This window comes from Microtus oregoni, unplaced genomic scaffold, assembly GCF_018167655.1.
Source record: "Microtus oregoni isolate MIOR12 unplaced genomic scaffold, Mior012 000023F_ref0000262, whole genome shotgun sequence".
Taxonomy (NCBI): domain Eukaryota; kingdom Metazoa; phylum Chordata; class Mammalia; order Rodentia; family Cricetidae; genus Microtus; species Microtus oregoni.
The window spans coordinates 1393551-1537021 of record NW_024543082.1 but is presented as its reverse complement, the minus strand read 5'-3'; the positions used below and the strand labels follow the sequence as shown (position 1 = coordinate 1537021).

The 143471-nt window shown below is 43.3% G+C and overlaps 4 protein-coding genes and 1 pseudogene across 6 annotated transcripts in view; 3 read left to right on the top strand and 2 right to left on the bottom strand.

The window, feature by feature from the left end:
- The window catches only part of Nrros (negative regulator of reactive oxygen species), a 17299-nt gene extending 6502 nt beyond the window's left edge, over positions 1–10797 (top strand). Inside the window, exons 2-3 of the mRNA XM_041672768.1 lie at positions 5536–5656; positions 8608–10797. Of these exons, the coding sequence (XP_041528702.1) occupies positions 5549–5656; positions 8608–10578 (2079 nt within the window). The 5' untranslated portion in view covers positions 5536–5548 and the 3' untranslated portion in view covers positions 10579–10797. The remainder of the gene's footprint in view (positions 1–5535; positions 5657–8607) is intronic.
- Positions 10798–47364: 36567 nt separating this feature from the next.
- On the bottom strand, positions 47365–56509 carry Cep19 (centrosomal protein 19). Of its 2 annotated transcripts, none has more exons than XM_041673325.1 (4): positions 56214–56509; positions 54083–54159; positions 51906–52069; positions 47365–48591 (listed from the first exon to the last, which is right to left on the bottom strand). In XM_041673325.1, the coding sequence occupies exons 3-4, from the start codon at positions 52033–52035 to the stop codon at positions 48233–48235; spliced, it is 489 nt and encodes a 162-aa protein (XP_041529259.1). In that variant the 5' UTR covers positions 52036–52069; positions 54083–54159; positions 56214–56509; the 3' UTR covers positions 47365–48232. The 2 variants fall into 2 exon arrangements, with proteins under 2 accessions (XP_041529259.1, XP_041529260.1); XM_041673326.1 differs by having other exon boundaries at positions 56410–56479.
- On the top strand, positions 56500–74689 carry Pigx (phosphatidylinositol glycan anchor biosynthesis class X). Its single transcript, XM_041673464.1, has 7 exons — positions 56500–56572; positions 56631–56870; positions 58368–58431; positions 63404–63545; positions 67142–67355; positions 72395–72495; positions 74487–74689. The coding sequence occupies exons 1-7, from the start codon at positions 56500–56502 to the stop codon at positions 74628–74630; spliced, it is 978 nt and encodes a 325-aa protein (XP_041529398.1). The 3' UTR covers positions 74631–74689.
- Positions 74690–80169: 5480 nt separating this feature from the next.
- Positions 80170–142474, top strand: Pak2 (p21 (RAC1) activated kinase 2). 2 transcript variants are annotated; one of them, XM_041673324.1, is made up of 16 exons: positions 80791–80872; positions 90850–91024; positions 102620–102827; positions 114307–114407; positions 116028–116175; positions 117157–117188; positions 118121–118228; positions 120280–120409; positions 122099–122162; positions 124313–124361; positions 125103–125215; positions 128134–128251; positions 132012–132111; positions 134394–134590; positions 137952–138089; positions 140120–142474. In XM_041673324.1, the coding sequence occupies exons 3-16, from the start codon at positions 102641–102643 to the stop codon at positions 140204–140206; spliced, it is 1572 nt and encodes a 523-aa protein (XP_041529258.1). In that variant the 5' UTR covers positions 80791–80872; positions 90850–91024; positions 102620–102640; the 3' UTR covers positions 140207–142474. The 2 variants fall into 2 exon arrangements, with proteins under 2 accessions (XP_041529257.1, XP_041529258.1); XM_041673323.1 differs by lacking the exons at positions 80791–80872; positions 90850–91024 and adding an exon at positions 80170–80425.
- Positions 124002–124123, bottom strand: LOC121462092 (annotated as a pseudogene).
- Positions 142475–143471: the final 997 nt, after the last annotated feature.

The window sequence follows — 143471 nt, the reverse complement described above, 5'->3', positions numbered from 1 at the left end:
ATCTGTGGCTAGATACGTTCTGTGGCCGCAGACTGGACAAAGTAAGCTGACCTCTGGTGGTTTGGACGGGCTGGCCCTGACCACATGGGGAGTCCATTTACTTCTCTGTGGCCCTGAGAAATGGAGTCTGAGGAGGTAGTAAGTGCTTGAAACAAGCAGTTGCTCGCTCTAGGAAATGCTCAATGAGGGGAATTGCCGCTGTGGTCCTCAAGCCTCTACTCAAGCAGAGGCTAGGGTGGAGGCTGGCGGGACGGGACCTGGTTTATTTGCCCAGGAGATACCTTGACATCCGCATTTGACAAATGTTTTGGGGCTATTTCACGGCCGCTGCCAGGCTGACTGCCCACATCGCTCCATCCCTATGTTAGGATTTCCAGCTATAAAACAGTGCTGAGTGATCCCATGGGAAACTGTGCTGCTAGTTTTTGGTCAACTTGACACAAACTAGAGTCATGTGGGAAGAGGGAACCTCACTTGAGAAAATGTTTCCATCAGATTGCCCGCAGGCAATTGTAGCGCCCGTGCCACTACAGGACGGTATGCGAGCCAGGAACTAGGCTGGAGCCTTAAAAACACACAGAGATAGACAGAGGAGATGCGGGGACATGGGTCACCCTTGATACAAGAATGCCAACTTTATTGTGCTCAGGGGCAGCTTATATAGGGATCCTTAACTGATAGTTACGCCCCAGCTCTTGGGATTTTCAGCTGTAAAACCCACCAGAATTCACTCCCCTGCCATCAGGAACTCATGAGGGTCTCGTGCTCAGAGCAGCTGCAGGCACAGGTAAACAAGTTGTTTTGCTCAGTTCACTCCAGCAGTGAGGCAGGCAAAGAAAGTCAAGGGGCCAGGGGTCTGCAGCCCCCAACAGACAAGTCTGGGGAACATTTTTTTTATTGATGTGGGAGGACCCAGTTCTCTGGGGATAGTGATACCCTTGGGTATATGGTCCTGGATGCCATGAGAAAATAGGTTGAGCAACCCATGTATGCAAGTCGGTAAGCGGCACTCCTCCATGGCATCTGCTTGAGTTCCTGCTTCCAGGTTCCTGCCTTGGGTTCCTGCTATTACTTCCCTTAGCTGTAAGCTGAAATAAACCCCTTCCTCCCTGAGTTGCTAATTTGGCTATGGGGCTTATGACAGAAATGTTGAGTTTGTTAGAAACCTAGCCGGGATAGAAATGCTACCTTTTCTCAAAAGGGTGGCCAACTACAAAATTTGGATTAAAACTTATTTGCTAGAGGGGTCTGCTTCAACTCTTTACCTAGCTGTCCAACCCATGTCCCAGAGACCAGCATGACGGGAGCGGTATGAAGACGTTATCCTTCCCTAGATGTGTTGAGCATAGGCTGGCTGGCAACTTGTGAGGTGTTGTCAGGACGCTGCCTTCTGGACATTGTTTTAGAACCTAATCCAGTTTAGGTTTGAGCACTGCTAGTCTCATTTTATTGGAGAAGAAACTTTTTGAATTAGAATTATTGAATTACAAAGAATGCATACATTTCTCTACAAAGCCTCTTTCCTTAAGGCTTGTTTCGCTTCTCTGATTACTTGAGAAAGTTCTCAATTATGTGGTAATTCATGCACAGCACTTGCTAATAGCTCCTTCAGCAAAGACACTCAGTCCCTTGCCTGGCAGCCATGGTATGGGAATCACAGCTGGAGGGGTGGAGAGGTGAAGAAAGCAGATGTGGGGGGTGGTTGTCGCTGGGGTTTTCCAGTGAGACCTGAAAGCTGCACTGATCATCTTGACCACTGCGGTGTGGTGTGTCCAAGGAGCTTTCTGCAGATCTCTGGTCCAGAAGAGCGTTTCCAACCTGAAAGTTACTGCTTTGAGAGCCCATTACCCTTTCTCGATAAGTCCATGCCTCAGTTTCGTTTCAGTCCCAGGGCTTGCCCCTGGGCCCTAACACAAACCAATCTGGTGCATTTGACTGCTGAGCTACATCCTGGCCCAACGAAACCAGCCCCCTTTTTTTTTTTTTCATTTTGAGAGTCAAAGAGTTGATCCGACTAGCCTCAAAGTTGTGATCTTTCTGCCTCAGCAGGAACCCATCACCTCTGGTTCTATATTTTCATCGGACACTGCTTCAAAACCATCTTCTTTCTTTTGTAAGATGTATGTATGTATTTATTTATTATGTATGCAGTGTTCTACCTACATGAATGTCTGCAGGCCAGAAGAGGGCACCAGATCTCATCACAGATGGTTGTGAGCAACCATGTGATTGCTGGGAATTGAACATGTGGTTGCTGGGAATGGAACATGTGGTTGCTGGGAATTGAACTCAGGACGAGCAGGCAGTGCTCTTAACCACTGAGCCGTCTCTCCAGCCCCTCAAGGTCAATTTCATTTGCATCGTTAGCTCAGAAAGGAAACAGAGGTCACCTGGCGTATTTCAAATAGGCAATGTCATGCAAGAGACTGGCAGAAGATGATGGCAGAGGCTGAGCCAAACAAATAATAGCCTCTTGCTGTGTAGGAATCTGTGCCCTAGGTAGGAGGGAGGGAGGACGGATGGTGGTCCCAGAGACTGGGGTCACCAGGGAAATCTCAAGGGGAGAGGAAAAGGAGAGATATTCTGGATCCTCCGCTCTCCTGCCTTCTAACTCCCCAGCAGCGCTCCTGATGGCCGAAGATGCTGTGGGCCAGCTGCCACGGGCTTGCAGAGCCTTCTGCGCCTGCTTAGGAGCAGGGCAAGGCAGGATGAGGTCATCACTCTGAGGATGGAGAGCTCTACCAGCGCAGTCATCTGCCCCTGGGCCACCCTATTCTTTTCTTTGAAACCAAACAAATAAAATAAACATTTATTTTTAGTTATGTGTATGTGTGTGGGGGGGTGCCCTTTGAGGCCAGGGGCATTGGATCTCTTAGAGCTGGAGTTGCAGGAGGTTGGGAGCACACGATATGGGTACTGGGAATCAAATCCTCTGCCAAAGCAGTAAACACGATAACCGTTGCGCCATCTCCCCGGCCCCTTGTCTTATTCTTGCTTCTCAATACAGACTTTTTAATCCAGCCTTTCCGAGTAGATTGTTGAATTGGCATAGCCGAGCAGTCTCCCCTCTAGCCGTGTCATTCACTGTATTTTTTCCTGTACCATCCTAGAGACGATGCCTAAGAACAACAGCCACCACACAAGCTCTCAGCGCCATTTGGAATTCATAAATAATAATTAGGTTCTCAGCAGCTTCCACTGTTGATGAAGCACTTACAGCATACGTGCATGAAGTCTGCGAGGGGTTGTTAGTGCGCCCGTTTTACGGGAGGATTAGCCAAGACTTGGAGACTCTATAAGAGTTATGGAGAGTGGAAGCAGAATTTAAACTTTGGAATGTTGAGGTTCCAAACTCTATAATCTCATGACAATTCTGTTACTTAATGCCAGATGTTGCCCTATAGGCCTGGCATTTTTTTTTTTCTGGGCAAGTTGGCTGAGTTTAGGAGGAGAGAATACCTTTAAATTTTGCGAACATTTTGGTGTCTCACAAATTTAAATTACCCGGGGTATAGTGACCCGTGCTCATCTAGCATGCCAGTCTGAGGTGTCGTGAGCCCTTAGAGAGCTGCCCTCCTGCCCTTCACACACCAGAGTTTAGCTTGTCAGTATTCGGCGTACAGCTGCGTGTAGCAGCCCACGCATGACAGGAAGTGGAGAAAAGACTTTACTGTGCTGACAATTCCCATTTCCCCATCTCTCCTCCAAGAGCTTCAGGACATTCCGTGAGATGAGAACGTGAGTGAGCGATTTTTATCATCCTTGGCATTTATGAATCTGGCAGCCTTACCTCAGGATGGGCGGGGATCCAAAAGTTTCAGGGGTGCTTGTGTGTGTGTGTGGGAGGGTGCCGGAGGACACTGAGGACAGGAGTCCAGATGGCTCCACATATGCCATCTGTGTCCTGTGCCGGCCGTGAGGTAATAATTCCCGCACAGGTGCAGGAATAGGAAGAGGGCCTTGGAAGGAATTCCCAGAGGCTCACGAGGACGGATCCCGGGGTTGTTTCTGTGGCATAGAGAACCGGTCTGGCCTCCAGTCAGCGCTGGAGCTGATTTGACTTGATTGGTTTCACTTGGTTTTTTGATAGTCTGTTTTCAACAGGGAACATTCAAATCTGACTAAGATGTTAAACCACTCTTTGGGATGAGTAGACATACTAGAAGGAAGGCAAGGAGGGGCCCTACGGTGGTCCACATGTTTTAGCAGAAAGGTCTGTGACTGGCATGGAACGGGGGTGGTTCATGTTAAACACAGTGCTGCTGCTGACCCAGGGAGAAACTGAAGAGCTGTTCTCTCTCTGGTCCTTCTTGCAGGTATCCAGGCAAGAATGGGGCAGATGGGATGTTGGACCAGGCTCTTGCTGTTGATGGGGGTGGAGGAGGGCGAGGATGCCACTGGGCTCTCATGAAATTCCATCTAGGGGGGAAAGCTCCCTGGTTACCCACCCTGGAGCTCAGAAGGGGGACCCCGGCTGCTCTCATCCCTCGATACTCAGGTTTGGAACCCTGGATAGACCAGCATTACACTTGGACCTTTGTTGCCCTGAAATTTGTGAAGGTGGTGCTGTTACCTCTTCATTGGAGACTCTGTTGATAGATGTATCATTTCAAGCCATCCTTCACTGCTGTTCTTTCTGCACTGGCCAGGCAAGAGGGCCATAACCACACCAGAATTTTTTAATCTACCCAAGGATTACTTTTTCATTTTCTCAAGTTTTTTTTCCTTATCTAGGTGAAAATATGAACATCTTTTATGGATGGACTATATTTAAATGAGCCAACCAATGTGACAGACTTATTTCTGAAAGCCTTTCTTCTTTTTTTCTTCTTCTTTTGGTTGTTGTTTGTTTGTTGTTCCTCTCCTAGACACAGTTTCTCTGTGTAGCCCTGGCTGTCCTGGAACTCACTCTGTAGACCAGGCTGGCCTCGAACTCAGAGATCCGCCTGCCTCTGCCTCCTGAGTGCTGGAATTGAGTGCTGGCACCATCACTACTAGGCTTCAAAGCCTTCTTTCAGCAAAGTAATCTGTCGGAGTCCAGAGGCTACAGTCAGCGTTTCTATCCTACCTTATCCTTCCTTTGCCCATGCTCTCATTCATTCATTCATTCGTTCATTCATTCATTCACTCACTCACTCATTCATTCATTCATGGCATAGGTCTTGAGCTCGTGTCTGCATCAGGCAGAGATGAGCTTCAGACAGAGAGAAAACTGCAGGCTGGCAAAACACAGGAAACTCGGTGACTTCAGGCCTGGTACTCAACCATCTCCTGTCCTGTCCCTTTGAGGTTTCAGAGGTCAGCCACCTGCCCATTGAATGGCATAGACGAAATGAAATGAGCTCTCATGGGTGTTATCAGCGAAAGGTTGAATGTGTTGGCCGAGCTGAGAAACTTGAATAATTTGTGGTTTTCCACCTCCTTGTAGTTGTGGGCCTCCAAGAGATACGTGCAGAAGCTAGCCGATTCCTTGTGCCCGTGCTGAGCTCGTGGCTAATCTGTCGTATTCAGTTTGTCCTGGTCTTCTGTCCACAGTGCTGCGCTTGAGATGGAGTTCCTGCCCCTTTGGCTCTGCCTGGGTTTTCACTTCTTGGTTGTGGAATGGAGGAACGGAAGTGGGACAGCCGCTGCAGCTTCCCAAGGCGGCTGCAAGGTGGTGAGTTTCCCCTTGGATTCTACTCTCTCTTTGGCCCCTGTCCTCAGTCTGCTAGGAAAGCTGATGCCTTGTCAATCAAAGGGCAGTCTGACTCAGTGCGTACCTGTCTAGCAGCATACCTGCACAGTGCAGTGTGCTTACTACTCCTTAGCAGGAGATTTCAGGACGGCACTTGGGAAGGACCCGGAAGTCCCCGCCCCACCTTTTCCTGTGTACTGACAGCAGGAGGCCCCACAAACAGGCCTAGTCGGCCACCAGGAGCAGAACACCTGGCTAAAGAGCTCCTAATGTTACCAGAGTCCCTGAGGGACACACCAGCACTGGAGAAGTCCTGCCTGTGAGTTCATGTGGGAGCCAACAGAGAGCACACTGCCCAGACTGTATTACAGAGCCATTTTGGTTGGGTTGTGAGCTTCGCATAAGCTTCTGATAGTCCAGAGGCAGGTTGCCCCGAGCCTTCACAGTTGTCTTTTGAAGACTCCCTACCTGCACATGAAGAGAGATTTAGGTCATCACTGAGCTCCGTTCCAGAAATTTGCCTATAACTGAAGGCTGTCAAGGGTCTGCGTGAGAAACTCACGCCCACTCAGCATTCCTCAAGCCCAAGAACTGGAAAGACAAACTGGAAGCCAGGCTTAATACTTACATTCAGGATTTTTTTTTTTTCAGTATATTTGGTGCCATGGAAAGATAGTGTTCTTGAAGCTGATTAATCTCAAACATCACGGCCATTGTGGTTCTAAACCACTTGTGGCAACAGTAGCCAGTGTGTTTAAGGTAGTGCAGGGGTCACCAGCCAGACTGGCCAGGCCTAAACCCTATAGCCCCACTACTGCTTAGCTGATGGTCCTGAAGTTGCTCTATGACAGTTTCTTCATCTATAAAATAGAAACAATAATAATAATATCTACTGACCATGGTGGCACACACCTGTCGAGCCAGTACTCAGGAGATGGAGGCAGGAGAGTCAAGAGTTCAAGACCAGGGGCTGGAGAGATGGCTCAGCGGTTAAGAGCACTGTCTGCTCTTCCAAAAGTCCTGAGTTCAATTCCCAGCAACCACATGGTGGCTCACAACCATCTGTAAAGAAGTCTGGTGCCCTCTTCTGGCCTGCAGATATGCACACAGACAGAATATTGTATACATAATAAATAAATATAAAAAAAAAAAGAGTTCAAGACCAGTCAAGTTCAAGACCAGTCTGAGCAATATGAGACCCTATCAGTAATGATAACAATGGTAATAACTAATTTCTAGCAATGATATCATGGTACCAGGCTCTTTTGATGATTGAATGAATTTACAGCATGCATTCACAATGATGCCTGATATGTAGTGAGTGCCATGTGTTTAACCAGTTATCATTATTATGTTATTATCAGCATCAGCCCAGCTACATGTGACTGCCACCATTCCCCTCCAAAGGCAACGAGTGACTTCACATCACAATAGCTATTTGGGGGTGACCAGGCACAGGAAGAGAAGGGAATAGAGCCTGAGGTCACCAGCCACTTTTTAGGGCTCAGTCTGGTGGGGAGCTGTAGAGCTTGACCATCAGGGAGGTCAAAGAAAGGGTTTCCTCTGGCTCTTATGATCTGAGGAGGCTGAAAACTCCGCTGCTACTCTCCATTACGTCAGCCATCTGGCCTGACCATAAAATGGCCACGGGAAAGCTTCCTGTGTGCTCTGGTAACCACATGGTCCTTTGCAACACTTTGGTGGGTCCGTGGGAATTGCAAAGGTCTGCACCCCCCTTGGACTACAGCAACTATGGAGGAACAGGGTCCATCACTGGCTGAGGAAAGCCACTACGCACAGTGGTCTCCAGGGAGGCCTCGGGAAAATACAGAGATGACAACGGTCCCAGGGCAGAGATTCAATCTGTAAAATTGTCAGTTCTCCACAATTAATACAATCCCGAGGTAAATGGAGTGGGCTTTGGGGGGGGGGGGCATGGAGGTAGGAGGAACCTGGCAAATTCATTCTAAAGTCTATCCTGAAATTAAAAACAACTCAAGTGTTCAACAATGAGCAGCCTAATCAGTTAGCGCAGATTGGTAATTACAGCTGATATGCCAACACTCATTAGCCATAATAAATATGATTTACATAAGCAATCACACTCAGTCCTCGGGAGGCAAAAAACCTATGAGCGAACTACAAGTATAATGGTTGTGTCTTTTATCTGAAAGAGAAGCTGAGATTACATGAGTTTCTTTTTTGCTTCTTTTGATACAACGTCTCTCAATATAGTCCTGACTGGCCTGGAACTCTCTCTGTAGACCAGGATGGCCTCAAACTCACAGAGATCCATCTGCCTCTGCCTCCTGAGTTTTGAGTACTGTCACCATGCCCAGTTACCTTTGTTTTGTATTTTAATATAACAACAATTTTTTAGTTATTATGTTTTATTTTAATAACTTATTAAAGAATTTGAGACTTTAAGAGATTAGTTCTTTGCTGAGGGTCAAATTAACCTATTGCAAAGTAGACATTCAGACTTGAGTGCTGGCTCCAAACCTGGGTGTTGTCCTTTTCTTGGGCCTTTTCTTTTTTTTTATATTTATTTATTATGTATACAATATTCTGTTTCTGTGTATGCCTGAAGGCCACCAGACCTCATTACAGATGGTTGTGAGCCACCATGTGGTTGCTGGGAATTGAACTCAGGACCTTTGGAAGAGCAGGCAATGCTCTTAACCGCTGAGCTATCTCTCCAGCCCTCTTGGGCCTTTTCTTTTCACTCCACTTTGTCCTTGGAGATTGGGCCATTTGGTACTCACTTGTTAGTAAGAAACACCTTGTTCTACTGGCCAACCTATAGGAAGCAATGGCAGCTCTTCTTAACAGTTTTTTTTTTTTCCTGGATACCTAACTAACATCTTCTGACTAGCTAATTGCTTTTGCAGACTCCATATGTGTGCCTAAATTTTGTGTGTTTTTGGACCTAGGTGGATGGAGTTGCTGATTGCCGGGGGCGGAACCTTGCTTCGGTACCCAGAAGCCTCCCGTTACACTCCTGGACACTCATTCTGGATGCCAACCCTCTCAGGGTGCTGTGGAATCATTCCCTCCAGGCCTACCCACACCTGGAGAACCTCAGCCTGCACAGCTGTCACCTGGACCGTATTGGCCACTACGCCTTCCAAGGGCAAGGCCACTTACGCAGCCTGGGCCTGGCAGACAACCGCCTCTCTGAGAACTACAAGGAGACGGCAGCAGCTCTCCATACCCTGCTAGGACTTCGGAGCCTGGACTTGTCTGGAAACTCTCTGACTGAAGACATGGCAGCCCTCATGCTCCAGAACCTCTCCTCGCTGGAGGCTGTGTCCCTGGCAAGGAATACCCTCATGAGACTCGACGACTCTGTCTTTGAGGGCCTGGAGCACCTCAGGGAACTGGATTTGCAGAGGAACTATATCTTTGAGATTGAGGGTGGAGCTTTTGATGGCTTGACTGAGCTGAGGCACCTCAACCTGGCCTACAACAACCTCCCCTGCATTGTGGACTTCAGGCTCACGCAGTTGCGGTTCCTCAATGTCAGCTATAACATCCTGGAGTGGTTCCTGGCAGCCAGGGAGGAGGCGACCTTCGAACTGGAGATGCTGGACCTATCTCACAACCAGTTGCTCTTTTTCCCCCTCCTGCCCCAGTGCAGCAAGCTGCACACCCTCCTGCTGCGGGACAACAACATGGGTTTCTACAGGGACCTGTATAACACCTCCTCGCCGCAGGAGATGGTAGCCCAGTTCCTTCTTGTGGATGGCAATGTGACTAATATCACCACTGTCAACCTCTGGGAAGAGTTTGCCTCCAGTGACCTGTCAGCCCTTCGCTTCCTGGACATGAGCCAAAACCAGTTCTGGCACCTGCCAGATGGTTTCCTAAAGAAAACACCATCCCTTTCTCACCTGAATCTCAACCAGAACTGCCTGAAGATGCTCCACATTCGAGAGCATGAGCCCCCGGGAGCCCTCACTGAGCTAGACGTGAGCCACAACCAGCTGGCAGAGCTGCGCCTGGCTCCAGGGCTCACTGATGGCCTCAAGAACCTCCAAGTGTTCAACCTGAGCTCCAACCAGCTCCTGGGCGTTCCCACTGGCCTGTTCGACAATGCCAGCAGCATCACTACAATTGACATGAGCCACAACCAGATCTCACTCTGTCCCCAGATGGTGCCCTTAGACTGGACGGGATCCTCCCGTTGTGTGGATTTCAGAAACATGGCCTCTCTGAGGAGCCTCTCTCTGGAGGGCTGTGGGCTGAAGGCATTACAAGACCGCCCATTCCAGGGTACCTCCCTCACTCATTTAGACTTGTCTAGCAACTGGGGGATTCTGAACGGGAGCATCAGCCCTCTGTGGGCTGTCGCCCCTACATTACAGGTCCTGGCTCTCAGGAATGTGGGCCTCAGTTCTGGCGCTGCAGAGATGGACTTCTCTGGGTTCGGGAATCTGAGGGAGCTGGATCTTTCGGGAAATTCTTTGACTAGCTTCCCAAAATTCAGTGGCAACTTGGCCCTGCAGACTCTCGACCTCCGCAGAAACTTCCTCACGGCCCTTCCTCAGAGGGCTGTGTCTGAGCAGCCACTGAGGAGTCTGCAGGCCATCTACCTCAGCCAGAACCCTTACGACTGCTGCGGGGTGGAAGGATGGGGGGCCCTACAGCACTTCAAGACGGTTGCAGACTTGGCCATGGTCACTTGTAACCTCTCTTCTAAGATCATTCGTGTGATCGAGCTGCCCGAAGGCATGCCTCGGGACTGTAAGTGGGGGCAGGTGGACACTGGCCTGTTCTACCTCGTCCTCATTTTGCCTAGCTGCCTCACCCTGCTGGTGGCCTGCACCGTCATCTTCCTCACTTTTAAGAAGCCTTTGCTTCAGGTCATCAAGAGCCGGTGTCACTGGTCCTCTATATACTGACCTATGTGTCAAGGTTAGAAATTTGATCGGTGCGCATAGGGATGGGTTTCTCTGACGGGTCTCCACATCTGTCAACGCTGAGAGTGACCCACTGAAGGTTAAACTAAAATTTTATAAAATTTCTATCATTCATCCCCTTAAATTTTCCTCCCACCCTTGTGGTTTATTCTCATCCTCCTGGTGGAATATTTATTAAGTGGCATTCTGTTAGAATAAAGGGCGTGGCTCATAAATATTTTTAAATCAAATGTATCTTGTGTAATATCCTTTAATGGTTTCCTTTGGGTTATTTTTCAATGATCTTTCTTTGGTGACATCTATGGAAGCAAAGGTTGTCAGCCTGATGCTACCTGACAACGCATACATTTCCCACCGCATGCCCAGGAGATTTGCCCAGGACAAGAATCCCAAGGATTCTGCTGGAGGGTGTGGCACCAGATGGGCACTCCCCACTCTGGCCACGGCTGAGAAAGAGACGGCTTCGGGGCCCTTTCCAAGGGCACTGGGTTCACGTGTGGAGTTCCTAGCTGGCAGCCATGATGTGTCCATACACAAGTTAGGAGAATGGTAACTCAGCCTGCGTTCTGCCTGTCTGTGAGCCAGGGGCTGTGCTTGCTCTGAGGGAAAGCAGAGGAAATGCAGAAAGGAAGGAAGCCACATCCTGCCACCTGTGGACCTTCCTACTTCACATCCATCACATTCGTAACATCCAGCACCGGCTTCCTGAAAAAACAGAATATTCCTGTGCTCTTCCCTGGGGACAACGCAGAGTCGCCGTGCCTATCGTTCTGGCAGGCGCGAGTTTACACAGCTGCTGCTGCTCATCTCCACTTTCTAAGTCAGTCTTGAACCATACGAAGGGGCAAGTGCAGCTGAGGGGACAGAAACTGATTTCTGTTAGTGAGCAGACTGATGTCAACGGAACTGTTAAGGCAAATCAGAAAATTGGTGCTCTTGGCAAGGCAAGAGTCTTCCTTGCTTTGTACGCAGCTGTCCCAGTAAGTCGCCATGTTCCGTGGCATCAGTGGCAACCTTTAGGTGGCATTAGATGTTGCCCTTACAGTCATCCACCCTTTCTGTCAGTGGCTAGACACATCCTGTGTAACCTTTGCCTATAGTGCTTCCTGTGTCCCTGACGCTGCCTTGAAGCCTCTGCCCTGTTCTGCGGGGCGAGCTTTCTCAGTCTTTACTCACAAAGTCCGGCTCTCATTTAATAAGACCCATCCCCTGGGGCCCTGCTCTTTTCCAGAGTGCTGGCTAACTGCTTAGACAAAGGAACGTAGCTGGGTGGTGGTGGCACAAGCCTTTAATTTCTGTACTCAGGAGGCAAAGGCAGGCGGATCTCTGAGTTCGAGGCCAGCCTGGTCTACAGAACAAGTTCCAGGACAGCCAGGGCTACACAGAAAAACCCTGTCCCAAAACAACAACAAAGGAACTTATCCGTGACTACTCCTGAGTTAGTATGCCAGTCTTGTGTCGGCTGGTACCTTTAGTTTCTCACAATAAAAGATCGATTCTGCCCGATTAAAGCATTATGGGAATTTAAGCAAGAGGATCCTGGGACGTTCTGAACTCTCTGAGTAGGATCCACCTTGGAAAGTGGGTGGGAACAGAGAATGGCGTGTCACTCTTAGGACCACAGTAAACCATGCTGGAAACAATGGTTTTGAGAATGGGACTGCAGCCAGCCCTTCATCCTGGACCCACAGTCGCACTGCTGCCAGGGCCACAGAGCCATTGTCGTCCCTGCGTTCTCTTGTACCACCAGCTGATGCGCAGCCCGGAGTGAGGGCATGGTTAACTGACCCTAGGTCCTGTGACCCTGCCTGCTGCCAACAGGATGAGCCCTGACTGAGCATCTGATGTGCTTCTAGGTGAGATGTTTTTGCAGAAAAAAAAAAAAGACTGTGTTTCTTGCAGATGCTCATATGCTCATGTCAGGTCTCTAGACATGGGAATGAATAAAGATGACAAAAAGACAAAAGGGTAACCAAAAAGCGTCATGCCTTTTTGGGTGATTGTGCACATTTTAGAAGACTTCTAGAAGCAGGTTCTGGGCATAGACAACGATGGAAACTTCAAAGGGAATTTGAGTCCACTAGGGAGATATTTGGGGTCTATGAGTCCCTTTGAAGCCCCTCCAATCATTGCATGTAATCATTGTTTTTAGGACCCCACCTCACAGGACTGCAGATTGGGAATTTAGGACAAATTCTCTGGCTGCTGTCAGTGACTTCGGAAGGCTGTGGCTGTCCTGTTAGCTTGGTTTATCCCTAGTGTCTGAAGGCTCCCTTCAAAGGGATGAGAAGTTTGGTTAGGGCAGGTGGAGTTGTTCTTTTTTTTTTTTTAACTTTCCTTTTATTTATTCTTTGTGGATTTCATATCATGCATCTCCATCCCATTCATTTCCCCATCCCTTCATATCTGCCCACTGCCCTTGCAACCTCCTCCAAAATAAAATAAAATTTAAGAGAAAAAAGAAAGAAGAAAAGAAAAAAGTCTCTCCATGAAAGCTGTAGTGTAACACACTGAGTCACACAGTAAATTCTTGTAAGTGTTCATTGCAGAGAGTCGTTGGTCTGGTTCGAGGCCTCTGGTTTCTGCTACCGTATTGATGCTGGCCCCCTCTGGGACTCCTCTTGGACATCCTGTTTTCATCCTGTGTCGGGGAGATTCTGCAGCTTTGGGTCTGCAGAACCGGCCCCTTCAGTACTACCGCAGATCACAGATGAGGTGGATGCTGGGTTAGGCCTTGTCATTAGCCTGGTTCTGGGTTTGGGAAGTGGCACAGTCATTCAGCCCTCCAGCTCTCCCGGGTCCTCAGCACCAGAGTTAGCTCAAGTTCTTCACACTAGTTCAGGTTCACCCCCTGCGGGGATGAGCAAGGAAGGTTCTTGGGCAGGTAGATTTTTTAAAAAAGGAAAATTGTAATTTTAATTGTGTGTGTGTGTGTGTGTGTGTGTGTGTGTGTGTGTGTGTGTGTGCAGATGCCAGTGAAGACAGAGGTGTTAGATGCCCTGGAGCTAGAGTTGCTGGTGGTTGTGAGCCCCTGATTCGGGCTCTGGGAATTGAACTCCAGTCTTTCCCAAGAGCAGCACATGCTCTTAGCTGCTGAGCCATCTCTTCAGCCATGCCCTTCATCCCCAGGTAAAATCCTGTCTCTAGTCTTGATCTGTGGATTCTTCCAACAAATCCTGTCCCTTTGCCCTGATTTCCCACCCACCTCTCTCCTAAGAGTACACTATAACATTCTCTCGGGCCACTGGAGAGGGAGAGTCACAGAGCCTGTTACCAGAGTTCTCTGGTGGAACCCAAATGGCTGTTTGCTTGAGATCTCCTCTACAGCCAGACTGTGGGTAGGACAATGCCACATGCCAGAATGTTCGGATGACAGAGCACTGAGAAGCACAGAGAAAATGGGAGGCTTGTTTGTTGGCACAAGCTCTCAGATTTTGACGATTGAGTCGCAAAGCAAAAGCTTGAGGTCTTCCTAGAAATGCAAAGCGAGTTATCAGAGCTCAGATAGTCCCAGTTCTGAGGAATTGAATGTCCCTTAGTTTGATTCCGTCTGGGCACTATTTAGCCATTCTTGGCTCACTTTTGTTTATCATGTCTGATAATTTTCTCCACAGCACCAGATCTGTAGTCCACCCTTCCTGGGAGGCTGATTTGGCTAAATAGGAGCCTCAGAAGATTTGAGGGGAGATGGGGGTGAGTGGGTTTGGGAGGATGGGGGGATGAGATGAGGGATTTTATTTCTCTGACATTTTGTGAATTTGTCTTGAGCTGGCTACACCTATCAGCCAGAGATCACTTCTCTGTTAAACTCAAAACTCTGCCTGGCAGGCCCCACTGACTCTACTGGTCCCTACCTATGGGTTTAGGGGTGGGTAGCAGTTCTGGGTCACCAGACCTGTGTCAGTGCCTTGTCCTTTATGGGGTACCTGTCCCTAACTGCCGCTTTGTAAACAGTGCTTTGTTCTTGCTTGAATGTACTATCTGGTTCCTTTGGGGACCCTGGGTGGTAAAGTTCCTTATTTAGTAATACTTGCTTGGGAAACCCTAGCATTTGCATCAAAAAGCCACAGGATGCTGAGAACACAGCCAAAGCCTGGAAGGCCAAACCTGAAGCAGGCATCCCGCTGACTCATTAAGGGTGAACTTGAGGAAGGAGTGGCTATAAATAGCTGACATATCTCATCATATTACAAATAATTACAAATCACCATGGAAGATATTTCTAGACTGAAGAGTGTAGGTGTGGTGATGGCTAGGGGAAGCGGATAGTGGAGCTAGGGGAAGATGCTATTAAAAAATACTCCCTGCCTGGCGGTGGTAGCACAACCTTTAACCCAGCCCAGCACTCGGGAGGCAGAGGCAGGCGGATCTCTGTGATTTCGAGGCCAGCCTGGCCTACAGAGTGAGTTCCAGGACAGCTAGGGCTACACGGAGAAACCCTCTCTCTGAAAATCAAAAAGAAAGAAAAGAGAATACTCCCTGGGGCTTGGAAGATGGTGCCAGCGTGTAAGGTGCTCACCAAAGGGCCGCAGCTTTATTGTGAGTAGGAGCGAACCTCCAGAGGCAACTGGAACTGTCCAGAGCCCAGAGGAAGCAGCTGGACATGGCCAGGGGTGGGGCAGGGGTGTGGGAAAATCGTGCAGGTTATGAGGAGGACGAGTAACTGAAGGAGGGAAACCTGGACCTGGAGCAGGCCTGTGAGTTCAGGGCAGAGGACAAGGACACTGGCCAGGGGCCTTTGAAATGTGTACAGGGACTTGTGAGTAGGGACTGAGGGGCCTGGAGGCCAGCCTGGGCCACCATAGGTACATGCTAATGCAGAGTCACGTGTCCCTTACGCCAAAGGCAAGGAAAATGACTCCTTTGGTGGATAGAAAACCCGTTCCACCAATTCCTGAGGAGGGTTGGCTTTTATTTAACCACCAGGAATCCTTCTGAAATCCAGTCTGAGCTAAGCCAAGGCTATCATCTATGGACATATGCACTTCCTGAGACCTAACAATGGCTCAGTGGTTAAGAGCACTTGTTGTTCTTCCAGGGGACCAAGGTTCAGTTTTCAGCACCCATGCTGGGCAGCTCACAACCATCTTTGTCCATGGAATTCAATGTCCCTAGCCTCTGTGGACACATACTTACACAAATAAAAATAAAAAACCAGGACACTCCCATATCACACTTTTTCTCAGACACAAAATCTAGATTGAAAGGGTTTGCCAGTGACTGTGTTTATGCACATAGAGCCTGTGTGTGTGTATGTGTGTGTGTGTGTGCGTGTATGTGTGTGTGTATGTGTGTATGTATGTGTGTGTGTGTGCGTGTGTGCGTGTGTGTGTGCGTGTATGTGTGTGTACATGTGTGTGTGTATGTGTGTGTGTATATGTGTGTGTATGTATGTGTGTATGTGTGTGTGTATGTGTGTATGTGTGTGTATATGTGTGTGTGTATGTGTGTATGTGTGTGTATGTATGTGTGTGTGTGTATGTGTGTGTGCGTGTGTGAAATGAAAGAAGACTGACTAAAGGAGGAGGGAGGGGCACAAGAGTGCCGGGGAAGAAAGAGCAACAGAAAGGGTGTGACTGCATTTGGAGCCAAAATATTTATCTACAGAAAAAGAGAAAGTAAAAAATATAAAAGTGGGTTTTTTAAAATGCATTTTCTTTTTAATGAGGACAAAACTATTGTTCACAGCAACTTGACTCCATGCCGGCCCTGCGTATCTCTAGGTGACCTGTGGGGTTTCAGCACAGACCTCGCTGCTCCAAGGAGTGAGAGATGACAGCGTTGTTGGAATACAGCGGAAAACTGTGGACAAAATTAAACAGGATACTGCAGTAAACTACAGTCTACTTAAGAAATCCCCCCTTGTCATCTCCTCCTCCAGCAAGTGTTTGGACGATTTCCAAACACTTCTTTTATGCTGATGTTTTAGGTAATTTCACTTAACCTGAGGGAATCCCTGGGCTGAGAGCAGTTAAGATTTGCGGAAGGTCATATGGAATTAAGGTCAAGATGTTATCAGTGTAAGCAGCCTGGCGTTCGTCAAACTGTCAGTTCGGGGTCGTTAGTGGTCCCTGAAAAACACACGCTCACTGATTAAAAGGCAGATTTGGACACGGTCCACACGGGGCAGAGGAAAGGACACTCAGAACAGTAGTTGTCACCAGCTGACCCACATAGAGACAGCCCGGAGATCCTTTACAGCCAGTCAGTTGCTGGGGACTGCAGACCCTCAGACCCTGAATTTTCTGTGACCCCTTGCCTGCTGAAGTAAACAACTTGTTTTACTGAGCTTGCGGCTGCTCTGAGCACGAGACCCTCATGAGTTCCTGATGGCAGGGAAGTGGGTTCTGGTGGGCTTGCAGCTGAAAAGTCCCGAGAGTCAGGGCGTGGCCATTAGTCAAGGAGAGCCCTATATACTCTGCCCTGCAACACAATAGAAGGGGCCATCTTGTTTCAAGGATGACGTGTGTGTGTGTGTGACATGCACATGCGTGTCAGGGAACTCGTGGCATTGTCTTCTCCTGTCATGGGCCCAGGGATTGAACTCAGGTAGTCGGGTTTGTTGACATGTTACCCGTATGCTGAACCATCTCCCCAGTGTTGTGAATCAAGTTTTCAGTGGAATTAAAGTTGGTTTGAGTGTCGCTGTGGCCCAAACTGTGGTGCAACCCCACGGACCTCTGAGGCTCTTGGGGGTATGTTGGGGCCAGAATGGGAGGGCCCGGGGTGGGGGTAGGGTGGGCAGAGAGGGCCATGCTTTCTAGAGGGGGTGTGTGTTTCTCTTTCCGGCTGATGTTTTCGATGTGGTGAGTACATCCCTTCGACGGAAGCCCAGTACTTCCTGTTCTTACCAATGCTGAAAAAAAAAAAAAAAACTAGAAGTGAAGAAAAATGGGGGAAAAGGAGGAAATGGGAAGTTCTGGCCAGGTCAGGATGCCAGGCTCCGGGAGAACCAAGCTGGTTTTAGTCCAGGAAGTGTAGAGGAAGAGGCACTGTCCCCATGGCAGATGATCAGATCAATCAAGACCGAGAAAATAACTTCTCCATATGAAAAAAAGCACCTTGACAAACATCTGAATGTCAGGACGGTTGAAGATCTTGAAAGAAGAGAGACGTACAGGGTGAGGCTGTCAAAGGAATACACATAGCCCCAACGCTCCCCTTACCTTTCTCCATTCCCCATCCAGCGTCCTGCAGTGTCTGAAATAATCATTTTAATATCAGATTCTGCTTGTTGTCCTTACATCTTTGCTTCCACAAACTGTTTCATAGGATTTAGCAGGAACAGCCCAAACAGTGTCCTGGTTTCTGAGCAGACGTCCACAGGCGCTGCTGACGGGGGATGGAATATTTATATGCTTATTTTTATCACACAAACCAAGCCCAGGGGCTGGAGAGATGGCTCAGCCGCTAAGAGCACTGGCTGCTCTTGCAGAGGACCTGGGTTCAGTTCCCAGCACCCACATGGCAGCTCACACCTGTCTGTAACTTCGTCCCAGGGCTTCTGACACCCTCATGCAGACGTGGGTGTTCTACATGCAGGTGCTGGGAATTGAGCCCCGGTCTTCTAGAAGAGCAGCTGATGCTCTTAGCCGCTGAGCCATTTGTCCAATCCCAGCAACTTGGTTTTTATAGAAATGGTCATAAGTAACTCCGGCTGGCCTTCTGCTTCCTGTGAAGCTGTGAGTAGCCTTGAACTCCTGTCCCTCCTGTTTCCACCTCCGAGGGCTGAGATTACAGCCATTTCCCCCCCCCCCCCCATGCTCTACTTATGTGGTACAAGGGATTTAACCCAGGGTTTCCTGTTTGGTAGGTAAGCACTTTACTAAATGAGCTACATTCCTGTTTTTGTTGTTGTTGCTTTTTCCTCTTCTGATGGCTAACTTGAACACTCTTTCTTTTTGGTCTTTTAAAATCTTGTGAATTGCCCTGTGATGGGATGCACGTCTTTAATCCCAACACTAGAGGCATAGGCTGGCAGATCTCTGAGTTCAAGCCCAGCCTGGTCTACAGAGTGAGATTCAGGACAGCCAGGGCTACACAGAGAAATTGTCTAAAAAAACAAAACAAAACAAAACGAATCTTATAAGGAAGTACAATCTATTTCTTGGGCTTCAGAGGGAGAGAAGCCTGGTCCTTGTTGATTTGGACGCTCGGACCCATCCCCAGGATTGGACCCCAGTAGTTCATCACTCACTTAATCTGCCTTTTCCTTCTTTTTTTTTTTTTTTAAATATTTTTTAAATTTTTTGGTTTTTTTTTAAATTTATTTATTATGTGTATATTGTTCTGGGCACCAGATCTCATTATAGATGGTTGTGAGCTATCATGTGGTTGCTGGGAATTGAACTCAGGACCTCTGGAACAGCAGTCAGTTCTCTTAACCTCTGAGCCATCTCTCCAGCCCTGCCTTTTCCTTCTTGAGTTTTGCGCTTGCCTGTCCCTGAGGGCAAACCCCAAGACTCCGTTTACTCTTGCCTCACTCAATTGTCACACAGCTGGGCAGGGCATTGTCACCTGTGTGCTGGCTTTGCCGTGTGACATTTCTCACATCAGGTTGTGATAACAGCTGCCTAGGTTACATTTCAGGGACCTGGGGGCCACTTCTGTTGAAGCGCTGGCTCTTGGGCCTGCAGACATCTTATGGTGACGGGAATGGGATGGAAGGCTAGACATCTCTTCATACTGTGCTGTGGGCCAATGGTTTCACCCTGTAAAGATTTGTTTCTTGTACTTGTTTAATAAAATGCTGATTGGCCATTAGCCAGGCAGAAAGTAGAGGCAGGGCGAACAGGCAGGAAGTAGAGGCGGGGTAATGAGAACAGGAGAATTCTGGGAAGAGGGAAGTTTCAGTCTGCAGTCATCATCCAGGCACAGAGGAAGCAAGATGTGACTGCCTCGCTGAAAAAGGTGCCAAGCCATGTGGCTAACACAGACAGGAATAATGGGCTAATGTAAGTTATAAGAGTTAATAAGAAGCCTGAGCTAATAGGCCAATCAGTTTATAATTAATGTAGACCTCTGTGTGTTTATTTGGAACTAACCGGCTGTGGGACCTGGTGGGACAGAAACCTCTGTCAACAACGCTGTGTCTGTCACCTTTGCTGCCTTAATCTTTGAGTCAGATTCTTCTTGTTCTGCTCTGTTGGGGGGCGCTTTTGCAACTGAGGCTCCCACTCCTCAAGGGGCTCTAGCTTGTGTCAGCTGACAATAACTAACCAGGACAACATTCCACTAGCTCTGGCTAGTCTGGAATTATTAAAGCCCAGGCAGGCAGCAAATCTTCCTGCGAGCGCTTGGAATACAGCTATAGGCCAGCACACTGGCCAGCCTTACTGCATTGCTTATACTCACCATTTTTCTTCCTTGTATATAATGTGAGCTTCCGGGTGTGTGGAAACACCTGTATAGCTCTTCTTGTTTCTCATGCTTGAGAGTTTTACCTAACTCAGTATGAAGCTGGATCCTGCTCACAAACCCAGTAACCTTCTTGAGGACAGATGGGTCTCAGCCCTACCCTTCCAGGGGAGTTCCAGGATCCACCTGTAGAGGATGACTAGGATGGAACCTCCCTCTTAAGTGCTCCCCAGATAGGCTGGAATTTCCCCCTTCCCCTCCCCCAAGCAGACAGACAGCAAGCAGAGAGCACAGGGTTAAAGAAAGAATAGGAGTTATTGAGCATGACAAAGGGCACTCCCCAGAGAACTGCCCACGGGTTTCTTGGTATCTGTCAAGTGGTGTTTTAGAGAAGAAATAGCTTCATCAGGCCACCCGCATATCCTCAGACCAGCGAGCTACACTTCGCTCAGGGTCTTCCGTGAGTTCAGCGTCATGAATAGTAAGCATGTCACTCTTTAGGAACACGCATTTATTAATTTGACTTAAGTCTGAACACACAGAAATACTGTACTGTTGTTTCTGTGCCCCTCAGTGTATGCCAACGAGGAAATGGTCGCTCATCCACGTGGGAACATTGCTAGAGCCCCAATGTGGTGCTAGGTACCGCTTAGCTCTGGGAAGACATACAGAGTTGGGTTTGGGGACTTTGGGTTTTTTTTCTCATTGGTTTGTCACTTACAAACCCTCTCTCCTCATTTGCATCCCCAGTCCCTCCACTGTGTTTGTCTCTGGCACCTGCACCTGTGAGAGCTGAGAATCAACTAGTGCTGGCTGAGGTACTCGGTCCGAGGTGGGCAATAGCAAGGAGATTGTGTGTGGAACACCGTCCCTCTGTGGTCCCTTCAGCTTTCTTAATTCGGTGAGGTCCCAAGAGAGAAACCAGTTTCTGTCACTGCATGGTCTGTGCGTTTGCTTCACAATGTAACACAATTGCCTCTTTTTGTTCATGGTCCCAAAGCTGGGCGACACAGAATATCAAACTGTCACAGATTTAGTCATTCCATCTCTGAATCATAAAGAAATTAAACAATATCAGGTTCGCCCTGACACCGGTCCACGGCCTCTTTCCTTTTAGACCTGTCTTCCTCCCAGGTTTCTTCCTCTTTGTCCACTCAGATAAATTCTAAAGTGCGAGGGGGAGACTCTTCCTTACAAAGTTCCGGGAAGGTATATGAATGCTCCTTCATCTGGGATGTTAGGTTTAACTCCCTCCCCATACACCTCCTCCACCCCGCTTCCTAGTTTTCTGAGTGTGGGCTGGAGCTTGTGACTCATCTCAAAAGAACAGACAACGTAAAGAGAAAAGCAGGTGTTGGAGGGACCGCTGAGTGGTTAAGAGTACTTCCTGCTCTTCCAGAGGGCCTGAGTCAGGATCCTAGCACCCACGCCTGGGCTGCTCACAACAGCCTGTAATCCCAGCTCCAAGGGATCTCAGGCCCTCTGCTGACCTACACACACACACACACACACACACACACACACAATAATAAAAATAAAATAAATCTTTGGAGTTTTTGTTTTCTGGAGACAAGGTTTTTCTGTGTAACTTTGGCTGTCCTAGAACTTGCTTGGTAGACATGGCTGACCTTGAATACCCAGTGAAAGATTGATTTTCGCCAGGCGGTGGCCTTTAATCCCAGAACTCAGCAGAGGCAGGCAGATCTCTAAGTTCCAGGCCAGTCTGGTATACAGAGCAAGTTCCAGGACTACACAGAAAAACTCTATAACAAAAATCAAACCAAACCAAAACAAAACAAAACAAAATCCCAAAAACAAAAATGAAAATTAGAATATTGCTACATTTTTTGTTTATTATTTATATTTTGTTTGTTTTCTAGACAGGGTTTCTCTGTATTATAGCTCTGGCTGTTCTGGAACTCACTCTGTTGTTCTGTAGACCAGGCTGGCCTCGAACTCACAGTCTACCTGCCTCTGCCTGCCAAGTGCTGAGATTAAAGGGTTGTAATTCCACAGCCATGTTTAAGTCTTTTTTTTGTTGTTATTTATTTATTTATTAAAGATTTCTGTCTCTTCCCCGCCACCGCCTCCCATTTCCCTCCCCCTCCTCCAGTCAAGTCCCCCTCCCTCATCAGCCCAAAGAGCAATCAGGGTTCCCTGCCCTGTGGGAAGTCCAAGGACCACCCACCTCCATCCAGGTCTAGTAAGGTGAGCATCCAAACTGCCTAGGCTCCCACAAAGCCAGTACGTGAAGTAGGATCAAAAACCCATTGCCATTGTTCTTGAGTTCTCAGTAGTCCTCATTGTCCGCTATGTTCAGAGAGTCCGGTTTTATCCCAGGCTTTTTCAGACCCAGGCCAGCTGGCCTTGGTGAGTTCCCAAGACACTTAAGGTCATGCTCAACTTCCTTAGTGATCAGGGAAATGCAAATCAAGACAACTTTAAGATACCATCTTACACCTGTCAGAATGGCTAAAATAAAAAAACACCAATGATAGCCTTTGCTGGAGAGGTTGTGGAGAAAGGGATACACTCATCCATTGCTGGTGGGAATGCAAACTTGTGCAACCACTTTGGAAAGCAATGTGGCGGTTTCTCAGGAAATTCGGGATCAACCTACCCCTGGACCCAGCAATACCACTCTTGGGAATATACCCAAGAGATGCCCTATCATACAACAAAAGTATATGCTCAACTATGTTCATAGCAGCATTGTTTGTAATAGCCAGAACCTGGAAACAACCTAGATGCCCTTCAATGGAAGAATGGATGAAGAAAGTATGGAATATATACATATTAGAGTACTACTCAGCAGTAAAAAACAAGGACTTCTTGAATTTTGCATGCAAATGGATGGAAATAGAAAACACTATCCTGAGTGAGGTAAGCCAGACCCAAAAAGAGGAGCATGGAATGTACTCACTCATATTTGGTTTCTAGCCATAAATAAAGGACATTGAGCCTATAATTAGTGATCCTAGAGAAGCTAAATAAGAAGGAGAACCCAAAGAAAAACATATAGGTATCCTCCTGAATATTAACCTTCATCAGGCGATGAAAGGAGACAGAGACAGAGACCCACATTGGAGCACCGGTCAGAAATCTCAAGGTCCAAATCAGGAGCAGAAGGAGAGAGAGCACGAGCAAGGATGGCGGCGCACATCTTCAATCTCAGCACTGAGGAAGAAGAGGGAGGAGGATCTCTATGGATCTGAGGCCAGCCTGGTCTACAGAGTGAAGTGTATGTGTGCATGTGTGTGAGAGTGAGAAAGGGTGGAGGGAGATTGATTTTTGCTGTGTGTCTTAGGCTGGCTCAAAAATTCGGGGCTCTAGCTGGATGGTGGTAGTTTATGCTTTTAATCCCAGCACTCAGGAAGCAGAGTCGGGTGGATCTCTGTGAGTTTGAGGCCAGCTTGATCTACAGAATAAGATCCAGGACAGGCTCCAAAGTTACACAGAGAAACCCTGTCTCAAAAAACAAAGGAAAAGAAAGAAAGAGAGGGGGGGGAGGGAGGGAGGGAGGGAGGGAAAGAAAGAAAGAGAGAGAGAGTGAATCCTGGGTTCAAAAATATTGTTCTGTCTCAGCCTAAATGGAACAATATAGAATGGAAATAGCAAGTTCTTTGGAAAACACGAGTAAATAAAATGGATACAAAAGAGAGAAAAACATCTGAGCAGAGCTATAAACTGAATCTGTAATTAAAACTTCCCTCTAAGAAAATTCCATTTCTAGATGGCTTTGCCAGCTACCAAGATGTTTCAGGAAGAAATATATTCTTCAAGAACATTTCAGTAGTGGGGAAAAGAATATTTTTCAACTTCAGTTTTGTTTTGTTTTGAGACAGGCTCTTACTATGTGGCCTGGATTGTCCTCTAAATTGAAATCCTCCTGCCTTAGCCTCACAGGTGCTGGGGTTATATACCATCATGCTTACTTTAATTTGTTTGATTTTTCGAGACAGCGTTTCTTTATACAGGCATAGGCTGTCCTGGAACTTGCTCCAAAGACCGGGCTGGCCTTGAACTCACAAAACTCTACCTGCCTCTACCTCCAGATCTCTAGGGCTAAAGGTCTGCACCACTATGCCCTACCCAAATTGATTTGAAATATGCATAATCCTAATATCAGACCTACAAATGACATTGCCAAAACAGAAGATTGTTGAATGATACCTTTAATGAACCCACACACGACTACTCTACATAAATAAAACAAATCAATCCAGAATTATTCAAGAAAAGACACAATACCTTTTAAGGAACCCACCCCCAACACACACACATGGTGGGGGCTTCCTCCTAGACCCCAATAAGGCACAAACCACACCCAAACACTGGTTTTCACAGAGAGATCCTTTATTAAGTGAGGAAGAAAAGTTAAAGTGGCTGCTTTCTGGCTAAGGCCAAAAAAAAAAAAAAAAAAAAAAAAACAGCAACGACCTTGTAGGTGCCATTTCTGTGCTGGAGTGGATTAGGATGCAGTGGTGCTGAAGAGGAAAGAGGAAGGGCTACCTGTCCCAGAGGGACGAAAGACTGCCTCTGGATAGAGAGGACACCGGTGTGGAGCATAGGGAATGATGATTTCTAAAGGTAAGGGGAAGCCCCGTGTTAGGATGAGGTGTTTAGTTTTAATTGGGCATGATAATTAGGTGAGCCAAAGGGGGCTTGTCATTGCTGGATTTCAATACTTTAATAGCTGGACCTTGGTAGTCAGCCTCAGGATGAGGAAATGGCCAAATAAGGGAATAGACCTTGGTGGCTAGCTTTAGGACTGCAATCTAACCGGTTTTTTAACAAGGCAGAGGGAAAGGGAGAGAAAGGCAAGGCCTACCAGAGCCAGCCACACACTCAAGTGTCCCTTGAACCTGGATTAGGAATGCCAGGTTTATCCAAGGAATATGAGATCAACATATCACTCCAGAATCAGCAATGCCAGTCTACCATCAACACGCTAAGAGCAGCTGCAACTGCCTCCGTGTGTCAAAGGCCTGGACAGAACATGGCATTTGTTTGTGTCATGATGCTTAGGAAACCAATAGCAAAAATTTCTCTAATAAGTTGTATGCATCTATTAAAAGCTTATAGGTGCCAAACTCAATACATTAATACTGAAATGTCACTTCATGGCCCCGATATCAGAAGCATGGCGGTAAGACTGTAGTGTATGCTCACCCAAATACACAAGAAAATTGAGATGACTACTTAGAAGAACAAAGCAGAGGAAGATTTTTGAGTTCAAGGTCACTCGGAGCTATAGAGTAAAAAGAGCAAAACCCAAATCAACCTGGGCTATGGAGTGAGACTGTCTCAGAAAATAAAAATAAGTAATTGAGATTATTTATTAAAGGCACTACTTAAAAAGTGAAAAGGCAAACCTTGAACTGCACTTTCACTTTCCAGCTGCCCAGACCCGAATAATCACACAAAAACTCTATTAATTACAACACTGTTTGACCAACCGCTCACTCTTATTCCTAGCTAGCTCTTACATCTTAAATTAACCCATTTCTTTTATTTTATATTTTACCATGAGGCTCATGGTTTGTTGCCTCACATCTTGCTTCTTGGGTAGCTACATGGTGTCTGCCTGACTCTGCCTTCTTTCTCCCTGCATTCAGTTTAGTTTTCCTGCCTAGCAATATTCTGCCCTGCCACAGACCAAAGCAGCTTCTTTATTAATCAATGGTAATAAAACACATTCATAGCATGCAGAGGGGAATCCCACATCACTTGACCTGGGAGAAGAGATTCTTAATGTGTGTACCCAATGAAGGACTCACTATCTGTATATATAAACAACTTATAAAATCAATAAAAAGTCAGTAAAAGGGGCTATAGAGATGGCTCAGCTGTTAAGAGCACTTGTTGCTCTTGCAGAGGACCTGGGTTCAACTCTCAGCACTTACATGGTGGCTCACAGCCACTTAAAACTCCTGTTCTGGGGCATCCTGCAGCACTCTTCTGACCTCTGAGGGCACCAGACATGCATGTGGTACACATACATGCATTCAGGCAAATCACTAATAAGATGTGGGATGTCTTTCTGTATATGTAATGCTTTTGCTGGCTAATGAATAAAGTTGTTTTGGCCTATGGCAGGGCAGAATATAGCCAGGCTGGAAGAGATATATATAGAGAGAGTAGACAAAGTCAGGGAGATGCCATGTAGCTGCCAAAGGAGACAGATGCCAGATCCTTACCAGTAAGCCTGATACTGATACACAGATTAATAGAAATGGGTTGATTTAAGATGTAAGAGTTAGTTAATAAGAAGCCTGAGCTAATAGGCCAAGCAATGTTGTAATTAATATAGTTTTGTGTGATTATTTGGGTCTGAGTGACTGGGAAACAATCAAGCAGTCTCCATTTACAAAATGGCACACCAACATGAGGCAACTACATCCATATAAAAACTGAGAGAGCTTGAGAAGAAATTTTAGACACAAAAGAACAGAGTTAAGCACAGCTTCTTTCTTTATTTATTAAAGATTTCTGCCTCCTCCCCGCCACCGCCTCCCATTTCCCTCCCCCTCCCCCAATCAAGTCCCCCTCCCTCATCAGCTCGAAGAGCAATCAGGGTTCCCTGACGTGCGGGAAGTCCAAGGACCACCCATCTCCATCCAGGTCTAGTAAGGTGAGCATCCAAACTGCCTAGTAAGCACAGCTTCTTGGTAGCCACACTTTTTTGGGATAGACTCTGTTTTCTGGCAGTGAGCAGAGGCACAGCTCCTTTAAGATCCGGCTTCCTGGTTCATGCTGACAGAATGAACTCCGGCTCTTTTGGGAGATCCTGCACTTAAATGGGGTCTGTGAGCAGCGTGTTACAAATTGTTTAATGGTGACATAGACCCACTGAGTCCCTGGAGCTGGGGCAGTGTGCACAGCTCACAGAGGCAATGAACATGCCTCTGCCATGTTGGACTGGGTAGAACAAATTCTAGCCATGTTCACTTAGCATTTTTTTTTAAAAGTGCTCCTGGTCAGAAAATGACTACAGATATGCAATAAAGACAGATTCAGATGAAAAAAGACCTCTGAATGGGTCACTGTGTTGGATAAATATACGTAGGCTTGGGAGAAGAAAAAAAAGAATATAGACAGTTAAAAAAAAACAAAGTCTTTAAAGAGACAGTAAAAGTAATATAAAAGAGCACAGACAAACATAGATTAAAGGAGTAAAAGTAATTTTTAAAAAGCCACCTAAAGTTGGAAAACACACAGAGAGTCTGGATTATGTATACTATTGTGTTTTCTTTGAATTTATTGACTGCAGAGAAACATTTGATTCTGAGGACTGCTAAGCTAAGCCACCATATCCATTTTAAATGTATCTTGACTTCAAAATTTGACTGTAAGGATATGTTGCTTTGGAAAATAGGTTCTGCTTTTGTTTCCATGGAAGAACAAGAACCTGTAGATTCCTCCCAGGCTAATGTGGTTTGATGGACCAAGATCCCCAAAACATCTCCATGAACCCCAAAAATACTTTGCCCAACAAAAAGCAGGAATCAGTTTGGAGAGAACTACATCCAAATTCCTAAATATTGTTTATAAATGTTTGTTTTCATTCAAATGGGGATACGATATAGAAATGAATACATTGGTATGAATTTTGATTTATTGATACAGATTTAAGGTCAATTTTGATATGTGTATATTTTTGCTCTTGATTAAGGTATTGTGTTTGTACAACTTGTTTAAAACTGTAATGTTTAATTAAGAAATACAAGTTAATAGATAGTCTATAATAGTCAAGCTTGTAGTCATGTTAATTTTTCTAGATGTACAGAGATATATTTCTGAAGGATAGGTATTCTACAAACCTTTCAAAAACTTACAGAATAAGACTTTTAAATGCTTTAAGATCTTAGACTTTTCTCAAAAATGAGATGCATCTGCTCCTGGCAGCACCAATCTACTTCAAGAGAATGATGGGCATCGAAAAGGCTCCTTATGGAGTTTGTTAGCCATTTGGGCAAGAAACTGCTCTTGCTTAGACTGCTTGATGATATGCTGTATAAACTGGACATGCAGGACCCACAGAAAAAAATGACTGCTGAACTTGCCTAAAGGTGAGACAGTTCTTCAGGTTTTCTGCTTCATGAAAGAGTCGGCCAGACATTCTGTAGGACACAGAAGAAAGTGACTGACAAACTGCCAAGACAGACAAAACAGTCTTTCAAATTTCCCGCTTCATGGAAAAGTCTTTTGGAAAAGTCTGCTGGATATTATGGGCCTACATGCTGAAGATGGATGCCCCAATGTTATTTAAGAACTTTGGGTGGCTGTCCAGGCAGTGAGATATCTCTGTCAATTCTAGAGTTTTGGAAGTTGCTTACAATGTACTTTCTGTTAACTTAGGTAATAGTATATCCTTCTGGGGTCTTTGAAGAGTTGAAATTATAGTTTTCCTTAGTTATAATAAAGGATAAATTAGATGTAAAACTTTAGACTCATGAAAATAGGATAGATGGTAGAACATTTTCCTTAATTTGTCAAATGTAAATGGACTAAACATTGTAACTATAATTCTTGCTTGATACCTGTGTAATTTTACTATGTTAAAGTTAAAACCTTCCTTTTTATTTAGAATGAATGGGGAGATGATGTGGGATTCCCCTCTGTATGCTATGAATATATTTTATTATATTCTATTATATGTTTTATTACCATTGGTTAGAGTAAAGCCAGGTGGGAAATCTTGAACAGAGATATAAAGAGAAAGTAGTCAGAGTCAAGGAGACACTATGTAGCTGCTGAAGGAGAAAGACACAAGCCACCAGCCAGAACCTTACCAGTAGGCTACAACCTTGTAGTGATTCACAGATTAATAAAAATGGGTTAATTTAAGATGCAAAAGTTAGCTAAAAAGATGCCTAAGCTATTGGCCGGACAGTGTTGTAATTAATATAGTTTTTGTGTGATTATTCGGGTCTGAGCAGCCTGGAAATGAATGAGCAGTCTCTGCTTACACAAATACACATCAAATAAAAAATAAATAAGTCTAAAAAAAAATCAAACACCTTTTTGTCCTGAGGTGGTGGCACACACCTTTAATCCCAGCACTCAGGAGGCAGAGGCAGGCAGATCTCAGAGTTCAAGGCCAGTCTAGTCTACAGAGAGAATTCCAGGACAGGCAGAGCTACACAGAGAAACCCTGTCTTGAAACAAAATAAAAATTAAGCAACTTAATGTTTATATATCTGTATGAGTGTCTGCCATGTGAGGTCAGGTTCCTTGGCGATCAGAAGATAGTATAAGGTCCTGTCTTAGTTAGGTTTCTATTGCTGTGAAGAGACACTATGACCAGGACAACTCTTATAAAGGAAAACATTTAATTGGGACTGGCTTGCAGTTCAGAGGTTCAGTCCATTATCATCATGGTGGGGAGCATGGCAGTGTGCAGGCAGACATGGTGCTGGAGAAGGAGCTGAGTTCTACATCTTGATCTGCAGGCAGCAGGAGTCTGTGTGCCACACTGAGTGTAGCTTGAACATATAGAAGACCTCAAAGCCTGCCCCCACAGTGACACACTTCCTCCAACAAGTCCACACCTCCTAGTAGTGCCACTCCCTCTAAGCCAAGCATTCAGACACGTGAGTCTATGGAGGCTGTTCCTATTTAAACCACCACAGGCCCCTTAGAGTTACAGCTTCCTCATGTGGGTGTTGGCTGTCAAATTTCCATCCTCTAGAAGAGCTGCAAGTGCATTTAAATGTTGAGTATCTCTGCAGCTCCAGTGTCCAGCTGAGCAAGGTGGCTCATTTCCTAAAATGCAGGCACTCAGGAGGGAGATGCAGGATTGCCACAGGTTTGAGGCTAGCCAGGGCTGTGTTGCAAGACCCTGTCTCAGAATCAGAGGATTCCAAATAAAGCAGAAAACACATAAGATGCAGATTCAACCTCCAATAATTTACTAACACCCCTCTACAAGAAAGGGCTTGTCTTTTTTTTTTAAATATTTATTTATTATGTATACAATATTCTGACTGCATGTATGCCTGCAGGCCAGAAGAGGGCATCAGACCTCATTACAGATGGTTGTGTTTTTTTTGTTTTTGTTTTTGTTTTTCGAGACAGGGTTTCTCTGTAGCTTTGGTGCCTGTCCCGGAACTAGCTCTTGTAGACCAGGCTGGCCTCGAACTCCCAGAGATCCGCCTGCCTCTGCCTCCCGAGTGCTGGGATTAAAGGCGTGCGCCACCACCGCCCGGCCTTACAGATGGTTGTGAGCCACCATGTGGTTGCTAGGAATTGAACTCAGGACCTCTGGAAGTGCAGGCAATGCTCTTAACCGCTGAGCCATCTCTCTAGTCTCGGGCTTGTCTTTATTAAAAACACTTGTGATATCAATTTTTTCAGTATAGGGAATCACTAATCTCTGGTAGGAACAATAACGGACAACTAGACAACAGGCAAGGAAAGCAAATGTGGAGACAAGGTGAGGTTCATGAGACTGATCCTTGGGGACGTGGAAGTACCGATAAGGACATCGCCTTAGAAGAAAGGAAGGGCTAAAATCCGGCATCCAGCGATGAACGCATAAGCGCACTTTCTTTGCCCCATTCATCTTACATTTGAAAGGATACTGATTATTTAAGTACTTGATAGAAACTTTTTTTTTTCTTTTGGTTTTTCGAGAGAGGGTTTTTCTGTAGCTTTGGAGTCTGTCCTGGAACTCGCTCTTGTAGACCAGGTTGAGCTTGAACTCACAGACACCCACCCGCCTCTGCCTCCTGAGTGCTGGGATTAAAGGCGTGCACCGCTACTGCCGGCAATAGAAACATTTTTCAAAAAGCAAATAACCAACTGGTGTGGTAGCACCTGCCTGTTATTGTTGTTAAAAAAAAAAAAAAAAAGCAGCGCAGGAGAGAAAGACACGGTGGATGGGTTTTTATTAAGGGAAAGGGAATGTAAAAAGAGGGAAGGGGCCGGGCGATGGTGGCGCACGCCTTTAATCCCAGCACTCGGGAGGCAGAGGCAGGCGGATCTCTGTGAGTTTGAGGCCAGTCTGGTTTCCAGAGCGAGTTCCAGGACAGACTCCAAAGCTACAGAGATACCTTGTCTTGAGAGAGAGAGAGAGAGAGAGAGAGAGAGAGAGAGAGAGAGAGAGAGAGAGAGAGAGAGAGAGGCGGGTGTGTGGGGGAGACCGGCCTCTGGGGACAGGAGCAGCGGGGGTGGGGGGTGGGGGGGGATGAGAGACAGAGAAGCAGAGAAAGGAACAGAGAAAGAGGGGGAGGGAGGTGGGAGGGCCCTTTTAAGACAGACTAGCAAGTGTCCACAGGAGGTGCTCTTAGTGGCTGTATCCTGTCAGGACCCCAAGGACAGGCCAGTACAGATGCCCGAGTACAGAGTGAGTACTCTGCTAGCTAGGCTACACAATAAAAGCCTGACTCAAAAAACAAAAACAAAAGTCTGGGAAGGATGGAGCACATCTTTAATCCCATCGCATCGAGACTAAGCAAGGGGATCTCTGAATTCAATTCTATGATTCTATGTAGCACTTTTTAGGCCAGCCAAGGCCAAATAGTGATACCCCATAAGCAAAAACAAACAAAAAATAAACACCAGAAAGAACGAAAGAAAGAAAGAAAGGAAGGGAGAGAGAGAGAGAGAGAGGAGAGAGAAAGAGAGAGAGAGAGAGAGAGAGAGAGGAGAGAGAGAGAGAGAGAGAGAGAGAGAAAGGATTACTTAAATGTTACAATCTACCTTAGGAAAATTTGTTGCAGGGCTTGTCCATTATTGAACACAGCTTGTGTATAACTCGTGCTGTAGAGAATGGTCCTTCAGCCAGGCTGTGTTAGTGCCTTTAATTCCTGCAGAGACAGGAGGATCTCTGTGAGTTCAAGGCCAGTCTTGTCACTAGAGTGAGTTCCAGGACAGCCAGGGAAAGGGTAGAGGTTTCCTCTACTAGGACATGAAGACCTTTCTCTCCTGGAAAATATGATCGCTAGGGAGATTTTTGCTGAAACAGGTGTGAACGAGATATCGTGAAACAGCCTAAGGCAAATTACAGGTACCAGGGTCTACTGACCTGCTACCTCGATGCCACAAAGAAAGGAAATAGCCCAAATTTGGTCACATGTGTACAATGTTTATTATAAGGTACAGAGAGAAATCATCTTAAAACATGCTTTGTGGGTTTATGAGGCCTTGGGTCTCTGTCCTTCCAGGCACCCCTGTTCTCCCACAAGGAGGCGGCTGCCATCTTGTCAAGGCTTTCTGGTCATCAGGACCGGTTAGAAGAGGCTAGAATGCCCTTCAGTCTACGGCATGGGTGCCACAGGCCTGTGACCCTGCTTGGCAATGGCGTGATTTCTCAGCGGAAGACATAACGTCAAGGTTATGACATGGCCAGGCCTCTCTCTTTGCTGTTCAGTACACGGCAGGAAGGACTGGAGATGACAAAACCTTGGCTGGGATCTGGTTCCTTTGGTAGGGTGCTCACCTAGCATGTGTGAAGCCCTGCGCTCCATGGGAGCACCAGATAAAACTACTATCCCAGGTTCTGCACGCTTGTAATCCCTGCACTTCAGAGGAAGACAGCAGGCTCAGAAGGGCGCAGTTATCTTCAGCTGCGTGGTGAGCTTGAGGCCAGCCGGGGGTACACAGGACTGTCTCTAAAAGGAGGACGGGTGCGGAGAGCTAGAGAGATGGCTCGGTGGCTCAGAGTACTTGCTGCTCCTGACTGGGTTCAGTTCCCAGCACACACACATGGCAGTTCACAATCACCTGCAATTCCAGTTTCAGGAGATTTGATGTCCTACACCTCACACACATGTACACAAACACATAAATAATTTAATCCCAGCACTCTGGAGGCAGAGGCAGGTGGATCTCTGTGAGTTCGAGGCCAGCCTGGTCTACAAGAGCTAGTTCCAGGACAGGAACCAAAAGCTACGGAGAAACCCTGTCTCGAAAAATCAAAAAAACAAAAAAAACAAAAAAAAAACCCACATAAATAAAAGTAAATGGGGAAAAGAACAGGAAAAATTACAGTCACATTGTCTAATTTTTTAATTTAGTTTTTAAATTTTTTTCTAGTTTTTTAAGACAGGGTCTCCCTATGTAACAACAGCCCTAACTGTCCTGACTTGCAGGGATTTGCCTAACTCTGCCTCCCAAGTGCTGGGATTAAAGGTGTGAGCCTCCACTGCCCACCTGTTCTGTTGTTTTCTTTAGTTAGCAAGAGGGCGGTTGCAGAGATCAGTTATAACTTCCAGTGAGCTCCAAGCCACGGACTGAGCTGCCTCTGCCATTCGCCAGTTTCTAGGTCACCTACTGCTCACTTCACCCACTCCTAAGTATAAGGGCACCAGAAATTCCTACTAAGGATCTCACAGAAGGCCCAACCCTGGCAGGCTAAGATGGTGAGTCACCAGAACATTACTGTCCCCTGGTGGCAATATTTAGAACTGCATGGACAGGGCCGGAGGCATGGGGGGTGCGATGTGGAAACCACTGAATGAAATCCTCTTGCCTCCCTGTCCTGTCCTATGCCATCACTGTCCACTATGCCCTGCAGGAAGTTCCAGAAGCCGCCCACCTACTCACAGGAATTGAAGTTCCGCAGCTTTTTTTTTTTTTTTTAATTTTCCTTTAGTGAACTTGGATCTGTTCCTGTCTTCCTGTCATTAGGGGATATGATCAGAGTCCAAGCCTTGGGAGAGAAACAAAATCCAACCAAGAGCAATTTAAATGAGTAGGCCCTACAGGACATGGGCAGCTGGAAGAACAGGGAATAGATTCAAGATTGAACAAAGCGGTAAAGTGATTAATTGGGTTTAATTAAGGGGAAAAGCAGTTGAGTTATGGAAGTCCCGCCAACCATAGCAGGTGCAGGAGTAGGAGTCAGTCAGGCTTTCAGGGGAACTCAAGGCAAGGGGATTACAACTCCAACCCTGCTGGCAGGGCAGCTTTCTCCTTTAAAAAGTCAGTATTTGTTTTGTATATATGTGTGTGGAGCTGGAATGGGAGAGGGAAGCAAACAACAGAGAAGAGAAAGAAAGCAGAGGGAGGAAGAGTCTAGAGATGGGGTTTGGGTGAAGAAGAGGCAGAAACCAAGCCTTTGTATTTAAGTGCTGACCCCCAGCTCTGGTTCTGTCCCTCTGCAGCTGGCTGCCATAGTGGGGGGCTGGTCAGGTGGTAGGGTGGGTGGTGGGAGGGATTTAGAATATGCTTGCTGTTTGGCAACGTCCTTTTCTCAGTTAGTCATAGAGCCCGAAGCTCTTTCCGGGTCACTGCTCTGGCATTCCCTGCTTTTGCTAGCGTCTCCGGTGCGTGCGTAGAGTGATAAGGTTTTTTTTTTTCCCCTCCTTCTTGAGTCCTGGTTTCTCCGTGTATCCCTAGCTGTCCTGGGACTCGCTCTGTAGATCAGGAAGGCCTCAGAGATCCACCTGCCTCTGCCTCCCGAGTGCCCTCCAGCGGCATGATGGGTTAGATTTTATTTATTTATTATGTATACAACATTCTTCCTCCCTGTATGCCTGCAGGCCAGAAGAGGGCGCCAGATCTCATTACAGATGGTTGTGAGCCACCATGTGGTTGCTGGGAATTGAACTCGGGTCCGGTGGAAGAACAGTCAATGCTCTTAACCACTGAGCCATCTCTCCAGCCCGATGGGTTAGTCTTAACCATCAGTTTGGCCCAAGAAGGGAGTCTCAAGTCCAGATTAGGGTGGCCCTCAGGTGAGGAATTTTCCCAGTTGAGGCGGAAGACTCCTGTTGACTGTGGGCGGCACTGTTTCACTGGCCGGGCGCTAGACAGTAAAAAGGACTCCTGAGCCGACAAGTGCGCGTGCACTAGTTCTCTCCGCGCCTGGCTATCATGTGACCTGTTCTTCCAAGCCCTTGCCACCAGGACCTCCCTGCTGTCGAGAACCGCAGCCTGCAAGTGGAAGCTAGGAGTTTATGCTCTGTAAGGACACTTTATCGCCGGAGCCGGAATGAAGGTGATTCAGCTACCACAGCTCCACAGTTGATTTCACAGATGTCTTCCTGATGGCTACGTGGTCGGTTGTTTCCAGTGGCCCCCTGCCATTAATGGTCACTTCTCACTCTTTTTTTTTTTTTCAAAACCGTCAAACTGGCAGGCAGTCTTGCTTCCTCATTTTACCACTGTATCTCATTTCCTATTGAGCAAAGCTTCCTCTCCAGGTCAGTTCTTGCCACACCCTGAAGGGGCGAGCCCTTTTTCCACAGAAAGAAGAAGTAGAAGGATCTTCCCTGGGCCCCAGGAAACATACCGGTTCCCCTAGTGGCTGCACACTGTCTCACCTTGGGGCTCCCCGAGAGCTCTATAATCTGCCGGGACAAAAGTCAGGATGACTTGCGCAGGTCACAGAGGTCCTGGCAGCAGACGGGCCCTCCCATGGAATAATGTACTCCCTCAGTGCTGTCCCAGGACTTGCTCCTGCTTTCCGGGTCACCAACAACACGATTCCCGTGTCAGCAATGCCCTTCCCTCTTCCTCCTGCAGAGATAAATTTCCCTTGGAGGATGAACTTGAACCTAGTCTGCTTTTTAAAGTGTCCCAGTTGTCTCCAGCCTACCTCACTCCTTCCTCTGCACAGAGCCTGTGTGAGGATGAATCCTCACAGGCCCAGAGGGTTGTGGCTGTGGGGAGGTTTGAATGGAGGGCCGTAGGTAAACCTGGATCTAGTAGAATTATTGTGAATGTTCCATAAAGCAGAGACCACAGTGGGATATGGTGGAGTTACCAGAACAAAGAAAAATTGTGGATTTTCAAAACTGAAGAACAAAAGCCTAGTACAGTGGTTCCCAAAGTGTGGTCCGGGGACTATTAGACTGCCAGGCGTCGTGGCGCACACCTTTAATCCCAGCACTTGGGAGGCAGAAGCAGGTGGATATCTGTGAATTCGAGGCCAGCCTGGTCTACAGAGCGAGTTCCAGGAGAGCCAGGGCTGTTACACAGAGGAACCCTGTCCCCCAAAAACAAAACAAGCAAAAAAGTCAGGTTTTTTTGTCCTTCCCCAGGCTTGTGGAGTCGGAAGCCCTGGACCAGTGACCCGAGTGGTGAAGGGTGGGTCTGCCCACCCTGACTAGCTTGAGTTAGAGGCTCGAAGGTCATGTCTTGGTATGACTCAAAAGTCCCAGAAATGTGAAGGAAGTGGAAAACAATTACTACTATCCCATTTTCTGCGCCAGTGGGTGTCAGTGAGGTGGCTCAGTGGGGAGGGACCCACCGCCAAACTAAAGGCAGTTTGAGCCCTGAAATTCGTGTCTGAAGGAGAGAATGGACTCCTGGGAGCTGTTCTCCGACCTCCACCCACACTCCTGGTACGTGCTAAACCCCATCTCCAAAAGAAGTATGAGTTCAAAAATAAAACTGGTACCCAGGCAATAACTGAGGAGTATTTTCTTCATTGAGGTTTTCTTTTGGGGCCCCCAGCCTCAGGGGAGGAGGAGGTGCCAGGCTTAGCAGGGGTCAGATGACGACCTCTGATCTGGAAGGAGAAAGAGCTGCTGGCCCTTTCCACAGGGGGTGACAGGCTTTCGGCCTTGTGAATGAAGCCAGAGGGAAAGAATACTAAACCACAAGGATAAAGTTGGATTTAAGCATAAATTTCTATAAAATGTAACTTGGTCGTGCCGTGATGGCAAACGGCGGCTCTCTCTGGCTGGCTCTCTCTGCCGGGCTTTCAGACCCTGCAGCAGGAGTGACGATGGCGGAGGACAGACCTCACGGCACCCACTCTATCTCACTCTATCTGCACAGCACTAACGGCCATCTGATATTTTTATTGACATTTCTCCTTACTGAAATGTGAGCTGCTTGTCCTCGGTGTTTGATTACTGGGGACAGCGCTTGGCATCTTGTCAGGGCTTGAAATGGATCAGATGGATAAAGAAAGACTCTAATACATCCAGATATCCCCGCAACCCGAAAAGACTGTTAAAAGGCACCTAGAGGTTGAGCAAGGCTCACCACAGAGGCTGACTAAGGCACATTGCTTAGGTTATAGAACACATTGCCTACATGCTTCTGCTGCCTAGTGAAGGGGGCCTTTGGATAAGTGAAAAACAAATACTGCCCTCTGATGGTAGGTTTTTTTCCTTCCACTTTTTGTTTCAGCAGCAATAAACATCCTGCTTTTCTTGTGGTGAAAATGTTAAGAGTGCAGGCTGGGAATGGTGGCGCACACCTTTAACCCCTGCACTCTGGACATAGAGGCAGGTGGATCACTGTGAATTCGAGGCCAGCCTGGTCTACAGAGCAAGTTCCAGGACAGCCAGAGCTACACAGAGACACCTCATCTTGCGGTGAGGTGCTGGATCTTGTTGTTTCCAGCACTTTGGAAGCTAAGATATGAGGAGGATTGAGGACAGCCTGAGATAGGGTGAGATGCTGTCTCAAAACAGGGGTGGTGGGGCTGGAGGTTTGGCTCAGTGGTTAAGAGAACCTGTGTGGGTTTTTTTTTTTCAGAGGGCCTGAGTTCAATTCCCAGCACCCATACAGTGGCTCACAACCATCTATACCAGTCCCAAGGTATCCAAGGTCCTTTTTAAATCTCCAGGGACAGAAGACACACATGTGGTGCACATGCATGCAGGTAGACAAAACAGTCGTGCCTATCAAATTATAAAATAAATAAAATTTGCTAGGCAGTGGTGGCACGTGCCTTTAATCCCAGCCAGCACTCAGGAGGGAGAGGCAGGCAGGTCTCTGAAGTCAAGGTCATCCTGGTCTACAGAGTGAGTTCCAGAACAGCCAGAGAAATTCAGTCTTGAAAAACCAATAAATAATTAAGTTTCATATTGCAATTAGGAAGGCATGTCTAAGATGGCTTAGTGGGTAAAGGAACCTTGCATCAAGTTTCATGACCCGAGCTCAAGCTCCAAAATGCATATAGTGGCAGGAGAGAAGGGACTGCCATTAGCTGTCCTCTGATCTCTACACGTGAGAGAAACTCAAGCTAGGTATGGTGGTACTCGTCTGTAATCCCAGTATTCAGGAAGTGGAGGTAAAAGGATTAGGAGTTCAAGGCCAGCCTTGACTACAGAGTAAGTTTAAGGCCAGCCTGGGTTACATGAGACTATGTCACAAAAGAACAACGATAAAACTCGGGTTGACTACAGTAATGCATATCTGGGATCCCAGATCCTTGGAAGACTGAAGAGGGGCTGTTTAAGCCCAGCAGTTCCAGACCTGTCTGGACAACACAGTTAGACCATTGTGTGTGGGAGGAGGGCAGTGAGATGGGTTAGTGAGAAAAGGCGCCTGCCACCAAGTCTAACAATCCAAGACTCACATAGCGATGAGAAAAGATTCCTACAAGTTGTCCTCTGACTTTTCTACACAAGCATGTTTGTGCTTGCATGTGCATACACACGCACATACACACACATACAAATGCAACTGAAAAATAAAGAACTCATGTAAATATAAAATGGATACATATTAAGATGTATTAACTTGTGCCAGGTGGTAATGGCATGTGCTTTTAATCCCAGCACTTAGAAGGCAGAGGCAGGCAGATCTCTGTGAGTTTGAGGCCAGCTTGGCCTACAGAGCGAGTTCTAGGACAACCAGAGCTGTTACACAGAGAAACCCTGTCTCAGAAAAAAAATATTAATTAGTGACTAGTATAACAGGCAAGTCTGGCTTACGTACTGTAAATATCCCACGTGTGTGTCTATGTGTTTGGGTCAAATCACTCTCTATTCCTCCCCTCTAATTCTTCCCCTTCCCCTCCACCATTTTCTCTCCCAACTTATGTGGCCTTTCCCTTCTTCTTGTTGATTCAGATAATCTTGGAGAACTGAGAATTTACAGGCATTTACAGAAGATGTTAAAATGATTTTTGGGTTAGACATAGACTGGCTAATGGCAATAGGAAAATAAGCCATATTCTCTATGGCTATCTTCTTTATTGGACAGAGATCTTCAAGTTAACATAAAAATGCACAATACCTGGGCTCTAAAAAATAATGTAAACAGCAAAGTTAAGCAGTCATGTCACAGAAGACTAGGGTTTGGGTTTAGGTCAGTGGTAGAGTGCTGGGTTCAGTCTGAACCTCACAATAAAAAAATCCCAAATGGAACTTCTAAGAGATGCTTAGAGAAGACACATGACCTTACCTCTTGCCTCATTCATAAAATTGAAATGTGGACAATCACTGTAAGTAGATACATTTCCTCTTGTTACTAGCTGGTGACCTCACTTTTAGGGTGTGGTGGAATTGTGAGGAGTGATGGGAAAAGAGGAAATGGGGGAAAGAGATTAGGGGGTTGGGATAAAATGAACTTGAGGATTATATTAAGATTTCATGTTTTATTGCCTCGCCTAATGTAAATGGAGGTTTCACTGTCCCACCCTGTCCTGTAGCCACTTCCAAATAATCACTCAGAGGCTTATGATGGAGGAAGGTCATTGGCTAATAAAGGCACTGCCCTGGCCCATTTTATTGGTTAGAGGATAGGTGGGAGGAGTAGACAGGACAGAACACTGGGAGGAAGAGGAAGTGAGGTCAGAGTCTCGACAGCTCTCCTCTCAGGAGCAGACGCCTGAGAGAGACGCCATGCCCTGCTCCCGGGATGAAGCTCGGACCCAGGATGGACTAGGCTAGAATCTCCCCGGTAAGCGCACCTTGGGGTGCTACACACAGATGATTAGGAATGGGCTAAATTAATATGTGAGAATTAGCCTAGAAGAGAATGGGCCAAGCAGTGCTTAAAAGAATACAGTGTCTGTGTAATTATTTTGGGGCATAAGCTAGCCGAGCAGGCGGCTGGGGTGCCAGGGACGCAGCCCTGCCGCCCATATTACCACATATGGCGCCCACGTGGACAACTGCTTCCACATAAAGCCTGAGACAGCTTGGGAAGTAATTCTAGAACAAAATGAAAGCATTGTGCCTGGTTTCTTGGTAGCAGCAATTTCTCGGTTCTACTCTGCTTGCTAGAGGCAAGCAAGCGCCTCATCTAAGAGAGGCTTCCTGGACTCAGCTTTAGCTGCAAAGCCTGCAGCTCATTAAGAGGTCCTGCCACGAAACACTTAAATGGTGTTGACGAAAAGCTGAACGCATGCTTTTCGGTTTTCAGCCGTAGCAGGAAAAAAGCTGCGCCGTTTAAAAATGCTGGCTTTCTGGGCCATCCTGCCAGGGCAAACTCTGACTGTTTAAGGCAGGAGGGCCGGCTACCAAGAGAGGACTTGAGTGTTGTCTGTTGTAGCTCACTTGCTGGCAGGGACCTTGAAATGCCATACAGTTGTTACAGTAAACATGGCTACAGCCTGTATATCCGCCATGAGGCTGGAAAGCTAAGGAATGGACTGGATCTAGCTGGCAAAGCCACGCCTTTAATCCTACCCATATTGCTCAGTAATTTAAAGGCTAGTGTGGTCAGAAAAAGAGAGACATACAGTAAAGAGAGATTCAAAGACAAAGAAAATTTCTGAATGGTTTAAAGTGTGTTAAAAATATATGCAGACTAAAAGTTGAAGTTCTTAAAGTAAAAAACAAAAAAGAAAGAGAGTTGTTGTGTGTGATAGCACACGCCTTTAATCCCAGTGCCTAGAAGGCAGAGACTAACAGATCTCTGTGAGTTCAAGGTGTAGTAGCAAACACCTTTAATCCTGAATGCCTGGGAGGCAGAGACAGGCAGATCTCTGAGAGTTCAAAGACAGCCTGGTCTACAGAGTTACTTCAGGTCAAAGATACAGAGAACCTGTCTCAAAAAGCAAAGAGTTAAAAGTAAAAATAAACAAAATAGAGGTTAAAACAAAGCTGCACAAAGATGGAAAATACACAGAGAATCTTGATACTGTATGCTATTATGCTCTCTTTAAATAATTTAAACGCTGAGGAAGGAGCAACAGATGCTAAAAGATATTTATTTATAAATGCTGCTGAACTAATCCAACATAGATATTTTGAAAATGCCTTGAATTTGAAATTTGGATCTAAGGACATGATACTTTGGAAAGGAGTTTCTTATTTTGTTTTCACAGAGGATGAGACGCTGTTCATTTCTTCTATTCCGATTTGGTATGATGGACCACGCCCTCCTGAAGGGTTGCAGTGAACATCTTCAGAAAATTGCTTCGCTCAACTGCCAACTGAGATGAAACTAGCACACAGGTTATACCATGAAAGACCTAATTAACGACGCCCCCATTCAGCAGGAAGCAGTTTGGAGAGAAATAACTGCGCCCATATTCCCAAAAAATGTTTATAAATGTTCTTTTACATTTAAAGGGGGATATGATATAGATATGAATAATTTGCATTAGTATAGATTTTGCTTTATTGATAGAGATTTAAGGTCAATTTTGTTATATGTATAAGTGTTTCTGATTTTGATTAAGGTATTGTGATTGTGTAGTTCATTTAAATACGTACTGTATAATTAAGAAATATAGGTTGTTAATGGATAATCATCGATAATAGTAAAGCTTGTAGTCATGTTAGTTAGATTTTCTAGATATATAGAGATATATTTTAGATAGACATTCTTCATGTCTTTCTAAGAATAGGACTTTTCATGACAATGAGACACTCTGCTCCTGGCAGCACCAATCTACTTCAAGAGGAAGATGGGCATCGAAGAGGATGCTTATGGAGTTTGATAGCCATTTGGGCAAGAAACTGTTCTTACCTGGACTATTGCATAAACTGGACACAGAGAACCCGCAGAGAGGACTACTGAACTTGCCTAAGGTGAGATGATCTTTCGGGGTTCCTGATTCATGAAAGAGTCTGCGAGACATTCTGCAGGACACAACAGATAGTGACTGAACTGACTTTGAATTTTCCTGCTTTATGGAAATGTCTGCTGGATACCATGGGCCTGAAGGCTGAAGATGGATGCCCCAACGGTACAAAAGAACTTTGGGTGACTGTCCAGGCAGCGAGATGTCTCTGTCATTTCTAGAGTTTTAAAAGTTGCTTTTTTCTTGTTTGCTTAGGTAGTATTGTATCTTTCTGGAGTCTTTGATGGAGTTAAGAATAGTTAGTTATAGTTACAGTTTTCCTTAGTTATGACAAAGATTATTGTAACTTTTACTTGATAACTGTTTTGTTATATGTAATTTTGCTATGTTAAAGTTAAAGCTTTTTTTTTTTGTTTAAACCGAAAAAGGGGAAATGATGGAGGAAGGTCATTGGCTAATAAAGGCACTGCCCTGGCCCATTTTATTGGTTAGAGGATAGGTGGGAGGAGTAGACAGGACAGAACACTGGGAGGAAGAGGAAGTGAGGTCAGAGTCTCGACAGCTCTCCTCTCAGGAGCAGACGCCTGAGAGAGACGCCATGCCCTGCTCCCGGGATGAAGCTCGGACCCAGGATGGACTAGGCTAGAATCTCCCCGGTAAGCGCACCTTGGGGTGCTACACACAGATGATTAGGAATGGGCTAAATTAATATGTGAGAATTAGCCTAGAAGAGAATGGGCCAAGCAGTGCTTAAAAGAATACAGTGTCTGTGTAATTATTTTGGGGCATAAGCTAGCCGAGCAGGCGGCTGGGGTGCCAGGGACGCAGCCCTGCCGCCCCTTTTACTTCAGGCTTATATTAATTATTAATGCTCAAGCAGTAGCTCAGGTTTATTACTAGCTCTTACATTTAAATTTAACCCATATTTCTATCTGTGTTTACATGTGGCTCAGGGCTTGTTACCTCATTTTCTACACATCCTGCTTGTTTGGCAAAAAAAAACCACCTCCAACTACTGGTGCCCTTATCTCATTCCTGATTGTTTAGAATTATACTGCCTAAAGGCTTATCATATGTACATCTATTTTATTTTTTCACTCGAGCAAATAACCATATTTCCTTGAGCAGGTGAAAAGCCAAGGTAAGCACTCTCTATTGCAAAAGGCAACAGTAGTGTGTTTGTCGAGTTGTGATATCTCCCTTTATTTCTAGTCTCTCTGGGGCTTAATCATGAAAGAATGTTGAACTTCATCAAAAGCCATTTCTGTACTAAACTGGTCATGTGATTTCTATCCATTTATGTAGTGTATTACATCTATTAATCTGCATGTACTAAACCAATCTTACATTCCTGGGATGAAGCCAAGTTGGTTATGGTAGCTGGTCTTTCTTAATGAGTTTTGAGGTATTTTATTTAAAATTTCTACATGTATGTTCATGAAAATTGGTCTGTGATTTTTTGTTTTTTGTTTAAAAGATTTATTTATATATTATATATACAGTGCTCTGCCTGCATGTGTGTCTGCAGGTCAGAAGAGGGCACCAGATCTCATCGCAGATGGTAGTAAACCACCATGTGGTTACTGGGAATTAACTCAGGACTTGGGGAAGAGCAACCAGTGCTCTTAACCTCGGAGCCATCTCTCCAGCCCCCTGGTGTGTGGTTTTGTTGTTGTGTTCTTACCCAGCTTTGGTGTCAGGGTAAGGCTGGCTTTGTGCAATGGTTTTGATATTTAATGTGGTCCTTATCAAAATTCCAGTGACATTCTTTACTGCTGTAGGAAAAAAAAAACTACTAAAATTCATATGACAGCATAAAAGACCTTGAGGACAGGCAATGGTGGCGCAGGCCTTTAATCCCAGCACTCGGGAGGCAGAGGCAGGAGGATCTCTGTGAGTTCGAGGTCAGCCTGGTCTACAAGAGCTAGTTCCAGAACAGGCTCCAAAGCCACAGAGAAACCCTGTCTCAAAACAAAACAAAACAAAACAAAAAAGAAAAAGAAAAAGACCTTGAGGAGCCAAAGCAATCCTAAAAAGAAAGAACAATGGTGAATGCTTCATTTCTGTTCTCAAACTACACGACAGAGCCATAGTAACAAAATCCGCATGAGACTAGCACCCAAACAAGAATGTCAGCCGGCACAAGAGAATAGTGGATTCACATAACTACAGCGGTCTAGTTTTCAACAAAGGTACTTAAAACACACATTAGAACAAAAAGAAAGCCTCTTCAACAAATGGCACTGGGAAAACCGGATGCCCACATAGAGAAAATGAACCAGACTCGTATCTTGTAGTCTACATAAAAATAAATTCCAAAAATCTAACCAGCTCCAAATGGATCAAAGACCTTAATGTAAGACCCAAAATTCCAACACTGCTGAAGGAAAAGACTTTAAAGTTAACTGTAAGGCAAGGACTTTGTGGAAAAGACTCCTTTAATCCCAGCACAGGCATAGTAAATAACCCTAAACTTGACAAAGGTTCTGTACAGAAAAGAAGACAATCAGCAATACAGAGATAATCTACGGGATGGGAGTAAGGAGTGAGAACATATACCGCTCTTGCAGAGGCCCAGAGTTCTGGTGTAGGAGGTCTTCTGTCTATGTGTTGCTTTCATTGGTTGAATAAAGAAACTGCCTTGGCCTTTTGATAGGGCAGAACTTAGGTAGGCAGGAGGACAGAAATGAATTTTGGGAGGAAGAAAGCAGAGTGAGAGAGCCGCCATGGAGCTGCCAGGTCAGACATGCTGAATCTTTCCCCGTAAGCCACGACCTCATGGTGACATGCAGATTATGAGAAATGGGTTAAATCAAGATGTGAGAATTAGCCAATAAGAGGCTAGAGATAATGGGCCAAGCAGTAATTTAGTGAATACAGTTTCTATGTGATTATTTCGGGTGTAAGATAGCCGGTGGCTGATGTGGGAGTGTCATATATCAATCTGTTGATTTTATTGGTTAAGCAATAAAGAAACTGCTTTGGCCCTCATAGGTTAAAACATAGGTAGGAGGAGTAAATAGAACAGAATGCTGGGAGAAAGAAGCTGAGTAAGAGAGTCGTCATGATTCTCCCCACTCCAGGCAGACGCAGGTTAAGATCATTCCTGGTAAGCCAGCTCTTAGGCTACATAGATTATTAGAAATGGGCTAGTCCAGGTGCGAGAGTTAGCCAAGAAAAGGCTAGATATAATGTGCCAAGCGGTGTTTAAAAGAATACAGTTTCCATGTAATTATTTTGGGTAAAGCTAGCCGTGCGGGTGGCCGGGTGCCGGGGATGCAGCCTCGCCGCTCTTATTTCAACAGGTGGCCAGGAGGACAAGCAGCCCACTCCTTCTGTTACAGAGTTTGGTTTCTAGTACCTGCATTGGATGGCTCATTGGAATGGGTGGCTACATTGTAACTCCAGCTCTAGGGAACGTGATGCTCTTTTCTGGAATCCCCAAGCACCTGTCCTAACAGTATGTTGTGGAATAATCCTTTTGTACACCATGACTATAATAAAGAGCTAATGGCCAATAACTAGGCAGGAAGAGGTTAGGTGGGATATGCAGACAGGGAAATGCTGGGAAGGAGAACAGAGTTGCCAGCCAGATGCAGAGGAAGCAGGAGATGAACACGCTGTGCTGAAAAAGGGTAGCACAATGTGATAGAGCATAGGTAAGAATATGGGTTAAGTTGTAAGAGCTAGTTAGTAATAAGCCTAAGCTATTGACCAAGGTTTTATTTATTTATTTAGGATTTTCAAGAAAGGGTTTTCTCTGTGTAACTTTGGAGCCTGCCCTGTAACCTGCTCTGTAGAGCAGGCTGGTCTCAAACTCATGGAGATCTGCCTGTCTCTGCCTCCCTAGTGATGGGATTAAAGGTGTGTGCCATCACCCTCTGGCTTTGGCTAAGCATTTATAATCAATAAGTCTCTGTATTGTTATTAGGGAGCCAGGTGGCAGGAAAGAGCTGACTAACAAGACAAAAAAAAACTCTGTGTACACACACACACACACACACACACATTTTAAAAAAATGTGCTGGTTGTTTTTTGTCACGTTGACAGAACCTAGAGTCACCCGGGAGGAGGGAATGTCCACTGGGAAATCACATCCATCATATTGGCCTATGGGCCTGTCTGTGGGGCATTATTTTGATTGTGGTTAATATGGTAGGATGCAGCACACCATGAGTGGTGTCACCCCTGGGCAGGTGGTCCAGGCTGGGCAAGCCAGGAGGAGCAAGCTGGCTAGAAGTGTTTCTGCCTTTGCGGTAGACTGTAAACTATATGATGAAATAAACCTTTTCCTCCCCAAATTGTTTTGATCAGTGTTTTATCATAGCAACAGAAAGCAAACAATGACAAAAAAAATCTAAAAACAATGGGCTAATGTTTGCCAACTACACATTATATACCTAAAAATCTATCACCTTCTATTAAAGACCTTAGATTCTATCGAAAACTCACAAACTCCCACCCCAAACCATATAATCAACAAAAAAGCTGACTAAACAGTTCTCAGAAGAGGAAATACTAATCGCTAGTAACTCATTGAGAAGTGTTCCCATCTGTGGCCCTTAGAGAACCACACACTGAACTGCTTTGTGGCCCAGTCAGAACGACTCGAGAATGAGAGGAAGGAGGAACCCTTGTGCACGAGGGTGGGAATGCAAGCTGGAACAGCCACTGTGGAAATTTGTATGGAGGCTCAGAAAAAATCTATAAATGGGACAACCAAATGACCCAGGTATCACACTCCCAGGGGAAGACGCAAAGGACTCTAAGTCAACAACTACAGACACACACATCCATGTCTGCTGTTCCTAAGTCAACAACTACAGACACACTCGCACATCCATGTCTGCTGTTCCTAAGTCAACAACTACAGACACACTCGCACATCCATGTCTGCTGTTCCTAAGTCAACAACTACAGACACACTCGCACATCCATGTCTGCTGTTCCTAAGTCAACAACTACAGACACACTCGCACATCCATGTCTGCTGCTGCTATATTCACAACTAGGAAATGCAACCAGCCTAGATATCCATCAAGAAATTAATAAAGGAGGCCGGGCAGTGGTGGCGCACGCCTTTAATCCCAGCACTCGGGAGGCAGAGGCAGGCGGATCTCTGTGAGTTCGAGGCCAGCCTGGTCTACAAGAGCTAGTTCCAGGACAGGCACCAAAGCTACAGAGAAACCCTGTCTTGAAAAACCAAAAAAAAAACCAAAAACCAAAGAAATTAGTAAAGGAAATGTATACATACACACAATGTAATTTTATTTACAGGAAGTGGAGACAAAAGGAAATCATCATGCTATATAAAATAAACAAGTTTAGAAAGACAAAGGCTGCATTTTCTCTCCTATACAACATCTAGGGTTTTTGTTATTGGAGACAGGTTTCTCTGTAGACCAGGCTGGTCTCGAACTCACAGAAATTTACATCTCTGCCTCTTGTGTGCTGGGATTAAAGGGGTGCACCACCACCACCTGGCCAAACTCTAGTTTTTTATATGGGTATGGATGTGTGTCAGGGTGGGTGGGGCTAGAGAGGACACTATGAAGGGGGAGGAATGAACTTTAAGGGGTACAGAAGGTAATGGCACACAAAGGACACAAAAGCAAAAAGGGGTGACTTGGGAAGAAGGGGATCAGCAAGAAGACATGGGGACACAGAGTGGGGGTGGAGCAGGAACAGACGACATCGATGCAACTGTGAAAATGCCATAACAAAGCATGTTGCTTTGTCTGCTAACTTACCTGAACCCTGACAAACAAAACACGACTGAAGGAAAGGAAAAGAAAAACTGGTAAGACTCAGCACTCACAGGTACAGCTTTACTCAGTGAATAGTAGCTTCCTTGTAGAAAACAGATGCTTTCTATCACAGAGAATATTCTAGTAAGAGCAAACACACCTGCACACGGTGGCCTTGTTAAACAGAGATCACACTGTACCTCTAAATTCCTGGGCAGGTTTCAACAGGCAGAACCTATTGCTCACTTGCGGGTGGACTTCCCACCGTGTAAACCAGCCTCTCACAGGAAGTGGTTCTGGGTTTCAGAACAACTTTAGTGTACATTTCCTGAGTGTGGAGGGCCAGAACTGCCTTCGTCTGCTGCGCTGCATGCACCGGCAGCTGTGAGGCATTTGCAGGTGCTTTTGTCTACCCCAGAGTTAAATTCGCAGACATAATGAACACAGGTTAACTCCAATCTTGTTGGACTATAATTATTCACTCGTTCTCAAAAATGTCTATGCCGTGTCCTCCCCCTCTGCTTCATCTAGAAACATCTGTGGCCTTCGGGGGCCATGCACAGGCCCCTTTCTGCCGAGGGAAGTCTTCCCTGCTATCTTCCCGCAGTAATCCAGGTTCTCACCATTTCAGCCTTCATCGGAAATCAGGCTCTAATCTCTTTCCCGAGTAATATTATTAAAATATCTTTTTACAAGTTTCTGAGTTACCTTCCCTTTGGATTGCCATCTCTAACAGGATTCCTAAGCTGTGTTTCTCATAGGCCTACGCAACACATGCAAGTATCTTGGTTTTATATTCTGTTAGCGTTCACAGATTTTCTGGGACCGAGCTTTGTTCTTCGTGGACACGGAGCAGGAGGTCTCAGAACTCGTCAGCTGACTCTGTGTCCCAGCTGCAGGACAGCTGCTCATCCTGCAGGAACTCAACTTCAATGTCATACACAAAACCGGGGTCATCCTTTCTCTTCTGATTTTTCTCAAAAAGTTCATCCATGATGCTCTTCCTTTTGGCCAGCTCCTTGTCATCGAGTTTGTTCAGGTCTTCCTCGGGGTCAATGGTTGTTTCCCGTTGAATTTGTTCCATCGTCTCTGCCAAGCTCTGCCCCTGCAAGTAACCTCGTAAAAAACTGAAGAGCTTCTCCAGCTGCTTCAGGGACACCTGCTCCAGGTAACTCTTGTGCCGTGGGTTATTCTTTAATTGCTCAGCAGCTCTGGTGCAGTCTGGGAGGAAGAAAAGTGTATGGACAGACACATTCATCACCAATACTGGAAAGACTGAGATAGACCAAAACCCTGAGACCACCAGCTCCAAGCCTAAAGGGGCCTATAGAAATCAATAATTATTCTTTAGAACTATAGTTTTATAGTAAATTGAGTTTTGTAGGGTATAATCATGCTGTTATATAGCAGCTTATTTATTTTTTTCTGAGATTAAAACATACCAATCTGGTGGGGGAGGGGGAAATAGAAGAAGGGGAAGGAGGGAAACTTCAGTTAGAATGTAAAATAAATAAATAAATTAAAAACAAAACAAGCATTCCATCCTATAGAGAAGCTTCTTCACACAAAAACTAAACAATCTAAAACAACTCCAGGAAATCCCTAAAGCTGACCAGATTCACGAGGCCCATTCTCCCCCAGAATAAAGACTGCTGAGGGCCACTCTCAGAGGAGCCAAGCTACACAAGAGACGGGAGACCAGTCAAACAGCCCAAATGAAGCAAAAACCAGTGGAGCTGCCTAGAAGAGGCTCAGACCAAGGGAGTCAACTAAAAAGGACGCTCTCCCACCTGCTGAGCTGCCTGCAGACTGTGCGCTCCAGGTCCCCAGTTTTGTGAGCTGTCACCCATGCTGGGGTAGATGTCGGTGATGCAGCTGCCTGTGAGTCATTTCTGCTCCGGTAAGTAAGGATCTACTATCATCATATTCCTATAAGTAACCCCACTAAAGCTCATTGGTTCACCACGCTGAACTTCATGCTACCTGTCATGGCCTCCCTATCTGAGATAAACACGTAAATATGTAGTGTCTCCCTAGGAAATGATTGTCACACGATGAGCACACGCCTGCACTCCTCACATTTGGAAGAACTGGGGAGAAAGAATGTTTGAGGCTAGCCTGGGCTACTTACTAGATCCTGCCTTATAAATGAAACATAACTACATGGTATGATGGTGCATGTTTATAATTGCTTCTCATCCCCGCATCAGGGAGGTGACCTAGAGAGCTCCTGTGTCATAAAATACCCAAAGGAGCTGGCTGATGGTGTCAATGCTTTTAATTCCACACCTTTAATTTCAGTGTGAGTGTTTGCCTGAATGTACGTATGCATACCATGTGTGTGCAGTGCCAGGATAGACCACAAGGGGGCATCAGATCACCTGGAATTGGAGTTAGAAGATGGTTGTGAGCCACCAGGTGGGTGCTAGGAACTGGACCCAGCTATAATAGTAACAAGTGCTTTTAATTGCTGAACCACTTCTCTAGCCCCCAAATAAAATATTTTAAACAAACAAACAAACCTAGTTTTGGTGTAGAGAAAGACAAATGGATTTTTTTCTTTTTTCTTCTTCTTCTTCTTTTTTTTTTTTTTACTTTCTTAACCAAAAATTACTTTGTGGGATGTTAAAAACTGCCAACTGAAGAAACTGTCTAAGGATGAAAAATGCCATAATTTTTACTTATTTTAGAGATTGAGTCTCACCATGTAGCCTTTGTAGGCCTAGAGGTCACTATGTAGACCAGGGTTGGCCCCCAACTCTCAGAGATTCTCTGCCTCCTGGTGGCTAGGATTAAAGGCATACACAGCTGGTGAAAAAAAAAAAACTATAGTTTTTAAAAGGCAGCCATGTGATGATGGAGGAAGGTCATTGGCTAATAAAGAAACTGCCTTGGCCCATTTTATTGGTTAGAACATAGGTGGGTGGAGTAAACAGAACAGAATGCTGGGAGGAAGAGGAAGTGAGCTCAGAGATGCCATACTCCCCTCTCCCGGGCAGACGTGATAGCTCTGCTCTCTGAAGCAGAAGCAATGGAGCAAGCCGCCAGGTCAGACATGCTGAATCTTTCCCTGTAAGACCAGTGCTACACAGTTTATTAGAGATGGGTTGAGAGGTTGAAACTAATGGGCCAGGCAGTGTTTAAAAGAATACAGTGTCCGTGTAATTATTTCAGGCCATAAGCTAGCAGGCGGCCGGGGTGCTGGGGAGGCAGCCCCGCTGCTGAAATTACTACAATGTGACACTAATAAAATGTTGTCTACAAATGAAAAACATTTGGAGATAGAAGAAAATTTAGTATTATTAAACAGTAGTATATCATTTAACTCATGTAACCATTCTAAAATGTTAAATCATCAATTGACTGTTAAAAAGTACAGATTAGGAAATTCTTAGTCAGGGCTTCTATTGCTGTGATAAAACACCATGACCAAAAGCAAGTTGCGGTGGGAGGGTTTATTTGGCTTACACTTCTATGTCATTTAGTACATGACTGAAGAAAGTCAGGACAGCCGGGCGTTGGTGGCGCACGCCTTTAATCCCAGCACTTGGGAGGCAGAGGCAGGCGGATCTTTGTGAGTTCGAGACCAGCCTGGTCTACAAGAGCTAGTTCCAGGACAGGCTCCAAAACCACAGAGAAACCCTGTCTCGAAAAAACCAAAAAAAAAAAAAAAAAAGAAAGTCAGGACAGGAACTCAAACAGGGCAGGAAACTGGGGGCAGGAGCTGGTGCAGAGGCCAGGGAGGAGTGCTGCTTACTGGCTTGATTTCCTCTGGTTTGCTCAGCCTGCTTTCCTATTCCACCAGGACCGCCAGCCCAAGAGTTACACCACCCACAGTGAGCTGGGCTCTCCCACATCACAAAGGTTTGTCTACAGACCCAGCTGTTGGGGGCAGTCTTTCAATTGACACTCCCTCTTCCTAAATGACTCTAACCTGTGTCAAGCTGACATAAAATACCGGTACAAAAGCTGAAGTTTATGAATGACAATCTAGTCCCTGATAGTCATGATTTAAACCTAAGTTTAACTCTGAAGAACCTCTCATTCTGTTGCATGAAACTAAAACCTCCCTCTCTCTGTCTCTCTCTGTCTCCTCACTCCCTCGGTTCTCCCTCTCAGTGGGGACTGCATCCAGGACTCCCTACATGTTAGGTACGTGCTCTTTCACTGACCTACATTCCCTTCCCAACCCATCGGTTTTTGTTTCAAATTTTAAGGCAGGTTATCTCAAGCTATCCAGGCTTGAATTTGCAATTTTCCTGCCTCAGTCTCCTAAAGTACTTGGATTATGGGTATATGCCACCAGACCTGATTATGTCAGGCTATTTTTATTAAGACAGGAGGCAAGGGCTGGAGAGATTGCTCAAGGTTAGGTGTGCCTGGTGTTCCTGCAGGGTTTCCAAGTTTAGCAACTCACAGGCTTGTAACTCCAGTTTCCTTCCAGTCTCTGTAGACACCCACATGCATGGCGAACACTCACAGAGACACGTATGCATAAGTTAAACGAGGTAAGAGGCAGGATAAACTAGGGGTACCTGAGAACTTCGAGAAGTTTCGGACTGGCATAATGCGCTGGCGGCTCTTTCCCTCCGTCTCATTGTCGTAAATTAAGACGATAGCCGGGGGCTGGAATCTAATTCCACATTTCTTGGCAACACATTTCATTGTGACATACAATTCAGTGTAAACTGGAGGAACTCTGAGAAAGACGGGATAGATGTGGAACAAGTTTCAGAAAAAGAAAACCCAAATTGAGGTCGGTATTGCAGAAATCTGCTTTCTCCTTCTCTTCAGCGGATCTCAGCCCTGGAACTACATACTCAGCTAACAAAGTTCAAGACTTTGAGGGCCACCTTGAAAGTTCAGCTGGCCAAGGCTAGCCTCGTTTGTTGGATCTCTGCTTGTTTGGGATGCAGGTCCTTTCCACATGTCTTTTGGTCTGGCCCCTTAGTGTATTGCATTCTACCAGAGGTTACACAGGAACCTTAAGCAAGCCCAGCAGGTGACCAACTAGCCTACAGAAGCATTTTGATTTTTCATTTAAAGGATGCCTGAATCACCCTCTATCCTGAATCACCCTCTATCCTATCCTGAATCACCCTCTATCCTGAATCACCCTCTATCCTATCCTGAATCACCCTCTATCCTATCCTGAATCACCCTCTATCCTATCCTGAATCATCCTCTATCCTATCCTGAATCACCCTCTATCCTGAATCACCTTCTATCCTATCCTGAATCACCCTCTATCCTGAATCACCCTCTATCCTATCCTCAATCACCCTCTATCCTATCCTGAATCACCCTCTATCCTATCCTGAATCACCCTCTATCCTGAATCACCCTCTATCCTGAATCACCCTCTATCCTATCCTGAATCACCCTCTATCCTGAATCACCCTCTATCCTATCCTCAATCACCCTCTATCCTATCCTGAATCACCCTCTATCCTATCCTGAATCACCCTCTATCCTGAATCACCCTCTATCCTGAATCACCCTCTATCCTGAATCACCCTCTATCCTGAATCACCCTCTATCCTATCCTGAATCACCCTCTATCCTATCCTGAATCACCCTCTATCCTGAATCACCCTCTATCCTATCCTGAATCACCCTCTATCCTATCCTGAATCACCCTCTATCCTATCCTGAATCACCCTCTATCCTATCCTGAATCACCCTCTATCCTATCCTGAATCACCCTCTATCCTGAATCACCCTCTATCCTATCCTGAATCACCCTCTATCCTATCCTGAATCACCCTCTATCCTGAATCACCCTCTACCCTATCCTGAATCACCCTCTATCCTATCCTGAATCACCCTCTATCCTGAATCACCCTCTATCCTATCCTGAATCACCCTCTATCCTATCCTGAATCACCCTCTATCCTATCCTGAATCACCCTCTATCCTATCCTGAATCACCCTCTATCTTATCCTGAATCACCCTCTATCCTATCCTGAATCACCCTCTATCCTGAATCACCCTCTATCCTATCCTGAATCACCCTCTATCCTATCCTGAATCACCCTCTATCCTATCCTGAATCACCCTCTATCCTGAATCACCCTCTATCCTGAATCACCCTCTATCCTATCCTGAATCACCCTCTATCCTGAATCACCCTCTATCCTATCCTGAATCACCCTCTATCCTATCCTGAATCACCCTCTATCCTGAATCACCCTCTATCCTGAATCACCCTCTATCAATATTATGGTCTTTTAACTTTTTCCTTTTTTGGGTCAGATTCTCATATAGCCCAGACTGGCCTTGAACTTGTGATCTTCCCGTCTCTACTCCCCCAGTGTTAGAATTACAGGCATGTGCCTTCAACCTTGGTCTATGGGGTGCTGCAAATGGAACCCAGGGTTTCGTGCATACCAGACAAGCACTCTGCCAGCTACGCTACCTCCCCAGCACGTTTTTCTTTTAAATAAACATTTTATACGGAGATATTCACTAGACCAGATCTACCCCACCCTGTACTTTATGAACTCTTTTATTCATCAAGAGGTTATTTTAAGCAGTCAGGAGATGGTGGTGCACACTTTTAATCCCAGCACTAGGGTGGCAGAGGCAGGCAGATCTCTGTGAGTTCAAGCCCAGCTTGTTCTGCAGAGCGAGTTCCAAGACAGCTAGGCAGAGAAACCCTGTCTTGAAAAAACAACAACAAAAGAGGTTATTTTAAAAATCATTACTTACCATCTATGGTCCCTGCTAGTCTCCTTGCTCCAGGGAGGCAAGAGTGTGTCCATTTTCATTTAGCTCTTAGCACATATCTGCAACACAAGAAGGGTAATACTTATTTAATGCTATGCATTCATATAAACGAAGGTTTCTATATATTATCCTGGGGCACTGGGGCAGGAGCTGAGCGCTGTTATACATTGTGAAATAATATTAAGCACTGTTAATTGTTGCTCGGATTGTTAGTGAATGATTCAGACCATGTAGGGCAGCGGCTTCATGGGTCCTTCTCTTACACCCAGGGCCTGGAGCAGGGACCTGTCAGCAGCCCCTTCACTGGGCAGACCCAGCTTTCCTTCCTTCCTTCCTGTTTCTCTGAGAATGCCAGAGAACCACAGCCAAAGACAGCCATGGTGAGTTCTCCAGCAGGCAGGCACAGGTCTTGGAAGGCGCACGCTGGGCACAGCCTCACTGAGCATTAGTAACCCTAGGTTCACAGTGCCAGTGTGCAGTAATCCCGGTGGCTCAGCAACAGCTCTGGGATGCAGATCACGACATCCACTTGCATGAAGGGCTGTGTAAACATCCTCGGTGCAAGCATCCTTGCCTAGCATCCATCTGGCCGATCACTTCTGGAGTCACCTGCGATACACCCTCTTTGTTCTGCTCCAAGTGCTCCATGTTACAACATTAGGCTCATTCAAAGGCTTTGCAAACAGCCTCGGTCTTTTCTTTCCCGCTTTTGATCTTTAGGACTAGCAGACCAGACTGAGCTCTCAACTCCAAGAAGACATGATAAAACTGGCACAATGGGAGCAGCCTCCATCCTGGTAGCAGCAGTCACAGCCCCACGAAGGTAACTGAAGGTTCCAAGAGTAGGTACCTGTGGTGGTCTGAATAAAAATGGCCCCTATCGGGAGTGGCACTCTTAGGAAGTGTGGCCTTGCTGGAGGAGGTGTCACAGATCTCTTCCTCCTACCTGAGGATCAAGATGTAGGACTCTCAGCTCCTTCTCCAGAACCACGTCTGCCTGCACACCACCATGTCTTATCGTGATGATAACTGTAAGCCAGCCCTAATTAAATGTTTTCTTTATAAGAGTTGCTGTGGTCATGGTGTCTCTTCACAGCAATAGAAACCCTAAGAAAGCAACTGAAGCAGAAATAGTAGAGAAGTTATGAGGCCTAGGTGCCGAGGAGTTTCATGGGGACTTCCAGGCCTGGAGGGCTTAGGGCTCTTGTACCCTGGTCCAGCAGCAGTAAGACCAGCCATTGCAGGAATGGAGACACTCAAGGCCCCAGGAGCTGTAACTTAGTTCTGCTGGAGAACAATTATAGGCATATTATTTAAGAAGTTGACAGTATTTGTACTGGTTCATTACAGAAAAATAGGGACAAAAGAGAGGAAGAAAACATGAAATATTCACCTAACTTCCATCTTTATGTTTTATGCTTGCCAAGTAGACTTGTCATACAGGACCGTAATCTATAGTCTTACCTCTGCTGTTAGAGGAGAGAATTTGCATTCCTCTGAGAGTAGGCATAATACAAAGCTGCTTTTCAGACTGCTGTGCCCTGCCTTTGATCTGAGTCAGTGGCTAGGCACTACTCCCAGGTCACCTCATTAAAGTATGATGTTAGTGTACTTCCTAAAACGACTACTAAACACATTATAACAGATGACCACACTTGTCAATACAACTGACGATAATGTAGGGCGTTCACTATAGAGTTTTCTTTTTTGAATTTATTTTTAGGGACAGGATTTCTCTGTCTAGCCCTAGCTGTCCTGGAAACTAGCTCTTGTAGACCAGGCTGGCCTTGAACTCACAGAGATCCTCCTGCCTCTGCCTCCCAAGAGCTGGGACTAAAGGCGTCCGCCACCACACACCTGGCTGTCCATATTTTTTTAACTGCAGGCTTGTAGTGTTATATTACACCCGTTCCCACTCCGAGACCTCATGCCTGGTCAGCACTAGCACTCTCCAAAACTGCTAATACGTCCCAGAGTGGGGAGGAGTGACAGCATGTTTCCCTAACTGTCCTTGGCCGCATGAATCCCAGGGATCAACGACTGCCCCTCAAGCACCTAAGGGGGTACGGATTTCCTCCTGATGTCCTCACTAGTGCAAGGCGACCCTTCTTACCCTTGAAGAAGTACAGGAAGTGCACATCTGAACAGCAGTGAGAGGGTCGTTTCCATCCAACCGCATTGCACAGAGGACTCATTATACCGACTTTGAGGTGGAGCGGAACTTGGCGCTGCAGGAAGAAGCGACAGCCATACCCTACAGGGGTAACCATGGGGTGAGCTCAGAGGCAGGAGGCCTAGCCGACACTCACCAGGCTGCGGACAGGAAGCCGGCTAGAGCTCTGCGAGTGTGGTCCTGAGACCGTGCTCGGTCTAGAGGCCGGGTCGGGCGCCCCCTTAGGATGGTTTCCAAGGCAACAGCGCGGGCACGCAGACAGCGCTTGCGCAGCTTCTCGCCCCGCCCCGGCTGGGACGGCAAGGGGCGGAGTCAAATGCGGTCCTCTCGGGAACTTGGAGTTACAGGGATTCTGAGCTGCCCGGTGGGAGCGCTCTGTGGGTTCAAGGACGTTCGCGCGCGGAGCGCTCTGTCCCAGTCACCGGGGCTGGTGGGAGTACAGCCTGCCTCCGCGACCGCAGCTCGTCCCGCGCGCCCCTCTCGGGCGTCGGCGCTCCGGCGTCCTGGCTGCCGACGCTGTGGCCTGGCTGCTCCTCTGGGCGGCTGGGCTGGTCGGCAGGCTCGCCGCTGACATCAGCGACGCCCCCTTCAGCTCGGGTAAGGGCCCCGGGCGTGGGCGCGGGTGGGGAGTACCCGCGGTGTTACGGGTACCAGGGCCGGGAGGAGGTTAGCAACAAAGGCCGCGTGCGCCCCTGCCCTCCCCGTGATCTTTGCGCGGTGTTCCATCCCGGACATCGGAGCCGGGCTTTGTCCTTCTGAGGCGGACTGACCACACTGTAGCAAAAGTACTAAACAAGTCCAGCCACGAAGCGTCTTGGAATGCTTATGGTACCCCCGAAGCTGCTTTCTGCAGGCTGAGAGGCCAGGGAACCCTTCGAGTCCCGGGACGTGTGAGAATGCCCAAACTGCATGTAAAGGAGAAGGGGTGAGGTAGTGTGACGCGTGACAGACTTCCCAGGGAGATGCAACACACACACACACACACACACACACACACACACACACACACGAGAGAGAGAGAGAGAGAGAGAGAGAGAGAGAGCGCACATTCACCCAGAAAGGTAACCTTTGTACCAGTATCCAATTTGATGAACCAATGAATTTTTTTATTGGCGTTACCAGCGGAAATGTGGGCGAGGAGTTACAAGGAGCAGGGATAACGCAAAAGAAGCTGCTTCACTAGAAAGCCCACCCCAACATGGGTGACACCCCCACCCCAAAACTGCAACCCTGGAGCTCGATAAGCAGCTTGCAGGCAGCTCCACAGCCCCAGCGTCTGGTTTTTCCCCCTATCTCTTTCTGCAGTTTGTCCCCAGCAACTCTTGATTCCCTTTCATAGGGTTGGTAGGGACCCTCAAGAATCTTCCAAGTCTTACTCTCCTGGGTTCACGTGCTTTCTTCAAGTTCCTGCGGAACAGGTTTATTGCAGTGATTCACACTCCCTTACTGTCCTTCCCACGCATTTCTTCTCAAAGTTTTATAGCAAGGTATCTGACAACTGAATATTTAATGTCTTTTTTCCTTTTTGCTTTTTGTTTCTTTTTTTTTTTAATTTTTGACACAGGGTCTCACCAGTCTTGAATTTTTACCCATTGAGTAATAGTTTTAATATCCAAAATATGCATGGAATCAGTTTATGAAGACTTCTGTTTACGCCGCGTTTGTAAATGAACTCTTTGAATCTTCAGGTGCCTCTCCTTTTCTTGCTTTTTTTTTTCCGAACATCTTCACAAAGCATGAGTGTCCAGTCTTCCAAGATGCGTAGGCATGGACCAGGGAATACAGAGGGTGCTGTTATGTCTCTGATGAGGTTTGGTGAGCTAGGAGGATGGACAACCTCAGAGAAGGACTCTCACTCAAAGACATAGCTGTTAAGTGGTGGACTAGGATCTGAAACCAGACATTCTCAACCTCCATGATTTATATGTAATAGATTTATATGGAGCTCAAACTGCTTGTATTTAAAATTTTTACCTTTCCGTTAAATGATTAGATTTTTCTAACAAGTAAAGCTTTTTCTAATAGTTATTTTCTAATTATTTAATAGTTCTCTTAATATGCTTATTTTCATTTTTAATGTCTTGATCTTTATAGGTACAAGGGCCACTTGTTCTGAAATCATTTTGAGGCAAGAATTCTTGAAAGATGGTTTCCACAGGTAAGTTGCCCACTGATTTCTAGTCATATTCAAATATTGGCTCATAATTTACAGCAAGAAATTGATAGTTGAAATATGGATAAACTGAAAAATTGTTTTCATTTTTGTTTGTTTTGAGACAAGATCTCATAAAGTCCAGGCTGGTCTCCAATTTGCTAAGTAGTTTGGGATAACCTTGAACTCCTAATCTTCCTGCTCATTCAAGTACTGGGATTACAGGTTTGTGCCACCAAACCTGACTTGTTATTATTATTATTGTTATTATTTTCTTTCTTTTTCCTCTTTTTGTTTTTGTTTTGCTTTTTTGAGACAGCGTTTTACTGTGTACCCTGGCTGTCCAGCAACTCACTTTGTAGACCAGGCTGACCTCAAAACTCAGAGATCCGCCTGCCTCTGCCTTCCAAGTGCTGGGCTTAAAGGCGTGCGCCACCACTGCCTATCTTTTTCTTTCTTGAGACAAAGTATTGCTGTATAGCCCATGTTGGCTTGGAGCTTAAAATAATCCTTCTGACTCAGCCTTCCAACTTGCTGGAATTATAGGTGTATACCATGATTCCTGACTGACTTTGTTTTTATTTTTGTTATCAATTATCTTTTCTTTTAAAAAAAAAGTCATTTCTCAGCATTCTGTTTATGATTAAGTATACTATGCATGTTATTTTCTTTTGGTAGAATTTTGTTCCCGATAGCTCATTCCAGACTTTCTCTTCTGGCTTATTCTTGTCTTTGTTGTTCTTTATATTGTATGAACTTTTGTTTTGATACCTTTGTCTCCAGTGACTGACTGTACAGTAACATGCCTTGGTGTGGTTTTGTCTGTGTTTTCCCTGCCTGAGGGTTGCTAAGTTTCTTGGGCTTAAGGAATCATAGTTCTCATGAAATCTGAACAGTTTGGGGCCATATGTCTCTGTTCCCTGCCCTGTCTTTCCCGGTACCATTGAAGCCGTTCCTAGATTGTGTGCTTTATTTTGAGTTCACTGCTTCAGTTCCTTCTTCCCTGCCAGTCTTTTTTTTTTGTTGTTTATTTTTCTCCTTTTTATGCTCCAGTTTTCCTTGTTTTCTGTGGCTTCCTCCAAACCATCTTTTATTAGTCAATGTTTAATTGCTTCTAATCATACATTTAGAAATTTTATTTTATGTAATTTGAATTTACATAAATCAAGTCTTTAAAAATTAAAAACAAAGTTGGGCTGTTAAATGGCTTAGTGGGTAAAGGTGCGTGCCACCAAGCCTGATGACCTGAGTTTGGGCCCTAGGACTGATGTGGAGGAGAGAACCGGCTCCCACAAGTTGTCCTCTGACCTTCACCTGTGAACCATGGCAAGTGCATGCCCACACATGTGTACACACAGAAGAAAAATAATTATTAAAAATGCTTCCCTTTGAGCCGGGCGGTGGTGGCGCACGCCTTTAATCCCAGCACTCGGGAGGCAGAGGCAGGATGATCTCTGTGAGTTCGAGGCCAGCCTGGTCTACAAGAGCTAGTTCCAGGACAGGAACCAAAAAGCTACGGAGAAACCCTGTCTCAAAAAATCAAAAAAAAAAAAATGCTTCCCTTTTCCTTATAATATTCTTGTTTATCTTTAAATCCTTTCACATATTAGGTATATTTATAAGATTTGTTATTAAAATTTAAAATTTTTGTTAAATTTATTCATTTTAATTTATGATATTTTGCCTGCATGTATATTTGTGTGTGTGTACCACATGCATGCTCCGTGCCCAAGGAGGTCAGAAGATGGCATTGGATCCCCTGGAACTGAAGTTACAGCCGGTTGTGAACCACCTTGTAGGTGCTGGGAATCAAACCTGTGTCCTCTGCAGGAGCAACCAGTGCTGTTAATCCCTGAACCATCTCTCCTGTCCCATATAAAGACTTTTAATGTCCACCTGCTATTCCATTTCTTTTTTAACAGCATAAAGAAAAGACATTTGTTTAGGCCCCTTATTCTGGAAGTGCGAGGTTCAACTATGTCTTAAATTAGGGTTTCTGGTGCTGTGATCAAACACTTGAATCAAAAGCACCATGGGGAGGAAAAGGTTTGATTCGATCTTACAACTCTCAGGTTCCACTCCATCACTGAGGAGCTGAAGCAGAGCCCATAGAGGAATGCTGCTTACTGACTTGCTCCACATGGCTTGCTCAGTTTGCTGTCTTGTCCAGCTGCCCAAGGGTGGCACCACCCACAGTGGGCTGGGCCCTTCCACATCAAACCTCAGTTAAAGCCACCTGATGTAGGCATTGTCTCAACTGAAGTTTCCTCCTCCCATAAACCCTAACTTATGTTGACAAAAACTAAACAAAAACCCTAACCAGCCCCAGAGGCCGTACCTGGTAGTGGTTTTCTTGCTGATCAAATCAAAGGGTAGCTCAGTGCATCAATTACATGACAAGACAGAAAGCAGCTTTGGTAGTTGTAGACTTTGTTTTTCTTCCTTTAAAGACTGTTGGTCTCTTCTCCTGTTAATAAAGGTTTTAATTTATCGTCCTGATCCTATAAGCTTTTTGTTCAGTTATAAAGTTACAGTGCTCTTCGCTTCAGGGCTAATCTGTCTAAGACTTTACCCTGTTGGGGTCTGCTGTGAATGTTTCTGTTTTACGTTTTCATGTTAGAACTCGAATGCTTTCTGATCGTTCATGAAAGTTTAGAATGTTTTACTTTTCAGCTCTTTAGTCACTTTTGTTTCCTGTTCTTCTTGACTTCTTAATTACACTTACCTTAGCATTCAGCAAAAGCAAAGAATTTCTAGTTGGATTTTTAAAAAAACTTTATTGGTTTTTTTGAGACAGGGTTTCTCTGTGTAACAGCTCTGACTGTTCTGGAACTTGCTCTGTAGACCAGGCTGGCCTCGAACTCATGAGCTCTGCCCACCTCTGCCTCCCAATGCTGGGATTAAAGGCTTGCACCACCACTGCCCAGCTTTTTTTTAACTTTAAAAAAATTATTCATTTATCCTCTCATATCATATATCCCAACGGCAGTCCCCTCCCCCTTTATTTTTAATATGAGCTCCTTCCTTTCTGGATTTTCTTATGTGGCTTCCCAGCCACTACAGTCTCTAGCCGCCCATCTTGCTATTTCCCTAAGCAGAAGCCACCATGCTGTGCTTGGGTCTCCTCTGCACTATAGTCCAGAATTTGCCTCTGAACAGAAAGCTGGGTAGGTGTGTGTACCTGTGGTATATGTAAGTGAATGCAGGTGTGTGTACCTGTGGTATATGTAAGTGAATGCAGGTGTGTGTACCTGTGGTATGTGTACATGAATGCAGGTGTGTGTGTTTACCTGTGGTATATGTAAGTGAATGCAGGTGTGTTTACCTGTGGTATATGTAAGTGAATGCAGGTGTGTGTGTGTACCTGTGGTATGTGTACGTGAATGCAGGTGTGTGTACCTGTGGTTTGTGTAAGTGAATGCAGGTGTGTGTACCTGTGGTATGTGTACATGAATGCAGGTGTGTGTGTGTACCTGTGGTATATGTAAGTGAATGCAGGTGTGTGTACCTGTGGTATGTGTACGTGAATGCAGGTGTGTGTACCTGTGGTTTGTGTAAGTGAATGCAGGTGTGTGTACCTGTGGTATGTATACGTGAATGCAGGTGTGTGTACCTGTGGTATGTGTACGTGAATGCAGGTGTGTGTGTGTACCTGTGGTATGTGTACGTGAATGCAGGTGTGTGTGTGTACCTGTGGTATGTGTACGTGAATGCAGGTGTGTGTGTGTACCTGTGGTATGTGTACGTGAATGCAGGTGTGTGTGTGTACCTGTGGTATATGTAAGTGAATGCAGGTGTGTGTACCTGTGGTATGTGTACATGAATGCAGGTGTGTGTGTGTACCTGTGGTATGTGTACATGAATGCAGGTGTGTGTGTGTACCTGTGGTATGTGTAAGTGAATGCAGGTGTGTGTACCTGTGGTATGTGTACATGAATGCAGGTGTGTGTGTGTACCTGTGGTATATGTAAGTGAATGCAGGTGTGTGTGTGTACCTGTGGTATGTGTACGTGAATGCAGGTGTGTGTGTGTACCTGTGGTATGTGTACATGAATGCAGATGTGTGTGTGTACCTGTGGCATGTGTACGTGAATGCAGGTGTGTGTACCTGTGGTATGTGTACGTGAATGCAGGTGTGTGTGTGTGTACCTGTGGTATGTGTACGTGAATGCAGGTGTGTGTACCTGTGGTATGTGTACATGAATACAAGTGTGTGTGCTTATGGGTATGTATATGTGAGTGCAGTTGTATGTGTGTGCACCTGTGGGCATGTGTGTGCCTGTGGGTATGTGTGTGCCTGTGGGTATGTGTCTATGAGTGTAGTTGTGTGTGTGCACCTGTGGGTAAGTGTGTATGCCTGTGGGCATGTGTGTACCTGTGGGTATGTGTATGTGAGTGCAGTTGTGTGTGTGTGCACCTGTGGGCATGTGTGTGCCTGTGGGTATGTGTATGTGAGTGCAGTTACCTAAAGAGAGACATCTGATCCCTTGGAGCTGAAGTTACAGACTGGTGTAAACCACCTGGCATGGGCGCTGGAAACTGAACTCAGGTCGTGTGCAAGAGCAGCACTCTTAACGGAACCATCTGCAGACCTAAGCTAATTTTTGTGGATGTTTATGACGTCATCACTCCTTTTCTTTGTCGATAGCCAGTGTCAGTACCACTGTTGAAAAGACCCCGCTTTCCTGTCAAATAATATTAGTTCTTTTCTTGGAATATTAACATGTGTGTGACTTTTGGATTTTCTTTCTGTTGATCTTCATCTGTTTTTACATTAATGCTGTGCTGTGGCTCGCGATAGGAATTATGAGATATCCAATGGGTGATCTCTTGTGGTGTAAATATTTCACTTGACATGATAATCTACTCTTGGAAAATGAGTTTGAAATGTAGTGTCTATGCTATAATGGATGTTATGTTAATCTATCTTATTTAATAACTGAGTAAGAGATTTACTTTGAATGTCCTTGTCTTACAGAGATCTTTTAGTAAAAGTGAAATTTGGAGAAAGCATTGAGGACTTACAGACTTGCCGGCTCTTGATTAAACATCACATCCCAGCAGGACTTTTTGTGGATCCCTATGAGTTGGCTTCATTACGAGAGAGAAACGTAACAGAGGTACAGCTATTGGGGAATTTTTAAAGAGAAATTAATATAGGCATGCAATGATTTGTATTAAGGTAAAATGTTAGATAAGACAACATTGTAGTTTAAATTTTGTTGAAGTTTTTAAAAGTCTTTTTTTTTGCAATAGCGTTCTTCAACAAATGAATGACATTTGTCAGGACTAAGCCACCTAACCTGAAGGATCTGAATGCTTTTCAGCAGTATAGTTCATAGTTTAGTGACTAAGAAAGTTAATGTGTATTTGTGTATGTCTCTGCATCTAAGATTAAGGATTAATAAATAGTGCTTAGCTTTGTTAATAGGAAAGACATACTGGCTTTTTGTTTTTCTTTTTATTATGTATGTGTGCTAGCATTTGTGCATACACCTGTACACACACATGTGAAGGCCACAGGTTGACATAGGATGTGTTCCTCTATCTTTCCATCTTACTTTTGTTGTTGTTGTTGTTTTCAAGATAGGGTTGTTCTGTAGCTTCGGAGCCTATTCTCGAACTAGCTCTGTTGACCAGGCTGGCCTTGAACTCACAGAGATTCGCCCGTCTCTGCCTCCTGAGTGCTGAGATTAAAGGCATGTGCCCAGCATAATACATATTTCTAAGGGAAATAAAAAATAGTGAATTAAGATGAGCATCCAAACTGCCTAGGCTCCCCCAAAGCCAGTACGTGCAGTAGGATCAAAAACCCATTGCCATTTTTCTTGAGTTCTCAGTAGTCCTCATTGTCTGCTATGTTCAGCAAGTCCGGTTTTATCCCATGCTTTTTCAGACCCAGGCCAGCTGGCCTTGGTGAGTTCCCGATAGAACATCCCCATTGTCTCAGTGTGTGGGTGCACCCCTCGCGGTCCGGAGTTCCTTGCTCATGCTCTCTCTTCTTCTGCTCCTGATTTGGACCTTGAGATTTCAGTCCGGTGCTCCAATGTGGGTCTCTGCCTCTGTCTCCTTTCATCGCCTGATGAAGGTTAATATTCAGGAGGATGCCTATATGTTGGATGCTCACCTTACTAGACCTGGATGGAGGTGGGTGGTCCTTGAACTTCCCACAGGTCAGGGAACCCTGATTGCTCTTCGAGCTGATGAGGGAGGGGGACTTGATCGGGGGAGGGGGAGGGAAATGGGAGGCGGTGGCGGGGAGGAGGCAGAAATCTTTAATAAATAAATTAAATAATAAAAAAATAATGAATTAAAGAAAAGTGAAAATAGACCCTCACAATTAGTGGGTTGCTGTTGTAGCAGGAGCGGCGGGGCTGCATCCCCAGCACCCCGGCCACCTGCATGGCTAGCTTTACCCAAAATAATTATATGGACACTGTATTCTTTTAAACACTGCTTGGCCCATTAGCTCTAGCCCTTACTGGCTAATTCTGATATCCCGATCAACCCATCTCTAATAAACTTGTGTAGCATAGGTCTTACCAGGAAGGATTCAGCATGTCTGACCTGACGGCTTGCTCCATTGTGTCTGCTTCAGAGAGCAGAGCTATCACATCTACCTGGGAGAGGGGAGCATGGCGTTTCTGAGCTCACTTCCTCTTCCTCCCAGCATTCTGTTCTGTTTACTCCTCCCACCTATGTTTTAACCTATCAGGGCCAAGCAGTTTCTTTATTGCTTAACCAATGAAATCAACAGATTGATATATGACACTCCCACATCAGGTTGCTACTAAAGATACTTAGGAAGAAATTCATAGCATTAAATGACTATATTAGAAAGAAGAAAAATCTCAGATAAATAATTATGGGTCTGAGTCTGGCAGTGGTGGCTCACACCATTAATCCCAGCACTTGGGAGACAGAGGCAGGTGGATCTCTGTGAGTTCAAGGCCATCCTGGTCTATAAAGTGAATTCCAGGACAGCCAAGGCTACTTACACAGAGAAGCCCTGTCTCGAGAAGCAAACAAAAAATTAGTAATAACTCAGAAATTCACGAGTTAGCTAGGCTTGCAGTGTCCCAAATAAATTGGAAGGCAAGGACTGACACCTGAGGATGTCCTGTTGATACTCAAATTTGCACATGGATGTTATTTGAGTGTGTGTGTGCACATGTGCGTGTATACTCACACACAGACAAAAAGGACCCCAGCTTTCTAAGTGCTGGGATTATAGGTGTGTGCCACCATGTCTGGCTTGGGATAGTTATTTTGAAATAGTTCTAACACATTTAATTTTTGTTTGCTTTTGTTTTTTAAGACAGGGTCTCACTATGTATCCCTGGCAGGCCTGGGACTCACAATGTAGACCAGGCTAGCCTTGAACTCATACAAATTCACCTGTTTCTACCTCCAGGTGCTGGAATCAAAGGCTTGTGCCACCATGTGCTCTTAGTACTTTTTAAAAAACACATAATTTTTATTTTAATTTTAGTTGTGTATACATATGTGTGTGTGTTGTGTGGACATGTGCTTGTATGTGTGGATGCCTGTGGGAACAGAAGAGGAATTAGGAGTTACAGGCAGTTATGAGCTGACCGATGTGGGCACTGTGAACCAAACTCAGGTCCACCGTAAGAGCTCTTCATCACTCACTGAGCCGTCTGTCTCTCCAGCCCCTCTTTTATTTAGTGTTGTGTGCCAGTGTGCATGCCGTGCACACATACAGATCTGAGGACAACTTTTTTTTAAAGATTTGTTTATATTTTTATTATTTATATTTACATATGTGTTTGTGTGAGTGTTTGTGCACATGGGTGTCCACAGAGTCAAGAAGAGGATGTCAGATCTTTTGGAACTAGGGTTCCCAGGTGTTTTTGAACTATCCAACGTACTTTCCATTGCTGGTCTAGAAGACAGAGAAGCATGTAGTCCTAACCACTGAGCCATCGCTTTAGCCTGGTGGAAAACCTCTGGGCGGTAGCTCTCTCCTTCCAGCATGTATTCCAGAGTTTAAAGTCAGGTGCTCAGACTTGCATGGCGAGTCCTTCTGTCTATGGAGCATCCCCCAGAGCTTTGCTGGTTGGGAATGATGTAAGTATAGTATAGTTTTAGCCCTTGGGTAGGGCAAGGCAGGAGATTTGCAATTTTGTGGCCAGCCTGAGCTGCAGAGTAAGGTCAAAACCAGCCCTAGCTACACAGTGAGACAGTGTGTCTTTGTGTATGTGTGTGCACGCAATTTGTTTGAGGTTGGTAAGTGTTGTTCAGTGGTAGATCCCTTGCCTAGAGTGTATAAAGTCCTGGTTTTGAGCCCCAGCACTACAAAAATAAAATTGTTTTTCACATTTCCATTGTATACCCACTCTAGAAAGTTGCTGACCTTTGCCTGGCTTCCTGCCTGCGGTGCTCTGGCTTACTCACTACCGTTTACCTCACCGAAGAACAGGAAATGGCCAGGATGATACCAGTCATTTCAACCTAACACAAGTTAAACGGTTTTGTCATAGTTGTTCCCCCGTTTGCTTTTATTATTTGCGGATCATATCCTGTGTTTTCTACATGCAAGTGAGGATGGAAACGGAGTGGAAATGGCCTGTAACAGGAATACACTTGATGTTTCTGCCTATCTGTATAGCAGTCTTCAGGTTTTACCTTTGTCTTTTTTATTTTTCTTCATTAGTATTTTCTTCTTGATTAATATTTGTTTTCTCTTCCACAGGCAGTGATGCTATCAGAAAGTTTTAATATAGAAGCTCCCAACTATTTGTCCAAAGAGTCTGCAGTCCTCATTTACGCACGACAAGACGCACAGTGCATCGACTGTTTTCAGGCCTCTTTGCCTGTGCACTATCGCTATCACCGGCCCCATAGGAAGGATGGAGACACCCTGATTGTGATCAACAACCCAGACCTACTGATGTACTGTGACCAAGGTGAGGGGTAGAATTAAGACTAAAGGTGTGGTGGTGGGCCTTAGTTGAGAACAGAATGGCAAACATGTCTTCCTTTATTAACTTGTAGTGAATTGTTGTGAGATGGATACCTATAGAAAATAAAACTACAGGCCTGAAGACGGCTTGGAAGGTGAAGGATCTTATTGCTAGGCCTGACCAGCTGTATGCATAATGAAGGAAAGTCCAACTCCTGCAAGTTCTCTGACCTCCACGTGTGTGCTAGGTGCACACGTACACACACATGCACACACACACACTAACTGTAATAAAGCATTTTAAAGGAGAAACAGGACTTTTCCACCTGCTCTCAGAGCTGTCCCATGTGTTCTGTCCCTATCATAGTGTCTTCTTTCCTTTCTAAGACTAACTCATTTTACTGACTTTATCAGTCACCTCCGCTTTTATTTTACGATTTTTAACACTCTGTGTATATTTGGGTGTCTATTTGTGGGTATGTGAACCTGGGAGTACAGTGCCTGGAGAGGCCAGAAGCAGGTGTCCAATCTCCTAGAGCTGAGTTAAAGGCAGTTGTGATTCACCCACTGTGCATGCTGGGAACCAACACAGGTTCTCTGGAACAGCAAGAAGTGCTCTTAACCTCTGCGCCTTCTCCCCATGCCCGATCCTCACTTCCTAAATGGACGTGAATCTTTTGGGGGGCATTTCGAGACAGGGTTTCTTTGTGTATCCTGACTGTCCTAAAACTCACTGTGTAGACCAGACTGGCTTCAAACTTAAGAGGTCCACCTGCCGCTTCCTCTCGAGTGCTAGGATTAAAGGTGTGCCACCACCACCTGTTTGTGAGCATGAGGCTTAAATACTATAATTTTAGTCTTGTCCATAACAATAGCAACAAAAAATGTTATTTCTATTAAATTTCTTTAGTTTTGCTGTTTCTCTCCTGTTTCTCTTTTCCTTAAGATTCTTTTGGAAGGCCCATTGATCTGAAGGTTTCTTTCTTACGGTTTGGGCCTTTCTATTTGCACTCATGTAAAGTGCTTATTTCCTGGGATTGACTCCATGTAGTCAGAGATTGCTCATTTGTTTCCTGGCCTCCCAGACCCGAAGTAATCACACAGAAACTGAATTAATTACAACACTGCTTGGCCAACAGCTTAGGCATATTCCTGGCTAACTCTTATGTCTTAAATTAACCCATTTCTATTAATCTGTATATTGCCATGTGCTTGTAGCCTGCCAGTAAGCTTCCATCCCGCATCTGTCTCTTGCGGCAGCCCATGGCTTCTCTCTGACTCTGCCTGCTCTCTTTCTACATCTCTATTTAGATTTTCCACCGGGCTTTACTCTGTTAAGTCATTGGCCAAAAGGAACTTCTTTATTAATGAATGTCAATAAAATATATTCACAGCATAGAGAGGGGAATCCCACATCACCTCCCCTTTTCTGTCTAAATTTAACGTAGTAAAATTACATATAATAAAACAGGTATCAAACAAGAATTACAGTTACAATATTTATATCTATTTTATCTTTTATCATAACTAAGGAAAACTATAATTATGACTATCTGTTCTTCAACTCCATCAAAGACTTCAGAAGGATATAATATTACCTAAGTAAACAAGAAGTGCATTGTAAGCAACTTCCAAAACTATAAGATTGACAGAGACATCTTGTTGCCTGAACAGTCACCCAAAGTTCTTCTGTAACATTGGAGTATCCATTTTCAGTCTACAGGCCCATAGTATCTGTCAGACTTTTCCATGAAGCAGGAAATTTCAAAGACAGTTCCATTTATATTGACAGTTTGTCAGTCACTTTCTTCTGTGTCCTGCAGAATGTCTGGCAGACTCTTCCATGAAGCAGGAACCCTAAAGGACTATCTCACCTTCTTTAGGCAACTTCAGCAGTCATTTTTCTGTAGATTCTGTACGTCCAGTTCATATAGCATAATATCAAGCAGTCCTGGCAAGAGCAGTTTCTTTCCCAAATGGCTAATAAACTCCATAAGGAGCCTCTTTGATGCTCATCTTCCTCTTGAAGTAATTGGTACTGCCAGGAGCAGATGTGTCTCATTGTCATGAAAATTCCTAAGTTCTTAAAACATTTTAAGTGCCATATTCTGTTAGTCTTTGAAAGATTTGGAGAATATCTATCTTAAATATATCTCTGTATATCTAGAAAAACCTAACTAACATGACTACAAGCTTAATTATTATAGATGATTATCTATTAACCTACATTTCTTAATTATACATTACATTTTTAAATGATCTGCACAAACAATACCTTAATCAAGGGCAGAAATATATATTTATATGGTCAGTTTATATATATATATAACAAAATTGACCTTAAATTTGTATCAATAAACCAAGATCCATATGAATGCAAAGCATTTATCTCTATGTCATATCCCCCTTTAAATGTAAACAAACATTTAGAAACAATATTTGAAATTTGGGCATAGTTCTCTCCAAACTTCTTACTGCTTCTTGTTGGGTGAAGTAATTTTAGGGGTTTACAGAGACCTTTCAGGGGATCTTAGTCCATCAAACCACATTAGTCCGAAAGGAATCCACAGGTTCTCATTTTCTGTGGAAACAAAAGCAACATGCCCTTAGACCCAAATTTTGAAGTCAAGATACCTTTAAAATATATATGTTGGTTTAGCTTAGCAGCCCATATGATGAAAATGTCTCTCTGTATTTAGCTCATTTACAGTCAAAAAATTCAAAGAAAACACAATAATATACATAATCCAGACTCTCTCATATATATTCCATCTTTACGTGGCTTATTATTCTTACTCTATTACTTTTTCTACAAGTTTAATATTTTATCTTTACTCCTTTAACCTATGACTGCTGTATATTATATTATATGTATATTATGTATATTATAACTGTCTATACTCTTTCTCTTCTCTCTCTCAAGCTTACATACATTTATCCAACACTTTGACCCACTCAGAGGTCTTTTTCATCTGAATCTGTTTTTATTGTATATCTGTAATCCTTTCCTGACCAGGACTGCTTCTTAACATGCTAAGTGGCGTGGCTAGGACTAAGGCTGCTTTGCCTTTTGGCTCCACCCAGTCCAACGTGGCAGTCTGCAAGACATGCACATTGCAGCAGGTCTATTTTGTGCCATTAAGCAATTTGTAACACGCTGCTCACAAACCCCATTCAAGTGCTTGGCCTCCTGAAGAGCCAGAGTTTGTACTGGCAGCATTAACCAGGAGCTGCCATTTCTTATGCTGAGTCAATAAGCCTTTTCTTTTTTTTTTTATTTAAATTTATTTATTTATTAAGGATTTCTGCCTCGTCCCCGCAACCGCTTCCCATTTCCCTCCCCCTCCCCCAATCAAGTCCCCCTCCCTCATCTGCTCGAAGAGTAATCAGGGTTCCCTGACCTGTGGGAAGCCCAAGGACAGGAGCTGTGGCACCCCTGCTTGCTGCCAGCAAACAGAGCTCATCTGGGGGAAAAAAATGCAAGAAGCTGCACTAAACTCTGTTCTTTTCTGTCTAGAATCTCTTTTGAAGCTCCCTCAGGTTTTATGTGAATGTAGTTGCCCCGCGTTGGGCACCAGTCCAGATGTATGATCAGTTTCATTCATGTTTGGTTCCTTTGGCAAGAACATAGGTAATACTAAGTTCTTTTATTAGTAGGCATGTAACATCTGGCCATTTCTCTTTTCAGGGGAAGGGAATGAGATAGGATCTTCCTGTGTAGGCCACTCTTGCCTTAAACTTCCTTTATTGCCCCATACTCCTGAGTGGTGGGATTGCTGTGCTCTGAGGATGTCTCCTTTTTATAGTGATCTACCTCCCCTTTGCTGCTTTCTGTTTTGCTTTTAGATATATTTTACATATAAGTATTTGCCTGCATGTGTGTATATGTACCACATACATACCTATGCATGCTTGTGAGCCACCTTATAGGTGTTGGAAACTGAACCTAGGTCCTCTGTAAGAAGAGCAAATGCTCTTAACTAAGAGACCAGTCCCTGCTTTCTTACAAAGCTAACGGTGTTGTTACTAATAGATAGCAGAGAGGGATTTTTACTCTTACGTTGTCACTGTTTAGCCTTTCCTGACAGGAATGTTAAACGCTTTTCCACTCTGTCTGCTTTCTTTATCCAGTCGTGTTTTCTGCTCCTGTTCAAGATGCCATTGCTTGTCCTACCTAAGCTCTGAAGAAGCGTTTCTCCTGAGAGAACACACAGGATTCTGATAGTTTGTTTTGATCTGAGTGCTTTGTGTTGATGTTTGATATGGAAATTTATCAGGCTTTGTACTGAAGATGTGTTTATTTTTTGAACATAATTTATATCCTTTAGAACAGGTTTTTGAAGTAATGATGTCTTTATTTTTAAGTAATACTTCAAAAAAAGTCACATTATATTTTTAATGGCATCTGTTAACAAAACATGTTTCATTAATGCAGTTACCATTGCAATTTCATGTTTATTAGGTATTCACATAAGAAAGAACACCAGCATACTAGCATGTGATGATGGATGGGTGTGGGCTGTCCTTCTGTATATGTGTTACTTTTATTGGTTGATGAATAAAACTGTTTTGGCCAATGGCTTAGCAGAGTACGGCCCGGCAGGAAATCTGAACACACACACACACACACACACACACACAGATAGAAAGAGAGAGAGTAGGTGGAGTCAAGGAGATGCCATGTAGCTGCCAAAGGAAAAAGACACCAGAAAACCTTATCTGTAGGCCACAGCCTTGTGACAATACACAGATTAATAGAAATGGGTTAATTTAAGCTGTAAGAGCTAGCCAGGAATACACCTAAACTATTGGCCAGACAGTGTTGTAATTAACATAGTTTCTGTGTGATTATTTGAGTCTAGGCAGTTGGGAAATAAAGTGCAGTCTCTATCTACAGGTGGGTCCAAGCCATCTACACTGTGTGTAGAGATGTCTGAATTCTCATATCCCAGCATGAACGGTTCCTGATGAAGTGAAAGGCAAGCTGTAGCCTTGAATCCAAAGATGAGGTTTCTGACGTCTTGTTTTTACCCCTTTTTTCAGAGTTCCCTGTTTTGAAATGCTGGGGTCAGTCAGAAGTAGCAGCTCCTTGTGCTTTGAAAAGTGAGGAGATGTGCCGGTGGAAGAATATGCAGTATAAATCAGTAAGAAGCTTTATGCTGTTTTTAAATAGCACTGTCTCACTTCAGTCTCTGCTGTGTTGAAAGGTTAGCATGCTGTATTCTCATACAGAGCACCTGTGTTGTTTTAAGATTCTTTGCTACTGATGATCACAGTGAGTAAAGTCAGTGTCATTTGAATTGGGAGCTGGTGGGGAGTGAGTCCCATGCCTCCTTAGTTCAGAGTATACGTGTTACTGGGATACTTTGTAAAGGTGTGAAGAAAAACTGCAGATGCATTCAGTTTTCCTTCATCAGGAAGGCATCCTCCACTACATAGTGATTCGCGGCCAGTCTATGCTGTGTGAAACCCTGCTTCAAACTAAAATAACACAAAACCATAAAGGAATATACCATTTTTTAGGAAAGGAGACCCAGAATGTAGGTTAGTGGAAGAGTACTTGCCTATCAAGTGGAAGACCTTGGGTTCGAACCCCAACATAGAAAAATTAAAAATTTAAATGAAAGTTTGATATAATATGTGTGTATAATATGTGTGTATATAATATGTGTAACTCAGGAGGTTAAAGCATAAAGAATATGAGTCCCAGGCCAGCCTTGATGACATAGGGAATTTGAGATTAGATCCTTCTCTCTTTCTCTCTTTTTAATTTTCCTTGTTATTTATTATTAGTGGTGTGTGTATATGTGTATATGTAGAGGTCAGAGTACACTTTTAGGAGTTAGTTTTCTCCTCCTATCCAGGGTTTGTTTGTTTGTTTGTTTCTTTCTTTCTTTTTTTGTCCTTGGACAGGGTTTCTCTGTGTAGCCTTGGCTGTCCTGGAACTTGCTCCATAGACCAGGCTGGCCTTGAACTCAGATCCTCATGCCTCTGCCTCCTAAGTGTTGGTTATCACGCCTTTCTGTACTACTGTGACTTGGCATAGCCACCACTGCACAACAAGGGTTCCTTTCACTGTGGGTTTGGGAAATCAGACCTAAGACATCAGACTTGGATAGCAAGTGAGTGCTTTTACCCACTGAACTATCTTGTCAGCCCAAGACCCTGTCTCTTAAGAAAAGGTAGTTAGAATTAATACAAACTTTTGAGTTAGAGAATCAAAGAAACGGTGTGATCACCATAAGATGTACATTTAAGTGACTCTAATTTTTCTTTTTCTGGTTTTTTGAGACAGGTTTTCTCTGTGTACCCTGGCTGTCCTGGAATTTGTTCTATAGATCAGGCTAGCTTCAAATTCAAGAGATCTGCCTGTCTTTGCCTCCTAAGTTTTGGGATTAAAGACATGGGTCGCCATACCTGGCTAAGAAAAGAAAACTTTTAAGAATAAAAAAATAGTCTTTTAAAAAAGAAAACAAAGATGGGTGGTGGTGGAGCACGCCTTTAATCCCAGCACTTAGGAGACAGAGGCAGGCAGATCTCTTGAGTTCGAAGCCAGCATGGTCTGCAGAGCCAGTTCTAGGATAGCTAGGGCTGTTACACAGAAACCCTGTCTTGAAAGGCAAAAAAACAAAACAAAACTTTATGCAATGTATATTGATAGTATCTATCAACCATTACTCCTCCTAGTGCTCCACACCCTCCCAAGTTCATGTCCTCTTTTTAAAAAGTATGTATAACCTAATGAATCTGGTCAGGGCTCTCCATGTACACATGGGTGTGTGGCCATCCACAGGGGCATGAGCAGCCTGCCAGTGACATGTCCCCAAAGGAGACTAACTCTTCCCTTAGCAGCCATCAACTGCTGTAGCTCCTCCACTAGCTGTGGAGCCTCAGAGGCCCTGCCCCCAACTGAGCTGGAGCTTTGATTGACTTGATCTTACACATGTCTTGTGCCTGTAACTCCAGCTTCTGTGAGCCCATACGGACAACAGCCATGTCGCATCCAGAACTATGCATTTCACAGCTGCCTTCCATACCTTCTGCCCTCTTGTGAGAAGTTCTAGCCTTGTTGGTAGGAGCTTGATGTAGATGAGCACCTAGAGTTATTAAATTTTCTGTTTCCCTCTCTCCACAGATCCGTAAGAATTTGACCCTACAAGTTCCAGTGGGACTGACGATCCACACCTCTTTAGTGTGCTCTGTGACTCTGCTCATCACCATCTTGTGCTCTTCTTTGATCCTTGTAGCTGTTTTCAAATACGGCCACTTTTCCCTGTGAGTTTTAGACAGTTAGATGTTTTCTATGGAACCTAATAAATGGGACCGATTCACTTGTGACAAGGCGTGTTAACTGGCTATTTTGTCTTCCTTATGGTTAAAATTTCATTTCCAGGCAGAGCTCTGTCAGTTCATGGCTAGCCTGGTCTACATTGTAAGAACCTGTCCAATAAAACAAACAACAAAAAATTATGTTTCCCAGAGGAAATTTTGGGTCATTGCCAGCTAAATTTAGTGTCTGTTCTACAACCTCAAATACTATTGGGTAGTCTGGTAGAGGACGCTTCTTTGTGTTAGATTAATACTTAGAAATGCTGTCTTCATCTGGTATAGAATGAGTAGAATGAGTTCTTTGTTAAATTATTTACTTTCATTTTATGTGCATTGGTGTTCTGTCTATGTGTATGTCTGTGTGAGGTGTTGGTTCCATAGGAACAGAAGTGCAGACAATTGCTAACAGATATCTGGATGCTGGGAACGAACCTGGGTCCTCAGGAAGAGCAGACAGTGCAATTAACCCCTGAGCCATCTTTCCAGGCCCCTAAGCGTATGTTTTACAAGCATTAACTGTGAGATTAATAATGTGACATTGAAATGGGATTAGCTTTTCTTTTTTACTTTTTTACTTTTTGGAGTGGGGATATGACATTTATTGACTTTATCTGCTAGAGTGGAAATGATGTCTATGAACATCCAAATGTTTGTTACTATACTTCTACAACACAATTAAAGTCCAAATGGTTTTTGCCAGATAGCGGTGACTCCAGAGGCAGAGAGGAGGGTGAATCTCTGTGAGTTCAAGGATAGCCAGGACCACACAAAGAAACTCTTGACTGGGGGAGAAAAATTCTACTGGTTTTTAAAAAGTAAATTCAATCAAAACTCATTACTTCAGAATTGATAGTTTCTTTAAGGCCACAGTAATACTTAACTAGGATGTAAGAATTGAATGCCGAAATTTGGTTAGTTGGTTGGAAAACTAAACTTCCAGCTTGCTCAAATGGAATCACAGTGTCTTCAGAGAGGCAGGGTCCACTAGATTCACTAACGTTGGATAACTGTCAGGAAGTTTTAGAGCCAGGCATAGTGGCTCGTGCCTCTAATTCCAGCACTTGGGAGGCAAAGGCAGGTGAATCTCTGTGAATTCAAAGCCTGTCTGGTCTACATAATGAATTCCAGTACAACCAGAGTTTTGTGTATTTGTTTAGTGTGTTTGTGTTTAGTGAGACCCTGTTTTGTTATGTTGTATATTTGTGTTTAGGGATACCCTGTCCTTCCAAAACAAAAAACTAACAAAAAAAAAATAGGCTATTTAGAGTGGGAAGGGTATTGGGGTTGAATACTCACACCTGTAATCTCAGCACTTCATAGTAGAGGAAGATAATCGGGCTTTGAAAGCTAGCCTGCACTACCTAGCCAATTCAAGGACAGGCTGGACTATGTGAAGAGCAGCCAGTGCTCTTAACCACCGAGCCATCTCTCCAACTCCCCAGAAGGAAGATTTAGAAATAAAAACAAAGCAGAGAAAAAACTAGTCAGATAAACACCTAGATCATACTACTTACTCCTTTATCCTATGGAGAGTCAAACTGCATTTTAAAAGTTTCTTTTTGATTTTATGTGATTTTATGTGTATGTGTGTGTGTGTGTGCCTGAGTGTTTGCCTTCATGAATGTATGTGCACTGCATATCTTTGGTACCCGTGGAGGCCGCATGAAGGCATTAGATCACCTGGAACTGGAGTTACAGATGGTTGTGAGCTGCCACATGGGTGCAGGGAAATGAACAGGTTCTCTGGAAGATCAGCCAGTCTTAATTGCTGAGCTGTCTCTCCATCCTTTCTAAAACCTTTATTTAATAAATTCCACCTCTGCTTAAGTGTGGATATACATGTGTATGTGTGTGTGTGTGTGTTTTGTGGGAAATCCTTCTATGTTTTACTTTTATTGATTAATGAATAAAGAAGCTTCTTTGGCCTGTGGTAGGGCATAGTAGACCTAGGTGGGAAACCTAAACTGAATGCTGGGAGAAAGAAGGTGGAGTCAGTGAGAAGCATGTAGCCGCCAGAGGAGAAAGACGCAAGCCACCAACTGGAACCTTGCTTGATAGGCTACGAGTCTCATGGTAAAATATAAAATAATAGAAATGGGTTAATGTAAGATGTAAGAGCTGGCTAGGAATACACTAGAATCATTGGCCAAGCAGTGTTGTAAATAATAGTTTCTGAGTGATTATTTCGAGTCTGGGCAGCTGGGAATGAATGAGCGGCCTCTACCAACATGTGTGCATTTAAGAGAAGTATTTGTTTTCAGTTGAACCAAATTTCATTAGTCTGTAAGTGTAAAGTTAATATTTAAGATTGTGTCCTATTATATAATCCAGTTTTGTAGTCATTTAGATGGATGTCAAGAAGCACATGAAAACTATGGGAATGACAACACAAACATTGACATGACTCACTGCCTAATTTTGATACAAGCACATGTCTGTGTTTGGCTTCCTAATATTATCTTCCTTTGATAGACATGAGTAGGTGTTTATGTTTTCAGTCAGTTTTGTAACTCCATGTGTGGTCCTTTTTGTTTCAGGCCAAGAGAAGGGATACTGCTGTCTTGTTCATTATGTCCCAGTGTTTTATAATTTATCTGTCTTAAAGATTGGTGTTAGGCTCTTTTGGATGCAGAGAACAGAAAACAACTCAACTAGTTGGTGCTAGGTGGTGTATTATTACACATCCTAGTTGTTCAGCTAATTGTTTTGGAGAATGCTACATGCTGTAGGAATTAGAATGACCCTTTGCAGCCCTAATGACTTGGAATATAGGGAATTTAAGGACTGTTCTAGGGAAGCTACTTATTTAGATAATCCATGTTCAGTGCTAATTATATGGAAATGGAATCAGAGTAAAATGACGAACGTCCATCTCTCAGACATGTGTCCTGTGTTGCCAGCAGGCGGCTGAATGCAGGCTTGGGTAGACTACAAGAGAGTAAAGTGGGGGCTGGAGAGATGGCTCAGTGGTTAAGAGCATTGCCTGCTCTTCCAAAGGTCCTGAGTTCAATTCCCGGCAACCACATGGTGGCTCACAACTCACCTGTAATGAGGTCTGGTGCCCTCTTCTGGCCTCAGACATACACACAGACAGAATATTGTATACATAATAAATAAATAAATATTTAAAAAAAAAAAGAGAGTAAAGTGGTGTGTACTGAGTATGCCGTCAGAATCGGCCTAAGCAGTGAGCGTATAGTTACTCATTTATTTTACCTTTACCTTAGCCACCCCCACCCCCGCTCGGGTGTCATACAGCTTATCTGGTCTCCCACTCACTATGTAACCCTTGAACTCCTTATCTTTCTTCTACCTCCCAAGTGCTGGGATTTCCAGCTGGCACCACTATGCCTGGCATGAATTATATCTTTTCTCAATCTCTGTTGGTAATGTTTCTGTTTTAGTTTGATGATTCAGCTACATGTACATTTCTAAGTTAAGTTATTTCTCTCAGTACTTTCGGGCATTTCTTCCATTACAGACTGGCACCCATGGTTGCTTTGGACAGGGTCACCTGTTACAGCCCAGGCTGACTCAGAGTCACAGGTGTGACGCACTATGTCCAGTTAAGAAATCTGGTGTGAGTTCAGTAGTGGAGCTCATCTGTGGAGAACTGTCTTTCTTCAATTTTTTCCCCGGTTGCTGTATCTTTGGTATTCTGCACCTCCACGCTATCTCCTAAGCAGCTATCAAAATCCTAGAGATTTCCAAGGAAAGTTGGTATCTTTTAACCCCAGCAGACATGGCTTCATTCACTCTGCTTTTCTCCTTGTTTGGGGCTGAGCCTGCGCCTTGGAGAGCTACCACCAGAGAGAGGCATTCTTCACTAGTGACAAGGATCTTACTTCATTATTTTATTTTTTGGGAGGGGGTAGGAGTGCAGGTGTGGAAGTCAGAGTTCTCTCCTCCTACCCTGTGTTTCCTGGGGATCACACTCAGGTGGAGTCTAGAGGCAAGTACCTTTACCTGCTGAGCTATCTAGCTGTTCCCTTTCTTTTTTCTGTTTAGCTAAGTCTTTATGCGTGATCCAGACTAGTGTTGAACATTCCTGCCTCAGCCTCCCAAATGCTGATAGGCATGCACCATCGAACCTGACAGTCTCATGAGCTTAAAGGGTAAACCAGTAGGTAACATTACTTCTCTGCTTAAAATTGTTTAATGGCTCCTGGAAGTAAAGGACACATTTCTTACCGCATCAGTCCTGTCTGCTGCCAAGTTTGTTTGGCTATTTTGTTTGGTTGGGTTTTTTTTTTTTTTTTTTTTTGGTTTTTCGAGACAGGGTTTCTCTGTAGCCTGTCCTGGAACTAGCTCTTGTAGACCAGGCTGGCCTCGAACTCCCAGAGACCCGCCTGCCTCTGCCTCCCGAGTGCTGGGATTAAAGGCGTGCGCCACCACCAGGCGTTGTTTGTTTTTTGAGATGGGGTCTTGTACTCAAGCTCCTCCTCTTTCCTCAGCCGCCCGAGTGCTGGGATTGCCGCTTTGCTCCGTCATATCTGCTGTGCTCTAGGATTTCCTCATAAACCCGTCTTGCACCAGACTGCAACTACACAGGTCTCCTTACGTTCTAGTGAGCCTAACCTTAAGTGGCCGAGTCATCTCATCTCTCCACCCCTGCAGGGAGCTGAGGACTGAGCCTAGGGCCTTGTGCTGGAGCTTGCACTCTATCTCTGGGCCATGTGTGTGTTCTTAACCAACACGGCATTCCTTTTCCTTCCTGCCTGTAATCCTTTCCTCTGGGTGTTTCTGGCTTTCTCTTTCTGTTTTCACTTTAAATATCACCTTCTCTGTCCAAAGTAATCTCCCTCAATTTTTTCCTTGTAACAGATATAAATGCTTTATTTTGTTTTCATTATTTATGTTTTACAAAGACTAGGGAAAGCATGTCCATCCCTGAATCCATGGTACCTAAAGGTGTCCTTTATATGCATTATACACTGACATAATTGTAGAATAAGAATACATAAATTAGATCTGGCAGTGGTGGCACACGCTCTTAATCCCAGCACTCAGGAGGCAGACTCAAGCGGATCATTCCAGGAGAGGCTCCACAGCTACAGAGAGTTTCGGTCTCGAAAAACAAAACAAAACAAAACAAAGTTACATAAATTAATTCCTCCGTTGATAAAATACAAAGGTATTTGTTTGCAAAGAGGGAGGACCTAATTTAGCAGCATTATCTGGTCTAATTTGTAGGTTTATAAAAAAGCAAAGTGGTAAATGGATAAATGCTCAGAAACAAAAATCCTGTATACGCAAACATATAGAGATCAGATGTTCTCCGTCAGCATCTTCAGACAATGCAGAATGCTGAATTAAATGAGGGACAATTTTTCTCTAATCCCAGAACGACATCCCTGCCCACCCTCCCGTCAGCAGACGACTGGACTACGGTTCCCAGCAGCCCTGTACGAGCCCGCCCCTCGGGAGTGACGCCACCGGCGAGGGCGGGTCTGTGCTCCGGCCCCGCCCCTCGCCCCGCCGACGCCCTCCCCCAGGGTTGTGGCCACGCGCAGCGGCAGCAGTTGTTCCGCTTCCCCTCCGGCCCGGGCCGTCGCCATTGCCGAAGGCTCCTGCCCTCCCCTCCCTGGCCCAAGGGGCTCCGCGCCTCACGGCCTCGGTAGCGACGGCCGCGCCCCGAGCCGCTCCCCTCTGCCCTGCCCTCCTCCCTCCCTGCCGCCCAGTGCAGCGCTCGCCCGCGTCGTCCCGGCAGCCCGCCCCGGGTCGGGTGGAGACCTTCCCTCTCTGGTAAGTGCGGACGCTCTCGTCCGGGCCGGGCCGCCGCCCTCCTCCCGCCTCCGCGGCCTGGGCCCAGCGGACCGGGACACACGCACCTGCGAGCGGGCCCTCGGTTCCGGGCGGTGCCTCATTGTCTGCTCCCGGACTCTCAGCCTCGGCCGAGAGGAAGCTCGCGGGGCTGCGCGTACCTGGCTGTACCCGGCCGTCCTCGCCCTGCTTTACCGCGGCGCTGCACCGGACGGCTCGGGTTTGTTCCAGGATGTTCCCTCCTTTACCAGCTGCGTTCGCGGCAGCCTTGTGGCTCCGGATTCCTGTCGCGAGCCCCTTAGGTTCCGTCTGTGAGCTCTTCCTCATTCTCCACATCAGGAGAAAGTTTTTGCAGGGCTCCGGGAGCCTCCGCTTAAGAACAGAACTTAAGGATCTTCTCGTAGTTTTTGCTTGATCTTAAGCCAGGAGGTGAATGTTTGCTTCTTAAGGTTAACTTGGGTTGAGGTTGGCTTTTCACCATGTTTGGCTGTCTGAAACACGCGCGCCCTCACTCACAAATACGTTGCCGCAAATAACTTAGTGGGCTCAACCTTTCGTTTTAGAGATCAGTCAGCCAAGACAGAAGTGTATAAAACAGTTGCCATTGTGGCTTGATGGGAGGTTCTCCCCATCCTTTATCTTAATTTTAATAGGGCTAGGTAGAGTGGGAGAGATTTGTTTCCTCTTTGATAAATAACCACCTCCTGTTTGCTGCCAGGTTCTTCTTTACAAGTGACCTATAAGTTTTCTATTTTTTAATTTCTAATCTTTTAAAAAAAATGACAACCAGACCGGTTAGGCCCAAACCTAGACTACCCAGGACGAACTGTGTTTTGGATGAAGGTTGTGCGCGTCACGTTTTCCCCCCCGCTGTGCTTGACTCTTCCGCTCTTATAAGTAGGCAGGATATTGAAATAAATACAGAAGAATTTGCTCTGGAGATTTTTTTTTTTTGGTAGAGTTATCCAAAAGAATAGCATGAATAAAATTAGGTTGGGATGAAGGCAGTGAATTGTAATTTTTAAAGCAGGTTAGGGCATGTCAACTTTGTCAGAAGCCCTGTGGCATTTGTAGAACATTCTTGCCCAGCTCTTCAGTGTGTGTGTGTGTGTGTGTGTGTGTGTGTGTGTGTGAGTGAGAGAGAGAGAGAGAGAGAGAGAGAGAGAGAGAGTGTGTTTAAGGGGAAGGCCTTTTCACTGCTTTTACACCCATCCTCTGCCTTTTTTCTAGACGGCCTCATTCCTGCTCAGGCTGGCCTGACACTTCCTAGGAGTCTCAGCCTTATGTGCTAGGATTACACGTGTGAGCTAACATACTTGGCAGCCCCTGCTTTTAAATCTTTCTAGAGATTAATTAGCCAGGAACACTATTGTACATTTACGTCATGGAAACTGAACTTCATGTTGCTTTTTGGTAGGTAGGTAGGTAGGTACTGAATCTCATGTTGTTGCTTAGGTAGATGCTCATTTTAAAGTAACTTTTGGATTTTGGTAAAGAGGTTGACCTGATTCAGAGTGTTTTGTTTTCCCTAAACAGTCTATCATTACTTTTCCCTCTGTTGGGCTGTGGGGACACAGCCCAGTACTTCAGTCCTGTCATTCCTTGGTACTGTCAGTTGTTCTTAAGCTAATGACATGTCTTGCCGTGAGAGGTTTAGATGTAGAAATGCCAGGGAATGAAAAAGTACCTTGAGGTCACCTTCTGCTATTTCTTTTCTTTCTTTTTTTTTAAAACTGCATTGAACCAAAGCCCTCCCTCTGATGCTAGGTAACCACTCTATCGCTGAGCTCTAACCCAGCCCTCTAACTTTTGAAACAGTCTCACTTAGTTTTCCAGGCTGGTCTTGAACTCGTTCTCGACCAGGCAAGTCTTGAACTGGTGTTCTTCCTGTCTCAGCCTTCCTAGTATCTGGGATTGTAAACCTGCACCAGAAGAATGACTCATTTCTTTCCCAAAGCAGGTGTCTGTTTAATTTTCTTTTGAAACTGGCTCTTTTCATGATACCCTGACTTGTTTCAAACTCCTGGACTCAAAAGATTGTCTTGTATCAGGCTCCTAGTAACTGAGATCACAGGTATGCGTACCATTGTGGTGAGCAAGCAGACACTTAAAAAAAAATAAATTCTTGGGTATTTCACTTCTCTTGGGGCCATGATTCCAAGTTTACCCTCAGAGAGAAAGATTAATTCTTCTGGATTTTGTGTTATATGATACCAACACTGCAAATCTAAATTCATGAAGTACAGTTTTTAGTTGATGTATGTCTGCTAAAGGAGTGGGAGTTCTTGTGTTTCTTTGATCTTTATGATAGGCAGGTTTCCAAGTAGACACGATGAGGGTAGTTTATATTTCAGTTCAATTACATGTTTTAAGTGAAGGAACTTAGAACTTGTTCTGGTTAGCTAAAGATAAACTTTGAATTATACTTTCACAGAAGTCAAGAGCTTTTATAAGAAGTCAAGTATAAAACAAGTAGGTATGGTTGAATCCTTACTATTTTTGTCATTAATGATTATTACAGTAGTAATATTCAGTATACATTTCCTTTGGCTTTCTGAGTTTTGTTTTTTGGTTAAATTGGACTTTGGTTCAAGTCTTGAGATTAAATCAGGTCTTTTCCCGTTTTGAGTGCTTCTAGTTACAGAATTAGCTGATTCTTATTTAATGAGAGGAAGGTTGTTGTTTGTAAATTGTGCTTCTGAGTTCTTGTATCCTTTTTGTTCAATGTTTTGTCTGCTTGCATGTCTGTGAGTGTGTCAGAAGTCCTGGAACTCTAGTCACAGATGAGCTGCCATATAAGTGCTGGGAATTGAACCTGGGTCTTCTGGAAGAGCAGTCGGTGCTCTTACCTGAGTCATCTCTCCAGCCCCTCCTTTTTATTTCTTTAAGGAATTGTTCTTTGTGTATGTGTGTTTTTGCCTTCATGTGTATATGCAACATGTGGATGCCCATGAAGGCCAGTATAGAGCGTCTGATCCCTGGAACTGAAATTACAGACAGTTGTGAGCTGCCATATGGGTGATAATTGAACACTAGTCTTCTGGAAGGGCACTCAGTGGTTTTTACCGCTGAGCCATCTCTCCAGTCCCCCATGGCTAACAGTTTTGTTTAATAAGAAGTTAGAAGTAAGCATATGTTCAGGGTGTGTATTTTTTAGTTGATTTAAATTCTTTTGTTTAGTGCTTCTTGGACAGAGTCTCCAAGTATAGTCTGATTGACCCGAGTGCTTGGGTTATAGGTTGAGCTACCATGGCCAATTTACCTTGATTTTTAAAGTGGGGGTGGGGCCCTTGTGTGTTGATTTCCATATCAATACATACAGTGGTACCTGTCTCTTTAACAGTTATGAGTTACCCCGTTATATGGTACTCTATCTGCTCATTATGGTTTTCTGGTGGAGTGGGGAGAGTCTTAATGACTGTCCCTGTTGTGTATTTTCACACAATTCCCAGCAACCACATGGTGGCTCACAACCATCTGTAATGAGATCTGGTGCCCTCTTCTGACCAGCCAGGGAATGTGTAGGCAGAACACTGTATACATAATAAACCTTTTTTTTTTTAAAAAAAAAAAAAACTTTCTTCAATGTATGTTTTCTCATCTATATTTCTTTATCTAATGGGTATTCATTTTGCCTGTGTTGTAAAATCTTGCCTATTACACTTTTTACTAAATAAAATCTATTTTATTTTGAACTTTTAGTTGTATATATGTATTTATATGTGGTTTGAATGAAAGTGCCCCACCTCATGTTTGAATGCTTTTTTTTTTTATTTCAATGACAAATGTATAATAACGTGTTGAAGAAACACACACAATCATTTCCTATACAATCAAAATTATTTGTGCTGGCCTGGCATGGTGGTACAGGTCTTTAATCCTGGCACTTGGGAGGCAGAAGCAGGCCTGGTCTACACAGTGAGTTCCTGTGTAGTCAGGGGTACATAGAGTGGCCCTGTCTCGAAAATTATAAAGCAAACCAAAAGAATTGTCTGTTCTTTCTATTCATTCCTCTTGAGCTCAAACCTTTGGGTGAGCTCGGGCCCTCTGACTACTGAGTCATATCTTGGTTCTGTCTGCCGTATGTTCCAGGTGATCCTCCTGTCTCTGCTTCCTGGCTCACTGTAGCAGCATGCCACACACAGCTTATAGCTCTTGTGATTCTGGGGTCAAACTCAGGTCATCAGGTTTCCATGGCAAGTGCATGCTTTTACATATTGAGGTATCGTCTCAGCTCAGGGTCTTGTTTTCAGTTTTTTCATTGTGGTATAAAATATACCTAAGAATGCTTGCCATCTTAACGGTTTCTAAATTTATGGTGCCATGGGATTGCATTTCTTCACTGTGCTGCACGGCAGCACTACCACCCCACTCTGTAGCTCTTTTCATCTTGTAAAACTAAAAATCTGTGCCTACTAATGAGTAATTCCTTGCTTTACTTCCAGTCTCCATGATTCTGACTACTTGTATAAGTTAATTGTACCTTTGTCTTATTTCACCTAGCCTAATATGCTCAGTGATCATCCATGTTGTGGCATGTGTTAGTGTACCCTTCCTTTTATGGTTGAATACTTCGTTCTGTGTATTACCATAATTTGCTTAACCAAAAGAGTCAAAGAACACTTGAATGATGCTATATAGATATCAATATAGACAGACAGATATTTCTTCAAGAATGTCATTTTCTCCAGAACAAGCTGCTGGCTTGTATGGCAACTACTTTTACTTTTTTAAAATTCATTTTTATTTTATGTGCGGTGGTGTTTTGCATGCATATATGTCTCTTGTGAGGGTGTAAGATCCCCTGGAACTGGAGCCACAGACAGTTGTTAGATGCCATGTGGGTGCTGGGAATTGAACCTGGGTCCTCTGGAAGAACAGTCAGTGCTCTTAACTGTTGAGCCACCTCTCAAGTTCTACTTTAAATTTTTTGAGGAGTCACTAAACTTTTCCATGGTGGCTGTATTGTTTGACTGTTTTACCAGCAGTACACAGAGTCTTCAGTTTCTCCACATCCTTGCCAGTCTTAGTTTTCTCTTTGTTTTTTTTTTTTAAACAGTAGCCATCTTACTGTGTATGAAATATCTGATTGTAGTTTTGATTACATTTGTGTGCTAGTTGTCACTTAGTATCTTTGGAGGAATAGCTCAGGTTCTTACAGGTCAGTTTTTCTGAGGATATAACTTTTCTGCTGATGGGGTTAAAGAACTGGATTGGGTAGTGATATATTTAGTTGCATGAGAAACTTTGTACTGTTTTTCAAAGCTGCATTTTCTTGCATTCCACTCCCTGCTAGCATGTGGTCAATTTAGCTTTTCTAAAACGTGTAGTAGCAGTATATGCTTAGTTACTGTCTTTTAAAATCTCATAATGATGTGTAATGTTAAACATCTTTTTATAAGTCATTTATATGTCATCTTTGAAGAAGTGTCTCATTAGGTTTTTTTTTCTTTTCTTTCTTTTCTTTTTTGGTCAAAATTTCTCTGTGTAGCTCTCGGGGTCCCAGAACTAGTTCTGTAGATAGAACTGGCCTTGAACTCTCAGAGATTCACCTGCCTCTGCATCGTCTCTTTGCGTCCCAAGTGCTAGGATTAAAGGTGTGCTCTGCCACCACCTGGCTGTTTTGTCCATTCTTACTAGAGTTGTCATTTTCCTGTTGCTGGGTTATGAGTTCTTTCTATTTCATATAATAGTCTTTTATATCGTGAACATCTTTTTTGTCTTCTAGCTGATGGCTTTATGATGTGTTTGGATGCGAGAGTGTTTGGTGACTGTTCTTCGCTGCTTGATCCTTTTTACTGATTGTGTGTTATCAGTAAAATAACTATCCTATTTAATATTTTTGCATGAAATGTTTATTTTTGGTATTTATTTCTGTGGTGGGGCACAGATATATCAGAGGACACCTTGCAGAGTTCTCCCCATGCGGGTTCAATGGATGAAACTCGGGTGGTTAGGCTTGCCATCAGGTGCCTTACCCATCTCAACAGTCCTTCTGTTTGCTGTTTGAGGGGTCTCAAGCAGCCCAAGCTAATCTAGAACTCACTGTAACCGAGGATGATCTTGAACTCCTGATTGATCTTCCTGCCTAACCCCTTACAGCCATCCGCCTAAGTGCTGGAATAACTGGCGTTACAAGTGTGTGCAATTCTGCCAGGCTACCTTAGATTTTGTCTTAAAATCTTATCTGTGTCTTTTTGGCTCAATAGATTAATTAATCTTTGTCTTCCTTTCCATTTTGGTTTTGTTATCTCTTTTAAATTGTTTGTAGTCTGGCATGGTAGTACGCACGCCTATAATCCCAGCACGTGGGAGACTGAGGCAAGAAGATGGAAAGTTGGAACCTAGCCTTGGTTACATATTCATGCGAAAGACCGGTGTACAGTTTATCTTTGTTTTATTCAAAAATGGGTTTTTTAAAAATTTCGGCTGGAAAGATGACTCAGAGGTTAAGAGCACTGGCTGCTCTTCCAGAGGTCCTGAGTTCAATTCCCAGCAACCACATGGTGGTTTACAATCATCTATTATAGGATCTGGTGCCCTCTTCTGGTATGCAGGCAATGCAGGCAGAACACTGTATATATAATAAATAAACAATCCTGTAAAAAATTTTATGCTTTATCGTAGTAGATGATTAATGATTGGTTTCTAATGTTTGCTTTACTTAAAGATTGCCTGCTTAATTATTGTCAGAAGGTTTTTATTTTTAAACTTTTATTGAACCTATGTACTGTGAAGCTATCTTAACTATCTTAACGTTTTTTATGGTACAAAAAGGTTTCTTATAAAGCATGTGACAGGCATTGGTGGCACACGCCTTTAATCCCAGCACTTGGGAGGCAGAGGCAGGTAGATCACTGTGAGTTCGAGGCCAGCTTGGTCTACAGAGCAAGTGCCAGGACTACACAGAGAAACCCTGTCTCAAAAATAACAAAAAAGGCATATGTGGTAGTGCACACCTTTAATTTTAGCACTCAGGAGGCTGAGGCAGGAGGAGTTTGAAACCATCTGGACTATGAGCTCCATATCGCCAGGGCTACATAGTACACCTGTCTAAAAGGAAAAAAGTTGCAAAATAAATGCGACCAAAATATCTAATAATTTACATTGTCACCAGTGCTAACTACAGACCTCTGTCCTACCTTTCCTGTCTGAATTGGTGTAGGGAAGGGGTTTTTCTCTGGTTCCCCAGCTTTCTGCTTGACAAGGAAATGAACACCTCTCCTAGTGCATGAACCATGTTGTCATCTGTTTTTACTCTTTGCTCTTTTGGGGGACTGCCACGCAGCTCCCAAACAAATCACACAGTGAAACTTACTTTTTCTTATAAATGCCTGGCCTTAGATTTTTTTCCCCCCGGCTTTTCTTAACTTTAAATTATCCCATCTACCTTTTGCCTCTGGGCTTTTATCTTTCTCTATTTCTGTTTATCTTTTCTTTCTTTCTTATGCCGTGTCTGGCTGTATAGCTGGGTACTGGCCCCAGAGTTCTCCTCTCCTCCTTTTCTCCTTCCTTGATTTCTTTTCTCTCTGTTTCTCCTTCCGTTTATTCTCTTTGTCAGCCCCACCTGTCCTTTCTCTTGCTTTGCTACTGGTCATTCAGCTCTTTATTAGACTAATGAGGTGTTTTAGACAGGCAGTGTAACACAGCTTCACAGAGTTAAACAAATACAACCTACAAGAATGCAACACATCTTTTCATCATTAAACAAATGTTCCACAGCATAAGCAAGTGTAACACATCTTAAAATAATATTGTATGACAGTCATCTATAAAGTTCCCTTTTCAAAACTGCCAGGTTGAATCGCCTCCCCCATCCCCACCGACCCCAACACTTTTCCTGTATCATTTGCTTATTTACTTTATTGTTTTATTTATTTATTTTGGTTTTTCAAGACAGGATATCTCTGTGTAGCCCTGGCTGTCCTAGAACTCACTCTGTAGACCAGGCTGTCCTTGAACACACAGAGATCCTCAGGCCTCTGGCTCCCAGTGCTGGAAATTAAAAGCGTAAGGCACCACTCCTGGCTTTCTTTGTATTTTAATTACATTTATGATTTCGTGTTGGGCCACATTTATAGCTACAGATTGAACTCGCAGCATTTTGCAGGCAGGGAGTTGAGATGAGGGTGTCTGGTTCCAAAGATGGGGGGGAGCAAGATTTTTAGTTTCCAGAGGGGTTGGTTCCCCTGGGCTGGACAAGTCAGTCTCTACTCAGGAATTCTTATCTGTTCCCATCCTTTTAAGATGCCTCCTGTGGTGACCACACAGGAGGCTGTTGGAGCTGTGGAGGCTGCTGCTGTGGGGAGGGGAAAGTTGGTGACCTGCTGGGAGCTGGCACCAGTTTCACAGGGGTGATTCTTTTTTTTTTTTTTTTTTTTGATTTTCGAGACAGGGTTTCTCCGTAGCTTTTTGGTTCCTGTCCTGGAACTAGCTCTTGTAGACCAGGCTGGCCTCGAACTCCCAGAGATCCGCCTGCCTCTGCCTCCCGAGTGCTGGGATTAAAGGCACAGGGGTGATTTTTTTTAATATTTATTTATTTATTATGTATACAATATTCTGTCTGTGTGTATGCCTGCAGGCCAGAAGAGGGCACCAGACCCCATTACAGATGGTTGTGAGCCACCATGTGGTTGCTGGGAATTGAACTCAGGACCTTTGGAAGAGCAGGCAATGCTCTTAACCTCTGAGCCATCTCTCCAGCCCCAGGGAGTGATTCTTAAACACTAGGTACACTCCCAATATTGGACAGCTATCACTGTCATCCTCTCCAGAACGTGCCTCTTCTCCAAGAGCACTCACTTCCTGAAACACTAGCCAGTCTGCCTAGTGATCGTCCTCTGATAACCTATGTCCCATCTCTGCTTTCTGCCTCTGAATTTGCCTCTTTTTGGATGTTTTATAAAAATAGAATCATACAATGCTTGTTCTTCTGTGGTTGACTTATTTTAGGGTACCCTAAAGTCTTCAGGGTTCATCACATTGTGAAAAGTACCAAATTTCACTAAGTCATTTACCAATGTTTTATGTTTTGAATTTGTAAAGTATATTTTGTTTCCTTTGGTCTCAGGTGTTTGAAATGAATGAGTTCTATAAAATACACTGGATTGAATGAATATTGGTGTCTAATTTCCCCACCCTCTTTTTAAACATCAAAAGCAGAACCATACTTTATAGGAAAAGTTCTGGTCCTTTTCTCCCTGGTAATTTAAATCTTTTGTTTTGTTTTTTGTTTCTGTTTTTTTATTCAGGGTTTCTCTGTGTAGCCCTTGCTGTTCTGGAACTCATTCTGTAAACCAAGCTAGCCTCAAACTCAGATCTGCCTGCCTCTGCCTCCCAAGCCCTAGGATTAAAGGTATGTGCCACTGTACCCAGCTGATATCTAAATCTTAATTTGTCAGTCTAAAAATTCTGAATTCAGCCACATTATTAACTTTTATTTTTCATATTTTGCTGGTAATTATATTCTGTGAAAGTAGATTCAGGTTTTCCCTTTAAGGGTGGCCATGTGCAAGTCAGCGTGCATTGCAGGAGCACTTGGAGGCCTCTTGCAGCATTGCTGACCTCGGGACTTGTGTTAGTATTGTCTGGTGTCATCTCTACTTGTCCTTTTGCCTTGGGTCGTCTTTGGCTCCCTCCTGGTATTCCTTGTGTCCAAAGGTAGGATCCCCTGCTCCTTCCTTCCTTCCATTTTGACAGCTATGTCTTGTAAATAAAAGTTCAGTGATGTTACCTGAAACATGACTTGACGTTTCATTTCCATACATACCTCTGATTACTTGTATTTAGGTTGTCCTGTTTTCTTCCTTGCATACGTCCATCATTATTAGGCTGGCTCACTATCCTGTCCTCTCTGTGAGCTACTCAGATGTTTGATATAAAAATGTACCCTTTTCTTTTTAAATTATTCATATTTCATCTTGGTCTTTTATCCCCATATGTACCTGTTTCATGGAATTTACCAAACAGCGTTAGCTCCATGTGGAAACATCTGCCTTTCCAGGCAGATTCTCCCTGTTTACAGTGATCTTTCCTTTTTGTTTTCTTAGCTTTATGATGGATTTTTTTTGGTTCATCATTGAGTAGTAACTTAATTATAGCGGATGTGCATTTGAAGAAATGTCTGTGAGCTGGGCGGTGGTGGTGCACACCTTTAATCCCAGTGCTTGGGAGACGGGAGGGGGATCTCTAAGTTTGAGGCCAGCCTGGTCTACAGAGTGAGTTTCAGGACAGCCAGGGCTGCATAAAGAAACCCTGCCTCAGAAAACCAACCAACCAACCAAATAAATAATAAAAGGCCCAAGACCAACTATAATATGTAATATCAAGTTTTTTAAGACTTCAAACAGTTATTTGAATTTTTTTAAAATTTTAATTATGTGTCTGTGTGTCTGTCTACATGTGAGGTTGTACAATGCCCATGAAGGCCAGAGGCATTCCCAGAAACTGGAGTTACAGGCAATTGTGACCAACTTGACATGGGTGCTGGAACCAGACTCTGAGAGCAGTGTGAGCTCTTACCTCTGAACCTCCCTCCAGCCCCAAGACTTCAAATCTTTCATTCCAAATTATCGCTCACAGGTAAGGTTTTTAGAAGATTTGTTTGTTTGATTATTTAATCCCCGTCAGCTGAAGGGAAAACTCGTTCAGGAGCAATTGCTGCTCTTCCAGAGGACCTGGTCTGTCCAGATGTGGGACTCAGCACCTCTTCTGGCCTCCCACACGGTGACAACATATAAATTAAAATCTTTTTTAAAGCTTTTTTTTCTCTCTGAAAACATGTGACTTTCCAGACTTGATGCTTGTTGTTATTAGAGTCTTCCCCCCCCCCCCGCACACACACTTTATAAGACTGCATACACTAAGCACATTTTGTGCCCAGCCATATTTGGTTTGTGCGCCTGTATATATGTGTGTGTCAGAGAGAGAGAGAGAGTACCATGGCTTGTGTATGTTTGCATATGTGTAGAGACCACAGGCTGACATGGGGTGTCTTCCTTGGTCCCTCTCTGCCTTATCCAGTAAGTCAGAGTCTTTAGCTGAACTCACAGCTGGCCAGTAGTAGTAGCTTAGTACTTAAGTACAAGCTACAGTCTTTCTAAAGTTGCTAACTGCCTTGTGAGGGGTAGTCTCTGGGAATCTGAGAGTGAAAAGTAAACTTGGATAATTGGAAGCAATGATTAAATCATAGGCTAGAGTGATTTGAGAAATCTGTTTTGGAAGTCGCAGGAAGTTTGGAAATTGAAAATTAGAGCAAGGTATGGAAACTTAATGATTTTTTAAAAATCATCTTCTAAAATGTTAGTTTCCTTTTTTTGTTTGTGTTTTGTTTTTTGAGACAGGGTTTCTCTGTGGCTTTGGAGCCTGTCCTGGAACTAGCTCTTATTATTTATTTATTTTTGTTTTTCGAGACAGGGTTTCTCTGTGGCTTTGGAGCCTGTCCTGGAACTAGCTCTGTAGACCAGGCTGGTCTCTAACTCACAGAGATCCGCCTGCCTCTGTTTCCCAAGTGCTGGGATTAAAGGCGTGCGCCACCATCGCCCGGTTTGGAACTCGCTCTTGTAGACCAAGCTGGCCTCGAACTCACAGAGATCCACCTGCCTCTGCCTCTCAAGTACTGGGGTTAAAGATGTGTGCCACTACCGCCTGGCTGAAATGTTAATTCCTTAAAAATGAAAAAAAAAGAAACAAAATTTTTAGCATTATTTTATGTGCATTGGTGTGAGGGTGTCAGGTCCCCTGGAACTGGAGTTACAGATAGTTGTGAGCTGCCATGTAGGTGCTGGGAACTGAACCCAGGCTCTCTGGAATCTGGAAGGACAGCTAGTGCTCTTTCCCACCGAGCCATCTCTCCAGCTTTTTTACTTTTTTTTTTTACTTTAATTATTTTTGTCACTAGGTGGAATTTTTACTAGAAGAATAGTCTAGATAAACAGATGTCTGCCATACCACCCTCCAAATACGCTCAAGTACATTCTGTCCAAAAAACTTTGACAGCCTGGCATGGTGGTGCACATCTTTAATCCTAGGATTTAGGAAGCAGAGACTGATGAATCTCTGTGAGTTCAAAGACAGCCAGAGCTATATCATGAGCTCTTGTCTCAGAAAGCAAAAACAAAGCAACGGCATAAAATAAAGAATAATGTTGGGTCCAGTGGGGTCGCGCAAAGATGGGGACAGACCACCAAAGTCTAATAGACCAGAAGCAAACTTTATTCCAGAAACCAGAATCCAGGAAAAAAATAAAATAAAAAAATCTCTATGGAGCACAAAAAGCTTATCAGCTGAGACCACAGCCAGAAATGGTTTGTGTAAGGCTGTGGCCAAGGCCAGTTTCTAAACCCACCTTTTTATAGTAGGGGCACCAAGCATTAGGTCTGAACAAAGGAATTGTTATAATCTCGAGGTAAAACTCAGATACAGATTGCCTTACTTTACAATCTCCATTAACAGTTTTTTAGTTAAACTAGTGTTTGTACTTAATCTTTCTTGGTACTTCCAGATAGTGTTTACTGAAGCTGTGCTCTCCCCTTTGATGCTGCCAGTTTCACACACAGGGATAATGCATAACCCAGTGGTCATATATCTATTTCCTAAAAGTTGACTCAGCTCATATCCGTAGGCTAGCCTCAGTTTGCAGAGAGATGCTTTGGTCTTGTAAATAGAGCTATGGGTTGTAAAGCAGAGTAACTCACTGTTAATAGTTAATCCTTAAGATATCGAGAAAGCTGCTGATAGTCTATTCTCATTCTCCTAGGCTTACAACTTATTTCTTTATTTCTACGTTCCTGTTTCTGGAATCTACATTTTTATATTCTTATTCTTGAACCCTTCAGATAAAATCATGAAAACAATTCTTTCTGAGAACATAACAAAATCTATATAAATGGTTTTGTCGTTTTTTTAAAGTAGATGCACTCAAAAGCTGTGTGCACTTAAATACTAAAATAAATCGGACATGGTGGCACACACCTTTAATCCCAGCAGATGGGAGGCAGAAGCAGGCAGATCTCTGTAAGTGTGAGGCCAGCCTGTTTATGTAGTGAGTTTCAGGACAGGGTATAGCACACTCCTACCACTGTTGTGCCTCACGTTGTCTTTCAGACATGTGTAGCTGAGATTGCCCTTGAGTTCTGATCCCTGTCTCCACTTCCCAGATGCTAGAGTTACAGACATATGCCACCACTACTGACTTGATTAGTCATCTTAATTCTTGCCAATATTGACATTATAAAGTGATATCTGCTGGTGGCCTTATTTACATTACTATAGTATCTGAGGTTGGTCATATTCACATTCTGTTTGCTTATTTATTTAGATTTGTATTAAGATTTATTATAATAATCACTTGTTCAGAAAGGATGGTATATACCGCCACCCTCCTGAAATGGGGGAGTTTTCTGGCTCATATATTTTCTATGTCTGCGTGAGTTCCTGCATGTATGTGTGAGTACCATGTGTATGCCTGATAACTCAGAAGGTAAGAAGAGAGAGGTATTGAATCCCTGGAACTGCACTCACAGGTAGTCCTGAGCTGCCAGGTGGGTGCTGGGTGTCAAACTAGGTCCCTGCAAGTGTTCTTAATTGCTGAACCATCTCTCCAGCCCCATTTACTTTCATATTTAGTTTGAAGTATTTTTTGATGCTATACCTATAAGGTAAAGTTGAGCTGTTTCTTTGCCTGGATCCCTCTAAGAGAGGCTGAGGGTTTATGTGACTACCGTATTAGGAAGTACATTCCCAGAGAACAGAAGTGTGAGGAAATGGAAGTGGAGCCTGGAAGGAGTCGTCGCCAAAGGGAAATCTAACTATAGGCTCCTTGCATTGTCCCATCCAGACAGGGTGAGAATGGAGTGGTCCACCCACAGTTAATCCCCCGTGCCACCAGATTGCATATGTTTGGATACCACATAACATATCCGTGTTGTGAAGTGTTATCATGTTATCCTGAATGAAAAAGTTGACCTCATCCAAAAGCTGTTTGCTGGGTAGTAGTAGTTTGAGAAGATATGTCCAGAGGCTCTGAAAAGCAGCAAGTAATACAATATCAGAAACTGATTGTGTAATATAAAATTACAAAATATTTTCCTATTAGGTATTTGTGTATTATGTATGTGTGTATAATTATTCTTCCAAAACATCCTTACTGTTTCGTGGGCTTTTCGTCTTCCGTATAAATTTTAGAATTGGTGTCCCATTGTTTCACAAAGGCTTCTTGGAATTGATGATGATGATTGTAATGAATCTATAGATCAGTTTGAAGAAAGTCTGCATCTTTACAATTTTGAGTAAATTCATAAACATTATTATCTTTCCCCATAACAACAGACCTCTGGGCATGTCTGAGGGAGTGTCTAGATTGTGGGACAAGCCACCTTTCCATGGGCTGGGTGGGACAGACTGAATAAAAAGTAGAAAGGAGCTAAGAACTAGCATTTCCCCTGCCTGCTTCCTGAGTGGGCTAGAGTGTGGCCAGCAGCCTCATGTTCCCACCACCACGCCTTCCCTACCAAGATGGACCGTGCACTCAAACTGTGAGCCAAAATAATAAGGCTTTCTTTTGTAAGTCATTTTTGTTACATATTTTACTACAGCAACAAGAAACGTCACTGATGAAACTTCAAAATACTTCGCCCACATCTGCCTTCTCCCCAACCCTACTCTTTGTGAAAGAGTAGGCAATACAGAGTGTTATTCAACTTACTTAGTGATCGAACAGAGTCTAAAAGTAAAGGTTGACTTTGTTTTCAAGATACAACTTGAATGGCAGCTGTCTGTTTAAATTTGTTAGCATTATTTATTTGAAAAACATTTCCAGATTTTATTTAATACCTTGCTGGGTACTTGTAGTTAATTGAAAAACATTACGTCAGGCGTGGTGGTACACGTATAATCCCAACATTCTGTAGGCTGAGGAAGACGAACTTCAAGTCTACCCTGGACTATGTAGGGACCCTCTGTTCCTCCCTCTGCAAACCTATAAAATTAGTGTCTCCTCACAAAGGATAGAGTTCAGGAGAGGATGTAAGATACATCAAATCAGGTAATGATAGTGGCAGTGTCAAAATCTAGTCAGTATGTTTAATACACAGCGCAGAAAACTCCTATTGTAGGTGTTACTGTCTGACTGTGTAAAGATGAGAGTTAGCAGTCACTGCTCACAGTCAGTTTTGTTGAGCCACACACATTTCAGTTCAGCGTCCACATGGCAGCTCACAATCAACTGTCTGTAGCTTCAGACTCAGGGGATTTGATGCCTTCCTCTGACTTCCACCAGCACTAGACTTGTATGTGTGCAGACAAACACTCATACACAGAAAATAAATCTTAAGAAGTAGCTGTGGCCAAGCACACCTGTAATCCCAGCAGTTGGAAGATAGAAGTTGAAAGTTACCAGGCATGATGGCATATGCCTTTAATCCCTGCATTTGACGTCGGGAGCTGCATGGTGAGACTCTGTTTCAAAAAAGCTTAAAATTATCCTCCATAAATAGCTAGTTTGGAGGCCAGCCTGGTCTACATCAGACCTGTTGCCAAATGTGTATATTCTTAGGTATTAGTTGATAGTTGTTAAGGCTCATTTCTCCTGAAGAAGTTTTGTATTGTTTTTTGACTCACCAGAGCATGCTACCAAATGAAGCTGTATCCCACAGAATGAGTTTAGACCATTAAAATGTATTTAGAGCTGGGAATGGTGGTTCATTCCTGTAACCTTAGTGTACACTAAGGATCACAGGTTCAAGGCCAGCCCTAACTACACAGCAAGCAAAGGTACATGTGTGGGTGGGTTGGGGGGGGGGTTAGGATTTCTCGGTGGTTTTGTTTGCTCCCTTTCACTATGATGAGGCTTGCTAGTTAAGGTATTTTCATTTCCTGCCCAAAGAGATTTATTTTGATTTGTGCCTGTAGAATACAGCTTTTTAGATCCTAGCTTTATGTGAAAGGGACTTCCATTAAAGTTTTCAAACTCAGGCATACTGGTTTTGTTGCCTGTCCCTTCTGATGCCATCAAAGTAGAAGTTTTTGGTAGGTTTAATCAAGCATTGAGAATAAGTGGGCTAGCAAATGGCTTAGTCTCTCGAGTAACTTTGCTTTGTTTCTGGACTTAATAAAATCGTCTCTCATCTATTTACTAATATCATTTGTGCACTATAAAAACTTTCCTTTTTACACTCATTTGTATATGCATGTATGGAGGTCATACATGGTGTGGATTCTGGAGATAGAACTAGGCCATTGTGCTCAGCAGAAAGTATCTTTGCCGACTGAGCCATCCCCCAGGCCCCATGAGTTAAAATCTTTTCATCAGTTACCCAAACTTGTATTTATGTGAATTTGATGCAATTTGATTTCCCTTTTTTCTTCTCTGCCTTGCCTCTTCGCTATGGAGCTTTGCCATATTGACCTGGCATTTGACTGGTGGTCTCATCAGGTGGACGCCTGCTTCCTCTGTTTGGAAGCCTCTGTGTGTGGCAGCACTGTAGGTAGTTTGGGTGTGTTTTCATCTGTACTTACGCTCTCAGAGGTTCTTAACCTTTGGGGTGCGATGATATCAGCTTACGGCGAGAGTGTTAGAGTTCTGGTTAGTGTTGCTACATTAATAAGTTACTGAAAATATATAAAATTTAAGTATGAAATTTGAATTAGAATTCCACTTTCTTGCCATGTTTTCTGGTGATGCGTTTTTCCCTTGCTGTGCTACAGTCTATCCCAGTAGATTATAATAAATTAATTTCTGCTGGTTAGACTGACTGGTTCCAGACACCACTTCTTTATTTCTGCCGTGTATTTAACTACCCCTGGTCTTCTTCAGTACACAATTGAGTAATTGTTTGTGTTTGAGGCTCGTCACAGTTAAACAATGGGCCTGTTAAAAAGTACAGTGTGTTTTGGGCACACTTTTTGTTTCGCCTACTTGTTTGTCACTGAAAAGTAGCAAAAAGTGAACAGTCTGGAGAGCGACACTACTTACTTGCTTTTTTTTTTCACATGTTTTTGAGTAGTGGTAGAACAGAATATAGGGCACATTATCAGTTTATCATGGAATTTGTTTTAGCTTGGTTTGATTTTGAGACAGGGTCTCATGTATCTCTGGCTGACTTCAACTCCTTATGCAGCCTAGGATGACTTTGAACTTCTCGCCTCCAACCTCCCTGTGGTAGGATGCATGCACCCCTTGTCTGGTTGTGTACAGTTCTGGGAGTTGTACCCAGGGCTTCATGCACACTGAACAAGCAGGCACTCTACTAGCTAAGCTGCATCTCCAGTCCCATAAATTGGTTTTGTGTCTATTGTTCTTGCCTAAATATAAGATTAAAGAATTTTATCACATTATTAGGCACTTTTCAGGCACTTAACACTGTCAATAGAAGCAGTACACAAAAAAGCTGCTTTGTAGGGAAGAGACTGAGGTCATAAGTCAGCTGTGAGGGACAAGTACGAAGGCTTTCAAAGGTAATCCTGTTAATATGGCATGCTCTATCTGTGTCTAATAAACTGCTGTGTGAGAAAATGACTCCTACGGTCAGGAAGGATAGACTTCGTCAGGGAATAGAAGAATATGGTCGACATGAGTCATTCAGCATTCCTGTCTAAGATATGCAAAGCCCTTGCCCTTTGGACTGAGTGAAATGTTGAGGAAGAAAATGACAAATCATGACTAATTGTCACAGTTGTAATTCAGTGCCAAAAGTCATCCAGTGCACCATGTTAGCAAAGAGACAAGCATGAGGAAAGAGCTAGGATTCTTGGATTCTGGTAGTAGATCTGCTGCACAGAATAGATCTGTGTGCAGGTTTTAGGTAAGTCTCTTATTTTCTGGTAGGTTATTTCTTTCACCTATCAAATGTGTCAGATAATGTATGTCAAAGTAATACACCAGAACAAGTAACATTTGTGACATACTCTGAAAGAAATAAAAGCTGCAGGATTCAGAGGGAAATAATAATGTCTGCATCTCATTCTCAAATTATAGCTGCTTTTCTCCGAGTCATAGAAATTGAGCTAAATTGAAGAAGTAAAGATTATTTTAAATTTTATATGGATGCAGTTGGCCTCCTTTTATTGTAGATAAGCGAAGGTTTCCTCACAAAAGATCAATATCCAATTACCATTCAAAACTTTGTTTACTGAGGAGTTGTTTGTTTTCCTAACATGCATACTTTTATATCAGAATTTACATAAGGTAGGGATCTTTAGCTACTGTAACTCACTCTTTTAATAAGACTAAAGAGCCAGTGAGATGGCTCAGCTTTCTCCAAGCCCGATGACCTGAGTCTGATCCTCAGGACCCACACAGTGAAAGGAGCAAATTCACTCCCTCAAGCAGAGGTAGGACTGGATAGATGGTTCTGTGGGTAAAGCACATGGCAAACTATCATCAGGACCCGAGTTTGGATCCCCAGCACCCATGTAGAGCCAGGCATGGTAACATATGTTCCCTGTGTTCCTACAACAAGATGAAGACAGAGACAGGAGAATTTCCCAGAAGCTCATGAGCCAGAAAGCCTGTCATACTGAGCAGTAAATGATTCAAAAGGTGGTGGAAAGCAAGGGCTCATACCTGAAGTTGCCCTGTGACCTCCACATGCATCCACGTGCACACTTTCAGGAAGATTAAAAAACAAAGGATACTGGAGAGGCAGCTCAGCAGTTATCCTCAAGAGGACCAAGACCGAGTTCAGTTATTAACCCTACATCTGGTGGCTCACAAACTCAGAGAACATCAACACAAGGGAATCAGATACTTGTTTGTCCTCCTCAGGCACCCACACACAGGCAGAATATACTCACACAAGCACACACACATAAAATAATTTAAATATAAATGTCAAATTCATAACTATACTTGAATGTAAATGAGGTTAGCTATGGGGGTGTGTCACCTATGTTTCTGAGCAGAGCATTACAAGGTGACAGTCTTGGCATCGTAGCCACACTGATTCTTGGGCATGTTATACATTTACCTTTATCATTGTACTCAGATCAGTCAGGTTCCATGTGTCAGCTTTTCAGAGCCTGACTCCAGCATCCATAGCACACAATGCCCTGTGCTCCATTCTCCTTGCCTATCTCATTAGTTCACTTTGTCCCTTTAGACACTTGTACTTCCAAGTCACATATAGTCCCAATTTTATTTATCCTCTTCATGGTTCCCTATGTCTGTGCTATAGTATAGCTCTGGAATAGTGCTGTAGTGAGCACTGGCCACTGGCCTTCTTGTCTCTGTGACATGCTGAATAGGAGACTCTTGGTAAAACCATCAGTGATATAACTGGGTCTCAACAGAAGTTCTTGTTTTAGTTTTGGGAGAAGCCTCTATGGTCACTTTCTTTTTCTTTTTTAATTGTATTTTTTTAAAAAATAAATAAATTTTTTTTTTCATTTTACATACCAATCCCAGTTCCCACTCCCTCCCCTCCTCCCATTCCTTCCACCTTCCTCCCTCCCCGCTTCCGCTCCTCAGAGATGGTAAGGCACATTACTTTGAGGAAGGACCAAGGCCCTCCCTACAAAGAGAATGGGTTCCAAAAAGCCAGTACAAGCAGTAGGGATAAGTCTCATGCCACTGCCAGTGGTCCTGCAGTCTGCCCCAGCCCTACAGCTGTCACCCACATTCAGAAGATCTAGTTTGGTCCTATGCTGGTTTCTTTCCTGCTCATCTGGAGTTGGTGAGTACCCATTAGCTCAGGCGAGCTGTTTCAGTGGGTGTCCCCATGATGGTCTTGACCTCTTTGCTCATGTTCTCACTCGTCCCACTCTTCGACCATGGTTGCTTTCATAATGACTGGACACTCCAACCAGTAATGCTGAAGGGGCTCCCTTTGGACTCTCAGCATTTATTGTTACTTGTTTTCTTAATGACTGCTGTTCTTAACAAGTGTTAAGCTGGAATCTCAGCCTAGCTTTGATTTGCTTTTCCCTGATGGTTTATCGAGGTTGGATATTTTTTTATGTTTATTGCTGTTTGTATTTCAGATTTATTTTGTGTGCATGTGTTTGTGACTGTAACAGCAGTGCCAGAGGAGATTGTTGGAATTCAGTTTACTTCCTGTCACTTTGTAGGGTTGTCAAAATGTCGGACCTGGATGCAAGCTCCTCTACCTGCTGGGGCACCCCACTGTCCTGTATTTTGATTTTGAGAATTGTTCATTTCATTAGCCCATGTATTGATTAGGGTGTTTGATTTCTTGTTATTTAGGCTTTTTAGTTTGTATATTGTCAGGCATGTCCAACCTGTGGTTCATGGGCCACATGGATAGAAAGAGACCCAAAACAAAATATTAAATTTAGTTCAAATATTATGATTTTTTTTAATCTCTCGTGTGTGAGAGAGAAAGAGAGATTCAGTTCTGCTTTGTAGATGACAATGAACATAGCTGTTTGATATTAAACCTCTATAAGCTATATAGCTAGCAGAGTTTCCCTATTCAGAACATCCTTGCCTACATCAGTATTGGAATCTTTTTTCCTCTAGTGGTTATAGATTTTCAGTTCTTACATTAAGATCTTCGATGCATTTGGAGTTGACTTTTGTGAAAGTTAAATATGAAATTCTTCTGTATATGAACATCCAGTTTCCTAGCACCATTTGTTGAAAGGCTATCTATTATTCAGTGTATATTTTTAACATCTTTGTCAAAAATCAGGTGTTTTTATCTGTGGGATTGATATCTGGGTCTTCTGTTTATCTGTGTGTCTGTTTTTGTGCCAGTACCACGGCTCTATAGTGTAACTTAAGCTCAGGTGTGGTGTTAACTCCCATATTCTTATTTTTGCTAAGGATTATTTTGGCTCCCTTGGTATTTTGTGCTTCCATGTAAACTTTAAGATTATTCTTCCCATTTTTTTGTTTTTGTTTTTAAGACCAGTGTGAGTGTGGGGGGGGGGGTGTAGCTTCCGAGCTACAGAGAAACCCTGTCTTGAAAAACCAAAACCAAACAAACAAAAAACTCCAGGTGTTTTTATACTCCCAGTACTAGGAAGGTATAAACAGGGGGATCCTTGGGGCTTGCTAGCCATCCATTCGATCCAGTTATTGAGTTCAGGCTTCAATAAGAGACCCTGTCTGAAAAATAGAAGGTATAGAGTTATTGAGGAAGACACCTTTATCCACTTCTGGCCTTCGTTGCATGTGTGCACATCCATGCACATATAAAGGAGAGCCAAGGACCATCTCTGCTTCTGACAGTAGGCCTACCAGAGATATCCAGTGTGGCTGTTCCCTGCAGAAATCAATTTTTCTTAAGACTCCATATTATGTGGCATGCCATGCCTTTAATCCTAGCGCTTGTGAGGCTGGAGCAGGAGGAGCCCTACAAGTTTAGGCCTAATTATTTAAAAACAAACAGGCTGGAGAGGTGACTTGGTGGATAAGAGCATGGCTGCTGTTGGGAAGATCTGGATTTGATCCCCAGTATCCACATGGTGCTCACAACTGTCTGTAACTCCAGTTCCAGGGAATCTGACGCCCTCTTCTGGCTTCTGGTGGGCGCACGCACCTACACACACAGACACACACACACACACACAGAGGCAAAACACAACACATTACAATAAAAACGTTAAAAAAAATTGAATTTTTCTAATTTGCTTCTCTAATGCTGTGGCAAAACACGGATACCTTATGAAAAATTTAAAACTAGATATTGACCAATAGCAAATTGAGGAAGGGAAAGAAAGAAAAGGCTGATGTATAGATTGCACTCTGCTATCAAGGAATGGCACGGGAGGGATGCTGCTTACTGACTTGTTCCCCATGTCGTGCCAGAGTGGGCTGGGCCCTCCTACATTGTCATTAGTCATGAAACTACCGCAGGCCAGTCTGATGGAGGCAGTTCCTCAGTTAAGGTTTTCTCTTCCCAGGTGATTCTAGTTTGTGTCATGTTGACCAAATGAGACGATACACAAACATGTTCATTTTTATTTTGGAATCATCTCAGAATCATTGGTTAGTTAAATCACTTGTAATGTGTTAGCGTGAACATATTCTTCAAGCGTTCAGTGCAGACTGGTTTTATTGAGGCAAATTTGTTTTATCTTTTATCATGTATTTACCCAGATTTTGCTAATGTAACTAACTGGATCACATTTTCTAATTTGCAATTGTAGTGATTACTGTCTGTGCTGTCTAACCTTGTTATTAATTGAATGTTTTGCATGTTGCCTCTCTTCCAGGCCATTTCATAATTCTGAATCATGTCTGATAACGGAGAACTAGAAGACAAGCCTCCAGCACCTCCTGTGCGAATGAGCAGTACCATTTTTAGCACCGGAGGAAAGGATCCTTTATCGGCCAATCACAGTTTGAAACCTTTGCCTTCTGTTCCAGAGGAAAAGAAACCCAGGAACAAAATTATCTCCATATTCTCAGGCACAGAAAAAGGTAAACAGCTGCTATAATTTCGGAAGTCTCCTATTGGCACATGATATGTTTCCTATCTTGATACTGTCTATGGTGAATAATAGACGGATCTACGAGAACCCTTGAGGGCTGAAGAGATGGCCCAGGAGTTACGCTCGTTTGCTGCTCTTGCAGAGGATGACCCAGGTTTGATTCCCAGCACCCACGTGGCAGCTTACCACCGTCTGTAACTCTAGTCCCAGGGGATCCAACACCCTTTTCTGGTCTCCACAACTGCTGCCTATACCTCTCATACATGTGCTGCAGGTACATACACGCAGGCAAACACTCATACACATAAAATAAAAATAAATAAACCTTAACAAAGAAAAAAGAAAACTCTTGATAATAGGCACTATTAAACAGACTCTCGTGGGCTTGATGCCTCAAACCCTTACTTAGTACTTGGAAGACTGAGGCAGGAAGATCAGTTGAACTCAGGAATTCAAAGTCAGACTAGAAAACACAGGGATACCCTGTCTTTAAAACAACAACTACCCCCCCCCAAAAAAAAGATGTATTCATTCATTCAGCGTCTTATTGTGTCGCCAAAGCTGTTGGTCCTCCTGCCTGCAGTGTGTGCTGTCATGCCCAGCAAAACTACCTTATTAAAGTGTGAATGCTTGTTCAGTCTGCTTGCTACATAAAGTGAATTTCTATTCTTACCTTCATTTTCTGAGACCTTTATACAGCTCCCTGACATTAGTGGGATTTGTGATTGCCCTAATCTATTTTGTGTGGCTTTAACAAAGTATCTGAGAAGATAGGTACTTTATGTGGGTGTGGTGGTGTGCACCTGTAATCCCAGCACTCAAGGGGCAGAGACAGGTGGCTCTCCATGAGTTTGAGGCCAACCTGGTCTGCATAGTAAACTCCAGGTCATCCAAGACTATGTAGTGAACTGTCTTAGCCCTCACTCCACTCCCCCCAAAGAGGTTTATTTTGTCTGTGCTTCTGGTGGCTAGAAACTCCAAACAGCACAACAACCCCAGTGTCTAATGAGGTCCATGTCACAGCGTGGTGAAGATTCAGAAGAGGACCCAACTACTTATGAGAATGTTTAAAACCCAGAAGCAGGGGGCTGGAGAGATGGCTCAGTGGTTAAGAGCACTGGCTGCTCTTCCAGAGGTCCTGAGTTCGATTCCCAGCAACCACATGGTGGCTCACAACCATCTGTAATGAGATCTGGCGCCCTCCTCTGGTGTGCGGGCATACGTGAAGGCAGAATGTTATATACATAATAAATAAATATTTTAAAAAACAAAAGCCCAGAAGCAGAAGAGTCAGGAGGTGCAGCTACCCTTTGTGAGAATCTGCTCCCTCAGAAATTACTATGCTGACACCATTAATCCATTCTGAAAGTGGTCATTACTCCTATGAGGTCCTTCCCCTTAAAGTTCCAACTACTTTTCTATACCATTTTTATTGTTTGGTTGATTTTTGTTTTGTTTAGACATTCCCTATAACTGAGACTGGCCTCAAACTCTATGTAACTGAGACAGGTCTTATGACTGCTAGTACTCTTGCTTCCACCTCTCAGGGAACATGAGTGATTACAGACATGCAGAACCATGGCCTGCTTTTTTATAGAATACTGCTTACTGGGGATCAAGCCTCCAGGGTATGAACCATTAACAAACAAGTCATATATAAACTAAACTATAGCAGTGATATTTGAGGTACATGCTCATGATGGTTAATACCAGTTGTCAGCTTGATCTAGAATCAAGATGGAACCACCTGCTCACTGTCGTTGGCCCACTGGCTGGGATCCTGAACTATATCAGTGGGAAAAGGAAGAAGAATGGCAATTTGAAAGCCTGTTCAAGTATCAGCATCCACATAATGAAAGAGAACAAACACCCACAAATGGTCCTCTTATTTAAACACATACCACATGCACACATAAATAAAAAAAAGGAGGGGGGGCAATGTGGAATGAGATTCAGTGGGTAAAGTGCTTGTTCTGTAAACATGAAGGTCTGAAGTCGATCTGCAACCCCTATATAAAAAGCCAGATTGCAGTGTGTACCTGTAACCCCAGAATTGGGAGGGAGGGGACAGGCAGATCCCAAGGGTTCACTGGCCAGTCTAGCCAGCTGATGAGTTCCAGGTTCAATGAGAGACACTGTCTCAGAAAGTAAGGTAGGGGATGATACAGACAGTGTAGACATCTGGCCTTCAGGGTATGCACATAAAAAGAATTAGGCCTTTTATAACAAATTCACAGCCTGGCGGTGGTGGCGCATGCCTTTAATCCCAGCACTCAGGAGGCAGAGGCAGGTGGATCTCTGTGAGTTCAAGGCCAGCCTGGTCTACAAGAGCTAGTTCCAGGACAGGAACAAAAAAAAAAAGCTACGGAGAAACCCTGTCTCGAAAAAAAAAAAAAAATTCACTGAAGGGATCCTTTGCTTACCTGTTAATGTTTGCATACTCTATGTGAATCACCAGGAATTAAATGATGAGCAAAGCAGACAGTGTCCCTACCCCTACTACACACGTCCAAAAGCTAGTGGAACTGGGACTATATCTCATGGGTAGTGCACTTGCCTTAGCATGTTGTGAGGCCCTAGGTTCATTTTGAGGGATGGACGGAGTATCGTAACATGTAGTTGTGAACTATGAAGACTGACACAATGGTAGTGTAATATGTCTGACTAATTTGGAGTTTTAGGAAGGCTTTCTAAGACAGAACGGAGGGTTAGAATGAAGCAGTGGTTAAAGTGTATTCTATGCCTAGCAAAGAATGGTCAGTGACCTGGCCACGGGGTCATGGTATATCGTGGCACTGAGTGCAGGCCAGTGTGATTTAAAAACAGAGAGGGCACATGACCATTACAGCTAAGTGTGACATTCACATGGAACTGCACACAACAGAAATGAAAAAGTGGGGAAGATCTGGTCACAAGGGCCTTGTCTTCTATGCTGTAGAACTCGAATTTTTCTTGTTTCCTGAGCAACCATTGCAGAATTTAAGGAGACTAGTAGCAGTATAGAAATTAGGTTTTCTTGGAGGTCTAAGACTACCTTGAAAACTGTGGGGCTTTTGCAGGAGGCTTAAGCCAATTTAGTAGTTTTAATAATGAAAATGACAGTGAGCCCTTGTCTTGGCTTATTATAGGCTCTAGTTAGATAGCTAGTGTTGAGTTGATAGAGTGTTCATCAGCCGAGGCAGTTTTACACCCAATTATTAAACTTGTGTGCACTTTACATATCCGATGGGGTTTGAAGAATGAAGATGTTACGTAAACATCCTTTCTTGTCCAGAAATCCAGTACTAATATTAATACTGGTTTATACTTCACCTACTTCCTTGAGAATAAATACTCTTTCTTCTGTGTTATGGAACAAACTTAGTTTCATGAATTTGGAGATAACACTGATTGTTGGACTGGAAACTGAGGAGTCTTCATTTAAGTAGATAAGTGTTCTTTCTTCCTCTTTTCTGTTCTGGAATGCACCACAATCTTGTGCCTCATTCTGCCAAGTGCTGGGATGGTGGGTATGAACCCCCAGGCCCAGCTGCTCAAGAGGCTGTTCTGTGACTCCAACTAGGTCAGTTGTAGAAAAAAGCAGTGACTTTAAATTTCATGTCAGCATGAGCCTCAGGATTTTACCTCCTGTCCTTCTCGCCACTGCTGTTTTGTTATTTAAAGGTTTTAGAAGTGAGTCAGAGAAGTTTCCATGGTCTGTTACTTCCCATCAAGTGATGTGTTATTTGTAGACATCTTATAGATTATTATTTTTGACAAGCAAAAGTGGGAAGTTGACTTATTTTTAAACATGAATAGATTTCTCCAAAGCTAGGGTGTCTTGCAGAATTATTTATTTCTGCCCAATGTTGGCATCTATAGTTACAACCAATCTGTAGAACAGGTCTGTCTAATATGTGTTTGTTCTGAGGCTTACTTTCATATCTTTTTATCAGTTGCTGTTTCTAAAACTTTGACCCTCATCCAGGGGCTACTAAAATATCATCAGTACTTGTGAAAAAAACAAGTGAAATTCAATAGACTTTTTAGTTTTAGGATATTGTGTCGTTTTCTTTCTTTTTTTTTTCTTTTAATTGAAAAGATAAGCACATAGTTGGGCAGTGATGGCACACACCTTTCTTTAATCCCAGCACTCAGGAGGCAGAGGCAGACGGATCTCTGTGAGTTTGAGGCCAGCCTGGTCTATAAGAGCTAGTTCTGTGATAGCTAGGGACTGTTGCACAGAAAAACCCTATCTCTAAATAAATAAAGATAAGCACAAACAAACAAAAGGGTATAGTGGTGCATGTCTTTAATCCCAGCACTCAGGAGGCAGAGGCAGGTAGATCTCTGTGAGTTCAAGACCAGCCTGCTCTACATAGTGACTCTGAGACAGCCAGAACTACACAGAGAAACACTTTCTAAAATATATATACATATATTAGGCCAGGTGACACATGTCTTTAATTCTAGCACTTAGGAGGCAGGCAAATCTCTATGAGTTTGAGGATAGCCAGAGAGCTATAATAGAGAAAGAGACAAGAGACCCTGTCTCAACAAACTAACAAGCAAAAAAGATTTATATTTATTGTAGGTGTGTGCATACATGTGCCTGTAAACTGTGGTGCATGTGTGGAGATCAGAGCACAGCTTGTGAGACTTGTTTGTCTCCTTCCAGGATGTGCGTCCACAACATGGAGCTCAGTTGTCAGGCTTGGCAGCAGGCATCTTTACCCACTGAGCCACCTGGCTCTCGTCATTTTCCTTATCTAGGTCCATCTCTAGGCTGTTATTCTTTAACTTCCCAAAGGTGGAGAAGCTGCTGGACCTTAGATACAGTAAAACCTAGCGATGCTTTTGCTCACTTCTCTTTCTTCCTCTTCCCCATACTTGTTTGCTGTTCTTTGCTGATTTAAACTGGACTTCTTCATTGTGTTAGGAAAGGGAACTTTCACACCAGCTGTCCTTCCTTATAATCTGGTCAGTGGAGCTATGCTGTTTTTTTGTAATTCTGGCATAGCTCAGTCACCCTGTGAAACAGTTGGCTGGAATGTTAAATGGGGGACTGGGGCTGTTGATGCCCACCTTGGATTGGTTATCTATGATCAAGATCATATAAGAAAATGACATTGTTTTCCAGTCGTACGCATTGGGAAATGGTGAAGAAGTACCTGATGTAACAGGAGAAAAGCCTCTGCAAAGGACTTTTTTGGTTTTTTGAGACAGAATTTCTCTGTAGCTTTAGAGCCTCTCCTGGAACTAGCTCTTGTAGACCAGGCTGGCCTCGAACTCACAGAGATCTACCTGCCTCTGCCTCCCAAGTGCTAGGATTAAAGGCTTGCGCCACCACCGCCCGGCTTGCAAAGGACTTTCTAAAAAGAAGAAAGATCACTGGAGAGGTGACTCAGAGGTTAAGAGCACTGGTTGCTCTTTCTGAGGTCCTGAGTTAATTCCTAGCAACCACATGATGTCTCATTAACTATCCGAAATGAGATCTGCTGCCCTCTTCTGGCCTGCAGGCATACATGCAGGCAGAACACTGTATACAAAATAAATTTTTAAGAAGAAATAAAAAAAAGAAACATTTTCTTAATACACAAGCTTTGTTTCTGTCATCTTTACAAAAATGGTATACAAGCCGGGCGATGGTGGCGCACGCCTTTAATCCCAGCACTCGGGAGGCAGAGGCCGGTGGATTTCTGTGAGTTCGAGACCAGCCTGGTCTACAGAGCTAGTTCCAGGACAGGCTCCAAAGCCACAGAGAAACCCTGTCTCGAAAAACAAAAAAAAACAAAAAAAAATGGTATACAAATTAAACTATTAGTTAGTGGCTGGCAAATCCTTTGTCCTGTTTGCAGTATAATGAGTTTTAGAAGCCTGGGGACATGAAAAGAACTAGAGGTCCTGACCTGAGATTACTCAAGTCAATCTGGTGGAAAATGAAAGGTTGCTTATGATAGATGTAATTGTGTGTTGTAGTAAAGACAACAAAATTTTATGCAAGCTTAGTAGTTGCCTTTCCACAGTTGGCATGACCTTCCTTCTTGCTACATCTCTTGTTGGTAGATATGTATACCTGGAGAATCTAGAGAAAGCATGGACATTTTGCAGAGATGTGTCACTACTGGCCAAAAATGGTATTGTTTCCTGTGAGTGTTAGATTAGTAGGGTCTCTGGGAGCAAAGAACAACATGCACTAGCATGTCTATGTACAGATTTATCAAACAGCAGTGCAGTGGAATCTTGTTGGTTAAATATGACATATTGATCAATTTTTAATTCTTCAGATTCTGTTTGAAAAACACTTTGCTCTTCCCTCTGAGATTACTAAAATACAGCAAGTACTTGAGAAAAACAAGTGGAATTAAACAGATTTGGGTTTTAAGATACTGCAATATTTTATTTTTTTATTTTAAAATCTTTATAGTGTGTGTGTGTGTGTGTGTGTGCCAAACCCCAAGACCTAACTAAAATGTCAGCTTAAGTATTGTTTGTTTTTAAGTCACTATAAGGGTAAAGGAAAGGAGAAGGCAGTAGTGTCCAAGATTCTCATGTGCACTGGGAAGATTGCAGTGGAAAGAAGACACCTGCCTGAGTGGACAGAGAGACGGCGATTGCAAGATGGAGTGTGTGAGAGAAGGGATCCATTTTTCTCTCTTAAGAATCTGAGTGACAGCTGGGCGGTGGTGGCGCACGCCTTTAATCACAGCACTCGGGAGACAGGCAGGTGGATCTTTGTGAGTTCAAAGCCAGCCTGGTCTACAAGAGCTAGTTCCAGGACAGGCTCCAAAGCTACAGAGAGACCCTGTCTTGAAAATTTAAAAAAAAAAAAAAATCTGAGTGACTCAGGATTTAAAGACAGTATGGAGGGGAGAAAAGTTTAGGCATTAGGATAAAAAAAATACAGATTTGGTCCAAGTCATCACACAGAGCTCCTTTCCTCTGTGTCTTGTGAACGTTCCCAGTACTTTGTGTCTATCCTGGCCCTCAGACTAGATGTGGGGGCTTTCTCTGGATAAGCAGAGTGTTCTGGAGGAAGGTGCTTTATATACCCTGAGCCTGAGCCTCATCCTCATCTTTGATCTAGCTGGTCTCCCAGTTAGTTGTGTAATGTTTTTCTGTAAGAGTGAACAGCAGCGGGTCACCAGACATCGGAAGAAAACATCTAGAGCACCGGATAGCACATGCCTTTGAGGCCTGCCTGGATTACTAAGTGAAATCAAGGCTAGCTGGGGCCAGATAGCAAGACTCTGACTCCAAAAATCAGGTAATTTTATTAGACAGAAAGTTAGAAGCCTTCCACTTTAGAGAAAACCAACAACCAGAAAACCCAGCCTACATCATGTATCTACCTACAACATGGTCTTTGAGGAACAAAGACAAGTTCATGAACAAGATAAGGGTTTTCCGAAAGAAGAAATGATTGAAGAATGAAGAGAAATAATTCTTGGAAAATCAGTATTAAAATTAACAGAACAAATGTGATAGGAGGAAATTATTGAGAAATACTGATAAAATAATCAAGAAAATTCTCCCACAGTTTTTTTTAAAGCACCCAGATGGGAAATGTAAAAGAAAACAGTCATATGTTGCAAATAATGAACAAATTAAATAGAATGAGGGAAATAGAAATAATAGGGGAAAAGATCCATGGCCGGAAGGTAACTTACTGTTAGAGCACGTGTTGCTCCTGCAAAGACCTGGGTTTGATTCCTAGTACCCACAGAATGGTTCACAACCATCTGAAGCTCCAATTCTAGGGATCCGATGCTATTTTCTGACCTCCATGAGCACTTCACATAAGTGGTATGCTTATATGTAGAAGGAGCTGCAGGCAGGCCTGCTTTTTGTCCCGCCCGGCTCCCGCACAGCTAGCTTAACACCCGAAGTAATTACACGGAAACTGTATTCATTTAAACACTGCCTGGCCCATTCATTTCAGCCTCTTATTGGCTGATTCTCACACCTTGACTAACCCATTTCTAATAATCTGTGTAGCACCACGAGGTGGTGGCTTACCGGGAAAGATTCAACATGTCTGACCTGGTGGCTGGCTCCATGGCGTCTGACCCCATGGCAGCTGCCTCACTGCCTTCTACCCAGCATCCTGTTCTGTTTACTCCACCTACCTAATTTTCTGTCCTATCAAAGGGCCAAGGCAGTTTCTTTATTAACCAATGAAAGCAACACATAGACAGATGACCGACCCTCCTACATCACTTATATACTTGTGTAAAATGCTAACACATGTTAAGAAAAATAATTACTTTTTAAAAAAACTGGAGGATAAAGAGATGAGTCAGTGGTCAAGATTGCTGAGCACTGCTGTTCTTACAGAGGACCTAGGTTTGGTTCCCAGTACTCACAGCGTACAGCTGACAGCTTGCTGTAACTCCATTTCTAGGTCATCTAATGTCTTCTGGCCTTTGAGGTACCTTGCACACAAGCAGTGGACGTATTCTCAAGCAGGCATATCCACATACACATGAAAATAAATAATACTGAAAAAAGATTATTATTTGATGAAGGGTTACAGTAAGGTAAGAGTAAAAGTGCTAATGGATACAAGGTTTCTTTAGGGGATGATAAAATATGCTAGTTACATGGTGATAATTTTATGGAATTCTAGATATACTAAAATTCGTTGGATTGTTCAATTTAAACAGGTAGATGTGACACAAGAGATGGAAGAGAATAATAAAATTTGGTTCGAGTGATTGCAAAAACAATAAGTAAAGTAGCTGAAACTACCTTTAGGAAATCCACTTCTTTATATAACATTTTTGTATGAACTTACATGTTAGGGTAGAATCAAAGGTTTTCTGGGGTTGGGGGTAAAAGTCAGGGTAAAACATATAGAGTCCAGGTTCAGTCTCCACTGAGAAGACACAAGGTAATGTTTTGTACAAGTATGTACTGATAAATTCAAATTATGGAAAATGAATTATTTTATCTGCCAATACAGGGTTTCTCTGTGTGGGCCTGGCTGTCCTGGTACTCTCTCTGTAGACCAGGCTGGCCTCGAACTCACAGAGATCCACCTGCATCTGCTTCCCAAGTGCTGTGATTAAAAGTGTGTGCTTGACACTACCTGACTGAAATTTCTTTTCTTAAAAGATACAGATTTTCAGAACTTATTTTAAAAAAAGAAAGAAAAGTTTAAAGAAGACCGTATTTCCTAGAAAAGCTAAACTCTTTCTGCTGTGTACTTGTACAATGCTCTTGTACACTGTAAAGATTTGTCACTAATATTGGTTTAATCAGGAAGAGTAAGCAGGGCAACCACACTAAGAGAATTGAGAGAAGAAGAAAGGCAGTCACAAGCCAGATGCAGAGGAAGCAAGATGAGAATGCCTTACCGAGAAAAAGTACCAACACACATGGCTAAACATAGACAAGTATTATGGGTGAAATAGTTGTAAGCGCTAGTTAGTAATAAGCCTGAGCAATAGGCCAAATAGTTTATAATTAATATAAAACTCTTGTTCATTTGGTACTGAATGGTTGCAGAACTGTGTGGGACAGAAACTTCTGGCTACATCTTTCCACAAAGAAAATCTTATGACCTGCCTGGCTTCATTAGTACATCAATGAAATATTTAAGGGAGAAGTAATTACCAGTTCTATACAATTTCCAGAAAATTGAATAGAGGTAATGTTTCCCAACACATTTAATGAGCTTCACGTTACCTGGATACCCAAATCAAAAACATTACAAAAGAGAGAGAGCTACACATTTCTTGACCATAGATAGACAATCTTGGCAAAATTTTTACAGTGGTAATCCAACAGTGTTTTAAAAAGGCAATGGGTGAGGACCAAATACAGTAGCACACACCTTTAATTCCCAGCATTTGGGAGGCAGAGGCAGGCCATCTCTGAGTTCAAGGACAACCTGGTTTGCAAAGTGAGTTCCAGGACAGCCAGGACACAGGTTTAAAAAAAAAAAAAAAAAACCACCTGTCTGGGGGTGGGAGGAAGCAAAAACCAAAAATAAATAAATAAATACCCACCTTCATTGAACCATGTTGTAGACTAGGGACTAGCCAATTTAATTAGGTTAAATAAGTAAATAAATGAATAAGTAAATTGTCCAAATTTGAAAAGGCATGCAAGCTTTTCCTTACTTTACCACAGCATGTTACTTTATCCTGTGGTGCCCTCAAAAAAATTTAAAATAAGTAGAAGAAAGTCTCGGAATATAAGATCAGTCCTGAAGAATGTGTTTTATTTTATATTTTCTGGTGGCACTGACCCAAGATTGCAAGCATGCTAGACAAGCAAGCTTTCTCTGAGCTACATTCCCTAACCCCAAAACTGCCATTTTTAGTAGCATTAAAAATTAGTAAGTATTCCTCTGCAGAAGTATGATGAAGGTAGTAGAAGGATCTGTATTCTGTTTTCCAGTACTAGCAGACATGGCTGAAAGAAAGACCTAATTAATACAGATTTGCTGTTGGTCATGGGTCAGAAGGCAAGGTGTCAATAAACTCTAAATTGATTCATAGAATTAAATGCAATTCCTGTCACAGTCCTAGAAGGCTTTTTTTTTTTTTTTTTTTTTTTTTTTTTTGGTTTTTTGAGACAGGGTTTCTCTGTGGCTTTGGAGCCTGTCCTGGCACTAGCTCTTGTAGACCAGGCTGGTCTCGAACTCACAGAGATCCGCCTGCCTCTGCCTCCCGAGTGCTGGGATTAAAGGCGTGCGCCACCACCGCCCGGCTCCTAGAAGGCTTTTTGTAGAAATTTAAAATATTCTTAATTTCATATTATAATATAGAGAACCTGAAATAATCCCAGCAGATTTGAAAATAAGTTAAAAGAAAAATAAGGACTTAGACTGTTCTTTCAATGTTTGTATGAGGATGACAGTAATCAAGGTAAACAGGATTGGCGTAATGATAGACAGATGACTTTAGGGGTGCAGAGCATCCAGAAATAGAACCACAGGTTTAGAAGCTGCGGGTTAGAGCAGGAAGACGGAGGAGGAGAAGGAATTTCTGTTTGAATTTGCAAAGAATGTTATATTGATAGTGCAAAAAAAAAAAAAATGTGCAGTGAAGCCATAAGTAAGTTGGGTAATTTAAAGATGAAACATTTACAACTGTAACAAAAAGGAAAGTGTACTCCAGGTGTGGTGGCTCATGTGTTCAACCTTAATATCTGTAGGCTGATACCGAAGAATTACCATTAATTTGAGGCCATTGTTGGCTGAAGAATGAGGCCCTGTCTCAGAAAAGCAGGTGGAGGAGGAGGGAGGGAAAGAAGGCTTTAACTTACTCAAGTGACCTCTGTAAATGTGTCTTTGGAGGCACCTTCCAGCAGGATGAATGTTTGTGTGCCAGTTTCCTGTCAGCCACTGTTCCCAGAATAGGATTCTTTTGCAATAACTTCATTCCTAATCAGTTTCAGAAAAAATACAAAATAATAAATGCCATAAATAGCCTTGTTTAAAGAGATTATTTTTCTCTCCCCACCCCCATGCCCTCTAGGAAGTAAAAAGAAAGAAAAAGAACGGCCAGAGATTTCTCCTCCATCTGATTTTGAACACACCATCCATGTTGGCTTTGATGCTGTTACTGGAGAGTTCACTGTAAGTTTACCTACTGGAGGTTTGTATATGGCAGTTAAACAGTGCTGAAGGGTTGCGGGAACACTCTGTGAAGAGAAGCGCTTTCTGTACAAGTGTGAGGACCCGAGTTTAAATCCCCAGAATGCATACAACACAGAACACAGAAGTGATTGTGGTACTCGTACAGTGGGATGGGGACGAGAGTCTCCGAAGGCTCCAGGGCAGCTAGCATGGTGTGTGATGTAAGTAGTGAAAACAGAAGACCTTGTCTCCAGGTAGAAGACAGTGATGACTGAGATGATCCTCTGACCTCTGCAAATGTGCACATACTCAAGAAACAGAAAAGGCGTACTCAAGCATTTTTAGGATTAAGTTTTAAATCAGTTTTTCTCTCTGGTTTTTTGAGACATGATTATTATGTAACCCAGGCTGGCTTCCTATGAACTCATTTTGTTGTTGAGGCTGGTCTTGAACTCAGCCCTCCTATTTCTGCCTTCCTGTCTGTGTGCTGGGGTGACAGCTATGAGTTAACATGACTGGTGTTGAACTTTTCTATCCCATGTGATTAGTTCCTTTTCCTTTGTCGTCATTTCTTTAAAGCAAATTCTCACTACGATCCCAGTAAAACCTGAAACTCTGAATGCCCCTGAGAGAGTGGGGTTACACGCTATCATGACTAGTGTTAGTTATCAATTTTTTACTGTTTTTTGCTTGTCATAAAAATATTAGTAATTGGGGCTGGAGATGTGGTTCCGAATTACGTACATGCAGGCAAAACGTTCATATTCATAAAATAACCTTTAAAGAAATTAGTAATTGGATGACCTTTTTCTCTAGAGAGCTGAGCCTATAAATTATAGTTATGAAAAAACAGATACAGAGAAATGGAATTTTAGGTCTAGGTAATGGCTCAGTTGGCAAAATGCTTGCTTTGTAAGCATGAAAAGATCTGAATTCAGGTCCCTAAAACTCAAATAAAATCCAGATGCTATGCTGGGAGTGATCCTGCATTCCCAGCGTACTTGTAACATTTTAGATCAGTTGAAGTCCCTATTTCAAACAAATGTTGGAAGCCACCTGAGGATCACACTAGAATCTGTCCTTTGACCACATAGTCCTTTAAAAAAAAAAAAAGATTATACTTTTGGTCGGATATGGTAGCTCAAGCCTTCATCCCAGCTACAGAGTCTGCAGGATAGCCAGGGCTACGCAGAGAAATCCTACCTCAAAAACAAGCAAATAGAAAAGTGTATACTTTTATAATCCCAAAGCTTAGGCACCTGAGGGTAGTATTGTGAGTTCCAGGCCAGGCTGAGCTATATAGTTAAAACTTTGTTTCAAAACTAATAAATAGGGGCTATATAGAGATGGCTCAGTAGTTACTAGCACTTGTTCTTGTAGAGGACCTGGTTTCAATTCCTAGCACTCACATCACAACTCACAACCATCCATGACACATACTGTACAGACAAACATATATATGGACAAAACATTCATGCATACATCAAAAAAATAGTAACTTTAAAAAAAATCATTTTAGCCAAAAATTTATGTGTGTTGGTTGGTTATCATTGATCTATGAAAATGTTCTTTACTAGAGCAATTCAAATCCTAACTGAATTGTGAATTTCTTCCTGTTAGGGCATGCCGGAACAGTGGGCGAGACTGCTGCAGACCTCCAACATTACCAAACTGGAGCAGAAGAAGAACCCTCAGGCTGTGCTGGATGTCTTGAAGTTCTATGACTCCAACACTGTGAAGCAGAAGTACCTGAGCTTCACTCCTCCTGGTAAGACACCAGACAGTGCCAGAGCCTTGTCAGATGAAAAGATTCCTCTGGGAAAGTGAAAACTGGAAGGATTGCTGTTGTCCCTCCTCTCCTGCATAAATCTGCCTTTAGAGAGTAAAGAGGTTGACCCATGATGCCATGACTGAATGTCCGGAGGTTGTAGTAACCTCATCATTTGCCAGAAATGGAGTTGGTGGATGTTTTGGCTCTGTTTATTTAGTCTTTTCTTCTTGGATGCTTTTAAATGACTTTCAGCAGTAGAAGGCAAAAGGTCTGAATTAATAGACAAGCTCATGCTAGAGATGGTTATTGTTAGTGGTATAAATTGAAGTGAGTTTTATAAATAAATGGCAGGCTTTAAAATGAAATGCTTTTCCACTATCTTGAAAAACCAAAAAAAAAAAAAAAAGAAAAGAAAAATGCTTTTCTACTCTTCTGGGTGTGCTGAAAAACACCTTAATCCCATTACACAGGAGGCAGAGACAGGCAGGTCTTTGTGAGTTCAAGGCCACTCTGGTCTACATTTTGAGATCCGTACCAGCCAAGGATACACAACAGTAAGACCCAGTCTCAAAGAAAAGAAAAAAAATTCTGTTAAAAAATTGAAACTTCCTGGAGAGATGGCTCAGGGATTAGGTTAAGAAGTGCTAGTTGTTCTTTGAAGACCCAGGTTCAGTCCCCAGCACCCATGTGGTGGCTCACAATCATCCCTAACTCCAGTTTCAAGAGATCCAGTGGGGTCACCAGACACATGTGCACATGCATGAAGGCAGAATACATACGCACACGAAAGAAATGAAGTCTAAAACTTGAAAGATTATTCAGGGATTATAGCAGATACCAGGCCAGCCAGAGCTACATTGCAAAAACCCTGTCTGCCTTTTTGCACATACATTTATTTATTTATTTATTTATTTATTTATTTATTTATTTGTTGTTTTCTCTCTCAAATTGGTAATGTCTTTTCTGTTTCACATTTAGAGAAAGATGGCTTCCCTTCTGGAACACCAGCAGTAAGTTAATCATTTATTATAGTTTATGTTCTAATTTAGGTTACCTAAAACAAATCTTTATTTTGCTTACTAAAATATAAAATCACATGTCATAGCTCATGTCTCTGACTTCATAACTCACCAAGGTAGTGAGTTCACTGCATATTTGAAGGACTGGATAACTAGTAAGATCATGTCTTAAAAAACCAAAAGTAAAATAAAGTTAGCCATCAGATAAATAACTACTTTTTGTTTTTGTTTTAAGTTAGCTACTTGATTAGTTGAAGAGAAGAAGTAAATAGGATTTTGGTGGGCACTTTAAAGCCACTAAACTTTATAATGCCCTCCAGAGCAATTTAGCTACTTCTCCAGTGTTTCAATTTCGAACTTAAATATGGTGAACTGAATGGCATAGTCTCTTCTCCTATCAGTACCATTCAGAGTATGATAAACTATGGCACATTCTAAGTAGTTAAAACATACCAGCACCTTTTCTTGCTTTATTAACTGGTAAACCAGGATCTTTCAAATGCCTCAAAGTGAGGTTTGTGTCTATATCATCCAGAGGACCTTTGCTTTGCTCCCATGAAGTCGATTCCCTACTTATAGAGCACCGTGTGTGCGTCTGTAAAGGGCAAGAATAGTACTCCAGTGGTTCAGTGCTAGAGCAGTTAGAGCATACACAGGCCTTGGTTCAGTCGTTAGCAGAGCCTCCTCCCCACTAAAAATTATATTCACCACATATATTCATTTACTTTTTAATTGATTGTATCAGAACCAGTAAAGTTTGATTGTTTTTAAATGAGCTGTTGAAAAAATAAACTTTTTTAAAAAATCCTTTTGTTTTTATTAAGCTATAGATTTTTCTTTAAAATATTTTAAAAGGGGAGTCACATTTTAACCTTTTAATTTTATTGGTTTACCCTCCTTTTTTGCTCATGTGATGAATGCAGCTGAATACCAAGGGATCAGAAACATCAGCAGTAGTAACAGAGGAAGACGATGATGATGAAGATGCTGCTCCTCCTGTCATTGCCCCTCGGCCAGATCATACAAAATCAGTGAGTGATTGGCTGGTGACCTGCACTGTGTCTTTGAAAACACTGGTCTGCATTTGACTTGCAGTTGTTTAAAGGCCCTCAAGCTTGAACTACTGTAGTCTGGAGAAACTGGTTAATTATCAGAACCTACTTTTTGGAGCTGATGAGATGACCAGCAGGTAAAAGTTGCTTACTACCAAGCCTGGCAGCTTGCATGCAGTCCCCAAGACCCACAGGTAGAGGGAGAGAACCAGTTCCTACCAGTTGCCCTCTGACCGCCTCATGCACATTCTGGTGCATGTGTACATGCACACAATAAGCAAATTAAAATTAATAAAACTACTTTGAAAAGTAATGTCTTGAATAGGCTTGGTGGGTGCCCATCTTTAATCCCAGCATGGTAGGTGGATCTCTGTGAGTTAAGGTCATTGTTTAGTGAGTTCCAGGCCAACTAGAGCTACATAACTCACTGGGTTTTTCTTTCTGTATTTCTCTGTTCCTCTATTCTAAGGAGGATCTATTTCTTTAACTTTCTCAAGATAGATAACTATTATATCTAAAACTAAATCATTACTATTCCCTGGATTATGTATTTTACCTTGCTCTCAAAGACTGTGTGTTTATTCAAGAAGCATTTAAGAGTGAAATTACTTACTAAGAGAATTTTAAGCATAGGGGCCTTAAGTAGAGACAAACAGTGAGAAGCTGCGCCGGTCCTGCCCTTCCCGCTGTGATGAGGTAGAATGCAGGATGTGCTTTGCTGCCCTAGGACCCGGCTCTGCTCTGCAGGCAGAGCTGAGACTGACGCGGTGGTAGAGCACTGTTATATCTTTATGATTTAGGACTGGCTGTTGGAAAGGGAACAATCAGTGTCGAGTTTGTAAAACTTAGGAGGGGAGGTGGTTAGAGTTATTTCAACATCAAGACTCTTATTCTTTTCTGTTCCTAAGCTGTGCTGGGTTTGTTTTGTTTTTGTTTTGAGCCAGGTTCTCATGTGGTCTAGGCAGTATGTAGCTGAGGCTGGCCCAGAACTCTTGATCCTCCTGCCTGTTTCTCAGGCACCCAGATAGAGGTGTGTGTACCATCCCTGGCTGCAGGTGTGCTTTTTATTTATTTATTATTTTTATTTTATGTGTGTGACTATTTTGCCTGGGTATGTATCTGTGTACCACATTGTACCTGATGCCTATGGAAGTCAGAAAACGGCATCAGATCCTCTGGAACTGTGTTACAGGTGGTTATGAGCAGCCATATGGGTTCTGGGAATTGAATCTGGGTCCTTTGGAGGAGTAATGTGTGCTTCTTTCATTACATTGTTCTCAGTTTGTTAGATATGGAATTTCATAGACCTATTTTGCTAGATACTTTCAAAATACATGCTGTGTCAAAAAAGATATTATGCATTATTTCCTGGTTACATGATTTAGGGAGGTGGGAGTATTTATAACAGGGTCTTTGTGTAGCCCAAGCTATCCTTGCTGTATCTGCCTCCTGAGTGTTAGGCTTACAGACATGTACACTATGCTTGGCAGTTATGTGTTTCTTTTTTTTTTTTTTTAAATATTTATTTATGGCCGGGCGGTGGTGGCACACGCCTTTAATCCCAGTACTCGGGAGGCAGAGGCAGGCGGATCTCTGTGAGTTCGAGGCCAGCCTGGTCTACAAGGGCTAGTTCCAGGACAGGAACCAAAAGCTACGGAGAAACCCTGTCTCGAAAATAAAAAAAAAAAATTATTTATTATGTATAAAATATTCTGTCTGTCTGTATGCCAGCAGGCCAGAAGAGGGCACCAAACCCTTTTACAGATGGTTGTGAGCCACCATGTGGTTGCTGGGAATTTGGTAGAGCAGGCAATACTCTTAACCTCTGAGCCATCTCTCCAGCCCCCATGTGTTTCTGTGTTTCTTGTGTGAATATACTGTCCCATTCTTCCAAACAGTGGGAAAAATAACTTAGTTTTGCTAAGCAAAAAAAAAAAAAAAAAAAAAGGTCCAAAGGATGCCTTTTCTGCTACCAAGACCATGTGATAATGTTTTCTCTCAAGTCTCAGCAATGAACTATTTCTTTGCAGATTTACACACGGTCTGTCATTGACCCTATTCCTGCTCCAGTTGGTGATTCTAATGTTGATGGTGGTGCCAAGTCTTCAGACAAACAGAAGAAAGCCAAGATGACAGATGAAGAGATTATGGAGAAATTAAGTATGCAGGCTATACTTTATTTCCTTAAAAACATTTGTCTCGGAGCTGGGGATAGTTGTTGCCTGGGGGAAGCACTTGCTTAGTGTATGCAAAACCCTTGGTCCCTGCCAGCTACATCCAAAGGACATAGCTTGACTCTGTCAGAGGGTTGCATATAGCTTCTCAATACAAACCTATAAAAGGGCACTTGCCGTCAAGCCTGATGACCCAGTCCAACGTCTAGGATCCACATGGAGAAAGGAAAGAACCGACTCCCCAAGTTTTCTGACCTCCTTTTGTGGAGACTTAAGCGTGCACCCATGCATATACATACATACTAAACAAAAAAGAAACATAAAATTTTTCCTAAAGAACACGACCTTCTGTAATATGTGTCAGCAAGGTAACAATAATATCTGTTCACAAATCTATAGCAGCTTCCAATAGCACTGACCTGGGGGGAGGGAGTACTCAAGGAAAGTCTCCGGGTAGATAGTGTTTAAATCATGGATGTGCTCTAGTTATTGTTTTTATTCCTTTTAATTATGAACCTGCTTTTACCGTGGCATTCTATAGAAATACATATGCCGGGCGGTGGTGGCGCACGCCTTTAATCCCAGCACTCGGGAGGCAGAGGCAGGCGGATCTCTGTGAGTTCGAGACCAGCCTGGTCTACAAGAGCTAGTTCCAGGACAGGCTCCAAAACCACAGAGAAACCCTGTCTCGAAAAACTAAAAAAAAAAAAAAAAAAAAAAAGAAATACATAATAATCCTTCTTAGGAAAGCTGCTACTTTGAAACAATAAACCAGAACAGTGGTTGCCAGCATTTAGTCATGACCTCTAGTTGTCTCGCCCCTCTTTTGCTGCAGATCTTTTTTCGGTATCTTACTGTGGGTCTTGGCTTTGTGTTTTATAGCTTGGAGGTAGAGTACTTAGGTAGATTATAACTTTGCTTCATGTATTCATGTATTGCCTTGAGCAGCTGACAGTGCTGAGATATTTTCTCCAGTTTTAATAGTAAATATGAGTTTCAATTATTTTTTCTAATTTCTTGAATTTAGTATTTATTTCTTAATATATTGAAGTTTTTTTTTTTTTCCCAAAACATTTAGTTTTTCTAAGTATATTAAAAGGTAGAAGATGGCTGGGCAATGGTGGTACATGCCTTTTATCCCAGCACTTAGGAAGCAGAGGCAGGGGTATCAACCTGCCTGGTCTACAGAGTGAGTTCCAGAACAGCCAGGGCTACACAGAGAAACTTTGTCTCAAAATACAAAAAAAAAAAAAGTCCAACCCGTTGGAAAAGTGTGCCACCACCTTTTATTGCTTATTTTTCTTAATTTCTTTTCAACTTTAAAATTTTATGTGTATTAAGTGTTTTGCCTATATGTGTGTATATGCACTGCATGCATGCCTGGTGCCAGCAGAGGTCAGAAGTGGATGTTGCGTCCTCTGGAACTAGAGTTATGGGTGTAAGCCACTATGTAGATGTTGGGAATTGAACCCAGGTCCTGTGATTTTAACTGTTGAGACAATTCTCTAGCCCCTGCTTATTTTTCTTTAGTGTTGATTGTTTAAAGCAAATTATTTTTGAAACTTAGTGTATGGGAAAGTACTTTTATAATCAATGCAGGCTATTAAAAGGAATAATATCAAATTTTATTTATATTTAGTTTGCTTGACTGACTTCTAATTTTTGTTTTAAATAGGAATTATTGTGAGCATCGGTGATCCTAAGAAAAAATACACAAGATATGAAAAAATTGGACAAGGGTAAGTTTGATTCTATTGATACGATACTCAGTACTCATGGATATACAGAATCTACCCTCTGACACTGAACACTTCACTATTTTGGGTGGTACCTTGGGAGATTGTGTAAATAGAAACTATACTTCTAATTGGGATATAATGATGCATACTTGCAGCACCATCACTTGAGATGCTGTGGCAAGATTGTTACAGACTGGAGCCCAGCCCATAGCCTGACCCTGTCTCAGAAAATAAATAGACTGAGCAGTGGTGGTGCACGCCTTTAATCCCAGCACTCAGGAGGCAGAGGCAGGCGGATTCTCTGTGAGTTCGAGGTCAGCCTGGTCTGAAGAGCTAGTGCTGCTACACAGAGAGATCCTGTCTTGAAAAACCAAAAAATAAAATTAAATTAAAATTAAAAAAATAAAAATAAAAGTAATCCAGCACTGATTAGTAGTAACTTTGTATTGTCTGTCCTCCCTCTCCCTCTTTCTCTCTCTCTGACCCTCATCTCTTCTTCACTTCCTCCATCATCGTCATCTTCAACAAAGTTCCCTGTGTGGCCCAGGCTGATCCCACACTCACTGTATAATCCAAGTCTTAGTAATCGTCTGTCCTTAGCTTCCCCAGTGCTAGGACTAAAAGTGTGTGTCGCCATGTGTGGCTTTCATTGCTTTTTCCTGTATATCATTTTCCATAGATGGTGAGGTAGAAAAATTGCACATATATAATGTATTTTAAAGGCAGTTTATTTATTACTTATTTACTTACTGTTTTATTCCCAATCTTTTTTTTTAGATTTATTTATTATGTATACAGTATTCTGGATATTCTATCTGCATGTATGCCTGAAGAAGGCACCAGATCTCATTACAGATGGTTGTGGCCACCATGTGGTTGCTGGGAACTGAACTCAGGACCTTTAGAGGGGCAGGCAGTGCTCTTAACCACTGAACCATCTCTCCAGCCCTTATTTCCAATCTTAATTTAACACTGATTTTAATAACAAAAAAATAGAAAGTCACCATTTGTTTTCAGTGCTGGAGAGTAACTCAAGCCTTGTGCCTGCTGGGCAAGGGCTTTACTACTGAGCTACATCTCAGGCTTCCTACCTTTGTGTTTTTACATAATTGATAAGTTGCACAGTAATAGTGATGAATGAACAAGAATAATACTTAGGAATGACAGTCAGAGATTGAGTGTTGAAATTGCAGAGTGCTGAGATTAAAGGTGTGTGCCAACATGCCCTGCCACTTAAGCATAGAAGGAGATTTTTGAGGATGTGCTGTTTTCTACTACTACTGCTTCTCCTCTCCTTCTTCTTCCTCTTCTTCTTCCTCTTCTTCCTCCTTCTCCTCTTCTCTTATTCCTCCTCCTCCACTCCCCCCTCCTTTCTTCTTCTTTCCTTTTATTTTATTTTATTTTTTTAAGCAGACTGGATGTGAGATTTATTACTGAACATGATTTGGTAGGGTACAGGAGAGCACCATGAAAGCCCTCAGGAGTGTAGGGCTTGCCACTTGTCCAGGGGACCACGATTAGGAATATATTTGACCCCACAGCCATCAGGCATGAGTCGCTTCTCAGCAACCATGTCTTCAAATTCATCTGCATTAAACTTAGTAAAGCCCCATTTCTTTGAGATGTGGATCTTCTGGCGGCCAGGGAATTTGAACTTGGCTCTACGAAGAGCCTCAATCACATGTTCCTTATTCTGCAGCTTAGTGTGGATGGACATGATGACCTGGCCAATGTGAACCCTGGCCACTGCGCCCTGGGGCTTCCCAAAGGCACCACGCATGCCTGTCTGGAGCCTACATTGGAGACAGCATTGAGATCAGACTTGAATAAGTGCCAGAAAATTGTCTCCAAGGTCCCTTAGGGCATCCCATACAGGTAACAGGCTGCATATACTACCAAGGAGGCTGCTGTTTGCAACCATTGCACACCAGGGCCCCAAGGGTTTCCTTTTATTTTTATAGGTCTGAAAAATTTGTGTTTGAGTTTTGGCCACAAGGATCACCTCACTGTTTTCTCCCCTCTTTTCGTTTTAGGAGTATTAGTCTAAGATGTTGAATCTTTTTTCAGTTGTTCAAAGCCTGAAGTGTTTGAATACTGTAAATGGTGTAACTTAAGAACTTAATTCTATTCTTTTTTTTTTTTTCCTACAGGGCTTCAGGTACAGTTTTTACTGCAACTGATGTAGCACTGGGGCAAGAGGTAGCTACTGTTTAGTCTTCATGTTGACTATTTGTGTAGGGAGAAGGAATAATGAATAGAACCATGTTGTGGGTCATGGAGTGTATATGCTTATCTGTACATAAATGTGTAGTAACCAGAGGCTATCCTCACCAAATAAGTGAGGCTGATCTGTCTATGTGGACTTCCCCAGCTCTGGATGTATAGATACATGCCACCACAAAAGGTTTTGGGATGGAAGGAACTGATATCTTTGTACTTGGAAGTGCTTTAGCAGCTGAGCTGTCTCCTCAGCCCTAGAATGTAATGTATTAGAAGAATTGATCTAATTCTTATAATAATTAGCAACAGTTATTATGTTAGGGGAAAAAAGATGAATTTGTACAGGATCATGAATAAGGAAATACTTTTAAATATTTGCTAGTTTAGAATTTTTTTTAAAAAGTAATTCCTTGTATAGACTGACATTAATCTAGGGTCAGTGAGGTAGTTGAGCAGGTAAAGTCACTCACCAACACAGAGCCCACACACAGAAAACAAACAATTTCATTTTAAAATGTTTTAAATACAAATTCAAATATAATTTAGAATCTGTATCACAAAACATTGTAGCTAGGCAGTATACATGTAAAAACATAATGTATGAGTAAGTCACAATCTCACTGTGTAAGGTATACATATATAACTAGCTAATTGGTGCTTGTAACTCTGTCAGAGAATTAGAAATGCTGTTTTGATGTTTCAAATATGTTTCTATTATAGGTTGCTATTAAGCAGATTAACTTACAGAAACAACCAAAGAAGGAATTGATCATTAATGAAATTCTGGTGATGAAAGAATTAAAGAATCCCAACATAGTCAACTTCTTGGACAGGTAAATACGAATATTTTCTTGAAAGTTGAGATCAACTCGGGGTAGTGATTCATGACTGTAACTCCAGCATTGGAAGACGAGAGTGAGTGAAAGTCAGAAATGAGAAAGGGAGGCTGAAGAAATAGCTTGTGCTCTTCATGAGCATATACCCAACACCCACATGGCAACTTACAACTTCCTGTGACTCCACTTCCTCTTTGAGCCTCTGTTAACACTCACATAGTGCATAGTGCTCAGTGAGGCAAACATACACATAAATTACATAAATAAATCTTAAAACATAAAAAAATGAAAAACATACATTGGGATAAAAATATGGGCATTTGTGGTTGGAGAGATGACTGAGCAATTAAGAGCCCTTGCTGCCACGTAATGGCTTATACCCTCCTGTGACTCTGGTTCTAGGGCATTCACCTCTCTCTTCCAGTCTCTGCATGCATGCATACACGTAAGCAAAACACACAAAATAAATTTAACAATTAGTACTTAGCCGGGCGGTGGTGGCGCACGCCTTTAATCCCAGCACTCGGGAGGCAGAGGCAGGCGGATCTCTGTGAGTTCGAGACCAGCCTGGTCTACAAGAGCTAGTTCCAGGACAGGCTCCAAAACCACAGAGAAACCCTGTCTCTCGAAAAAACCAAAAAAAAAAAAAAAAACAATTAGTACTTAACTGTCTTCAAAAAAACAAAAGAAAAAAGCAAAAACCCAGAAATTTGTAGTTTCATTATTTGGTACAGGCATAGCATTTTAGATTGAGATGCCCCTGCTGAAAAGGAAAGCCGAAAGGAGGAGGGGAAGAAAGGTGAAAACTGCACACTGCAGTCGAGGGCCTTTCTGAAAGGACCTCCCTTGACAAACGAGAGGACATTTTCATGAAGGATGGCCGGCAGTGCTGTGTTCATTGAAGTGAGCAGAGCAGAGACACTAAGGAATGGCTGGCTGTGATTCATGCTATGATCTCAGAGATGACTAGCCACACAGTTTTTAAACTGTGAGTACAGTTTTTGTTTTATATAACCCAGGAAAGCCTCAGGCTTGCCATGTGCCTGCTTTGGTCCCCGGAAGCTGGGGTTATAGCATTATTAGATAACTAGTGAATGATAGTATAGGTTGCATTAGAGATAATAGATTAAAGATGGTTTTCTTGCCGGGCAGTGGTGGCGCACGCCTTTAATCCCAGCACTCGGGAGGCAGAGGCAGGCGGATCTCTGGGAGTTCGAGGCCAGCCTGGTCTACAAGAGCTAGTTCCGGGACGGGCACCAAAGCTACAGAGAAACCCTGTCTCGAAAAACCAAAAAAAAAAAAGATGGTTTTCTTTTGTATTTAAATTTGCTTAGAATAGGGGAAAGATAATATATTATGAGACTTTAATCCTTATTTGTAAAGACTGTATTAAAAAAAACAAAATTTTCAGGTTCATTTCCTTGCTTGCTTTTTGGAATCTCTTTTTATTTTTCGAAATTATAATTATATCAATTATCCCATCTCCTTTTAAGAACTTTTTTATTTATGTGTATGTGTGTGCCTGCTTGTCTATGTGCACTATTTCACACGACGGTACCTAGAGAGGCCAGAAGAGTGTCAGAACCGAAGACTGGAGTAAAGAGTCACTATGAGCCACTGCTGTGGTGTTGGAACAAACTCTGGTCCTCTGGAATGAGGATTTCCCCTCTCATTCTCCAGCTGGAGAGATGACTCAGTGCTTAGGAGCACTGGCTGCTCTTCCAGAGGTCCTGGGTTCAATTCCAAGCACCCACATGGCAGCTAACATTGTCTCTAACTCTAGTCCTAGGGGATCCAGCACCTTCTCTTGCCTCTAGGCTGTTCTTCGGTGCACAGACACACACGGAGGCAAAACACCCATATACATAAATTAATTTTTAAAAATTTTAAATGAAATATTATTCCACATCAACATAGAATGAAAGTTTAGACAAACCCTAAAGTTTGGGGTCATTGATTTGTTTTGTTTAGGATTTTGTTCTTGTCAGTAACTATCTGTGTGACCTTGGATGAGTTACTGAACATTTTCCCTCACCCCACACAAACATACAAGGGGGAGAATCTTATATTTTCTTTTTGTTTGTTTTTTGAGAGAGGGTGTTTGAACTTGCAGCTCCCTACCTTAGTGGCTACCTAGCTTGCCTCAATGAAATAATTTTCTCTCTCTATTTATTGATTGTTATATTGAATTTTTGGGGTTTTTTTTTTTTTTTGGTTTTTTTGAGACAGGATTTCTCTGTAGCTTTGGAACCTGTCCTGGAACTAGCTGTGTAGACCAGGCTGGCCTCGAACTCACAGAGATCCGCTTGCCTCTGCCTCCCAAGTGCTGGGATTAAAGACGTACGCCACCACCGCCCAGCCAATATTTGGCTATTCTAATTGCTACAACAGATTTATACACTCAAACAAACAATGTAGGCAAGCTATAACATTAAAATGATCTTAAAACTTTTTTTTCTGGCTTTCATTTGTTTTGTTTGAGACAAAGTCTATATAATATAGCCAGCCCTTCTGGCCTCATTCAGGGCAATCTTGGTAACTGCTTCCTGAGTGTTGGGATTGTAGATGTCTACTACCTCACCTGAATGAGGACTTCTTAATTTTTTGTTTCATTTTTTTTTGATTTTTTTCAGATAGGGTCTCACTGCATAGCTCTGGCTGTTCAGAAACTTGACTGTGTAGACCAAGCTGGGCTCAAACTCACAGAGATCTAGTGCTGGGGTTAAAGGTCTGCACATCACACTCAGCTGAGAACATCTTAATTTGTGTTGTTGTACCTGTCTAGCGCTCTTCCTAGTTCTCAAACTGTTGGTTCTTTGGTTTTATTACATTGTGTTTGGCATTTTAATTCCACAACACAGAGAGCCATGTTCTTAGAAAAAAGTAAAAACACGTGTATTTTCTTTTGTTTCCAGTTACCTGGTAGGAGATGAGTTGTTTGTGGTGATGGAGTACCTTGCTGGTGGCTCACTCACTGATGTTGTAACAGAAACCTGCATGGACGAAGCACAGATTGCAGCTGTGTGCAGAGAGGTGGGTTTGCAGCCTTTGATGTTAGGGTATGCACTTAGCCAGAGTGAAGAAAGAAAATTTTTTTGTGTGTAGAGACTTTTTCTCTGTATACTTTTTGTGGTTTGTTTATTTGTTTGTTTCTGTTATTTCATCCAAGATAAGAGCTTCAATCCTGCTGGGTGTGGGGGTGCATAGGGAGAACTCCATAAATTGAGACCAACCAGGATGCAGAGTGAGACTCTGTCTCCAATAAAAACAAAAAGAACTTTAGCCCTTTCCTTCCTGTGGAAGATAATTTGGGAACAAGACATGGTCCTGTGAGGTATAGAAGTCACAGGCAGACTTCAGCAGTGTGGTTATGATCCAGAGGAGAATGGGAGACCATTGAAAAATGTGTGAATCAGCAGTAGAATCTAGAAACAATGTTACAAACAAGATCAAGATGTTTATGCTTACAAATCTGTGCAGTGCCCCTGGCTTTATAGTAAGACCACTGAAAGTGAAGAAACTAGTTATTTACGTACATATTTTTAAGTTTTATTACATTTTTACTGTATGTGTATGCATATGTGTGGGCATGTGCATACCATGACACATACATGGAAGTCAGGACAGCTTGTGGGAGTTTGTGCTGAATTCACAGGACTCTGTTGGCTCCCTGTGGTTTGATGCAAATGTGAACTGGAAAGATTGCATATAGGAGGTCTTTTTCAGCTTGTACCAAAGGTGATTAAAACACTATTCTGAGAAAATATCAACTAGCTGCAATGTTAAGACAGGGCCTCATGTGAATCCTGCTGGCCTCAAACAATGTGCAGGAGGATGACCTGAATGAGATCCTCTGAATGCTGGAATTACCGTGTGCACCACTGTGCCCAGGCGTCACGCAGTGCTGGAGTTCGACTTCATGTACTCTACCAGCTGAGCTCTGTAATAGTTCCAAATAGCATAATCCCTTAAAGGGTATGCTGGTCACTGAAAAGCTGGTTAAAATTTAAAAATTTGTGTTTCGTTGGTTTTTCTAGAACTTCTCGGTTGAGATCACAGTTTTAGAAGTTCTGTTGTCCGGTCACTTTGATCTTATGTGCCAGGATAATTTGTATAAATATTTTCCAACCCTTTTTCCTTCCCAAGAAACTGACTAAGGTGTACTGAGATAGATCTATCTCTCCCCTCTCCCCAAATGAGCAGTTGATAATCAGCCATGGTGATGCACCTTTAATCCCAGCAGAGAGGCAAGAGGATCTGAGTTCAAAGCCAACATGACCTACAGAGCAAGTTCCAGGGCAGCCAAGAATACAGAGAGACACTGTCTCAAAAAGCAAAAAAAGAGTAGTTGAGATTTTTAATTGTTATAATTGGTAGATAAAGTTTGTTCTACTCTGATGGGAATAATAAAAATACAATTGACATTTCTCAGATTTACAATTTACAGTCTCCTTTGGGATAAGATTTTTAGTTGCTATAAATGGTGCATAAAACTGGAAGGGGGGCACACACCTTTAATCCTAGCACTCGGGAGGCAGAGGCAGGCGGGTGGATCTCTGTGAGTTTGAGGCCATCCTGGTCTACAAGAGCTAGTTCCAGGACAGGCTTCAAAGCTACAGAGAAACCTGTCTTGAAAAACCAAAAAAAAAAGGGGGGGGGGTACATAAACTTTGTTACAGTCTGATGGAAATAATAAAAAATACAACTGATTTTTCTCATATTTACAATTACAGTCTTCTTTTATATTTAAAAACACTGGACCAGGTTTTATTTTGTTTGAGGTATTATTTATTTTGTGTATATGGGTGTTTTGCCTGCATATTATGTGTTGGTTTGCTTGCAGTACCTGAGGAGGCCAGGAGAGGGCTTTGGATCATCTGGGGCTGGAGTTACAGTTGCCCTGCTGTGAACCCCAGCTCTCTGGAAAAGCCACCAGTCCTCTTAGTGGCTGAGTCATTTCTGTATCCCCCGAAAATCTCATTTTCTGTTTAAGGAAAGGAGAAACTTTGTCTTTTATACTCAGTGCATTAGGAACATTTGTTTATTTATTTATTTTTACTTTTATGTCCATTGGTTTTTCCCTGCATGGTTGTCTGTATGAGGGTGTAGGATCTTGGAGTTACAGGCAATTGTGAGCTGCTATGTGGATTCTGGGAATTGAGCCCAGGTTCTTTGGAAGAGCAGTCAGTGCTCCCAACCACTAAGCCATCTCTTAAGCCCCAGAAAGTTACTTTTTTATACTAAGGATTCTTTATTTTGTTTTTGAGGTGCTGGCATTGAAGCCCAGAGCCTTGTGCATACTAGTGCTATGCCACTGAACCCTACCACTGCCCTCTCCTTTTCTCAGACCGTGGATATAGTTTAATATAAACTCCACCATGAAAGCATGAAGACATTAGCTTAGACCTCAGTGAAACCCTGAACAGGGCCAAACTACCCAAATCTTCACTGCTTAGTCTGTGACTTTGAGGTAGCTATGGTTCTAATGGGAATAATCACAGATTTACTCTGTGTATGTGGAGGGAGGAAAAGGAGAGAGAAGGTCTTACTGTGTAGCTCTGCCTCCCTTATAAAAATCCTCCTTCCTCTGCCTCCTAAGGACTGGGACTAAATGCTGGGACCTCCATGCCTCTGCCTGGTCACAATCCACTTAAGGTTAAGATAATTTCTCAAAAGCCTTTGTGTGCTTACCAAGTGCAGTGTAACTTTACGCGTTTAAGCCTGAAAAGGCCTAGAAGTTAAATAGGCCCAGTCATCATTTTATAAGCAAAGCTACTGAAGACTAAGTGTTGAAAACCAGTGGGAAGATGGCACAGTAGTTACAAATGCTTCCTGAGCTTCCAGAGGACTGGAGTTTAGTTTCTAGCGCCATGTCTGGCAACTTTCAACTGCCTGTAACTCCAGCTTCAGGGGATCCCATTCCCTCTTCTGACCTCCAAAAGCACTAAACCTGGTGCACAACTACCCTTTCCACACACACAAAAAAGTAAAGTGTTATTAAAAAAATCAGTGGGGAGAAAGTCTCCAGGTATGGTGACTTGTACCTGTAGTCCTGGCACTTTGTGAGGCAGAGGCAACAGGGTTACTAGGAGCTCAGAGCCAGCATGGGATACAGAACAAAAACCCTATCCTGTCCACCTACCCCTCAGGAAAATAGATGAGACATTATTTAATACGCCTGGAATAATAACCCATCTCTGTAATCCCAGCACTGTGGAAGTAGAGGCAGGGGGATCAGGAGCTCTGAACATTCTCTGCTATACAGTAGAGTTCAAGGGCAGACAATGGGAGACAATTTTTCTTTTTTGAGGCTATTTATTTGTTCGTTCGTTCGTTCATTCATTCGTCAGAGACAGAGTTTCTCTGTGTAGACGTAGCTGTCCTGGAATTTTCTGTAGACCAGGATGAACTCAAAATTCAGAGATCCACCTATCTGCTTCCTGAGTGCTGGGATTAAAGGTGCAGACCACCAATGCCTAACTGCTTTTCTTGTTGTTTTTTTTTAAAACAGTGTTGCTTTGTACAGCCCAATTTGGGCTGTCCTGGAGCTCTCCCTTCTCCTCCCTCAGCCTCCCAGTGCTGAGATACAGGCATGTTAGATACATCATACACAGCCAAAGCTGTAGTTTTTGTTTGTTTTTCTTTCTTTGCAGGTGAAAGGACATCTTTTCTCTCCCAATGTTAAATCTTGGAGGGCTTCTACCAGGCAGAGCAGTGTGCCGACCCTCACACTGTGCGTGACCTCTCTTGGACTTGTTGGGTCGTTTCATTGATAGGTGTTTTCTCTGTTCAGTGTTTACAGGCCTTGGAGTTTTTACATGCTAATCAAGTGATCCACAGAGACATCAAAAGTGACAATGTGCTTTTGGGAATGGAAGGCTCAGTTAAACTTAGTGAGTAGCAATGAAGTGACATTTCAATGTATCTGTGATTGGCTGTGAAGGGTGGTGGCTTGTTAAATGTGCCTTGTGAACCCAGCAACTTGTGTTCATAGCAGACCTACTGCTTGATGAGTATTTTGAGCAAATCACTTTGTGTCCCTTTGTTTTGTTTTGTTTCATATGAACAATAAGAAAAATACTAATGTTGGAAATTATTTTTGAAAATTAAAATAAAACAAAATGATATCCAGAGGATTGTTGTCTGGGCTACCCTGATAGGATTCTTCTCTGTAGGAAATGTGATTGGGTATAATTTTTTGGAGTGTTTTCTCAGCCTGCCCCTTCACCCTCAGGGAATGTTTGGAGACTATCTGACCAGAAAAAGACCTTGTGTGACCTTGACCTCAGGGTGACAAGATTTGTGTCTCCTGGGCTGAACTGCGGTGGCGTACTCCTTCTTGAACTCAGAGATCTGCCTGACTCTGCCTCCCAAGTGCTGGGATTAAAGGCATGCGCCACCAGTGCCCAACCTCGCTCATATTTTTTATACGAAGTAAAAGTAAAGTCTAAGGGTCACAAGTTCACAGTCAGTGGATGCCAATAAACATGGTAGCACATACTGCAATCTCAGCAATCGGAAGGCTGAGTTATAGGAGGCTCACAAATTCAGGGTCATTTTAGGGGAAGTTTTGTTTTCTTGCTATTTTTGTTTTTGTTTTGAGACAGGGACTCACTATGTAGTTCTGTCTGTCCTGGCACTCACTGTGTAAGCCAGACTAGCCTCAAACTCACAGAGATGTACCTGCCTCTGCTTCCTGGGATTAAAAGGCGTGTGCCACTGTGACTAGCTTTCAAGGTCATTCCTGACTACATTTGTGTTCAAAGCCAGCCTAGGCTTTATGAAACCCTGTCTGAATAAAACCTAAAAAATAAGGTTTAACCTTATTAAAAGAATAGTTTTAACAACAGAAGGAAAGAAAAGAATTATAAATTCTCATCCCAGCTAGTGTAATATCAGGTACTACAGTAAGTATCTTGTTCCTTGAACGTAAATGAGACAGTTGGAGCACCTTTCCTGTGCAGTTACAGTTAAGTATGCTCTTTTTCTAGGCCTTCTGCTGAGTTGGATGCATAATAATTCCAGCTTTAGCTGTTCTTTAAAATTCTTGCTGGCCAGGTGGTTCAGTCAGTAAAGGTGTTTGCTGTCAAGCCTGGCAACCTGAGTTTGGTTCCTAGAACCCACATGTTGAGAGAAAACAAACTCATGAAAATTGTCCTCTGGGGCTGGAGAGATGGCTCAGAGGTTCAGAGCACTGACTTTCCTTCCAGAGGTCCTGAGTTCAATTCCCAGCAACCACATGGTGGCTCACAACCATCTGTAATGAGATCTGGTGCCCTCTTCTGGCATGTAGGCACACATGCAGACAGAACATTGTATACATAATAAATAAATAAATCTTTTTAAAAAAAATTGTCCTCTGAACTCCCACGTGTTCTGTGACACATGTACCCCACATACTCAAATAAATGTTCAAAGAAACTATTAAAAAACAGCAACCTGTACCGGGCAGTGGTGGTGCACACACCTCTAATCCCAGCACTCAGTAGGCGGAGACAGGCAGATCACTGTGAATTAGCGGCCAAGTTGGTCTATAGGAATTCCAGGACAGCCAGAGCTGTTTCCCAGAGAAACTCTGTCTCAAAAAAATAAAACAAAATAAAAAGAAGAAAGAAGGGAGGGAAGGAAAAAAGAAATTAATTCAGTTTCCATGTCCTGAACATTGCTAGATTTAATCATTGAGTTTAGGTTTTTGGGTTTGTTTATTTGGTTTGGTTTTTTGAGACAGGGTTTCTCTCTGTAGCCCTGACTGTCCTGAAACTCAGTGAGATCTACCTGCCTCTGCCTCTGCCTCCTGAGTGCTGGGTTTAAAGGCTTGCACCACCAGTTTCTGGCTCGCTGCATTTAGTTTTATAGTTCACCTTGGATAATTTTTTTTCTTTCTTTTTCTATTTTCTTTTCTTTTTTTGGATATTTTTTTACCACTTTCAATTTCAATTCTTTAAAATAGAATTAGTTATTAAGAAGAAAATACCTGATAATGTGTACTTTGTTGTCAAAAGTAAATGTGAAAATTACTAGTAAATAACGTCCTCAAATTTTGAACTCACTCTCCTTCATTTTCACATTCTTTCCAGAGAAGGGGTGGGTGATGGGATGCAGCCATGTCTGCTGACGTGAACTGATGAAGCATCCCTTGATACCATTAACCCTGGTACTCTGCTTTCTTCTGTAGCTGACTTTGGCTTCTGTGCCCAGATCACCCCTGAGCAGAGCAAACGCAGTACTATGGTTGGAACGCCGTACTGGATGGCACCAGAGGTGGTTACACGAAAAGCCTATGGCCCCAAAGTTGATATATGGTCTCTGGGCATCATGGCTATCGAGATGGTTGAAGGAGAGCCGCCATACCTCAATGAAAATCCTCTGCGGGTAAGACTAATGAAACACTAGCTTTACTGTAAGAAAACACTGTGCTTCCCTTCTTTAAAAGGGCTCTACATTTGTTTGTTTGTTTGTTTGTTTGTGTGGAAGGGGCACATATGTGCCATAGCATGTTGAAGGTCAGAGGACAACTTGTGGGGATGGCTTCTCCCCTTAACTCTTAGGCTGTCAGACTAGGCAGCAAGTGTCTTTACCTGGTGTTATCACTTAGGCCAAGGAAGAAGTACTTTTCTTCAAAACATACTATGTACTTGTTTGTGTCAACCATTGGAAAAGAATTTAGAATATGGTTGGTGAGATATAATCTCTTTTCCTGTATCTAAAAATTATATTGCCTCTGAATTAAAGTGTAGAGTTCAAAAGTTTGTAGATTTTGGGTAGTGAGTCAAACAGTTTTGTCTATGTGAATGTAACCGCTTTTCGGCAGAGCTGAAAAACCTTAGATAGTTGGTTTTTTTCTTTGTTGTTGTGTGTATAGAGTGCTTTGTAGCTGAGGATGACTGTGAATTTCTGATTTTCCTGCCTCTGGAAAACACTGGACATGCAGAAGTGTACCAACCACCCGGTTTTATGTGCTGTGGAGAACCGGACCCATGGCATCATGCATGCTAAACGTACTATTAGTTGAGCCATATCCCCAGCCCATTAGGTGCCTTTTCCTACACATTAGGTATCCTGGATATAGCAAGGTTATCACCAATGAACCTTGGCTGCTATGTCCCAAAGATGAGAAAAGTTAGATCTCTGAGGTAAGATGCCTAAATGGTAAAGTTAAAATCTGTATTCCAACAAAAGAATAGACTGAGCTGAGTATTCTAGGAGCTGAGGGATGGATTCTACCACTGTTTCCTCCCTTCAAATTTCCTAACAGTAGCTCTCAGGCCTATAATGTGGCATCAAGAGGCTGAAGCAGGAGGATAGCCACAAGTTTGAAGCCATTTTCATCTACATAGTGAGTAGCCAGAGCTACAAAGCCAAGATGCTGTCTCAAGAGAAAAGGGGAGGGTCAGGAGAGATGCTCAGTAAAGAGCACTGGCTGTTTTTACAGAGGACCAGGATTAGGTTTCTAACACTCACATGGCAATTCACAACCATCTATAACTAGTTTCAGGAGCTACAACATCCTTTTCTGGCCTCCGCAGGCTCTAGATATACAGACACATGATATACAGACAAAATAACCATACACATGAAACATAGTAAAATTTAAAGAGAGAGAGAGTGACAGGTGAGTGGGGTTATTTTCTAGTGTGAACCTTTGCTGTGCTACAATAAAATTAACACTGATCTAGTCATGGGAAATGAAATATATCCTGGACTAAGAAAAGGAGAATAGCCAATTGGTGGTGGAGCACCTTTAATTCTAGCACTGATGAGGCAAAGGCAGGCAGATCTCTGTGAGTTTGATCCAGTCTGGTCTATAGAGTGAGTTCTAAGATAGTCAGGGCTACACAGAGAAACTGTCTCGAGCCGCCCTCCCCATCTCACCCCCCAGAAAGTAAACAAAAAGAAGGAGAATAAACGGAGTAGGGGAACCTTGCATGAAAGACTCTTGATTGGGAACACTACGAACCTATAGGAGTTAGTAAGTGGTATTTTTACCTTCTTTGTGTGCTTGGGGCTGAGGCACTGTTAAGCTCAGCCTGGCCTAGAGCTTGCTGTGCATAGACCATGTAAGCCTCCTGCCTCTTCATTTGGAATGCTGAGATCTGTTGACTGATATCTCTGTCCCACCAGGTCCCACAGCCGTTTAGTCCCAAATAAGTACACAAATGTCTACATTAGTCATAAACTGATTGGCCCATTAGCTCAGGCTTCTTATTAACTCTTATAACTTAGATTAGACCATAATTCTTGTCTGTGATAGCCACATGCCTTGGTACCTTTTTCGGCAAAGCAGTCACATCTTCCTTGCTCTGTGTCTGGCTTCCTCTCTCTGGGTGATGACTGTAGACTAAAATTTCCCTCTTCCCAAAATTCTCATTGCCACGCTTCTACTTCCTGCCTGGTCGCCCCACTATACTTCCTGCCTGGCTACTGGCTAGTCAGTGTTTATTTAAAATACAAGTGACAGGGCTGGAGAGATGGCTCAGAGGTTAAGAGCATTGCCTGCTCTTCCAAAGGTCCTGAGTTCAATTCCCAGCAACCACATGGTGGCTCACAACCATCTGTAATGGGGTCTGGTGCCCTCTTCTGGCCTTCAGGCATACACACAGACAGAATATTGTATACATAATAAATAAATAAATAGATAGATAAATAAATAAATATAAAATACAAGTGACAAAGTACAGACCATTGTCCCATAGGAAGATTCCATGCCCAGTTTAAGCAGATGTCAGTTTTAAGGGATGTCAGTCAAAATGGTTTTTTCTTTTTGCTTTTACAAAGTGGTTTCTCAGGGGATGGAGCGATGGCTCAGCAGTTACGAGCATTGCCTGCCCTTCCAAAGGTCCTGAGTTCAATTCCCAGCAACCACATGGTGGCTCACAACCGTCTGTAATGAGGTCTGGCACCCTCTTCTTGTCTACAGGCATACACACAGACAGAACATTGTATGCATAATAAATAAATAAATATTTTAAAAAGTGGTTTCTCTGTGTAACAACCCTAGCTGTCCTCAACTTTAGACCAGTCCGGCCTTGACAGCAAAGTGCTTTTCAAGCATGAGGCCCTGGATTCTATCTCCACACAACAGGACATGATGAACACTGGGAAGATCAGAGACCTGGGACTTGGTGTTGTCACAGAGTCACTGGCATTGGGGTACTAAGAGTGAAAAAGATGAGCTGTAGCCAGGTGGTGGTGGCACATACTTTCAATCCCAGCACTTACACTTAGGAGGCAGAGACAGGTAGATCTCAGTAAGTTCCAGGACAGCCAGGACTGTTATAGACAAACCCTGTCTAGAAAGAAAAAAAAAAAAAAGAGCTGCAGAGTAAATCAGTTACTGCAGTCAGTAGTCCTGGAAGGTGTGCCCATAGCATGCATCTAAGGAAGCATCAGGAGGGAAAAGATGAGGGACTGCAACATGCTTCTCGGTGGCTGCTGAAATCACCACAGGTTAGGACAAGAGTCACATGAGAGATCGCCGTGTAAAGAGCTATAGTGAAGGAGGAGGGAGGAGTTGCCTGGAGTCCCTGGGTGTTGAAACAAAGACCCTTGCACCGTCAGAGCATGAGTTAGGAGGTAGGTGGTGAAGGTCTCAGATCAGCCTCTGGTTCCTGAGTTGTGGGAAAGAAGGCAGCTTGCCACTGGGGAGCACAGGATGGCAGAGGCCAGAGTATGAAATTCGATGTACTATCATTTTGTGAGTGACTTTAATATGCCAAAATGTTTTATTTTTTAGGCTTTGTACCTGATAGCAACAAATGGAACTCCTGAACTTCAGAATCCAGAAAAACTTTCTCCAATATTTCGGGATTTCTTAAACCGGTGTTTGGAGATGGATGTGGAGAAAAGGGGTTCAGCCAAAGAACTGTTACAGGTAAATTTGGTGAAGGTAACTTTTGGAGGATGAACTTTCTAGTGCTGATGCTTCCCTTTTCACTTGCCACATGCCCGGCAGTTGCTTTACTTTAGGCTTTCGTTTCTAGCAATAATTTTTTTTTTTTAAACTTAATTGTGGTGGCCAGGCAGTAGTGGCACACACCTTTACTCCCAGGACTTGGGAGGCAGAGTCAGACGGATCTCTGAGTTTGAGGCCATCCTGATCTACAGAATGAGGGCCTGGATAGCCAGGGCTATACAGAGAAACTCTGTCTCGAAAAACAAAACAAAACGTGTGTGTGCATTTGTGTATGTGAACAGACATTATGGAGGTCAGAAAAAACTAGCAAGAGTCGGTTCTTTCCTTCCACCAAGTAGGTCTCAGGGATGGGGTACAGGTCATCAGACTTGCCGGCAAGTGCCTTTACCTGCTGAATCATCTCTTCCTCCGTTAAAAAAACAATTTTTAGTTGCATAATTTTTAATCATAGTAAGTTTCTGTAATTAATCAAATCTTGGACCTGTTCAGTGCTGTTACGAGTATATTTATGGGTCTTAACACTGTAGAACTATTTTATTTCTTTATTTATTCATTTCTGTGTGGCCCAGCCTGGCCTACAGCTTGCCAATGTTGTTGAAGATGGAGACTGATCTTGCCTACCAAGAACTGAAATCACAGAGATGAACCACCATCTGCCTGTGCAGCTAGGGATTGAACCTGGCCAGGACTTTCTGCATGGAAGGAAGGCACTCTGCCTTCTGAGTATACTCCTGGCCCCTTAAATCTTTAGATGTTATGCAATTAGGAAAACATACTGGGGGTTGGTAAAGTAGCTTACTGAGTGAAAGTGCTTTGCACCAAGCCTGAATACCTAAGTTCAATCTCTAGACACACACACACACACACACGAGTCTCACACACACAGAGTCTCACACTAAATAAATGTAATTAAAGAAAGGGGGGGAAAGAGCCTAGGCATTATAGTTCACACCTTTAATCCCAGCACTCAGAGGATCTCTGAGTTAGAGGACAGCCAGGGCTTCACAGAGACACCTTGTCTTTAAAAGCTGAAAAGAGAAGAAAGAACAGAGTAACTTCTTAGTAGGCAAAGATTGCTGTGAGTTTGAAGCCAGGATAAGTTACAGCTCAAAAACCAAAGCCAGGGCTGGGGAAATGTCTCTTATAAAACCAAGCATGAGTTTTGATCTCTAATACACATCCAAGAAGCCAGGTGTAGCTGTGTATGTCTGTACACTATATATCTATACATTATATGTGTCTATACACTATGTCATCTATATACTGTATATGCTATTTATAAATGACATGTCTAGGCACTATAGTGTCTATACATTATATATCTGTGTACTGTGTATGTCTATACATTATATTGTACTGTATCAGTCTAGATACTATATATGATGTCTATGCACTATGTGTCTATATGCTATATGTCTATACATTCGTCTATATACTATATATACACTGAAGTCTGTACAATATATATATGCTATATGGCTATACACTACATGTATCTGTACAACACATGTCTATACGCTATACATGTCTATATACTTTGTATGATGCCTATACATTATATATGTTTATGAACTATGTGTGTCTATGCACTGCATGTCTATATACTATATATGGTATCTATACACATATATGTGTCTATACACTCTAGTGTTGGGGAAACAGACAGATCCTTGGAGGCTGTTGGCCAGTTTAGCCAATCAGTGGACACCAGGGTCAGTGAAAGGCACAAGGAAAAGTGATAGAGAAGGGCTCCTGACATTGACTTCTGGCCTCCACACTTACACAAAAATATGAAAACAGCGTACAAGCTCATGCCACACACACAAACCAGCTCTCCTTGGAGCTGTAAAAGTGATGTCCTGACTATGAGAATTTTAGGAATCAAAGTACATGTTTTGTTTAATAAACAGTGATCCATAGGTAATTTGGGGCTTCAGTTTCTAAATGTGTAACATTTCTATATTTTCTTTCTCCCCTCCGTTTGGCAGCATCCGTTCCTGAAACTGGCCAAACCATTATCTAGCTTGACGCCACTGATCCTGGCAGCTAAAGAAGCCATGAAGAGTAACCGCTAACGCCATCACTGAGGCCTTGTATTCTTTTATCCATTTTCTAAAAGAAGTTTTTTAAAACATGAAATTGTTACTCTGAGAGATGTAAAGAGACAGTCTGCATCACAAGGAGAAAAACAAGCCAACTTCTATTTTCTAAAGATGACCAAGAAAAAAATTACAGTAAGAGAATTATGACTTCCAGATGAGCCCCTGCTTTAGGGTCCAAAAGGAATTGTGGACTGCCTCGCTAGCCTTCCATTTCAGCAGACAGCGCTTGCCGTGCACGTACTGTGTGGTGTCTGCCACTGCAGTAGATCCTGTCTGTTGTCTCCTTTGGGATACTTCCATACTTGAATGTCAGATTCGAGTTTTTCTGAGTATTTCTTAATCTGCTGGTCTCACCTCCCCTTTGTAGCCTTCCCTTCCTCTGATCTGATCCTCTGGAGTTGTTGCCTAAATTGAAGGCAAGTGTGACAGAAATTATGTAGCTCTTTATATTGGCCAAAGAGCTTGACATGTTGTGACTTTTTATAGAAGTTAGGACCAGCGTTGTACATGTATTTCAGCCTAGAGCTTAAACTGAAGGGGAAAGTATGTGATTTTTACCTTTTTTAACAAATGTGAAAGAGTCAACTTTAGAAGTTTCATGGTAATGAGTTTGACATTTGTTACATGTATAGAAAGGACTAATAATCTATATTTATAACTAAATCATTGATACAGAGAAAGACTCCACTGACTGTATGTTCTTACCATTTTTGTCTTTTCTGCCTGTTTCTCCTCAGATTTGGCTTTAGGAACCAAAGTGATTTGTTCTTCTTCCGTTTGGACTGCATGCCTTTGGTGCCGGTCCCTTCCCTTTTGTTCCCTTGGGAATGAGTGTCTGTATATGTTGCGATTTTAGGTATCGGGTTTTGTTCCAATTATTTCGCATACACCCGGGCAAGTAATAACTATTGAATTTTCAGAATTTAAAACTTAAGAACTGTTTTTCTCTTTAAAAGGAAAAATATTTGGGAGTAGCAGAAAGCAAGAGAGATTTGAACCTTGGTATTCTAGGCTAGTTGTAGAAATGAGATGGCAGTGTTGTAGAGATGAGGCTCATGGCAGTAAACTGTAAAGATTCATCTGGTTTACAGTGCTCCCAACCCATTATGTTTTACTGCGAGCGATGAAATAGCAGAGTACATGGTGTTGGGGTAGTTTAGTTTTTGTTTTTCCAAGTGAATATTCATGTAAAAAACTGGAGAAAGAGACTGCAATGTGCATATTGATAGTGATACTTGTTATTCTAAAGATTTAATGAGAGGTCTGTGACCTGTAGCATTAGCTCTTAGCCTGCCCTCCCCTTCCTGTCTTTTCTCTCTGCTTCTCCTTATTGCTTTGTTGTTTTGCCTGTGGAGGAGGAAATTGTCTATTCTGCGTTCCTGGGGCCACAGAAGAGGAAGTTCTGTGGTTGGTTCAGGCACCTGTCCCTGCCATTCCCTTTCAAAAGAACTTGACACATGCTTGCCATTCTGCACAGTACGAATCATGAGTAAATAGGTGTGCTCTTTGGGACACTTGGGGAAGGGGTCAGAGTTTCATTTCCTGTTGTGCCCATTCAGATACGAGGATAAGAAGAGGTCTCTGGGGTCTTCATAGCAGAAAGGTCTTCAGTGAAACTCCACACTAGAGCACTTAATGTCCTGTTGTCCTTGTGATTGCCTTTCTCTCTGGACTGCATTTGGCCTTCTACTGCTGTCACTAAATTACAGAAACAACTGTATATTTCTGCTGGGAAGCTGCAGTGTCTCTTGAGTTGCAGATGTGAGCATTGTTTGTAAACGGTTGTCTGGGTAGATGATAATGGTGATGCTGCCGACAAAGTAGAAAGCCAGCGAGATGATGGAACTGGTCATCTGTCCCATGACTGCTCAAGAAGGCACTCCATCCTGTCTTAGAGACCATGGGGGACACGTGCCAATGCCCCCGCCGTACGCTGTGACTCCACAAGGGCTTTTCCCTCAACAGAAGCAGTTTGGGGTTTGTATTTACAATTTCTTGGATGGTTACTTGGATGTCCATTGCTGGCGACGGACTTTGTCATTCACACATGACTCCGAGGTTAAGGGAGCTGCACTGTTGTTTATTCTCTCCTGACCTGGACAAACTAACCTGTAATAGTTTAATAGTAATGGTTAATTTTGAGATGTGTCATTTTTAAACAAAATAATCTTTAAAGCAATATAGAATTGTGATTTATTAGTTAATTTTAAATTAAAATGTTGAGATCCTGTTAAAAGACAATTGTATGACTTGAGATTCATATTTTTTTAATAATTGCCTCTGTATCCCTCTCTTTTGTCATCTCTTAGAGTAGGAAACCCCATTGAACCTACTTTAGTAGTCCTCTAGTGTTAGGAACTGTCCCTTCCTTATTTATTGTATTACTTTGTGGTAGGCCCAAATGTATCTATCTCTCTTGTTCCTTTTGCTGCTTTTACAGAACACTTTATCCTACCTAGAATAGTAAAAAGTGACTGCAGCGTTCCACACCGTGACTGGCACAGCTTTGCCGTCATGTATTGAGTTCCTGGAACAAAGTAGGAGCCTTCTTCCCTTCAACATAAAATATTTAGCTGCTTGAAATGTCTCTAGTGACCACCAGTCCTAAACAGGCTTTGCCTTTGACAGGCAACTTTAAGCTGCCTAGAAGTATTTCTCATGGGTTCATGTGTATACACTGTGTTCTTACCAGAACATGTTTACAACTTATCAGACCTTGGTCATCTGGTTTTGAATATGAAAATGTTTGAAAGCCGGACGGTGGTGGCGCACGCCTTTAATCCCAGCACTCGGGAAGCAGAGGCAGGCAGATCTCTGTGAGTTCGAGACCAGCCTGGTCTACAAGAGCTAGTTCCAGGACAGGCTCCGAAACCACAGAGAAACCCTGTCTCGAAAAACCACAAAAAAAAAAAAAAAAAGTTTGAAGTGTACTGAGATCTGTAGTCAGTAAACTGTCAAAGTGTTATGGGGTTGCCAGCAGCTGCTAAGGCCATTTTCTGCCAAGCCTAGCCAGTAGGATTTGAGAGTACTGACTTCTGCAAGTTGTTATCTGACCTCTGAATATGTATGTGCGCACACGTACACACACACACACAAACACACACACACACACCGTCACATGGGCAAATGTAATCGTTCTTTTCTTTTTTTATATAGGGTCTCTCTGTATAGGCCTGGCTAGCTTAGAACGTAGGTAGATGAGGCTGATCTCACTCAGAGAGATTCCCCTGCCTCTGCC

Coding starts and splice junctions, on each gene's coding strand:
- Pigx (XM_041673464.1), top strand. CDS start 56,500: ATGGTTTCCAAGGCAACAGCGCGGGCACGCAGACAGCGCTTGCGCAGC. Junction 56,871..58,367: donor CGACGCCCCCTTCAGCTCGG/GTAAGGGCCCCG, acceptor TGATCTTTATAG/GTACAAGGGCCACTTGTTCT. Junction 58,432..63,403: donor TTGAAAGATGGTTTCCACAG/GTAAGTTGCCCA, acceptor CTTGTCTTACAG/AGATCTTTTAGTAAAAGTGA.
- Pak2 (XM_041673323.1), top strand. CDS start 102,641: ATGTCTGATAACGGAGAACTAGAAGACAAGCCTCCAGCACCTCCTGTG. Junction 116,176..117,156: donor CCTGAGCTTCACTCCTCCTG/GTAAGACACCAG, acceptor TTTCACATTTAG/AGAAAGATGGCTTCCCTTCT. Junction 124,362..125,102: donor ATGTAGCACTGGGGCAAGAG/GTAGCTACTGTT, acceptor TTTCTATTATAG/GTTGCTATTAAGCAGATTAA.
- Cep19 (XM_041673325.1), bottom strand. CDS start 52,035: ATGAAATGTGTTGCCAAGAAATGTGGAATTAGATTCCAGCCCCCGGCT. Junction 48,592..51,905: donor AAACTTCTCGAAGTTCTCAG/GTACCCCTAGTT, acceptor TCTTCCTCCCAG/ACTGCACCAGAGCTGCTGAG.